The following is a 144,179-nucleotide window of genomic DNA, read 5'->3' on the forward strand; positions in this document are numbered from 1 at the left end:
AGGACCTTGTGAAGATGCTGGAGGAAACAGGTACAAAAGTGTCTATATCCACAGTAAAACGAGTCCTATATCGACAACCTGAAAGGCCGCTCAGCAAGGAAGAAGCCACTGCTCCAAAACCGCCATAAAAAAGACAGACTACGGTTTGCAACTACACATGGGGACAAAGATCATACATTTTGGAGAAATGTCCTCTGGTCTGATGAAACAAAAATAGAACTGTTTGGCCATAATGACCATCGTTATGATTGGAGGAAAAAGGGGGAGGCTTGCAAGCCGAAGAACACCATCCCAACCGTGAAGCACAGGGGTGGCAGCATCATGTTGTGGGGGTGCTTTGCTGCAGGAGGGACTGGTGCACTTCACAAAATAGATGGACTCATGAGGAAAGAAAATTATGTGGATATATTGAAGCAACATCTCAAGACATCAGTTAGGAACAAGGAGAGCAAGGAGGCCTACAAACCTGACTCAGTTACACCAGCTCTGTCAGGAGGAATGGGTCAAAATTCACCCAACTTATTATGGGAAGCTTGTGGAAGGCTTCCTGAAACGTTTGACCCAAGTTAAACAATTTAAAGGCAATGCTACCAAATACTAATTGAGTGTATGTAAATTAATGCCCCAATGGGAATGTGATGAAAGAAATAAAAGCTGAAATAAATAACTCTCTCTACTATTATTCTGACATTTCACATTCTTAAAATAAAGTGGTGATCCTAATTGACCTAAGATAGGGAATTTTTACTAGGATTAAATGTCAGGAATATTGAAATACTGAGTTTAAATGTATTTGGCTAAGGTGTATTTAATCTTCTGACTTCAACTGTAGGTGTTCCTTTTGTCCAGGTGTGAAAGGGCAGTATGGAGTGCAATAGAGATTGCATCATCTGTGGATCTGTTGGTGCGGTATGCAAATTGGAGTGGGTCCAGGGTTGCTGGGATAATGGTGTTGATGTGAGCCATGACCAGCCTTTAAAAGCATTTCATGGCTACAGATGTGAGTGCTACGGGTCGGTAGTCATTTAGGCAGGTTACCTTAGTGTTCTTGGACACAGGGACTATGGTGGTCTGCTTGAAACATGTATATATTACAGACTCAGACAGGGAGAGGTTGAAAATGTCAGTGAAGACACTTGCCAGTTGGTCAGTGCATGCTCAGAGTACACGTCCTGGTAATCCGTCTGGCCCTGCGGCCTTGTGAATGTTGATCTGTTTAAAGGTCTTACTCACATCGGCTGCAGAGAGCGTGATCACACAGTCGTCCGGGAACAGCTGATGCTCTCATGCATGGTTCAGTGTTACTTGCCTCGAAGCGAGAATAGAAGTTATTTAGCTCGTCTGGTAGGCTTCTGTCACTGGGCAGCTCTCGATGTGCTTCCCTTTGTAGTCTGTAATAGTTTGCAAGCCCTGCCACGTCCGACGAGTGTCGTATCTGGTGTAGTAGGACTTGATTTTGGTCCTGTATTGACGCTTTGCCTGTAAGATGGTTCATCGGAGGGCATAAGGGGATTTCTTATAAGCTTCCGGGTTTGAGTCCTGCTCCTTGAAAGCAGCAGCTCTACCCTTTAGCTCAGTGCGAATGTTGCCTGTAATCCATGGCTTCTGGTTTGGGTATGTACATGCAGTCACTGTGGGGACGACATCCTCAATGCACTTATTGATAAAGCCAGTGACTGATGTGGTGTACCCTTCAATGCCATCGGAAGAATCCCGGAACATATTCCAGTCTGTTTTAACAAAGCAATCCTGTAGTTTAGCATTTGCTTCATCTGACCACTTTTTTATAGACCATCACTGGTGCTTCCTGCTTTAATTTTTTGCTTGTAAGCAGGAATCAATCAAATTCTGTTGCCAGGTTTCATGGGTGAATCAAAAACATCTAAACGTTGTTATGCTGAGAGAATCATTCTTAAGAATGTGTGCAACTAAGTTTAACTCAGTACATGTATTCAAACACTTTCTCACCTCATGGGAAGAATGTAATTTATTGACTTTCTCTATAAATTCAGTTTACAGTTTTTATTGATTTGGACCCTGAGTCTCTATTGTGTCTTCAAGCTATAGGGAATCCCTACTTTTAAATACAGTTTATTTCTCTGATTTCACAGCCGTATACCTCCCCAGGGCCCCAAGGCTAACAGGGGTTAATTTATATGAAAAATACTGTTTCTCACTCTGGCCCTCACATTATAGAGATGCTTTAACTGAGAAATACATTACAGCCTCTCTTGGGCCTTGGAGCTACAGGGAAGCGTTGCTGTGAAATACGGTTTCTTTCTGATTTCACAGCTACAGGAGAGAGGGACACTTTCTCTAAAACATCACATCAATCTAGGGAACCACGGCTAAAGAGGGGTTAATTTCCCTGAGATAGGCTGTTTTCTCACTCTGGCCCTAAAACTACAGGCATGCTGAATTTCACTGCTATAAATTCCCTCAGGGACTCTGTAGTGAAAGGCCCCTGGTTGGTTTTTTTCTGGGTTTTCACAGTTACAGGGGCTGCTAAACTTCACAGTAAAATCTGGTGTCAATGTGAAGGCTTGATGCGACAATACTAGAGGACTACTTACTGTATGTATCTCTCGCTCTCTCTTTCAATTCAATTTAAAGGGCTTTATTGGCATGGGGAACAGGTTTACATTGCCAAAGCAAGTGAAATAGATAATAAACAAAAGTGAAATGAACAATAAAAAGTGAACAGTAAACATTACACTCACAAAAGTTCCAAAGGAATAGAGAAATGTAAAATGTCATATTATGGCAATATACAGTGCCTTGCAAAATTATTCATCCCCCTTGGCGTTTTTCCTATGTTGTTGCATTACAACCTGTAATTTAAATTTATTTTTATTTGGATTTCATGTAATGGTCTTCCCCAAAATAGTCCAAATTGGTGAAGTGAAATGTAAAAATAACTGGTGCGTGCATATGTTTTCACCCCTTTTGAAGCCCCTTAATAAGATCTGGTGCAACCAATTACCTTCAGAAGTCACATAATTAGTTAGATTTCACACAGGTGGACTTTATTTAAGTGTCACATGACCTTAGTATACAGTTGAAGTCGGAAGTTTACATACACCTTAGCCAAATACATTTAAACTCAGTTTTTCACAATTCCTGACATTTAACCCTGGTAACAATTCCCTGTCATAGGTCAGTTAGGTTCACCACTTTATTTTAAGAATGTAAAATGTCAGAATATTAGTAGAGAGAATGATTTATTTCAGCTTTTATGTCTTTCATCACATTCCCAGTTGGTCAGAAGTTTACGTACACTCAATTAGTATTTGGTAGCATTGCCTTTAAATTGTTTAACTTGAGTCAAATGTTTCGGGTAGCCTTCCACAAGCTTCCCACCATAAGTTGGGTGAATGTTGGCCCATTCCTCCTGACAGAGCTGGTGTAACTGAGTCAGGTTTTTAGGCCTCCTTGCTCGCACACACTTTTTCAGTTCTGCCCACAAATTTTCTATAGGATTGAGGTCAGGGCTTTGTGATGGCCACTCCAATAGCTTGACTTTGTTGTCCTTAAGCCATTTTGCCACAACTTTGGAAGTATGCTTGGGGTCATTGCCCATTTGGAAGACCCATTTGCGACCAAGCTTTAACTTCCTGACTGATGTCTTGAGATGTTGCTTCAATATATCCACATAATTTTCATTCCTTATGATGCCATCTATTTTGTGAAGTGCACCAGTCCCTCCTGCAGCAAAGCACCCCCACAACATGATGCTGCCACCCCCGTGCTTCACGGTTGGGATGGTGTTCTTCGGCTTGCAAGCCTCCCCTTTTTCCTCCAAACATAACGATGGTCATTATGGCCAAACAGTTCTATTTTTGTTTCATCAGACCAGAGGATATTTCTCCAAAAAGTACAATATTTGTCCCCATGTGCAGTTGCAAACCGTAGTCTGGCTTTTTTATGGCGGTTTTGGAGCAGTGGCTTCTTCCTTGCTGAGCGGCCTTTCAGGTTATGTTGATATAGGACTTGTTTTACTGTGGATATAGATACTTTTGTGCCTGTTTTCTCCAGCATCTTCACAAGGTCCTTTGCTGTTGTTCTGGGATTGATTTGCACTTTTTGCACCAAAGTACATTCATCTCTAGGAGACAGAATGCGTGACATCATAATCTTCTGGAATTTTCCAAGCTGTTTAAAGGCACAGTCAACTTAGTGTATGTAAACTTCTGACACACTGGAATTGTGATACAGTGAACTATAAGTGAAATAATCTGTCAGTAATCAATTGTTGGAACAATTACTTGTGTAATGCACAAAGTAGATTTCCTAACCGACTTGCCAAAACTATACTTTGTTAACCTGTTATGGCTAGGGGGCAGTATTTTCACGGCTGGATAAAAAACGTACCCGATTTAATCTGGTTACTACTCCTGCCCAGTAACTAGAATATGCATATAATTATTGGCTTTGGATAGAAAACACCCTAAAGTTTCTAAAACTGTTTGAATGGTGTCTGTGAGTATAACAGAACTCATATGGCAGGCAAAAACCTGAGAACATTTCATGCAGGAAGTGGCCTGTCTGACAAGGTGTCGTTCTTCTTGTCTCTGTTTATTGAAGAGTGAGGATCTTAGCTGTCCCGTGACACTTCCTACGGCTGCCATAGGTTCTCAGAAGGCGGCAAAAAGCGGAATCGTGGCTTTGCAGGCTCTGGCTGAAACAAAGTAGCGCGTTTGGGTAGTGGCTGGTTACAGTACTGTGAGACTCAGGCTCGTGCCCGCATCGACCGAAAGGTTTGTTTTCATTCCTCTGTTTAGCTAAATGGACATTCCCGGTCGGAATATTATCGCTTTTTTACGAGAAAAATTGCATAAAAATTGATTTTAAACAGTGGTTGACATGCTTCGAAGTACGGTAATGGAATATTTAGATTTTTTTTGTCACGAATTGCGCCATGCGCACGACCCTTCTTTACCATTCGGATAGTGTCTGGGACGCACGAACAAAACGCCGCTATTCGGATATAACGATGGATTATTTTGGACCAAACCAACATTTGTTATTGAAGTAGCAGTCCTGGGAGTGCATTCTGACGAAGACAACAAAAGGTAATCAAACTTTTATAATAGTAAATCTGATATTGGTGAGTGCTAAACTTGCCGGGTGTCTAAATAGCTAGCCCGTGATGCCTGGGCTATGTACTTAGAATATTGCAAAATGTCCTTTCACCAAAAAGCTATTTTAAAATCAGACATATCGAGTGAATAGAGGAGTTATGTATCTATAATTCTTAAAATAATTGTTATGCTTTTTGTGAACGTTTCTCGTGAGTAATTTAGTCAATTGTTAGCAAATACCCCGGAAGTTTGCGGGGGGTATGCTAGTTCTGAACGTCACATGCTAATGTAAAAAGCTGTTTTTTTATATAAATATGAACTTGATTGAACAAAACATGCATGTATTGTATAACATAATGTCCTAGGTGTGTCATCTGATGAAGATCATCAAAGGTTAGTGCTGCATTTAGCTGTCTTCTGGGTTTTTGTGACATTATATGCTAGCTTGAAAAATGGGTGTCTGATTATTTCTGGCTTGGTACTCTGCTGACATAATCTAATGTTTTGCTTTCGCTGTAAAGCCTTTTTGAAATCGGACAGTGTGGTTAGATAAAGGAGAGTCTTATCTTTAAAATGCTGTGAAATAGTCATATGTTTGAAAAATTGAAGTTTTTGTATTTTTGAGGAATTTGTAATTCGCGCCACGCCTATCATTGGATATTGGAGCAGGTGTTCCGCTAGCGGAACGTCTAGATGTAAGTTAACAAGACATTTGTGGAGTGGTTGAAAAACAAGTTGTAATGACTCCAACCTAAGTGTATGTAAACTTCCGACTTCAACTATATATACACCTGTTCTGAAAGGCCCCAGAGTCTGCAACACCACTAAGCAAGGGGCACCACCAAGCAAGCAGCACCATGAAGACCAAGGAGATCTCCAAACAGGTCAGGTACAAAGTTGTGTAAAGTACAGATCAGGGTTGGGTTATAAGAAAATATCAAAAAATTTGAACATCCCATGGAGCACCATTAAAGCCATTATTAAAAAAGGGAAAGAGTATGGTACCACAACAAACCTGCCAAGAGAGGGCCCCCACCAAAACTCACGGACAACGCAATGAGGGCATTAATCAGAGGCAACAAAGAGACCAAAGATAACCCTGAAGGAGCTGCAAAGCTCCACAGCGGAGATTGGAGTATCTGTCCATAGGACCACTTTAAGCCATACACTCCACAGAGCTGGGCTTTACGGAAGAGTGGCCAAAAAAAAAAACATTGCTTAAAGAAAACAATAGGCAAACACGTTTGGTGCTCACCAAAAGGCATATGGGAGACTCCCCAAACATATTTAAGAATGTACTCTGGTAGCTTTTTGGCCATCTAGGAAAACGGTATGTCTGGCGCAAACCCAACACCTCTCATCACCCAGAGAACACCATCCAAACAGTGAAGCATGGTGGTGGCAGCATCATGCTGTGGGGATGTTTTTCATCGGCAGGGACTGGGGAACTGGTCAGAATTGAAGGAATGATGGATGGCACTAAATACAGAGAAATTCTTGAGGGAAACCTGTTTGTCTTCTAGAGATATGAGACTGGGATGGAGGTTCACCTTCCAGCGTGACAATGACCCTAAGCATACTGCTAAAGCAAAACTCGAGTGGTTTAAGGGGAAACATTTAAATGTCTTGGAATGCCCTAGTCAAAGCCCAGACCTCAATCCAATTGAGAATCTGTGGTATGACTTAAAGATTACTGTACACAAGTGGAACCTATCCAACTTGAAGGAGTTGGAGCAGTTTTGCCTTGAAGAATGGGCAAAAATCCCAGTGGCTAGATGTGCCAAGCTTATAGAGACATTCCCCAAGAGAGTTCCAGCTGTAATTGCTGCAAAAGGTGGCTATACAAAGTATTGACTTTGGGGGGGTGAATAGTTATGCAGGCTCAAGTTTTCCGTTTTTTTGTCTTATTTCTTGTTTGTTTCACAAGAAAAAATATTTTGCATCTTCAAAGTGGTAGGCATGTTGTGTAAATCAAACGATACAAACCCCCCAAAAAATCTATTTTAATTCCAGGTTGTAAGGCAACAAAATAGGAAAAATGCCAAGTGGGGTGAATACTTTCGCAAGCCACTGTACAGTGTTGTAACAATGTGCAAATAGTTAAAGTACAACAGGGAAAATAAATAAACATAAATATGGATTGTATTTACGATGGTGTTTGTTCTTCACTGGTTGCCCTTTTCTTGTAGCAACAGGTCACAAATCTTGCTGCTGTGATGTCACACTGGTATTTCACCCAATACATATGGAAGTCTCTCTCTTTCTGTCTTTCTCTCTCTCTGTCTCTCTCTCTCTCTCTAGGACAGATGAGCAAACACCCATCAACGTGACCAGGATGAGTCACCACCTCAGGCCAGATTCTGATGACAGTGTTGTGTCGTGGAATATCTTAAACCATAGCTTCAATTAGACAGCAGTAGTAAATTGTGTTGTTGTCGGGGATTGTATCAAATCCCGAAGTGGGTTTGTACCCCTTGTGTATGATACTTTACCTAAACCTTCCCATAATGCTAGCTACATGAATGACACAGGAGAAGTCAAAGGGTGGTTTTCTATTGTGGTGTGAATACTGTATAGGAAAATATATACAGTGCATTCGGAAAGTATTCAGAACCCTTCACTTTTTCCACATTTTGTTACGTTACAGCCTTATTCATAATGACAAAGCGTTATTTACATAAGTATTCAGACCTGTTGCTATGAGACTCTAAATTGAGCTCAGGTGCATCCTGTTTCCATTGATCATCCTTGAGATGTTTCTACAACTTGATTGGAGTCCACCTGTGGTAAATTCAATTGATTGGACATGATTTGTGAAGGCACACACCTGTCTATATAAGGTCCCACAGTTCACAGTGCATGTCAGAGCAAAAACCAAGCCATGAGGTCGAAGAAATTGTCCGTAGAGCTCTGAGACAGGATTGTTTCGAGGCTCTGGGGAAGGGTACCAAAAAAATGTCTGCAGGATTGAAGGTCCCCAAGAACACAGTGGCCTCCATTATTCTTAAATGGAAGAAGTTTGGAACCACCAAGACACTTCCTAGAGCTGGCCGCCCGGCCAAACTGAGCAATCGGGGGAGAAGGGCCTTGGTCAGGGAGGTGACCAAGAACTCGATGGTCACTCTAACAGAGTTCCTCTGTGGAGATGTGAGAAACTTCAGAAGGACAACCATCTCTGTAGCACTCCACCAATCAGGCCTTTATGGTAGAGTGGTCAGACAGAAGCCACTCCTCAGTAAAAGGCACATGACAGCATGCGTGGAGTTTGCCAAAAGGCACTGAAAGGACTCAGACCATGAGAAACAAGATTCTCTGGTCTGATGAAACCAAGATTTATCTCATTGGCCTGAATGCCAAGCGTCACGTCTGGGGGAAACCTGGCACTATCCCTACAGTGAAGCATGGTGGTGGCAGCATCATGCTGTGGGAATGTTTTTCAGCAGCAAGGACTGGGAGACTAGTCAAGGAGGAAAATCGAGGGAAACATGAATGGCGCAAAGTACAGAGAGATCCTTGATGAAAACCTGCTCCAGAGCGCTCAGGACCTCAGACTGGGGCGAAGGTTCACCTTCCAACAGGACAACGACCCTAAGCACACAACCAAGACAACGCAGGAACGGCTTCGGGACAAGTCTCTGAATGTCCTTGAGTGGCCCAGCCAGAGCCCGGACTTGAACCCGTTCTAACAACAAGCAACACTCCCCATCCAACCTGAGTTTGGTTTTCCAAGCTTGAAGCGTTATACCCAAGAAGACTCAAGGTTGTAATCGCTGCCAAAGGTGCTTCAACAAAGTACTGAGTAAAGGGTCTGAATACTTATGTAAATGTGATATTTCAATTGTTTATTTTTTATAAATGTTCTACATTTTCTAAAAACCTTGTTTTTGCTTTGTCATTAAGGGTTTTGTTTGTAGATTGATGAGGGGGAAAAAACAATGTAATCCATTTTAGAATAAGGCTGTGACATAACAAAATGTGGAAAAAGTCAAGGGGTCTGAATACTTTCCGAATGCACTGTAATGGTGGCTGTTGTGCTGTTGCTCTCTCAGCAGGAGCCATATAGAGCAGCCAGGGCCAGATGGTTGGTTCTCTATGACTGATAGAGTGTGTGCATTATTGTTAATGTGTAAGTGTAGGGGGGAGTGTGTTTAACTGCACACAAGTGGTGTGTGTGTTTGCACATCAGTGGGTTTATGTATGTGTGTGGTGTGAGTTTAAATTAGTCTATGTGTGTGTATCACTGCTTTTGAGTGTTAGTCCTTGTGTGTGTGTGTGTGTGTGTGTGTGTGTGTGTGTGTGTGTGTGTGTGTGTGTGTGTGTGTGTGTGTGTGCAGTGACAGGAGCAGGGCTCTCTCTCTCTGTGACACTCATCATGCAGCCCGCGATTGATGCTCTGCCTCTCGCCCTCAATGTCACGCGCCACACATCCGTCTCCCGGGGAACCGGGTGGTGTGAGAGCATGTGACACTTTTAAATCCCCTCAGGTGGAGAGAAGGACATCTGCCCCCCCTCCATTCCCCTCCTCTTTTCTCTCCTTCCCCCTTTCCCTCTCCCCTACCAACCGGTGTCTCCAGCACAGGTTACCGCGATCAATCACGCCGCCGTGACGGTCAGGCTCTGGGTCGTCACGGCGACCGCAGATGGCTCTTTATCTGCAAAGAGCAGAGCCCCTGCCGCCATGGAGACCAAAGCAGGAAGTGACACGTCCAGTGGGCTAAATGAGGGTTCATCCGGCTGGTCTGCACTGTCAACAAACAGCCGTCTGGACTGACTGGGACTGCAGCCTGCAGCATTTTCTGGTGAGAGGTGGGCCTCTGGGCAGCTCTAGGCCTCGAATAGCTATTTAGCCTGTCAAAAGACTGGACTGAACAGATCAGTGTTGGGTAGTAGTGAACTACATGTATTTTAACTAGTACTTTAACTACATTTTGAAGTAGCTTGGTGGTAGTTGAACTCAATTCAAATCTTGGTAGCGTTTTCAGTAGTTAATTACTTGTTTGCCAAGTAGCGATGTAGCTAACTACTGGAATTATTGGAACGACACACTACCTTTTTTGCTAAAATTAAGTATGGGTGAAGTAGGCAATAATTTATTTTATTTTTCACCATCCGACCTGCCTAATTTTCACTGCCTTTTTCTCACCCATTCTGACTCCAGAGTGATCTGTACTTGCAATTTTCCACAAAGTAGTTTTGATGTAATGAACTACTTTTTCAAAGTAACTTTAGTTTAGTAAACTATATTTTTCTTAAGAGTAGCTTTAGAGTAGCTTAACATCTTCCAGTGTGAAGTAATCAGTAGCTTGGTAAACTATATATTCAGAGTAGCTTCCCCAACAGTGGCAGATCTAGTCCTGGGGTATCTATTTTATTTTGTCTAGATGGGCTGGCTGGATCTAGTCCTGGAATGTCTACAGGTCTATCAGGCAGAAAGGTATATACAGTGTCTTCATGAAGTACATTTTGTTGTGTTACAGGTTGAATTTCAAATGGATTAAAATGACATTGTGTGCCACTGATCTACACACAATTCCCCATGATGTAAAAATGGAATAATTGTTTTAGAAATGTTTACAAATGAATACCAACCAAAAAGCTGAAATTTCTCGAGTCGATAAGTATTCCAACATTTTGTTATGGCAAGCCTAAATACGTTCAAGAGTAAAAATATGCTTAGCAAGTCACATAATAAGTTGTATGGACTCACTCTGTGTGCAATAATAGTGTTTAAAAGGATTTTTAAATGACTACCTCATCTCTGTACCCCACACATACAATTAACTGTAAGGTCCCTCAGTCGAGCAGGGAATTTCAAGCACAGATTCAACCACAAAGACCAGGGAGGTTTTCTAATGGTTCGGAAAGGGAGGAAGCTGGGTAAAAAAAAAAGCAGACATTGAATATCCCTTTGAGCATGGTGCAGTTATTAATAACATTTTGGATGGTGTATCAATTCACCTAGTCACTAGAAAAAATACAGGTGCCCTTCCTAACTCAGTTGTGGGAGAGGAAGGAAACCACTCAGGGATTTCACCATGAGGTCAATGGTGATTTTAAAGCAGTTACAGAGTTTCATGGCTGTGATAGGAGATACACTGTGTACAAAACATTAAGCACACCTTCCTAATATTGAGTTGCACCCCCTTTTGCCCTTAGAACAGCCTCAATTCATCGGGGCATGGACTCTACAAGGTGTCAAAAGCGTTCCACAGGGATGCTGGCCCATGTTGACTCCAATGCTTCCCACAGTTGTGTCAAGCTGGCTGGAGGTCCTTTGGGTGGTGGACCATTCTTGATACACATGGGAAATTGTTGAGTATGAAGAAAAAACAGCAGTGTTGCAGTTCTTGACACAAACCGGTGTGCCTGGCACCTACTACCATACCCTGTTCAAAGGCATTTACATTTTTTCTCTTACCCATTCACCCTCTGACTGGCGCACACACACAATCCATGTCTCAATTGTTTCAATGCTTGAAAATCCTACTTTATTTTTACCTTGTTTTCTCCACATTTCGTGATATCCAATTGGTAGTTACAGTCTTGTCCCATCACTGCAATGATGGGACAACTCCAAAACACAACCCTGCCAAGCCGCACTTCTTCTTGACACACTGCTCGCTTAACCTGGAAGCCAGCCGCACAATTGTGTTGGAGGAAACACCATAGAGCTTGCAACCAAGGTCAGCTTGCAGGCACCCGGCCCGCCACAAGGAGTTGCTAGAGCGTGATGGGACAAGGAAATCCCGGCCGACCAAACCCTCCCCTAACCTGGACGACGCTGGGCCAATTGTGCGCCCCCTCATGGGTCTCCCGGTCCGGCTGTGACACAGCCTGGGATCGAACCCGGGGCTGTAGTGACACCTCAAACACTGCGATGCAGTGCCTTAGACCACTGCACCACTCGGGAGGATAAAAAGCTTACTTTAACCTGTCTCCTCCCCTTCATCTACACTGATTGAAGTGAATTTAAGAAGAGACATCAATAAGGGATCATAGCTTTCACCTGGAGTCACCTGGTCAGTCTGTCATGGAAAGAGCAAGTATTCTTTGTACACTCAGTATAGTTAGTCCACAATACTAACATAAAGGACAGAGTGAAAAGAAGGAAGCCTGTACAGAATAAAAAATATTCCAAAACATGCATCCTGTTTGCAAAAAGGCATTAAAGTAATACTGCATAAAATGTGTCAAAGAAATTAACTTTTTGTCCTGCATACAAAGCGTTATGTTTGGGGCAAATCCAACACAACACATCACTGAGTACCACTCTTCATATTTTCAAGCATGGTGGTGGCTGCATCATGTTATGGGTATGATTGTCATCGGAAACAATTAGGGAGTTTATTTCTAAGCAAAAATACTTGGGATTGAGATAAGCACAAATTCACCTCTTAGCAGGGCAATTACCTAAAACACAAGGCCAAATATACGCTGGAGTTGTTTACCAAGATGACATTGAATGTTCCTGAGTTGCTTAGTTACAGTTTAACTTAAATCGTCTTGAAAATCAATGGTATGTTTTAAAAATGGCTGTCTAGCAATAATCAACCAACTTGACAAAGCTGGACATTTTTTGTTGTTGAATAATGGGCACATCATTCAGATGTGCAAAGAGAAAGACACTACCAAATGTGATTCTAACGTGTTGATTCAGGAGGTTGAATACTTATCTAATCAAGATAGTGTTTTGTTTTCCATTAGTATTTTAACAAATTGTTCTTCCACTTTGACATTAGAGTATTTTGTGTAGATTGTTTACAAAAAAGTGACTATTAAAATCAATTTGAATCCCACCTTGCAGCACAACAAAATGTGGAAAAAGTCAAGGGGTGTAAATACTTTGAAGGCACTGTTATACTGGTATCTTACCTAGGCTAGGGACAAGGCTAATGCACTAGTACATTCTCCAGTCACGTGAAATAGTCTGAAACAGGTTTGCATGCAGACCAATGGAAAGGTGCAGATGTAGGCCCTCATGGTATCCAGATGTGTAGCAGTCAGACCTGTTGAGGCGACTGACGATATCTCCTCTTTAAGGATGCAAGCATACCCCAATTAACTCACTAGGACCTCACAATTAGGATTAGTCTCAGTCCAGCCTTCAAACCAAATCAAAATTGATTTGTCGCATACACAGATTAGCAATGTTAAACTGACCCTGTATTTAACTTACTTACTTGTTCTTATTTCTCGTGTTTTTGTTCTACCTTGGTATTTTTAGTACTACATTGATATTGATGACTGCATTGTGTTTAGAGTTTGCAAGAAAGTCACTGCACTTGTACACGTGACATTAAAACTTAAAATACCTGAAATAAAGCCTGTGCAGCGGATTGCTTGAATCTAGCTCCAGCAGTGCAGTAAACGTCTAACAGTATAGACATTTCAGAACGAGCAATATTGGAACGAACAATGTCAGAGTCCGGGATATAAATACGTGGTGTGTATAGATAGTATGAACAATATGTAAGTATGGAAAATGTACACTACCGTTCAGTTTGGGGTCACTTGGAAACGTCCTTGTTTTTGGAAAAAAAAGCACCTTTTTTGTCTATTAAAATACAGTGTAGACATTGTTGTAAATGACAATGTTGTAAATGACTATTGTAGCTGGAAACGGCTGATTTATGGAATATCTACATAGGCGTACAGAGGCCCATTATCAGCAACCACCACTCCTGTGTTCCAATGGCACGTTGTGTTAGCTAATCCAAGTTTATCATTTTAAAAGTCTAATTGATTATTAGAAAACACTTTTGCAACTGTGGTGCTAATTAAAGAAGCAATAAATCTGGCCATCAGCATTTGTGGGTTGATTTCAGGCGAAAATGGCCAGAAACAAAGAACTTTCTTCTAAAACTCGTCAGTCTATTCTTGTTCTGAGAAATGAAGGCTATTCCATGCGAGAAATTGAAGATCTCGTACAACGCTGTGTACTACACAGAACAGCGCAAACTGGCTCTAACCAGAATAGTGGGAGGCCCCAGTGCACAACTGAGCAAGAGGACAAGTACATTAGTGTCTAGTTTGAGAAACAGACGCCTCATAAGTCCTCAACTGGCAGCTTCATTAAATTGTACCTGCAAACACCAGCCTCAAAATCAACAGTGAAGAGATGACTCCGGGATGCTGGCCTTCTAGGCAGAGTTCTTTTGCCCATCTTAATCTTTTATTTTTATTGGCCAGTCTGAGATTTGGATTTTTCGTTGCAACTCTGCCTAGAAGGCCAGCATCCCAGTGTCGCCTCTTCCCTGTTGACGTTGAGACTGAGGTTTGTACCCTGAGCATTCACGAGCTGCATCTCAGTGTTAATTGGTTTCCTCTCCTAGTCTCCTTTCCCCTTATCTGCACTGATGTGAAAGAGCTGGACAGGACAAGAGATATTCTCTATAGTGGTGCACCTAGTGCTTTAACCTATGCTTTGTTTTCAGTGCAGATGAAAATGGAGATAATTAGGAAAGGACGCAATTGAGTTTTGGGATATACCTATATTATTGACAACCACAGAATAAAAGAATCAGGAAAGTTAGCTTGCTTCTGTCAACCTTGCCTTGCTTTTAGAAGGTTTCACCTTGTACTGAAGTGCTTCTTTACATTGGAGTTGAGACAGCCCTGTACGGGTTGGGCCGTCATTGGGTTAGGCCGTCATTGTAAATAAGAATTTGTTCTTAACTGACTTGCGTAGTTAAAAAAAAAAAATATTGAATGTGATAAGTACTGTATATACAGCTGTTATGATTGTTTTTATCTCAATATCAAATAATTTCTGGGTAACAATTAGGTACCCTACTGTAATAGTTAACCATAAAAAAAAGACAAAAGCAAATAGCAAAAAACAATCTCTCTCTGGGAGTGGTCTGAGTGGGTAGGGTAAGGGCACCAAAGCGATGGAGGGGCTAATGGGAAGGATATGCATTCTTAAAACTAACTGTTATTGACAGAGGTTTGGAACTCTTTGTTATTGGTCTATTAACATATCGCTTGGTGATGTCACCAGGCAAGCCAAAACTCCATACATCCAAAACCTGTTGAGAAGGTCCTGTGTAGTTTGTATTTTCAACCAGCAACTATTAGGAAATAACCCTGATCAGATTTTTTCACCCTTTTACAGTGTTAGTTTCATCAACTGTAGCACAATATATTAAACACAGAAAACTTACTTTTGACTGCACTAGGCCTTAAAATGAAATAACAGATTAGATTTTACAACATTACCTGCACTAATTAATCTGTCATTATTGCTCAATATCTTTATATAAAAACATCCAAGTACTGAACAATTACACATTTTTTCCTGGTCAAGTGTTGCTGTCTAACACTGAACGCTTCCCCGACACAATACATGCTGGGAAATCACGGGAGACCTATGGATTTCACGACCCACTTCATCGAGAGCGCACGATTATGAGAGACGTCTGTCAGGGGAAAACCAGTCACCCATCCATCCGCTAGAGTACACACACAGAGTCTCCAACTCCCCACCATACAGTCTCCTCTCCATCCGCTTGAGTACACACACACAGAGTCTCCAACTCCCCACCATACAGTCTGCTCTCCGCCACACACACACAGCTAGTCTTCCACAGCCACACACACACACAGGCTGCCTCGTCTGCCCCTCCTGTCAGTTTGGGTCACATCAGCAGGTCCATTGGGAGAGCTGCCATTTATGACTGCCCGAGTTAGCAGACCGACAGCCCCCAGTCTCTGGAAGCGCAGTAGTGTCTCCCACTAGCCCTACCCCTCCTCTCTCCTGTGCCTCCACCCCACTGGCCCTAGACCCCACCAGCCAACATATGCTTCCAATGGCCCAGTTGGTTGGGGCAGTGTTTTGTGCACAAATCGTAGGATTGATTCCTGCATGAGCCACACATATGGAATAAATAGGTTGAAAGCATCTTCGGAAGGACCATTTTATATAAGACATGAGTTTGAACACTCCAGTTAGAACCCAAGTTGGTTACCCTTAGGACTCAATGACTGGTCAAATTCTCAAATGGCCTAACCACATTCGTTGGCTTCTTCACGACCATAAAGATAAGCCTAATTAGGGTTGTATCAGATTGCTTTCACCTATAAATACCTTTCTGATCAAAGTCAGAGGTGAGCTGGCATGCAGCCAAAGTAGAGATCTCCTGTAAAGTAGAGACCTCCTGTAGGGTAGGTGGATGGTGTGGTTGCTCTAGTGTTCAGCCAAATTATTATGCTTATTGCGCAATGAAATATTTCTAAAATGTGATTAATTGTAGTGGATTTTATTGAATTGTTAGTAGATATCACATTTGGCAAAAATATGTCCATCTGCACTTAAAAAGCCTTTATTTTCCTATTCTGGGGGTAATAACTTCACCACCATGAATCAACCAAGGTCATTTAACACTCAAAATAGACATGTACATTTAACATCCAATTAAAAAAAAAAAATGGTCAACAAGCACTCCGGGTTTGGTTTCCTAGGCGAATATCATGATTCACTTTTATTAAAAGCATCATAACTACAGTTCATCATACATGATGTAAAAAATAAAAAAAGAACCCAAAAAAAAGACAAAAAGAAAACATTTACAACTTATGTCTGTAAACTTCAAGGCTAGTTAGAATTGAGGTAATGCATTTCAGCTTGGTGGCTAAAAGTAACAAAAAGCCCATTCAATAGTTCTAATAAAGGTACCTGATTATTTTACTCTTACACCAGTGCATCAACAGGGATAGTGTGAGACAAATTGATTGCAGTACTTTTTCATGTCATCGTTTATATGCGATCTAGTTTCTCTTTTTCACCGACACTTGTGGTTGTGTTTTAATGGGAGAGCGATGTTTGAGACATTCAAAAGCTGCCTTAGGTTATTGCTGTCTCCTTCCGCGTTGTGGAAGAGAGGTCTCTCCCCTGCTTGGCTTTGTCAGTGTGTCAGACTAAAAACAGTCAGGAGAGTCAGGGCCATCAGTGTGTGAGACTGGAAAACAGTTTCTATAACGAGTGTGACTTGGAAGAGTCAGACAATATGGGTGTTAGTAGTAGTAGTAGTAGACGGCAGAAAACTGGAAGTGGGAAGAGTTCGACTGCGAAGGGTCACGGGGTCGTTTCATAGACTGGGAGAGGAACAGTTGAAAGGTGAGGGTAAGACCGTCCGATTGAGACGGGGAAGAGTCAGAGATTGGATTGTTAGTGTGTAAGACTACAGGAAGAAACAGTCGGGTGTGTGTAGACTTGTGTGGGAGATCATCAGTGTGAGAGACTGGGAACAGTCAGATTATTAGGCCATCTGATATGTGAGGACTTCATCCTGCTCTTCAAGGCAGAACAGTACAACAGCAAAAAAAAAAAGATCCTTTTCATCAGCAGCATATAGACGCTTAATGCCGTTAAATTGTACGCCAATGGAGTTACGAGATGCTACTTAATTTCACAATATCAAGAGAGTAAAAAAAATTACAGAAACAGAAAAGCAGCATAGCACTATTGGAACGATTAATTCCTATAATAATATTTCGGAGGAAATGTTCCATCTCATCTAGTATGCACTGTTCAGAGAGCACAAAGACCAAAAATAACACCCTTTTGACATCTGCAAAACTCTAGTTCAGTTTGCTTTTTCCCTGACTACGCTATTAACGCTACAGTGAGAGCCTTTTAGTTACGTATACTCTCCCTGATTTTCATTTTTACCTGTAAAAGAAACGAAGACAAATAAAACAAAAACTAATTTGGATATCAAGTTGGTGTGTAAACGTGTCATGAGAGCACTGGGGGGGAGGGAGGGGGGTCAAAGGCCAGTTTAGTTTCAGTCACTCTTCTCAGGGGCATCCTCTCCTTCCTCCTCATCCTCGGCCGCTAGGTCTTGCGGCGAGTCGGCTTCCTCAGCCAATGCGGAGGCCTCGTCTTCTGGGGCTGACGACTCGGCCGTCTTCTCCAGGCTCTCTGCTGAGTCACTGTCGTCGGCTGTCTCTGGGTCTGCGGTAGCGGCGGCAGGGCGGTCCGGGGCAGGGCCAGCCTGGCTGGGCTCCTTCTCCTGGCCCTGAGCTCCAGAAGCAGCCCCCATGGCTCCAGCCATGGCGCTCTGCAGGTCAGCCAGGGTGGTGGGGGGGAAGCCAGGCATAGTGAGACCTCCCAGGCCAGGGGGGAGGAACATGTAGGGGGAAAAGAGCCCAGGGGCCATGGTGGACAGCAGGAAGGGGTTGAAGGCCAGGGAGCTGGCCGACATGCCGGAGGCGGCCATTGCCGCAGCGGCTGCGTTCAGAGCAGCGGCGTCCCTGTTCGCCTCGCTCGACTCCGCCTCCATCCCAGTGTCCTTCTCCTTGTCCTCATCCCCCTCTTCTCCACCCTCCCCGTCGTCTCTCTTCGACGTCTCGTCCGAATCGCCCTCGTCATTGGTGCCGTTGGAGGCTGCAGCGGGCGTGGCTGCAGCCGAGGCAGCTGCGGCGGCTAGGTTATTTCCGAACAGGCCTCCCAGGCCAAACATGTTTGGCATGCCGCCCATACCAGCCATACCAGGCAGCATGAGAGGCAGCATGGCCGAGGCGTGTTTAGAGTCAGCCCCCCCCATGCCGGGGAAGCCCATGAGCTGTAGCTGAAGACTCTGGAAGCTCTGTAGGCCCTGCAGGCTGGTGAGGTCCATGCCTCCAAACAGGCCATTCATCAGCAGAGGGTTCAGGCCCCCGGACGATGCAGCCTGGGCCTGAGCTGCCGCGGCAGCCGCTGTCGCCTTGGCAATCTCCGATTTGGGGCGTCTCCCCCGACGACGGACGCCCTCTTCGCGCACCACGGGCCCCGTCAGGAGACGGTGGAACATGGCCTCAGGGAGGAAGCCCTGTGGAATGGGGGAAGAGACCGTGGTTAGTTAGAAGTAATGAACATGGCCTCAGGGAGGAAGCCCTGTGGAATGGGGGAAGAGACCGTGGTTAGTTAGAAGTAATGAACATGGCCTCAGGGAGGAAGCCCTGTGGAATGGGGGAAGAGACCGTGGTTAGTTAGAAGTAATGAACATGGCCTCAGGGAGGAAGCCCTGTGGAATGGGGGAAGAGACCGTGGTTAGTTGGGAGGAAGCCCTGTGGAATGGGGGAAGAGACCGTGGTTAGTTAGAAGTAACTCTCATGGAAGTCAAACGACAATTTTGCGATTCGGCATCAATTTCTCCTCAAACATCAGTTTCCAACAGATAAGGTTCAAATCTAAAACAAGTGCTGATTGGAATCATTTGAGGGCTAAACGGGTGAATGACAAGAGACTCACCGATTGCTTGACAATGTCGGTCCAGTCAGGAGCGATGGCAAACTCTGGGTTCTCCAGGAGCCATCGGGGCAGTTCCTTCATGGGCGGCGCCATGGCTCCACCCATCTGAAAAAAAAAGAGGTACAAAATGTTTGACAAGATGGCAATATCTTCAGTTATGCTATGAAAGGCCAAATTGAAATTGTTGCCAAATCGTGACCAATGCATGTGTGACAAAGCTAATTTGTACTGTACTGAAAAGAACCCATACCTTTCTGCCGTTTCTCCGGTTGACCACGGGAACCCTCTCTTCTCCGGTGAGAGTGTTGATGTCGATCTTGTTGGGGTTTCGGCAGCGGTGCCGCTTCTGCTTGGGTTTGGGGAACTGGGAGGAGAGGAGCAACTCCTCACTCTTCTACAGAGACAGACGGGAGTGTGGACAGGGATAAGAAATCACGACAGGACCAGACATGAAATTCTTGAAGACTTCATGATATACACTGTAACCGTTATGAATTAGAATAGCTAAATGTCATATTTTGTAACCATATTTTAAATCACTGAAAGGGATGGTGTAAGATCTGATTTAGGAACGGGAACAGGGGGTTGAAGGTAAGGGATATGCTCATATTCCACACTGATGGGATAGGTCTAATGGATAGGGACATCTGGTAAACAACTAGACTGTATTCCATTTTGTTGAAGTACATACTGGTGTGTATGCAGTAGGTATGTCCATTGTGTACGTGGGGTGCTGTCTGAGCCAGTCCCTCAGGTCCTTGTCAGAGGGGGTACCAGCATCCCCGTCCTCCATAGCGCTGACAGAGGGGACGCGGGCGGAGGCGCTGGGAATGTTGTGGCGGTAGGAACGCGGGGGGATCTGCACCCCCTCCACCGACGCTTTGGTCCCCTCAGAATCCTCCTATGGGGGGGGATGAAGACCGGGTAAAGTTAACTCTTCCTTCATTACCATGTAAAGTCTAGCTACTCAAATTGTATCTAAAATGTTTGATTTTGTATGACATTTGATCAAAGTCCTGTCAAACTTGTATTTAAATGTACGTTAGTCTAATTGAGATATCCCAGGCATACCGTGTTCATTTGACATTTTCTAAAACTTAATTCAGACTTTTCCCCGTTGAACCTGTTTTCTATCAGGTTCTTTATAACTATTTATTAAAAGTTCCAGTGCTGTCCAAAACATGACTTCCTGTGTTTTATATATATTTTCACACTAAGGTTGGAATAATACTGAATTTGTTAAATTATGATAATGCCCTTTAAGTGTAAGACAGCGTTTCCCAAACTTGGTCCTAGGGACCACAAGGGGTGCACGTTTAGGTTTTTGCCCTAGCACTACACAGCAGATTCAAAGAATCAAAGCTTGATGATTAGTTGAGTCAGCTGTGTAGTGCTAGAAAAAAAGGGGATCCCGAGAACTGAGTTTGTGAAGCTCGGTAAGAGCTTTCTATCCAAAAAAACACATGGGGGATTGTAAATGATGCAGACAATTACATTGATGGAAGACAATATTAAAGCTGATCTACCCCCTTATGGACAAACTCATTCAAGGGTTTTTCTTTAGACTATTTTCTACATTGTACTAATAGTGACGACATCAAAACTATGAATTCATGCATTAACCAAAAACATGTTAAACAAATCACATGTTATATTTGAAATTCTTCAAAGCAGCCACCCTTTGACTTGATGACAGCTTTGCACACTCTTGGCATTCTCTCAACCAGCTTCATGAGGTAGTCACCTGGAATGCATTTCAATTAACAGGTGTGCCTTGTTAAAAGTTAATTTGTGGAATTTCTTTCCTTCTTAATGCCTTTGAGACAATCAGTTGTGTTGTGACAAGGTAGGGGTGGGCATACAGAAGATAGCCCTATTTGGTAAAAGATCAAGTCCATATTATGGCAAGAACAGCTCAAATAAGCAAAGAGAAACAACAGTCCATTACTTTAAGCCATGGTCAGCCAATCAGGAATATTTCAAGAACTTTGAAAGTTTCTTCAAGTGCAGTCGCAAAAACCATCAAGCGCTATGATGAAACTGGCTCGCATGAGTACCGCCACATGAAAGGAAGACCCAGAGTTAACTCTGCTGCAGAGGATAACTTCATTAGTTCCCAGCCTCAGAAATCAGCAATTAACTGCACCTCAGATAAATGCTTCAGAGTTCAAGAAACAGACATCTCAACATCAACTGGTCAGAGGAGACTGCATGAATCAGGTCTTCATAGTCAAATTGCTGCAAAGAAACCACTACTAAAGGACATCAATAAGAAGAAGAGACTTGCTTGGGCCAAGAAACATGAGCAATGTACATTAGACCAGTGGAAATTTGGTCTGATGAGTCCAAATGTGAGATTATTGGTTCCAAACGCTGTGTCTTTGAGACGCAGAGTAGCTGAATGGATGATCTCCGCATGTGTGGTTCGATGATGCTTTGCGGGTGACACTTACTTATTTAGAATTCAAGGCACACTTAACCAGCATGGCTACCACAGTACGATGCAGCGATACGCCATCTTATCTGGTTTGCGCTTAGTGGGACTATCATTTGTTTTTTAACAGGACAATGAACCAACACACCTCCACGCTGTGTAAGGGCTATTTGACCAAGAAGGAGAATGATGGAGTGCTGCATCAGATGACCTGGCCTCCACAATCACCCAACCTCAACCCAATTGAGATGGTTTGGGATGATTTGGACCACAGAGTGAAGGAAAAGCAGCCAACAAGTTCCCAGCATATGTGGGAACTCCTTTAAGAATGTTAGAAAAGCATTCCTCATGAAGCTGGTTGAGAGAATGCCAAGAGTGTGAAAAGCTATCATGAAGGCAAAGGGTGGCTACTTTGAAGAATCAAAAAAATATTTTGATTTGTTTAACACTTTTTTGGTTACTACATGATTCCATGTGTTGTTTCATAGTTTTGACGTCTTCACTATTATTCAACAATAAAGAAAAACCCTTGAATGAGTAGGTGTGTCCAAACATTTGACTGGTACTGCATATATACACACACTTTTTTTTTTTTTAACAGCTGTTTTGTTGGGATGGAGTTTTAGCCGGTAAATTAGTTAGACCACCAATAAGAGTTCAAAACCGCTCTGCCAATAACAGCTAGTTTTCAGTTCTCCCCTCCCAACTCAGAACTCTGACAGTACTAGCAAAAATCCTTAAGAAATTGCTGTTTGTTTCTTTTTGACCATTTTAATTTAACACAATCACAGTACGGTACTCAACTGTTACCCAGAACCCATTTGATATTACAATTTAAGAAAACGCTGCATTCACCCTTTAATAAATGAATAAAATATATCTCTGTAGTGACTGTTAGTGACCATGTTCTGTACCGTGGTTCCTCTCTTGTTGTTAACAAACAGCAGCTCCAGCCCTTCCACATTTTTCCTGCGGCCTCGTCTCCTCCGGGTGGGCAGGTCAGCGTCGGCCAATGAGCCATTGGCCCTATGTCTGGAAGGCGTGGCTGCCTGTAGCAGCTCCATTTGAGCCTTGAGGGTAGCAGAAGGCACCATGCTGCTGCTGGAGTAGCCCGCCAGGGACGACACTGCCTTGTGGTGGTGCATGCCCTGGAGAAAAATAAGTCCCAATGATAAGCAATATGGAAACTTAAGAGTTAAATGTATAGACTAAAATGAAATGCCTGTAACAAAGAGGTTAATTTATACGGCAACTAATATGACCATAGTGCTTTACATACTTGATTACTTTATATAAATAGATGTTATGATAAATATTAAAATGCTTTATTTCAGTGGGATCAATTTTACTCATGCTTATCAGGGAGACCAGTGGGGTATCCCACAAAGCAAACAAGATCTACTCAGGGTTTTCTAAAGCAAACCAGCTTCAGTTCACTTCAGATTCCAGCTCAGGCTTCATCTGTACTACGATGGTGGGTATTGCTTGTACACCTGCCGTTAATTCTAGCAGTCTTGTAACTGTGCCACATTTAGATTTTGTCGAAATCAAAATGAAGGAAAAGTTCTGTTGCAAATTCAGCAGGGTAAGGTATGATGAGAAATATGCGTTCAGAAGTGTCATCTTTATTTAATTACGTATCATTAACACCATCTTTGGTGTGCTTATCAATGAGCAATCCCCCCCCACCCACTCCTATCAATGAAATAATTTGACCAAAATAACACTTGTCATATAAAAGTTACTGTCCCTGTAAAATACCAAATGCATTTTGTCATGACTAAATAATGTGATAAATATTTTTACATTTAATATTAACAAAACATTTGATAATTTTTTAAAATCAGTCTTCCTCAAATGAAGAGGATGATGGCACAATCTTTGTGAGAGGGAGGGAATCCTTATTTAATTGGTCCTCAACTCGCTGCTCAGACACTTCATTCAGGATAAATGAGTTAGTCTGAGTTATCCAGCCCTGGAACAGGTTAGTTCTGTAGGATTCATTGCCATAGAAATTTACCTGACTGAAAGGTGAGCCACATTGGTACGACTGGTTATCCTGAGTTGAACTCAAGAGTTGACCAAGGTTACCTCGCTAACTCTTCAAACCTGATTCGTAGAACACCACTCTGACCCAAAAGCGTAATTTAAAAAAAGACAATGCAGTTGTAAAAAGTGATACATAATTCTAAATTTAGAATTAATTCATACAATTCTAAAGACCCTACCTTGGTGAGGTCCATGGCCTGGCTCTGGGACTCAGGTTGGTGAGACTCTCTGAGCTGAGCCACCATATCCATCAGGTTCCTTCGCTTGGCGGCGCGCTCCGCCTCAATCTCCACCTTCCTCCGCCTGCGACGACGCTGCTTTGGCAACGACATGCTCAGAGCATCCTCCTTTACAGAGAGCAAGAGGGAAATATAGGTTTGAGAATTCAAGGTTTTACTGCTAAGCTACAAAGCATTACATGGGTTTGCTCCTACCCATTTCTCCGATTTGGTCCTGCCGTACATACCTACACGTACGGTCACAAGACGCAGGCCTCCTTATTGTCCTTAGAATTTCTAAGCAAACAGGAGGCAGGGCTTTCTCCTATAGCGCTCCATTTTCATGGAATGGTCTGCCTATACATGTGAGAGACCCAGACTCGGTCTCAACCTTTAAGTCTTTATTGAAGACTCATCTCTTCAGTAGGTCCTATGATTGACTGTAGTCTGGCCCAGGGGTGACAAGGTGAATGACAAGGCACCGGAGCGACGAACCGCCCTTGATGTCTCTACCTGGCCGGCTTCCCCTCCACTGGGATTCTCTGCTTCTGACCCTATTACAGGGCTGAGTCACTGGCTTACTAGTGCTCTTCCATGCCGTCCACAGGAGGGGTGTGACACTTGAGTCAGACGGGATCTTCCTGTCCGGTTTTGCGCCCCCCTCGGGCTCGTGTGGTGGAGGAGATCTTCGTGGGCTATACTCAGCCTTGTCTCAGGGTAGTAAATAGGTGGTGTGTTGATATCCCTCTAACGGTGTGGGGGCTGTGCTTTGGCAAAGTGGGTGGGGTTATATCTTGTCTGGTTGGCCCTGTCTCAGTCACCAGTATATATGCTGCATTAGTCTATGTGCCAGGGGAGGAGGGGGGGGGGGGCTAGGGTCAGTGTTATATCTGATGTAATTCTCCTGTCTTATCTGGTGTCCTGTGTTCATTTATGTAGGGTCCCTCTAATTCTCTCAACCCCCTCCCGGAGAACCTGAGCCCGAGGATCATGCCTCCAGACTACCTTGTCTGATGACTCCTTGCTGTCCCCAGTCCACTTGGTCATGCTGCTGCTCCAGTTTCAATTGTTCTGCCTGCGGCTAGGAACCCTGACCTGTTCACCGGCTATGAAAAGCCAATTGATATTTACTCCTGCGGTACTGATCTGTTGCACCCTCTACAACCAGTGATTATCATTTGACCCTGCAGGTCATCTATGAACATCTTGAAGAACAATCTGGCCTTAATGGCCATGTACTCTTATAAATATCCACCCGGCACAGACAGAAGGGGACTGGCCACCCCTCGGAGCCTGGTTCCTCCCTAGGGAGTTTTTCCTAGCCACTGTGCTTCTACATCTGCATTGCTTGCTGTTTGTGGTTTTAGGCTGGGTTTCTGTTTAGCACTTTGTGACATCTTCTGATGTAAAAATGGCTTTATAAATACATTAGATTGAAAATCAATGTAGAAAATTGGGACACTGGTTTGGAAGTAAAATTATGTAGTAATAAGGGAATATTCATTTTCAGACCATACCCTATATATCATACACTTTATTTTACAAGACCAATCATCTGAGATGCATGTTATGTTAACCGGTAGGTACAAACAAAATCTGTTGAGTGGGCATTTTTTTAAAATATATTTTTTTACTACTTACGTTAACCTGTGGCGAGAGGGTGAGGTCCTCGCTGCCGCTAAAGCTCGTCTGAGCAGCCGCCACCATCGACAACTCGGCCAGGCCCCGCCTCTGCAGGGGGCATTCTGACGCCATGGGGCCAGGGTATCCAGGCAACAGGCCCGGGATGTCGAAGAACTGACGGCGGTTGGCGGGCCACTTGCCCTTGATGACCGCCTCGCAGATGTTGTCCATGCGATTGATCATCACTCGATCCTGGAAAGTCAAAATGGCGCACAGAGGAATGGGTTAATACAACTAGAGAAGTACTTTGATAGTGGGGACTGACATGAAAACAGGGCTTTTCACTCCATTTTCTTTCTTTACGTAAACTGACGTGTTATTTCTTTAATACTGAACTGTTCAAGTACCTTATGTTTATAGTGTGTGCCTATATAGTGCCTTGCAAAAGTATTCATCCCCCCCTCTGCGTTTTTCCTATTTAGTTGCATTACAACCTGTAATTTAAATAGATTTTTATTTGGATTTCATCTAATGGACACAAAATAGTCCATTTTGGTGAACTGGAAAAAAAAGAAAAAACCCTTTGCTATGAAGCCCCTAAATAAGATATGGTGCAACCAATTACCTTCAGAAGTCCCATAATTAGTTAGCTTGCACACAGTTTGAGTTAAGTTTCACATGATCTGTCACATGATCTCAGTATATAGTCAGACAGAGTCTGCAACACCACCAAGCAAGTGGAACCATGAAGACCAAGGAGCTCTCCAAACAGGTCAGTGACAAAGTTGTGGAGAAGTACAGATCAGGGTTGGGTCATAAAAAAAAATCTGAAACTTTGAACATCCCAGAGCACCATTAAAAAAATGGAAAGAATATGGCACCACAACAAACCTGCCAAAGGAGGGTCACCCACCAAAATTCACAGACCAGGCAAGGAGGGTACTCATCAGAGAGGCACCAAAGATAACCCTGAAAGAGCTGCAAAGCTCCACAGTGGAGATAGGAGTATCTGTCCATAGGACCACTAAGCCGTACACTCCAGTGCTAGGCTTTACGGAAGAGTGGTCAGAAAAAAGCCGTCTGGCGCAAATCCAACACCTCTCATCACCCCGAGAACACCATCCACACAGTGAAGCATGGTGGTGGCGGCATCATGCGGTTGGGATGATTTTTTATCAGCAGGGACTGGGAAACTGGTCAGAATTGCAGGAATGATGGATAGTGCTAAATACATATTTTAGTCTTCCAGAGATTTGAGACTTGGACAGAGGTTCACCTTCCAGCAGGACAATGACCCTAAGCATACTGCTAAAGCAACACTCGAGTGGTTTAACTTGACAGAGCTGGAGCAGTTTTGCCTTGAAGAATGGGCAAAAATCCCAGTGGCTAGATGTGCCAAGCTTATAGAGACATACCCCAAGAGACTTGCAGCTGTAATTGCTGCATAAGGTGGCTCTACAAAGTATTGACTTTAGGGGGGTGAATAGTTATGCACCCTCAAGTTCTGTGTTTTTGTCTGACTTGTTGATTTCACCAACAAATATATTTTGCACCTTCAAAGTGGTAGGCATGTTGTGTAAATCAAATGAACTGGCTTCCAGTTGAAGCTCGCATCCGCTACAAGACCATGGTGCTGCCTACGGAGCCGTGAGGGGAACGGCACCTCCGTACCTTCAGGCTCTGATCAGTCCCTTCACCCAAACGAGGGCACTGCGCTCATCCACCTCTGGCCTGCTGGCCCCCCTACCTCTGAGGAAGCACAGTTCCCGCTCAGCCCAGTCAAAACTGTTCGCTGCTCTGGCACCCCTATGGTGGAACAAGCTCCCTCACGACGCCAGGACAGCGGAGTCAATCACCACCTTCCGGAGACACCTGAAACCCCACCTCTTTAAGGAATACCTGGGATAGGATAAAGTAATCCTTCTAACCCCCCCCCCAAAAAAAGATTTAGATGCACTATTGTAAAGTGGTTGTTCCACTGGATATCATAAGGTGAATGCACCAATTTGTAAGTCGCTCTGGATAAGAGCGTCTGCTAAATGACTCAAATGTAAATGTAATACAAACCACCCCCAAAATCTATTTTAATTCCAGGTTGTAAGGCAACAAAATAGGAAAATGCCAAGGGGGAGAATACTTTCATAAGCCACTGTATAGTGTGTGCTTATTTCGGGGTATTGTGTGTAGATTGCTGAGAAAAAAATATTTATTTAATCCATTTTAGAATAAGGCTGTAACGTAACAAAATGTGGAAAAAGTAAAGGGGTCAGAATGAATACTTTCCAAATGCACAGAACCTTTCATAATATTTCCCTTAAAGTTATTTGCCTCCCTTTTAAAATATTGTTGCTTCATTCTTTCCTCATTTGAATGATATAAGCTTCATTGTCCTCATCTTCATAATTCTAATGACATCCTTGAATAATATAGGACTAGATTCAGATGTAGAAGGCTTTCACTTCTCTTCAAGAAGATTGAATGTTATGGGTCTGAATAAATGCAACAACAAAAAAAGTCAAGCAAGCTATTCTAGATGAACTTTTCCTGGGACTCCAAGAGCTAAGGAGCGTTTTTTAAGTAGAGGCCAGTAGAGGTGTTGCGCAAGAGACAGAAGCTTATTATGCATAACCTATCATGAATTAGCTAAATATAAGGCTAATACTAGAGGTCGACCGATTAATCGTAATGGCCGATTAATTAGGGCCGATTTCAAGTTTTCATAACAAATTCGGTAATCGGCATTTTTGGACACCGATCATGGCCGATTACATTGCACTCCACGAGGAGACTGCATGGCAGGCTGACTACCTGTTATGCGAGTGCAGCAAGGAGCCAAGGTAAAGCGCTAGCTAGCATTAAACGTATCTTATAAAAAACAATCAATCTTAACATAATCACTAGTTAACTACACATGCTTGAGGATATTACTAGTTGATCTAGCTTGTCCTGCGTTGCATTTAAATCGATGCGGTGCCTGTTAATTTATCATTGAATCACAGCCTACTTCGCCAAATGGGTGATTTAACAAGCACATTCGCAAAAAAAGCACTGTCGTTTCACCAATGTGTACATCACCATAAACATCAATGCCTTTCATAAAATCAATACACAAGTATACATTTTTAAACCTGCATTTTTAGTTAATATTGCCTGCTAACACGAATTTCTTTTAACTAGGGAAATTGTGTCACTTCTCTTGCGTTCATTGCACGCAGTGTCAGGGTATATATAGCCGTTTGGGCCCCCTGGCTCATTGCAAACTGTGTGAAGATTATTTCTTCCTAACAAAGACAGCCAACTTTGCCAAACGGGGGATGATTTAACAAAAGCACATTTGCGAGAAAAGCACAATTGTTGCACGACTGTACTTAACCATAAACATCAATGCCTTTCTTAAAATCAATACACAGAAGTATATATTTTTTAAACCTGCATATTTAGTTAAAAGAAATTCATGTTAGCAGGCAATATTAACTAGGGAAATTATGTCACCTCTCTTGCGTTCATTGCACGCAGTGTCAGGGTATATGCAACAGTTTGGGCCGCCTGGCTCGTTGCGAACTAATTTGCCAGAAATGTACATAATTATGACTTAATATTGAAGGTTGTGCAATGTGACAGCAATATTTAGACTTATGGATGCCACCCGTTACATAAAATACGGAACGGTTCCGTATTTCACTGAAATAATAAACATTTGGTTTTCGAATGACAGTTTCTGGATTTGACCATATTAATGACCTATGGCTCGTATTTCTGTGTGTTATTATATTATAATTAAGTCTATGATTTGATAGCGCAGTCTGACTGAGCGGTGGTAGGCAGCTTCAGGCTCGTAAGCATGAATTCAAACAGCACTTTCCTGTGTTTGCCAGCAGCTCTTCGCAATGCTTCAAGCATTGCGCTGTTTATGACTTCAAGCCTATCAACTCCCGAGATTAGGCTGGCAATACTAAAGTACCTATTAGAACATCCAATAGTCAAAGGTATATGAAATACAAATGGTATAGAGAGAAATAGTCCTATAATAACTACAACCTAAAACTTCTTACCTGGGAATATTGAAGACTCATGTTAAAAGGAACCAGCAGCTTTCATATGTTCTCATGTTCTGAGCAAGGAACTTAAAGGTTAGCTTTTTTACATGGCACATATTGTACTTTTACTTTCTTCTCCAACACTTTGTTTTTGCATTATTTAAACCAAATTGAACATGTTTCATTATTTATTTGAGGCTAAATTGAATTTATGTATTATATTAAGTTAAAATAAAAGAGTTCATTCAGTATTGTTGCTTGCTATATTGTATTTACTTTGCCACCATGGACTTTTTTTTTGCCTTTACCTCCCTTATCTCACCTCATTTGCTCACATTGTACATACTTATTTTTCTACTGTATTATTGACTGTATATTTGTTTTACTCCATGTGTAACTCTGTTGTTGTATGTTGTCGAACTGCTTTGCTTTATCTTGGCCAGGTCGCAATTGTAAATGAGAACTTGTTCTCAACTTGCCTACCTGGTTAAATAAAGGTGAAATAAAATAAATAAATTGTTGTAATTATATATACACATCTTTTTTATAAGAAAAAAACAAAGTTGGTCGATTAATCGGTATCGCCTTTTTTTGGTCCGCCGATAATCGGTATCGGCATTGAAACGTCATAATCGGTCAACCTCTTTCAGGTAATAAATTCAAAGCAGTATTAGCTAGAGGTAGGCTAGGACATCTATATTGATATATAGCCTTACATATAGAACATGCTTTCCTATTTTGGATGCAATTTGAATGGAGTTAAAGCAACAATAGTCGAGTGATAAGCTGTTTTAAAACTCTGAAGCTGCAATAAAAAAATTGTCATCTTTACAATTAAAAAACAAACCAGATGGAGATGGGTAAATTACACACATTCAGTCTTTATATTACTGTAGCATAGGTCACAAGAAAATAAGTTACCCTGAGATGATAGGTCTACATGCATTGTGAACTGCTGCTCCATACTGAGATGAGTCATCATGCAGACGCTGTAGAGATGCCAGATTTGGACCACATAATTTAACAGTTCCAATTAACGCCATGCGGTTCATATAAATCATTTATTACAATTTACCCGTTACAGTTACTTATCCCAGTGAAAGGGAGTGGTAACCGGGTTCTTGGTAACCCTAATCAGATGTGACCACCATTTGCCTCATGCAGAGGGACATCTCCTTCGCATAGAGTTGACCACTCCTCTTCAATGGCTGTGCGAAGTTGCTGAATATTGGCGGGAAACGGAACAAGCTGTTGTGCACGTCGATCCAGAGCATCCCAAACGTGCTCAATGGGAGACATGTCTGGTGAGTATGCAGGCAGGCTGTGACAAAATTGGGACATTTTCAGCTTCCAGGAATTGTGTACAGATCCTTGCGTCATGGGGTCATACATTACCATGCTGAAACATGAGGCGATATGGCGGATGAAAGGCACGACAACTGGCCTCAAGATCTCATTAAGGTATATCTGTGCATTCAAATTGCCATCGATAAAATATGTGTTCGTTGTCCGTAGCTTATGCCTGCCCATACCATAACCCCACCACCATCATCATTTGTTATTTAATCCCAGATTTTTTATTTATTTAACTAGGCAAGTCAGTTAAGAACAAATTCTTATTTACAATGACTGCCTAACCTGGTCAAACCCTAACGACGCTGGGCCGGTTGTGATACAGCCTGTAATTGAACCAGGGTCTGTAGAGACGCCTCTAGCATGGCGATGCAGTGCCTTAGACCGCTGCACCACCCGGGAGACCTGATGTAAGTTGACTGAGAACACATACTCATTTACAGCAACGACCTGGGGAATAGTTACAGGGGAGAGTACAGGGGATGAATGAGACAATTGGAAGCTGGGGATGATTAGGAGGACCAGATTGGGAATTTAGCCAGGACACCGGGGTTAACAAACCTACTCTTACGATAAGTGCCATGGCCACTAGTGACACCAGTTTAACATCCCATCTGAAAGACAGCCCCATACACAGGGCAATGTCCCCAATCACTGCCCTGGGGCATGCCAGATCTTATTGTTTCGACCAGAAGACAAAGTGCCTCCTACTGGCCCTCCAACACCACTTCCAGCAGCATCTGGTCTCCCATCCAGGGACCAACCAGGACCAAACCTGCTTAACTGCAGTGGTAACCCAGCAGTGGGATGCAGGGTGGTATGCTGCTGGCTTCATGGGAGACACTTCACAAAGTTGACATTAGCAAACCGCTTGCCCACCCAACACCATACTCAATGTCTGCCATCTGCCTGGCACAGTTAAAACGAGGATTAATACGTGAAGGACACACTTCTCCAGTGTACTAGTGTCCATCGAAGGTGAGAATTTTCCCACTGAAGTTACGATGCCGAACTCGAGTCAAGACCCTGGTAAGGATGACGAGCACACAGATAAGCTTCCCTGGACAGTTTGACAGTTTGTGCAGAAATTCCTCGGTTGTGCAAACTCAGTTTCATCAGCTGTCCGGGTGGCTTGTCTCAGACGCTCCCGCAGATGAAGAAGCCGGATGTGGAAGTCCTGGGCTGGCATGGTTACACGTGGTCTGGGGTTGTGAGGCCAGTTGTACGTACTGCCAAATTCTCTAAAACGACGTTGGAGGCAGCTTATGGTAGAGAAATGAACATTATATTATCTGGCAACAGCTCTGGTGGACATTCCTGCAGTCAGCAGGCCAACTACACACTCACTTGCGACATCTGTGACAGCGTGTTTTGTTTAAAAACGGCACATTTTATAGTGGCCTTTAATTGTCCCCAGCACAAGGTGCACCTGTGTATTGATCGTGCTGTTTAATCAGCTTTTTGATGCTACAACTGTCAGGTGGATGGATTTTCATAGCAAAGGAGAACATGCTCACCAACAGGGATGTAAACAAATTTGTGTACAAAATTTGAGAGAAATAAGCTTTTTGTGCGTATGGAACATTTCTGGGATATTTATTTCAGCTCATGAAACATGGGACCAACACTTTACATGTTGCGTTCATATATTATTTGTTCAGTATATATTTGACCACTAAATGAATTTGAGCATGTATCTGTGAATTAATGTACATCTTTGTTCTACAAACCTTTGGCCAGAAAGAGAAGAAGGTTCTCTGGATGGCTGAGGGTTCTCCATCCTCGGGGCAGAAACCATCGCGGGTCTCATCTCTGGCCGTGGTGCTCAGTGAGGCATTGCTCTCCTCGTCAAAGTTCTTCTGCTCAGAGGTGGCACCAACTGAAAAATGACGACAACAACGCTTGGTCAATAGCAGCCACAAGAAAATGTACAAAACGACTTCATGTAGTGCCTTCTCAAAATTACCAACAGCAGAATACTAGAAGGGTCATACAGTGAGTCTTCAATTCAACACTAAGCAGCAAGCTTAAATAGACTACACACAGACATAGTAGTTTCTAAATGACAGTTAAAGCAGACCAACTACACACAGCCACTTACTGTGTCAGGGCTGGCTTCAACATAGAGTAGTTATGAGTCATGCACTTGTATGGCCCAATGGTCTATTGTATAGACCTCTACACAGAGACTCACTGTTGATAGTTTGTATGAATTCACACCCTAAAGCTTTATTTTAGCAATGGAGTTGGGAGTAAGACATACCTTCAGCTTGAGACGACTTCTCAGACTTGTCGTCTTCCTCCATCTTCTCCTCATCCTCCTCTTCGGGGCCTTTCTCAGCCACTGGATTGGGAGATTTGGCTGGACTCCCTTCTTTCTCCTTCCTGGTTTCTTGGTCTTCTGATGCTTTGGAAGACTCCGGTTTCTCCTGGAATTCCGGATTCTTGTCCTGGTCCCCGACGTCCTCATTGGGAGTGTCGTCTTTCTCAGGTTCGGCCTCCTTGGAAGTCTCTCTGTCAGCATCACCGTTGACCTCCATTTTCTCCTTCAGTTCTTGGTCTTCCTTGTCTTTTAGGTCCTCTCCCTCCTCCTTCGCTTTCTCGTCCTTTAACTCCTTCTTGGGAGAAGCAGCCTTCTCTTCCTCCATCTCTTTGTCCTTGCCTTCCTCCTCGTCTGGTTTCTCAGCTTTAGTACATGGAAGGTCGTTGTCACCTTCCTCTTTCACCTCCTTGCCACCTTCCTCTTGCACCTCCTTGCCACCTTCCTCTTGCACCTCCTTGCCACCTTCCTCCTCCTCCTGCTCCTCTTTGACATGGGAGGGTTTCTCAGCAGCGGCCTGCTCAGAGGCAGTAGAGGGAGCTCCATCGCGGGGCGGCTGAGGCGCCCCAGCCGATCCCCCCTTGGTGAACTTCCTGTGGGCCTCAAGGAAGCCCAAGGCTGGGTCGTTGAGGATGTGGTAGTCAGTGCGGCTCACGCCGTGCTTGGAGGCGCCCAGGAGGAGGTCGCGGTCGTGCCTGCCACAGTCCCACCACTCCGGCAGGTCAGAGCTGGGTTGGCAGAGGCGCAGGCGCTCGCCCAGCAGGGGGTGGGGCAACACCTGCTCGCGGATGCGGCGCAGCAGCTCGATGCGGTAAAGGGTGCGTGATGCGCGCTCCTCCGTGATGGGGTCAATGATCAGGGTGGGGTCTGGGAGCTCTGCCCGACAGAGAGAGAGGGGGGGTGAGGAGAGAGGAAAATAGTTGTTAATCTAGTCAGTCTTTCAGGGAATGATCCTTTGCTTTAGCTTAAGTAAATGTAGGTATGGCTGAAGATGTGTTCAAATACTTTGTTATTAAATGTGAGGGCATTTACCTGTGTCGGTCTTGACCTGCATGCGACACACCCGTTTGCACATGGCCACGAAGGAGAAGTAGTACTTCTCCAGGCTCTCGTCAGTCTTCTTGTCCAGACGGGCGAAGGCCCTGAACTGTGTCCAGTCAAAGCGCTGACGGGCCGTGTCATAGATCACGCCAAACGTGGACACCACGCGGTAAAAGTCGGCTTCCTCACGCCTGGTCCACCTGACGAGACACGGAAGGGTTAATCCAACAACTAATGGGACGGAAAGCAATGTATGAGTAGTGTATTGATTAGGAGACTGGAGCATTATGGGTACTGCAGTACATGCATGATGTTACAAGTAGTGCTTCTCAAACAAGCACCAAACAATAATACAGGAAGTTGATAGAACTTCAAGAAACTCTTGACTGTACTTCCTTCTATTCAGCCGGCTAACCAATTGAAATGTTTATTATATACATACTGTTTATGTTGTATAACATATCCTAAGTAATCTGTGACGGAAGTGTGCCTCGAAAACATCTAATTAACTCAACCAATCAAATCAAACTATTCAATGTTCGCATACCTTTGACGCCTCTCTTTGAAGAAGGCCCCTCCTTCAGCCAGGAGAGCCGTCGCCTCGGGAATGAACGCTCCGCCCTTGGCCATATAAGGACTGCCCTCTGCCATGAAGGCTCCGCCCTCATGCACGTAGGCCCCTCCACCATCTGTGACCATGGAGATTAGCTGTTCTCGGGGCCGCCGGCGCCGGCGTCCGTCGGGCCGGGCCATGGCCTCCTGGCGGAGCTGCTCTCGTTTGTGCGTGCGCTGGTAGGCAGTGATGAGGCGGCGGAGTCTAGCGGTGAGGGCCGAGGCTGCAGGCCAGTACAGACGACCCGCCCCTCTGCTGCCTGCTCCATTCTCACCTGGTTTAGCTGTGAGGGGGAGGAGAAAAGGGTGGAATATTAGGACTAGGACAAATAAATGTGACTGCATACTGTTGAGATGGTTCTGAAAAGCAACTGTTTTCTTTGGGTGTGTACATTGGTGGTTTGATATAAAAATAAATATATACATATTTTGAACAAAGGATTGATGGGTGGTGAATCCTCTTCAGACAGAATGCTAGTAAATAATACATTGTCAAGCGTTTATTGAATTTATCCCAAAATGGTGGTCAACATAGTGCTACACCATCTGAAAGCAGAGACGGCCGTTCCACTTACATTCACCACTCTCAACGTCCATAGCTTCCTCTTTGTCATCAAGGGGAGAGTTAGTGAAGTCATCCATTTCATCTTTAAAGGGCATGCGGAGAGGCTTGTACTCGGGGTCCTCATCCTCTCTGTACACACAAAGAACCAGGGATGGAGGGATGGAGAGAGAGAAATGAGTTTTAAACTTAAACAGAATCAAACAAAGGAGCAAGGGAAAAAGTGGTAGACAGCCAGGAAGAGAATGAGGGAAATTGGAGATGGGAGGTCAGGGAGGGAAAGGAAGATCGAGTGGAGAGAGGGAGACCGAGAGAGGTCGAAAAACAAACAAATAGGAGGGAGAGACAGGAAGGGAAGATGAGAGTTGGAGGGTGACGGGGACAGGAGGTTGATAAGAAAAAGAGGAGGAGGAAGAGGGAAAAAGAGGTGGTGAATTTTGGCTGAGTGTCTTACCCCTCCGGACCATCTGCCATCATGTCCGCCCCCCTCTGCTCTGCAGCGATGGCCTTGGCGTCAGGCATGCCCACCCGCTCCAAGAAACACAGCGCAGGGTCGGCGCGCACCGAGTTATACTTCTCATAGCCTGGGATAGATAGAGAGAGAGAGAGAGAGAGAGAGAGAGAGAGAGAGAGAGAGAGAGAGAGAGAGAGAGAGAGAAGGAGAAAGCGGGTGAGAGCGGTTGAATTACAGAGTTCTACTTTCCACATCCGGTGAAGAGGAGAGAGGGAGTGGGTGAGAGATGATTGCATTATGAAACGACACGCACTAGGCCTAGAACAAAGCAGACGTTGACTGACAATTTACAGTGGAAATACATAGGCTACATATACACCTAGGCATTAATCATGATACACAGGAGCATCCATCCTGAAAGACGCAACAAAAAGCAAGAGAAGCCAAATTGAGTTTAAAACCAAATTCATCATGAAGTTCAGAATCAGAACCACATCCTAAAAACCAACTGCCATCCGTATAAAGAGATGAGAAAAACCAAGGATAGACCCCAGGGTCCAGATGCAGGGTCCAGATGCAGACAGAGGGCAGTGCCTGTTGTAGCGTGTGTGAGCGCGCGTCTGGCTGGGTGTGTGCGTGTGTCAATGTGTGTAAGAAAGTCTGTGTGTCTAAGTGTGTGTGTGCTATGTCTGTGTGTGTATTTGCCCAAGTGTGTGTAGCAGAGAGAGAAAAGTGCCCGTTGGAGCTTTCCAAGCAGAACAGATTAGAGCCTGCAGATCCCACTGAGCACGGCGGGTGGGAGGAGGGGGAGACAGAGGGGGGAAGAGGCACAGGCTGGAGCCCCCTCAACCGTGCCAGTTTGCAGACCAGACTATCCCCCCCTCCCCCACCTCCACTCCTCACGGCCTGTCCCCCCCCCCCCCCCTCCACTCCCGAAAACCCCCACCAGAACATCACATTTCAATTAGGATTTATGCGGTGACACATTGTTCCTAACCGCTGCTGCGCCCCGAGCCAAGCGCTAATCATGAGGGGGTTTATAGGCCATCACTCTTCCCTCTCACAGCCCTGGAGAGTGTGTGTGCCTGTACAGTGTGTGTACAGTGTGTGTACGGTGTGTGTACCAGACATGTGTGAGGGTTCGGTGTGTGTGTGCACACGCATGCGGGTGTGTGCGAGAGTGGCAGAGAGTGTACCAGACATGTGTGAGGGTTCGGTGTGTGTGTGCGCATGTGGTGTATGTGCGTGTGACAGAGGCAGAGAGTAGCTTCCTACCCCGGCCCCCCAAGTGAATGAGGATTATGATTAACTATAGGCTAGCTCTATTGTTTCCATGTGTGTTTGAGCGTGTGTGTGTGTGTGTGTGTGTGTGTGTGTGTGTGTGTGTGTGTGTTCGCGCGCGTCAGGGCTGAGGCACAGCTCGGATCCATAATTGAATCAGAGAGGGTGGCAATTACGGAGAATAATGACAATTATCCCAAATTAATATGAATATTTATCACCATCAATACAATTGACACTTAAAATCATTACAATTCTGGCTTATCTTGTTTTGCACTGTAAGAATAAAAAAAAGTGGTTAAATCTAAACCAGCTAGCCCATAGCTAAAAGAAAACAAACCTCATGATAAAGTGCATCAACCAACTGTGGTTGATAAAACACTGGATAACCAGGGACTAGATGGAAGCTGCAACAAGTCTGTGAGGACACACACACACACACCTTCACGGCCCATCTTCTCGGGCTGCTGGACATAGCCATCAATCAATCTCCTGACGTCTCACTGAGCCAGCTGTGCTCCGTGGTCGCTATGGGAACACCAATCAAGCCGAAGCAGCCAGAACTCGGGCGGCGTGCGAGTACCGGAAGGGTGGGGCTTACCGTGTTTGAAGACGCCGATGAGGAGCGATTTGTCTGACTCGCTGTCCCACCAATCAGCAGGGACCTCGGCGTGGAAAGGCTGAGGGATCCAGATATCCATTTCACTGTCGGCCCAGAACAAGGAGAGAGGAAGAGAGAAAGAGGGGAAAACGAATTAACAGGGTCGAAAAATCGGCGCGTGTCCGTATTAGGCCCCATCTCCAGGCATCTGGGAGGAAATATGGTCATTAGCCACGCTGCTGGAACATCTCCACTGTGGCCCAAATGGAACCCCATTTCCTACATCGTGCCCTGACCAGAGCCAAAAGTAGTGCATTATATAGGAAATAGGGTGCCATTTAGAAAGCAGCCCGCATCACTAAGGAGACCTAGGCAGAACAGGCCTAACCTTATCACCACTAGCAGCCTGCCCTGATGCCTGCAACGCTATCACCACTAGCAGCCTGCCTGGCCTAATCCAATACAGACACACACACAGGCAAGCTGGCACTTATACACAGGCACACACACATACGAGTGAACACACACACACACTAACTGGCACATATATGCGCGCACACACACAATAACAGCATTGTAGCTATTCAGCGAAGAGCCTCAGACGCCATCGACATGGCGTGCACGTTTTCTGCATTATATATGCATGCACATCTGGGTGATGGGGTGAAACGAAGGGAGAGGGAGGGAAGAGAGGGAGTGTGAAGATAAAGCAGGCAGGGGCTTGGGAGTGTTGGAGTGAGAGATAAAGGGACGGAGGGAGGAGACGGAAGGGAGTGGATGCCAACCTTGAGTCTGTTCCCTCTAGGATCCGGTCGGCTTGGTCACCGATGACTTCCTGTCGCAGATAGTAGAGCATACGGACCCTCAGGAGAACTCTGTGTGGGGGGGAGGAGAGCGAGAGAGACAGAAATAGGAAAGAAAGAAAAGGGAAGAGAGGGGGAGGGTAAAGAAAAAGTGAAACTCGGCTCCCGTGCGCCAGCAGCAGTAGCTGGCGAGAGCGGCTAGCTGCGGTGGCGGATCTTTGGCACTGGCCGTTGCCCATCCATCACGCTGCCAGGGCTGATTAGCCACGCCGCGCGCCAGCCCCTGCGCCTGACAGATGGCACCACATAATCGCCCCTGTGTGTGCCGCCTTTCACCCGCTTCCAACAGGTCTGCCTGGCACCTGGCCTGGCGCGGCGCCAGCCTCAGCCCAAAAAACCTGGCCGCCACAAAATCTCCCCGACAACAACAGAGTAGAAAGAAGAGTTGTGGCCAAGGAAGGAGGAGGGAAAGTAAATAGGACACTGGCTAGAAGTAAACAAAAGGAGTGTGAAAAGTGTGTGTGTGTGTGTGTGTGTGTGGTGGGGCTAGCTGGAGTGGAGCTATGGAACTCATGTGAAATAGGATTACCGGGGACTAATGTGTGTTCGATTTTTGGGAATTATAAAGAAACCACCAACTATCAACGGTGTGTTGGCCTGCTTATCTATGACAACATGGTGGTGTGTGAGGAGGGGTTGTGTTTCCGCTAGGGGTTAAAGGTCAGAGGTTAGGGTTGACCAGTGTGTTCGAGACCGATTCAAGACCGGAGCGAATCGAGTCCAAGTCAAGACCAAGACCGGAGGGGGGCAAGACCGAGTCAAAACCAGCAAAATATGAGTCCAATTCAAGACCATGACTAAAAAAAATATATATCTACATTTCAAGTATTTCTGTGCTCATATTTCAGAAGAACTAGGCAAGTCAGTTAAGAACAAATTCTTATTTACAATGACGGTCTACCCCGGCCAAACCGGACGACGCTGGGCCAATTGTGCGCTGCCCTATGGAACTCCCAACCACAGCCAGATGTGATACAGCCTGGAATCGAACCAGGGACTGTAGTGAGGCCTCTTGCACTGAAATACAGTGTCTTAGACTGCTGCGCCACTCAGGAGCCTTCAGAAATTGAGAATGATGAAAAATGCATGCTGAAGGAAAATAGAGCCACTCTACAAGTTGTTACTAACCCAAACACAGCAGGGAACAATGAGGGCCTTCAGAGAATGTCAAATAATAATGTTCTGATTTAATCTCTCCAGTTTTTGTTGGAAAGGAAAGCATTAACACCGAAGAGGAAAAAAAGATCCAATAAGGATTTTTCTTTGGTGGTTTTTGGGGAGATAAATCTAGCTAGCTAAACTGTATTAGGGAAGCATTTTGGAGTGACAGTGGACATTCAACCAATCACATGTGGATTTTTAATGGGTTGGACCGTTTAACCAAAATTTACGGAAACTACTTCCTTCGAAGGCCAACAGGTCACTGCGCAATAGCGAGCAGTAGTTTTCCCACGATCTAGCTAGCTTTTGTTGTAGGCTAGTTTGCAGCAGCTGCAGGTGCTATCGAAGAGGATGTTATGGCTCATTTGTTGGTGAGTGGAACAGTTTTTTTTTTATTGCAGCTCGCAGCCATTCCGTTGAAATAACTTCAGTGTGAAACGTTGTTGCATTTAAACTTTAGTTCACTGGTTACTTTGTGTGCTGATTGTAAAAAAGACATTTGCAATGGGACGTAATAGTTGTACATTTTGATTGGGAAACGCTTAATGGTTGTGTTTTTGTATTCTTATGATTGGGACCTACTGGCTTATTATGTCTGAGTGAATGTGCTGCTTGTCCTTTAACATCATGCTGTGTGTGACTGCTGTCTATCGGCCCTGTGTGTTTTACATAAACTGCACTCTCCTACATAGTGCGTCCTGGTATTAGGGTCGCCGTCCTTCCGGCATCACGAGCTTGTCTCGCACATCCTTTGAAGTGTCACTGTTCTTGTTTTTAGTGATAAGTGTGATCGTGGCGGCGTAAGGCTACCCTAGGTTGTTTAAGCCGTGTGGTTGTGGGTAGCATTATCCGTGTGGATGCTATCTGTGTGAGTGGTAGGCCAGAAGCTCGGCTCAGTCCTGTTTTATTCAGTTGGGCGCATTAAGTGATGGTATGATTTTTGAGTTCGGTACATGTTGGAAGTTGCCACGTTTCACCACTGAGCAAACACGTCTATAATAGGTATTAAGACTTACAATTCCCCCCCTCCCCATCACTAATAGTGAGCGCACAACGAGCAAATAATTCCCCTAACTCTTCCCCTACTAGTGAAGGAAATTCTGACGAGCGCAACTAAGTTTGAGGATATTTTTCAATGAAAGTAAAGAACAGTAATGTTACGAGTCAAGGAGGCGGCCCAGGTTTCAATAGGTGATAAGATACTGTTTAATGAAAGGTGGGTATATACTGCGAAGCAGTTTGACGCGCTGACTGAATGGAAACTGACAATTACGGTTTGAGTTTCTTACGCCACTGGTCTCGGGAAGAAATGGCGAGTCCTCACTGTCCGACAGAGTTAAAATGTATCCGACAAACATGGGGTCTCGAGACCGGACTCGAGCACAACGACACTGAGCTTGATCAATGGCTAATTTGTTCCTGTGGTGTTTAAAAAAACGACAGTGTTGAGGTTAGGATTTGGGGGTGACTTACTTATTACAGTGGTGTTTGAGGTGTCTCTTGTAGCTGTCCTCCTGCAGGAGCAGGTCAGGGTTACAGCTGGCCAGCCACTCTGCCCTGGGGAGCTGGGGAGGGGCAGGCAGGGCTGGTTTCCCCTTCTTCCCCTTACGACCCCGTGGTACTGGAGTAGACAGACCTGCAGGAGGGGGGGAGAGAATCACAACAACAACAGTCAGAGACATTACAATTTAGAGTAATAGATTCATTATGTCTCATTGAGATCCCTTTATAAGAGACACCTGGTTTGGACAAGTCTAGTACCAGCAAGGATTTGATCAATTATTACAATTATTTATTTGAAATGGCCATCTGCAAACTATAATTGATAATTGAAATAGCAAGGAATTGGGCTAACTCCATGGTTCTTGTAACCAAATCAGATCCCAGTTTGCTTAGGCAGGAAACCAATGAGGATCAAGGTCAAATAAGTCATGTAAAGTCAGACTGAACCAGTTTGAGCCGGTTCTAGTCCAGCGCTAAACCTGACAGAGCATAAGGTTAAAGCAAGGTCATGTCAGGAGTTGTTGTGGCGGGGAGGGGTTGAGTGAGCGAGCGAGCGACGTTAGTGGTGGTACTGTGAAAAGTCCTATTGGAATTCAACGTATGTTTATTCACTCTAGTCCTAAAGGGGGATATTGGGCAGGTCTTAAAGAGCAGTTGGTGAGGTTGCTACTGTGAGAAAGGTGGTGGTGTGTTTGTTACGTTTTTGGTTAAGCTACGGTAATGCTGCAGTAAGGGTGCGTAGGGATACGTACCGGAGTGGTTGGTGAGCGTGCGGCTCTGTCCGTCCTCGGTGGGCGTGATGAGGTCCCAGATGAAGCTCTTGATGTTCTCGTCGCCACGGTAGTGCAGCAGGCAGTAGGCCAGCAGGGCGCGGCAGATGGTCTCCACGTCTTGCTCCCGCAGGGGCCGCTTGAAACGCCCGTGGGACAGGATGTCTCCCCAGCGACCCCACCTAGCACGGAGGGAACGGGGGGGGGGATCGTCACAGAGAGGGGAAGATAAAGGGATGGGAGAGACGGAGGGATAGAAAATGATAACGGAGAGGGGGGGAGAAAACAAGACAAAGGAAATAAGAAAAGAGGAAAAGAAGAACGAAGGAATGAAGCGAGGGGGAGGAGAAAGAGAGATGAGAATTATTTAGTCAGTGTCTCAAGTATTATCATTTATCCCGATGACTCACATTTACAGTCTGAAGCTGGAAGGTTTTATATTTCCATATTCCTCCCCCCACCCACCCAAACTACTACAGTAAGGTTGAGGGGCGGGTATGACTGGGGCGGTGTTGTCTGGCTCTCTGCCTTTCAACCAGGGTCCAATGTCACACCGCGATCTGATTCTGTGACCCCGTTCGCTCATGACCGCACACGCAACCGACAGCACATCTCACTACCGCGGGTGACCCAGAGTAGATTTCTACTTGTGACAACCGAGCGAAGACTCTCGTCTCGCCCTAAAACGTTTCTACGCGGCGGTGAGATAACCCCACTGACACCCAGACGATAGGAGTGCGTTTGTGGGTCGAGGGAGGCTGGGGCTGGTCTATGGAGGGAGATACGGCGATGGAGGGAGTCAATGGCAGTAGCGTCAGTTGAAATGAGTCCTCTCAGACGTGATGGCTCTAATTTGCCCTACAGCCCCGGGGTCTAGACAGTACAGTTGACTCGGTCGCATGTGAAAAACAAACCCCACTGCTGGTCAGACGTGGTGAGTGCATGCAGCCAGCCGTGATCTCTCCCTGCGGAGGGCAGCCGGGCACGGAGACTAATGAGTGTGTGTGTGTTTATACGTAAGTGCTGGGACATTGTGTGTGATGTAGGTGCTGGTTGGTTGGTTCACTGTGTGGTTGTGTGTTGGGTCATTATAGGAGTGCACGCAAGATCGATCTGGGCTCGTGTGTGTGTGTAAGTATACAGGCATGTTTAATGGCCCCTTGAGTGTGGGAGCCTCAGATGGCTAAGTGTTAAATTACTCTACATGGGAGTGTGCAAGCATTAGCGCTCCGTGGGCGTCATTTCCCCCCAGACCACCGCAGCATGACCAGACCAGTCGCTTGCGATTGGTGTTTAGGCAAGCACATATCCTCAACCTCCTGAGCCTACAAAGGAGGGAAAGGAAAGATGAGATATCTTCTCTGGCTTCCAGTGCACCTATGACATCTCTCAGGAATCAGGTGGACTTCCTGACCGAGAAGACGTAAATGTGAAAGGATTGGATGAGTGATAATCAAGGGCTGTGGTAATATCCCTCTGGTGTGTTTGATTAATTTCTTACATCCACCTAACGGTCTGTAGTGTCTAGCTGTAGATATTGACCACTACGGTGAAAATCTTTTACCGAATCGCAAAATAAATTAAAATATTACATTCTTTCAGATCTATCAAGGGTATGTAGGGTTAGCCTTCCAAAGGGACTTGGGGCCTGAGAACAGTCAACCCTTCCCTAACAAGTTTCTAAGTCTTTCAGATGTCCACTCACCCATAAACCAGGAGGTTCTTCTCCACCCTGAAGCACTCGCTGCGGGGGTACCCTTGGGCTCGGTCCTGTGGCCGCCTGGGTTTGTTCAAGGGCTTCTCGTTCTCACCGTCGCTCTCCAGCTCAGAGAACTCCGCCAACTCGTCCTCCTTCATTGAGCTGTAGTGGCGTGTCTGCTTCCGTACCCTCGGAGTGTCAATCACCAGGGTGTTCTAAGAAAATTGTTAATTTAATGGTATTAAACTATGTCAACACCCCCCAACCACATTTCCCTCCCTGTTAAAATGCTCGAAACAGGTAGCATGTTGTTATTATTGACCTTATTACCAGTTTCCCTGCTGATAGAGATCGATATATTAGGTACAGTACAAGCCAAAAGTTTGGACACCTACTCATTCAAGGGTTTTTCTTTATTTTTACTATAACAATAGAAGACATTAAAACTATGAAACACACATGGAATCATGTATTAACCCCCCAAAAATGTTAAATCAAAATATATTTGAGATTCTTCAAAGTAGCCACTCTTTGCTTTGACAGCTTTGCACACTCTTGGCATTCTCTCAACCAGCTTCCCCTGGAATGCTTTTCCAACAGTCTTGAAGGAGTTTCCACATATGCTGAGAACTTGTTAGCTAAACTCCAAGCGGGCTGTCGTGCCTTTTACTGAGGAGTGGCTTCCGTCTGGCCACACTACCATAAAGGCCTGATTGGTGGAGTGCTGCAGAGATGGCTGTCCTTCTGGAAGGTTCTCCCATCTCCACAGCGGAACTCTGTCAGAGTGACCAACGGGTTCTTGGTCACCTCCCTGACCAAGGCCCATCTCCCCCGATTCCCCAGTTTGGTCGGTGGGCCAGCTCCAGAAAGAGTCTTGGTGGTTCCAAACTTCTTCAGAATAATGGAGGCCACTGTGTCTTGGGGATCTTTTTTGTTTCCCTTCCGCAGATCTGTGCCTCGGAGCTCTACAGACAATTCCTTCAACCTCATGGCTTGGTTTTTGCTCTGACATGCCCTGTCAACTGTGGGACCTTATAGACAGGTGTGTGCCTTCACAAATCATGTAAAATTAATTGAATTTACCACAGGTGGACTCCAATCAATCATCTCACGGATGATAAATGGAAATGGGATGCACCTGAGCTCAATTTAGAGTCTCATAGCAACGCATCTGAATACTTATGTAAATAAGGTATGTTTGACATTTTTAAATTTGCAACAATTTCTAAAAACCTGTTTTCGCTTTGTCATTATGGGGTATTGTGTGTAGATTGATGAGGATTTTTATTTACTTAATCCATTCAAGAACCAGGCTGTAATGTAACAACATTAGGAAAAAGTCAAGGGGTCTGAATAGTTTCCGAAAGCATTGTATACACACACACACACACATATATATAAAAACTCATCCAGGGTGACTTGCGGAGATGACACGTCTGTTTATGCGGCTGGATTAAGTGCTATACTCTAGGGCCCTTGAGGAGAGGGAGGAGAAGAGAGCAAGAGCGGTGTGGGGTAGAGGCGGCGAGGAGAGAAAAGGACTTGCTCTCTAGACTGACTAAGTGATGTCTCTGTTCCCCTCCGGCAGCAGCATAAGCTGCTTACTGCCTCTGGGTCCACCGAAGAGGGGAATGCGGGGTAATTAAGGAATAGAAAGAGATTCCCACAGCCACCGTTTTAAATGAGCTTGACTTAGCCCAGTTATGACTGTGGCGCCACGCATGGCTAGCCTGGGGGTAATAAGCCATATTAATTAACGCTTTAGATTAGTGTATGTATGAGGGAGATAATACTATTGAGCTCCGATACTTTAGCATGTGCTGTCTAAAGGGAGGGGAAACACTGGTGTGACCACCCCGGGCTGGGTTTCTCCCATTCCCATAGTAAATACTGCAACTGAGAAGTCAGCCACAGAAGCCAAACTGTCATCGCAAATCGGTAGCCTCACTGTCCTCAAGTAGCCGGTTACTGTACAGTCCTTGAGACTGAGATACTGACCAAGCCAAGTCTCTGCTCCCTAGGTCACCCCTGTCACACTACATTTCCCACAATTCAAAATCCTGAGGCTCACCCGTCCATTGATGGCATCCATGTCGAGCTCCGCCTTCTTGGCCCACTTCTGCCAGAAGTCCGGGTCCTCCAGGGAAATGTCCGTCCTGTTTCCAGCGGCCACGAAGCTCGCCTGGGGAGAAAGGGAAAAGGAGAAACGGTCCCAGCGGCGAATCTCCTGAATGCATTTTCTCCACCTTCTAATCAAATGACACTTTTGATCTCAAAGAAGTGCTGCTGGGTTAGCTCCCACTGACACTGCACAGCTTGGTTCTGAACGAGCCTGGCTCTAGTGTTAATGACCATAGAAATAGAATTACTAGAATGGGGCGTCGGTCCACCCAGGCCCATAGACTTGAAAGGGCAAATGTGTTCTAGTAATTGAATTCCTATGGTAATGACTAGCGAATTGAACGAGGGAGCTAAGAATACATAGGAAACAGAGTATTTAAGCTACCTTGGCGAAGGTAGACCCCTTGCCCTCGGACTCAATGGTGATGGTCTGGGTTCGTCTCTGGAGGATCTGGTCAATGTCTTCCTCACAAAACTTCGAGCCCTCGTCCTCCTCGTCCATCAGAGCTCCGTAAGCTCCTTTGCGGAGGAGGTCCTCCACTTCCTTCTTAGACAGCTGCTGCACCTGAGGTAGTCGAGTACATTTGAGGGTTTGGATCACGGAACTCGGCACATCAACAGAAGTTTACCTTTATTAAGACAATGAAGTACGGTTGAGAAGACCCCCTTTCCAAAAAGACAGGTGATCAACCTTCACTGTTCTACTTAGCGAGACTAACAAGATGTCCTCAAGCCTGGTCTTGCTATTTGACTGTGTGAGAACTATATGTGTGTCGTACCCCATTGGCTGCGTTCTCTCGGCCACTCATGGATTGCAGCACAGCTTTGTCAAGGCCCAGCTTGAGGCTGGCCTTGTCAAACATCTCCCTCTCATAGGAGTTCCTGGTGATCAGTCTGTAGATCTTCACTGCCTTGCTCTGGCCAATCCTGTGGCATCTGGCTTGGGCCTGAGAGAGAGGAAAAGAGAAAGAGGTATGGAGAGAAAAAAAACATGCTTCTTAGATTCCAAAAAGCATAGATCAACTGATAAAATGAAGTCATGGAGCGGTGTACCAGTGTGATAACATCTTGTCTGCCCTGTTTTGGAATGTTCACTCGTCTGTGCCCTGTTTGTTTAATTTACAAACCTGTGTACTGCATTTTGACTAGTGTCTGTCTACTGTATTTTAACAGCACTGTATTGACCTGTGCAGTTATTTGAGTTGTGACCACAGTATTTTCAAAGATTCCAAAAAATTGCATCTTCAACTATCAAACTAAGTAGAGAGACTATTTCCAAGTCCAGCCCAGTCTTCATACCTGTAAGTCATTCTGGGGGTTCCAGTCCGAGTCAAAGATGATGCAGGTGTCTGCAGCAGTCAGGTTGATGCCCAGGCCTCCGGCCCGGGTACACAGCAGGAAGACAAAGCGGTCAGAGTCCGGTCGAGAGAAGCGGTCGATCGCAGCCTGCCGGAGGTTACCCCTCACGCGGCCATCAATACGCTCGTACGGGTACCTAGTCGGATGGAGACGGTCATGGTCAGATTCAACAGTCTTACTAAAACAACCCACGTGTGTATGTACGTATATGTATAGCATGAAATATGATGTTCAAATGCATCAACTATTCAAAGACAAACACAGCCAACATTGAGAAGAATATATATATATAAAAATAAGCTAGCAGGCTGCATCTGGCACACGGGCCACCAGTTTCAGACCCCTGGGTTAAGTGATTGAAGAGAACATCTAAAACGGTCAGTCTCACCGTTTCTGGATGAGGTAGTCCTCCAGGATGTCCAGGCAGCGCACCATCTGGGAGAAGACGAGGACCCTGTGTCCCCCGGCCTTCAGCTTGGGCAGCAGCTTGTCGATCAGCACCAGCTTGCCTGCCGCCTGGATCATGGCCTGCAGGTGGAACTGGGCCATCTCGGCGTGGTGGTTCTCACGGAAGTCCTCCAGGATCTTCTCCTCTGCACCTAGAACATAAGAGGCCACGCATCAGAATCATTCAAAGCAGCATGACTAAATCCAGTCAGTTCACAAACCAACCCAAGCCAAGCAGGTGGGGCTCAGGGACACCAAATCAACATCCAGAGGGTCCAAAATAAACACATTCTAAGCCGAACGATTTTAGAATGAGTGTGATCTGCGTTAGTGTGTGTTCAGTACCGTTGATGAGGTAGGGGTGGTTGCAGCACTTCCTCAGCTCCATCATGGTGTTGAGCAGGTTGGGGACCTGAGCCCCTCCGCCTCCCCATGCACCACCACCTCCTCCCGGTCCTCCTTTAGACAGAAAGGAGAAGTTCTTCTCCAGGATGGCCCGGTAGTACTTCTTCTGGATGTTGGTCAGCTCCACCTGAGAACAGGGGATAGGAACAAAATCAGTCAGCAAGACTCCTCATAATACGGCAGTAGTAATCTAACAGAGAAGGTGAGATGGCTTGCACGTTGCAAGAATTGACGTTAACATAATTCCATTCCAGCACAGGGAAATCTCACTATTTGACCATGAGAAACACAGTCAAACAAACCTCGATGATGGTCTCCTCCTTGGGGGCCAGGTTCTTCTCCACATCCTCCTTGAGACGACGCAGCATCATGGGCTTCAGGATGGCCTGCAGCTTCTGGACCTGCTCCTCAGTCTTGAGGTCTCCAAACTCCTGCATGAAGGTGTTCTCTGAGGGGAAGCGTTCAGGCTCAAGGAAGTTGAGCAGACTGAAGAGCTCCTCCACAGTGTTCTGCAAGGGCGTTCCGGTCAGCAGCACCTTGTGCTCCTTCACAGGGGGAAAGGGGGGGGGGGGAGTATTTAGTCATTACTGTACTTATTTAAAGACCTACTGGAAGGAACTATGTTTTTTATTACTCCTGTGATAGGAGAGGAGGAAGGCAGAAACATATTGTCCCATTAATGTCCATGAAATATTAGCATTTCATCAATAAGTTGCTTATTTTCCAACAGGTCCAAAGGCAAGTAGTCCTTCAAAAAAATGACCACACATTGTATTCACATTTGGTTGTATTGTGCATTTTTTTTGAATTGTCAAATAAATCATACATCTCAACTAGACATTTCTCTCCGTTTCAACTCACCATGTCCATCATCTTGAGTCCCTCGAGCAGTTTGCAGTTCCTGTTTTTGAGGCGGTGAGCCTCGTCAATGACCACACAGCGCCACGGGACGCTGCGCAGCTCCGGGCAGTCCGTCAGGATCATCTCAAACGTGGTGATGACGGCATGAAATTTGTACGCTCCCTTTATCACACGACCCTGAGGACGAGGGAGAAGAGAGCGAGGGAGAGAAAGGAGTGTTATGGTGAAGAGTAGATTTTCCTGACCACGCGACTCAATCAGGGAAAACTCAGGACCCTGGTTATAGGATGACATGGTCTGCCGAGGCATCGGTGGCCTACAGGAACTGGTGGTCCGTGGCGGTACTGCAGATGTTCCGCAAATTTGATTATGAATTGGTCTTTTTTTTTGTTGCCAAAAATAACAGTTGGGAGTATTAATGGTATTATAATTAATTTTACATTTACTTTTCACAATGCTAATTGTTATAATAACAATAATAGGCCTTTAATGTGTTACATCTACCGATAAAATTGACTCAATTTGGCCGGCAAGATACTTTTGTACAAATTCCAGAACACTGCGAATAGTGGTCCTCAAGAACTTTCGACAGTGATTTGGTGTTCACCGGATCAAAAAAGATTGGGAACCGCTGGGTTAACACATTTAAAATGGTTATTGGAGTAGGCTACGGTCACATTTCAGTCACTGTAGTCTTTATTTGGTCTGGTAAGGTCAGTGTGGCTCTCTGCATAATGAGGCTAAGTACCTGACCGTCTATCTAAAAGTGCTTACTGTGGGATTATTCTTATATTAGGGTGAAGAGCCTACTGTACCGTACTATAGTCTCACTTAGGCCTAAGCGTCTTTTGAGGTCATGTTTGTTATGCAATGCTAAAGTTATGATAGAATAAGGTCATGGTGTGCTTGGGATTATCGTTACATTAAGGTCATGTTACCTGTGCGTCTGGCCTTGATGGTCATGTTACGGTCAGGTTAAATTACGGTATGGTCACACTTATGCGCCGCAGGAGTTCATCTCGTAGGCCTGGATGGTCTTATAGTTGTGCTGTGGTTAGGTCATGGTTACAGTACGGCCACGTTACGGTCAAGACGTACCTGCGCGTCACGGTAGTTCATTTCGTAGGCCTGGATGGTCTTGCGGCTGGCCTGGCTGCCATGGTAGACGATCACGTTGAGTTCGGTCCAGGTGCGGAACTCCCTCTCCCAGTTTGGAATGGTGGAGAGGGGGGCGATGACCAGGAAGGGCCCGTGGATCCCCTTCAGGTAGATCTCATAGAGGAATGTGATTGACTGGATGGTCTTTCCCAGGCCCATTTCATCTGCTAGGATGCAGTTCCGTCTGGGAGGGGGAGAAACATAATTTTAACATGATGAAAGCGAGTTCTCAGTCACTATTAGCGGTAGCCAGTTCTCAGTCACTATTAGCGGTAGCCAGTTCTCAGTCACTATTAGCGGTAGCCAGTTCTCAGTCACTATTAGCGGTAGCCAGTTCTCAGTCACTATTAGCGGTAGCCAGTTCTCAGTCACTATTAGCGGTAGCCAGTTCTCAGTCACTATTAGCGGTAGCCAGTTCTCAGTCACTATTAGCGGTAGCCAGTTCTCAGTCACTATTAGCGGTAGCCAGTTCTCAGTCACTATTAGCGGTAGCCAGTTCTCAGTCACTATTAGCGGTAGCCAGTTCTCAGTCACTATTAGCGGTAGCCAGTTCTCAGTCACTATTAGCGGTAGCCAGTTCTCAGTCACTATTAGCGGTAGCCAGTTCTCAGTCACTATTAGCGGTAGCCAGTTCTCAGTCACTATTAGCGGTAGCCAGTTCTCAGTCACTATTAGCGGTAGCCAGTCTCAGTCACTATTAGCGGTAGCCAGTTCTCAGTCACTATTAGCGGTAGCCAGTTCTCAGTCACTATTAGCGGTAGCCAGTTCTCAGTCACTATTAGCGGTAGCCAGTTCAGTCACTATTAGCGGTAGCCAGTTCAGTCACTATTAGCGGTAGCCAGTTCAGTCACTATTAGCGGTAGCCAGTTCAGTCACTATTAGCGGTAGCCAGTTCAGTCACTATTAGCGGTAGCCAGTACAGTCACTATTAGCGGTAGCCAGTACAGTCACTATTAGCGGTAGCGAGTACAGTCACTATTAGCGGTAGCGAGTACAGTCACTATTAGCGGTAGCGAGTTCAGTCACTATTAGCGGTAGCGAGTTCAGTCACTATTAGCGGTAGCGAGTTCAGTCACTATTAGCGGTAGCGAGTTCAGTCACTATTAGCGGTAGCGAGTTCAGTCACTATTAGCGGTAGCGAGTTCAGTCACTATTAGCGGTAGCGAGTTCAGTCACTATTAGCGGTAGCGAGTTCAGTCACTATTAGCGGTAGCGAGTTCAGTCACTATTAGCGGTAGCGAGTTCAGTCACTATTAGCGGTAGCGAGTTCAGTCACTATTAGCGGTAGCGAGTTCAGTCACTATTAGCGGTAGCGAGTTCAGTCACTATTAGCGGTAGCGAGTTCAGTCACTATTAGCGGTAGCGAGTTATCTAAATGTGCAGTTAGGAGGAAAGAAAGGAGAGAAAACAATGCAATGAATGAGATGTAACCGGGATAGCATCTCAAATGACACGCTATTGACTATACAGTGCCCTATCTTTGGCCAAGTAGTCCACTATATGGGCAATAGTGTGTCTAACTCAGTTCACTCCATTAGTGAGTGAGTAATCTAATGAACAGTTAAGCTAACCCGGTTAGGGCAGATCAATGACATTCAAATTAAGAAGTGTGTGGAAGCTTTTCTATAGAGTGTTATACTGATATATGGGGGTAGGCAGGCTACACTGGTGACGTGTACGTGTGTGTGTACGTGTACGTGTGCGTGTGCGTGTGCGTGGCCTTCCCTGTAGCTCAGTTGGTAGAGCATGGTGTTTGCAACGCCAGGGTTGTGGGTTCGATTCCCACGGGGGGCCAGCACAGAAAGAAAAAAAAATGTATGAAATGTATGCATTCACTACTGTAAGTCGCTCTGGATAAGAGCGTCTGCTAAATGACTAAAATGTCTAAAATGTGTGTGTGTGTGTGTGTGTGTGTGTGGTGAAGGGGTGTCAGTGTGTGCGTGCAGTAGTGTGTCGTGTGCAGCAGCGGTAGATCACACATTAATGATTAGTGTGAGAAAAGCACAGCTTGGGTACACACATGTCCCTATAACACATGGGTTGGAGGACACCCTATGGGGAATGGATGTGTTGATTGTATTCACGCATGTTCGGTGACATGTTTAAGTATTATCCATGCGAATGTGTTGGATAAACATAGCATCTACACTACATGACCAAAAGTATGTGGACACCTGTTTGACGAAAATCTCATTCCAAAAATGTTGCCCATTGATATGGAGTTGGTCCCCCCTTTGCTGCTATAACAGCCTTCACTCTACTGGGGAGGCTTTCCACTAGATGTTGGAACATTGCTACGGAGACTTGCTTCCATTCAGCCACAAGAGCATTAGTGAGGTCAGGCACTGATGTTGGGCGATAAGGCCCGGCACGCAGTCAGCATTTGAATTCATCCCAAAGGTGTTTGATGGGGTTGAGGTCAGGGCTCTGTGCAGGCCAGTCAAGTTCTTCCACACAGATCTTGACAAATTATTTCTGTATGGACCTTGCTTTTTGCACGGGGGCATTGTCATGCTGAAACAGGAAAGGGCCTTCCCCAAACTGTTGCCACAAAGTTGGAAGCACAGAATTGTCTAGAATGTCATTAAATTCTGTAGTGTAAAAAATGTCCCTTCACCAGAACTTAGGGGCCTAGCCTGAACCATGAAACACAGCCCCAGACCATTATTCCTCCTCCACAAAACTTTACAGCTGGCACTATGCATTGCGGCAGGTAGTGTTCACCTGGCATCCGCCAAACCCAGATTCATCCGTTGGACTGCCAGATGGGGAAGCGTGATTCATCATTCCAGAGAATGCCTATCTGCTGCTCCAGAATCCAATGGCGGCGAGCTTTACACCACTCCAGCTGACATTTGGCATGGTGCATGGTGATCTTAGGCTTGTGCGCGGCTGCTGAGCCATGGAAACTCTGTAGCGAGTGTTGCAACCAAGGACAGACAATTTTCACGCTCTACGTCCTTCAGCACTCGGCAGTTCCGCTCTGTGAGCTTGTGTGGCCTACCACTTCGCGGCTGAGCCGATGTTGCTCCAAGATGTTCCCACTTCACAATAACAGCACTTATAGTTGAGTGGGGCAGCTCAAGCAGGGCCGAAATTTGACGAACTGCCTTGTTGAAAAAGTGGCATCCTATGACGATGCCACATTGAAAGTCACTGAGCTCTTCAGTAAGGATATTCTATTGCCATTGTATGTCTATGGAGATTGCATGGCTGTGCCCTCAATTTTATACACCGTGAGCAACTGGTGTGGGTGAAATCGCCAAATCCACTAATTTGAAGGCATGTCCACATACTCAATTACAGACACTATATATATATACACAAAGTACTTTATTGAGTACCTGTGGGTTTTTTAATTTAAATCACATTTTAGCCTCGATATCATGTATATTATACTACTGTTAAATAATAAACATGTTGTGTAATAGTGGTTCCCACAGATACATCATACACCTTAGCACACACAGAGAGCGTTATAGTACTTCTCCTTACGTATTGTACCAGTTGAAGAGCAGCCAGTTCACTCCCTCCAGCTGGTATTCCCTGAGTGCGTTGTCGTTTTTATAATCCCTGGAACTCTCGGATTTCTGCCAGCCGTCAGTGGGAGGTCGCTCCTGTTTCAAATAAAAGCCTGCCGTTAGTGGTTTCCGTGCGACTGCAGGAGCGTGGCCTTGCTGGCTCCGAGTTAAAGGGCCGGGGCCATAAAAAAATGTAAGAAAAAGGTAGCAGGAGAGTCTGTAGAGTGGAAGTGTGTGTGTGGAGGTTTTTATACTCACCACGCGCTTGGTCTCGGGCTGGCGGGCCGCCACGGCCTCGTACTCCTCGATCTTGGCCAGGTCGATGTCGGCCTTCAGCTCCCACGTGCTGTCCTCATAGGGCAGGGAGCACCACTTCACCAGGTACAGGTTGACAGGCTGGGAAAAGAGGGGAGGCAGAGAGAGGGTTAGTGAGTCTTTCTGTGACTCCAAGATGAAAGGAAAGGGCAACCGACGTTTGGTCTGAACTTAAAAGGAACATTCATCCAATGAACTTCAAAACAAGGATAAGTCAAGGACATAACCAAACCTATCCAACTTTGGAGGCCATTTAAAGGCCATAGAGAACAGGTAGAAAAGAAAGAGAAGGAACAAACCTCGCCGTTCTCATCTGTGCTCTCCGACTCATCCAGGACCCGGTCCACCTCAACATAGTCAGGGTTGAAAGGCTCGTCATCCATCTGCAGGAGGGAGGGAAGGAGAGAAGGAGGTTAGCTTCTGACCATTATAATGGCAGATGAAGATAGCAGGAAGAGTGAAGAGCAGAGAAAGTCTAACATTCACCCAACCAAATAACCCTATGTTATTGAATCCTCTGAAGTTGAAACCGATGGTACGACGCGTGTCAAAACTGACACAAAATGGCAGCCAAACAGCGGGGAAGATAAAGGTGCGGGACTGACCTCTGTCACGAAGGTGGCGATAGCCTGCTTGGCCCTGAACCGCTTGACCTTCTGGTGGATCCTTTTGTCCTTCTCCAGCTCCTCCAGATCTGCCCAGCGACAGTGCAGGTAGGAGCTACACAGAGAGAGAAATACACAGTCACACACACACACAATAACAAACACCATAGGAGACATGCCATGATATACACACACCATGTACCAGAAACACAACCTACCAAAAATGCGCTAATCTAGAGAATTATAGCATTATATTATAATCTTAATCGAAACGGTAGTCCTGTGGTTTACAGAGCGTGTATTAGATTACGATGCCATTTATCCACCATTTCCCCCCCCAAAAAGCTTGAGGTAATCAAATGACACGGTGAACGAAGGCCCCTGCATCGTAGTGTGTCGGTACTTTGGTCACTCACAAACTCTTGAACTTCACATAGAATTCTTCCACTTCCATTTCCTCTCCCGATTCCATCTGTGAAAAAACAACCAAGATGTAAATATCTGTGTCAGCTGTTGTGGATTACAGTTGGGAGATAGGAGTGTGAGTTTTGGGTTAAGATGCAAAGTTTGTCCTTGAGCGTGTTTCGCTGATTAAAAAGAAATCTAAATCCAGGCCACCGTTTTCTCTAACAAAGTAGTCAAGTCTAACAATTGTATCTCGGTACAGAGTTCTCTCTGTACTGTAGTGGAGAAGAGAACTGACAATAGCCCAGCCCCCCCCACCCATTAAAGACCAACCATCTCTACTGTGCGGTGCTGAGGATGACTCATGAATCACTTCTATGCACACACAGCCACACTACACGCACACGCGCACACAGTTCCATTCACAGAGAGCTGACCCGGGGCCTGGCTTCCTGCCAAAACCACAGTGCTACGACAGACGCCAAACTAGCATTTCCTCAGGCAGAGTGTGTGCGTGCAAGGTGGGGGGGGGGTAACCCATTCGCAGCTGCCTTACTTCGAGTCCCAGCCGCCAGCCAGCCTGCACGAGTGTTCGTATTGTTTTTGGCAGAGGTGAACTAAGCTTTGTTTTGGAGCAGCTTTTGAAATGGAATGAAGAAACACACACCCTGAAGACAGACAGACACACACAACTCCCTCACACACACACCCTGTCTGGAGTGTAATGTACCATATAAAACCAGCCGGTCTTGGGGGAACACAAAGCGCTAGACAGCGCTTCTCGTTTTCTCATCCCTTATACTTCAACTCCCTACACTGCTGCTACTGGAGGAGTACAGCGTTGCCCCTTCACTGCCAACAAGGGATACAGTCACAATGAAGTATCTAGACTTTAATGTAAAAAAGAAACTCAAGGCTCATGTCAACTCCCCGGCTGCGAATGTCTGGTCTAATCAAATTACTAGTCCAACCCAAAAGTCAAGAGACCCAAGTCCACACAACTCTAACCGGCTTCATTCCAGACCACTGCTAGACTGGTCTACGAAGCAGCTGTCTAGGAGGGAGGATGAGTGTGTGCATAATCTGTTTGGAGCTGGTCGAGCAGCGGTTGTTAAGATGACGCCAGGGCAGGGGTGCTGGTACCCTTTCTCTCCAGAGACGCAGCTGTCAGTAATGTGTGCGTGCGCGCCTCACCTCTTTCTTCCCCATGCGCATGGCCATGATCTTCTCCACCACAGGCCCCTCCGTCTCCACCACCTCCTACAGTCACACAGATGGAACAACGTTAGCAGTCCTAAGTAGTGAGGGCAGCACAAATCTATCCGCAGACAATACAAAAAGACGATCTGACACACTTTGGCCCTCAGTCTGACAAGCTCTTTCTGACACGCACACGCCAGAGCACCTCGCTCTGCCTTTCTGTTGGTGCTGACCTGCTGTTCAGAGTTGTTGGAGGGGGACTTGGGAGCCGGGGAGTCTCCATCATGGTCCTCATCCGAGATCCTGAATTCCAGTTCCTCGGTGTAGCGCTTTCTCTTAACCTGACGACTGGAGCGACGCTTCTATGGAGCGAGAGAGAGACGGGTGAGGACAGAGAGAAGGACGAGAGAAAGAGAGGAAGGTGATAAGTGAACAGTTGTACTTTACAGCACCGCGCTAGTCCGACAATACAGAATAACCATAACAGAAACGTTAATCCCAGCAGGATTTAGAATAGAAATGAGATTGACAAATGAAACCGGGGTGGAAAAAAAGAGGTTAATTCTATGATACAAATATATATTAAAAAAATTATAATATTGCGGATATGATCAATCAAGTAAAAAAATATATAAAAATCTCCAACTTCCACAATCCGCAGCCCAGTCGAACAGCGCAGGCAGCCCTCTCTGCCACTCTCCTAACGGGCTAAATAGTGCCAGCTGCAATCATGGTATTACACCTGTCAGGCCGTGCCTACTGTTTAAGAGTGGTGGAAATTGGACAATGCCCCAGTGTCAGACGGCTGGGTGACCTGGATGTTTGGGTTGGTGAAGTCATTTGCAGCTAACAGCTACCATATGCCTGGCTCAGAGCAGGGTAGTGTGTTTGAGTGAGCATCTCGCATTAAGATATTTTTTTATTGAATTCACTCCTGAAAAACACCGGGACCAGATTAAGTTAATAATTGAACACCAGGGCCTGTTGCTAAATGCCCGGTAGACCAGGGGCATCTAGGAAATAGGGTCCCATTTGGGATGCATACTTGGAATTAATCTGGCCCCTTTAGTTCAGCCATCATCCATATGACTATTATTAAATCCATATTAAGACCAAAATAAAGTCAATAAATTAGAAGTCACCAAATAACCCCCATGCTAACAGGGTTGACATTGTTGGAAAGTGTCTGTTTGTTCTGTACCACTGATGTTACTCTGTATGAACAACTGACGTTACTGTGTGTGTGTGTGTGTGTGTGTGTGTGTACCTGGACACCGTCGTCGTCCTCCTCATCAGAGGGAGGAGGGGGTGACTTTTCCACATCGGAGTTGACCGACACTGACGGTTCTCTCTTCCTCTTGGTCTCCTTCACACTGCTGCCACTGCCCTCTGCTGCCTCCACCTTCTTAGTGCTGCTGGAGGAGGACGAAAGGAAGAAGGGATGAAGAAAGAGGGGTGAGGAGAAGGATGAAAGAGAGCGACAGGAGAGGAAGGAGGGATAAGGAGAAGAATGAAATAAAGAGATGAGTGAGAGATGGATAATAAAGAGAATGATGAGTGAGTCTGAACCCTATCTCCGATCACCACCACTGTGTACTGCACATAAAAAGATATTGCCGTCAGCTTTCGGTTGTCTGTCTCTCTGATAGTCTAAAGTCAACAATGCCAAAAGTATAATTACCTTCACACCATGAGGGACAACCTCTTATCATAATCTGCTCCCAATATCAAGGCTTTTACCATAGCATAAGAACCTTACGAGACCATTTTCATGACCGTTGGAACAATCAACAAATCACCCTGTACACAACAAGGAGAACTCAGCAGATGAACCTGTGGTTTCAAAGTTGATGTTTGATACACAAGATGGATGTCATCTGGGATTTCTAGTAAGTAACCATTTTGCAGAGGCCATGTTTTGAATTAACAGTCTGAGGTCCTTTCCTTGAGGCTGGAGGACAGAGGGTTAAAACATGAAAGAGAAGAGGGGGAGAGAAGGGAGGGAGGGAGGGGGTGTTGTCTCCTCTCTTTCCACTGTGTGTACTAACACACACACACACACACACACACACACACACACACACACACACACAGCTCCGCGGCTGCCACAGATTACACAAAGCCCAGGGGGTGGGCAGTCAACCCCCCCTGCCTTTCTCTCTCTCCCTCCCTCTCTCGCCCCTCTAGGGCCCCCCTCTCCTTTCATTTGCACGCCAAGAGCAATCACATCGCCCTGGTAACCGGCGGTCACATGACCCGCACCTGTTCCTTTGGCTGGACGCCACCGGCTGGAGCCATCTGCTCTACTCAGTCAGTCTCCCTCTCTTCTCCTTTTCTTCTTTCCTTCGATCACGCCTCTCCTCTATGGCTCCTCTCTTTCTCCTCTAAAGCTTCTCCTTGCTTTCTCTTCCCTCTTTTTCCCTCCCCTCCCTCCTCCATGGCCTCCCCTCCTCCATGGCCTCCCCTCCTCCATGGCCTCCCCTCCTCCATGGCCTCCCCTCCTCCATGGCCTCCCCTCCTCCATGGCCTCATCTTGGTTAGATAAGGGCAATTATACCGAGACTCCAATGTTTCTATTTAAAACGTTTGCCAAACAAAAGTATTTGATTTCAAAGTTGAACAAACCATCCAACTCTATGCCGAAAGACAACTTAAGAACTTTCCTAGAAAATGTAGCAAAAAGACATTTACTTGACCGGCACAGATGCAATATTTGGTAACAGAATGTCGTCATTATGTTACCAAACTTTATCCTGTTACCAAATTTTGCATCTGCACTGTTCAAGTAAATGTGTTCCTGTGTAAATTGTTTAAGTAGTCCTTGTGCATAGAGTTGTATGGTTCGTTAAACTACATTTTATCGTGAAAAATCTGAGTGTCATACTTCCGTAACTGTTGAATTGCCCATAAGCTTCCCCACCTCTTTCCCCCTACCAAGCAACCACAGATTTACTCTATTTTTCCCTCTGTCCATTCTCCTCTACTCATTATTCTTGGCCAGCTCCTCCAATGTCCATCATTTACCCTCAGACTCCATCTTCCTCTCTCAATCTACCGGTCCATCTTATTGACCAGTTTCATCATCCCTTCTTTTAATCTCTCTTTTCCCCTTCCCTCTCTCTTTCCTTCTCTTTTCCCTTTGGTTGGCCTTTCAATCTCTTCTCCTGCCTACGTCTTTCTACCCCTCTATCAAGTCTCCATTCCTTCCCTCACCACTCGTCTCCTTCACTCAAATTTCCTCTACTACACCCCCCCGGTCTCCTTCTCATCCTCCAGGCACAAGGTATTGTGGGCAGGGTTCAAGGAAAGACTCTGGGGCTGTGTGTGTATGCACCCAGGGGAGGAGGGAGGTAGTGGAGGCAGCAACAGAGGGTTAACGCCGCTAACCAACGCTGTTATAGGTACAGCACAAGGGCAACAAAACATGACGTTTCATAAGATGGCGTATGTAGTACCAAAATACCAGTCGGCCACCATGGTGTTGTAACTGCATTAACAAGCAGGATTTGTTCAACTGCACCACTGAAATGAATCTGGTCTCTGGGGTGTACTGAATGGCATTTAGGCATGTGGTCCTCCAGCAGTGGTGTGTGTGTGTGTGTGTGTGTGACTTTTCTCAGTGTGTGCGCGTGTGATGGTCCATGCTGACAGCGAGGAGACGGGAGGAGGAGAGGGAATAGAGTGAGGAGAAGGTCGGAGGAGGGAGGGAGGGAGAGTTATAGGACACCTGCCGTCCGCTGGTGAGATGAGTCATACACAGCTGGACCCCCTGACACTTCCTCCCGGGCCCCCCCGGCCCCCACACACACAGCTTTAGCATACTTGCAAAGGCCAATGAATGCACACAGGAGTACCCACACACACCGCTTCAGCAGAGCGCCTGCAATAACTCTATGGAGACATTAATAAGGGAAGGTTCTCAGTCATGTGACTGGCTTGGAAGGGGAGGTGCCTCGATGCAGAGCGAGTAGGCAGCAGATTAAGATAAATGGTCCGGTGTGTGTAGAGTGAGGAAGGCCCTTCTGCCCTTTCAGTATGAAGGAGACGTTGTGGTATCACACGTTTCGAGGGTTAACACAGTCTGTATTAAGGGTGAGCCACAAACACGCTCAATGTGAGGTGCTGCATGTGTGCTTCCCTCTTCCTGACGGCTGTGTGTACAGCAAACAAATCTGCCAGCAGACGCAAACACACACCCCATGTTGCACACACACACACACACACGGGTGTGGCAGCGAGAGGAGCAACGACGCAGGAGAGGGTGTAGCTATTAATAGCTCCGCTTTCTCCCAGGATGACCGAGCACAGAAACACAAGGTCAAAAGACAGCCTTCTGCCTGCCAGCCACTGGCTCGCTCTCTCCTGAAGCCCCTCACTCCATCCATGTCAGTGATGCTGGCTAGGGAAACAGGGGACAGAAAATGAGCACATGGACTCGAGCCAAACTGAGTGTCTCTCTACACAGTGCAAAAGGAGAGGTCTGCTCCATTTCAGCTATACTCATGACTTATTCAGATATGTCTTCCACCTATGCTATTATGAAAGGTAATTATACCTGTCCAGTGTATCAAAACACATAGGGTTTTTAGGGTGTTTATCTAAAATCCAAAAGTGTAACGAAAGGAGACCGGGCGGAGAAAGCCACTTTAGACCAGAGAAATTCAGACACGGAGGTTCCCTCTGTGTGCTCAGGGAGCAATCCTCTGTGGACAGATGAAATGGCTATTGGCCAAGACCAAGTTAGACAGGGTAGGTGTGGGCAGGCAGATCTAGGATCAGTTCCATTGCGCCCACCTCATGGTTGAGGCCAGGGTTGGGGTGGAGGACGTCTGATCTCCGATCTGGACAGAGTAGAAAACTTCTGCCTGAAGACTGGGAGAATGTTTAGTCCACCATTACAGGGTGGAGGTCGAGTGAATGAGCTGCCACCATTATCATGCTAAATTAACCCATTGGCCTAGCCATCACAAAATGGAGGACGGTTATGGAGAATGGTGCTCTCACAATACCAGACAGACTGATTCAAGGTTTAGCATCAAGACAGTCAATAATAAAATGATACTCAACACCAAAACCATTCCACAGCAAAAACAACTAACGCGTCTTAGCTAAAGTCACTGACTAAACCACTGGGCTTTATTTCTTTTTTAAAAACATTGAACAAAGTTGCTAACTAGTATAACAAAAACAACAAATAGAAATGTTCTATTTTCAATTTACTAAAACAATTAAACACCATATTAAATAAGAAGTATCTTACATTTACCTGATGCAAAACCATACCATGAGAATAACTGTACAATTACATCTAAAGCGTTTTAAAATGTAATTTGATACATCTCAGGATTAATTTGCTCATCTTTGACCATAATATTAGGTCAAATGACAAATTACACAAAGATACATTATTCGTTACAGCTAAATCATTTAATGTATTAAATGAACAGTAATTCCAAAACGACAAACACTTAAGTTAATTTCTGAAGCTTCTATATTGCAGTAGTGTAGTGTAGACGTCATACAAATACAATGGACTTTACACGGCACACTACGATTCCCAGAGTGCATTTCAACCCCCAGGGTGCAATGCTCCGCCCAGTGCAGTTGGCTGGCTAATGGTAGAAAGCCCAGACAAACAAAGTAGGCCTAACGTTAACTATGACAGCAATATATTTAGACTAAGTTATGAGTGCATTTCACATGACTTTAGGAATGTAATAATATTGTAATTTTTGTTGTTTTGCAACTCAACCTCCCTTACACTGCGCTGCTTTTAACACCTTTCGCAGTTGTTTCGGTGGGCTTGCCCTCATCGGCTGTGTAAGCAAAGTATACCCATAGTTCACTTCTGGAGGCAGTTTTGTGAACAAGCTGCGGGTGTGGAGGTATGTTCATTAGAAGAAGCCAATGCTGTCGGCATTCGTTCTCTCGCTTGCTTCTCAAAAGTGGCTTGCACTGTGTCGGCTGTATGCGCAAGTAGCCTGGCTAGCTTGCTACTAGCCCCGTGAGAAGATTGACAAATTATTAGACATACAGCTTGACAGGATTGAGTCTATGACGTGAGACATTTGAAAAAGTACTGATAGTAACAAATTGTAGTACCAACCTGTTTTTCATGTTCTAGTATCGAAAACATCTGCACATTTAGGTATACCGTGCAACACTAGTGGAGAAGGGAGTCGGCCCCAATTGATTGGAGCTCCCAGAGACAAGAGCCTTTTCGCAGGGCTTCCTTCCGGTGCTGGAGTCAGGCTTGGTGGCTAAATGAGGCAGCATGGCCTTGATTACCATTAGCGGCCATTTTACACCACAAGATTACCTCCTCCCCCTCTAGGCACACACACACAAACACACTCACTTCCCTCTACCACACAGCCACACGTGAATCTTTTTTTTCCTTCCCCCATCGCTCGCTTCCTCACACACACCTCCCCCTCTGCTGACCCCTGCTCCGGTGCTGGGCCGCAGATGCGGGGCTGACTGGCGGCTCTGGCCCCTCCCTCTTCCTCTGGATGAAAGGGGCCAAGCGGCAGGAGGAGTGACAGCACTGCGGAGTAGGGGAAGAGAGGGGGATGAGGGCAGCGGGATAGAGAAAGGCGGGGGCGGGGGGCTCTGCTGACACATTCCTCAGGCAGCTCATGTTACTACCTCCACAATGAAAAGGCCAGATCGCTCACTGGCTCTGCCCACCTGCTTTGCATTTCCACCCAAGGAGGCAGAGAGCGAGGGGGAGAGGAGAGAGAGAGAGAGAGGAGGTAGACCGAGACGCAGGGTCTTTAGCATGCTGAGGGCTCCTGAAGCCGTGTGATAGACAGAGACAGAAGAGAGAGGGAGAGAGAAGCCAACAGCGTCTGTGAAACATGGTGTTGAGATGGACAGACCAGGTAGCATGAAGGAGCTTCTCCATCCATCTCCAGCCCTATATGAATCACTCAGGTTCACGCAACCTCTACCTCCCAGGTTAAGTTGACTGGAGATTTTGTTAGGTCATGACTGAATGCTAAAGGCCAACCAACATGTTCCCACTAAAGCATGAGGATGGAAGGTTCCCATCGCTGTGTAAGCCAACGCTCCAAAGCTCTCAGCTTGGTTTGGCAGCAACTTGGTGTGCCTCTACTGCTGCTAACCTCTGATGGCTGCTTCACAATGTACTCACAAACCCATGGACACTCCACCACACCAGCGGCATAGCTAGTTCACCGAGTCCAATGATCACATAACCAACATGTGCCCCTGCCTACATGTGCCAAGACCCCGGACGTCACTCCTCGTCCACCTGGGTGTTCGCGAACTTGGGGCCATGACCGGTGTTTCCCACTGACTGGTCACGTGATTGAAGAGCAAGGTTTATCCAACTAAGTACTAAAAGCATAAATACTGACCTGAACACAGACTGAAATCAGCAAGGCGTTCAATAACAGTAGTTAGAGAGCAGCTTATGTAGAGGTATGTGCCTTGTCTAGATGTAGCCCATCATCTAAATGTAGTGCTGCTATTAATAGTTAAGCCTCTACTAGAGTGATGTAGCCTACATTTAGTTTCTGTAATGCAGATGTAACCTACCTGTGCTTCTTGGGCATCTTGGCCTTAGGGGTGGTGCTCCTGGCCTTCTTCTCCTTGGGCTCTTTGGGGGTCTTGGGCATTTTCGGAGCCTTGGGTGGCTTGGGTTCTTTAGGCTCCTTCTCCTTTGGTTTCTTCTTGGTCTTCTTATCCGCCGCCGGCGATTCCTCCAGGGCGCCTGTCAGAGGGTCAGCCTCAGGCCCGCAGCTGTCCCCGACGTCCGGCTTCCTCTCCTCGTCACCTTCCTCCATCACTCCTTTCTTCTTCTTCTTCTTCTTCTTCTGCTTCTTCTCCTCCTCTCCTCCCTTCTCCTCCTCTCCTCCCTTCTCCTCAATCACGTTGGCTTTCTTCTTCTTCTTCTTTTTTGGCTTCGGCTCTGTGTCCGTGGGCTGCTGGTCACGGTAGGCTGGCTGGAGGTTCGCCCCCGAGGCGGATGTCCTGTCGGAAGCTGTCGTCACGGATGATGGATCTGAAGGGGAATGCTGCCAGGAGAAGAGGAATAAGATATTAGTAAATATTTTCAGCAGCAGGGGAAACAAAAATGCCGATCACATAACGACTCTTTAGGGTTAAACAGTTTTTGTAGAAGATGAACAAAAAGATGTCTTCCACAAGTTGCTCCAACCTTAACACCTGCCGTTCCCCACCGTAGTCGTAACCTCTATCCCAGTACAGCTACCGCTAGCTTTATACTTTTCTTAAAGCTTCTACCCCAAGCCATAAGACTGCTGAATAGTTACCAACAGCTAGCTACCTCTTTTTATGTTAACTCTAACATATGCTGCTGCTACTATTTATTATCTATCCTCTTGTTTAGTCACTTCATCCTCACTAGTGCTGAGCGATAAGAGCTTTGTGAGGTCGATTCAGTTTCGGTTCGATTATTTGGGTTGAACGGAGTAACAGAATAAAACAATTAATAAAAGTCCCATGATGCTAGTGACTGCTTACCAATTATTAATTCACATTACTTTAATAAAATATTCCAGTTGTGTATATTACATTTGTTTTATTTGATTACTATTATTTCATTCCAAGTCATCTCATCGAGCTGCTGCCTATGCGGCCTGACAAAATTACTACTTTGTAGTTCTTCAAATTAAGGCAAGCATACTTTGACAGCTTAATGCAATCAATCGCGATACCCTCATAATCATGCGTTCTTCTCTCTTCTGTAGCAGGAGGAAAATAAAAGAGACCGGACAAGTAGATGCGCAATGGATTATGGTCATTGTAGTTAATTACCACATTCTATGCACTAAACTAGGTAGAATATTGGCTTGTTGGAAACTACAACATGGCACAGTTCAGGCTGGATGTGATGCATCTCTAAAGAAACTGCAATGTGCGCATTGAGATAACAGAAAAAAAAAAAAAAAGAAAATATACTGAACAATATAAATGCAACAACTTCAAGGATTTGACTGAGTTAGTTCATTTAAGGAATCAGTCATTTGAAATAAATTCATTAGACCCTAATCAATGGATTTCACATGACTGGGAATACAGATATACATCTGTTGGTCACCGATACTTAAAAAGGTAGCGCGACATCGACAGTTGATAAGGCTGTTGATTGTGGCCTGTTGAACGTTGTCCCACCCCTCTTCAATGGCAGTGCGAAGTTTCTGGATATTGGCAAGAACTGGAACACGCTGTCGTACACGTTGATCCAGAGCATCCCAAACATGCACAATGGGTGACATTTATGGTGAGTATGCAGGCTATGGAAAAAATTGGGACATTTTCAGCTTCCTGGAACTGTACAGATCCATGAAACATGGGCCTGTGCATTATGCTGAAAGATGAGGTGATGGCGACGGATAAACGGCATGACAATGGGCCTCAGGATCTCGTCACGGTATCTCTGTGCATTCAAATTGCCATTGATAAAAACGCAATTGCGTTTGTTGTCCGTAACTTATGCCTGCCCATACCATAACCGCACCGCCACCATGGGGCACTCTGTTCCCAACGTTGACATGAGCAAATCGCTCGTCCACACGACACCATACAAGTGGTCCGCGGTTGAGGCCGGTTGGACATACGGCCAAATTCTCTAAAACGACGTTAGAGGCGGCTTATGGTAGAGAATTTAACATTATTCTCTGGCAACAGGTCTGGTGGACATTCCTGCAGTCAGCATGCCAATTGCACACTCCCTGAAAACGTAGCATTGTGGCATTGTGTTGTATGACAAAACTGCACATGTTAGAGTGGCCTTTTATTGTCCACAGCACAAGGTGCACCTGTATAATGATCATGCTGTTTAATCAGCTTCTTGATATGACACCTGTCTGGTGGATGGATTATCTTGGCAAAGGAGAAATGCTCATTAACAGGGATGTGAACAAATTTGTCCACAACATTTGAGAGAAACAAGCTTTTTGTGCTTATGGAACATATCTGGGAACTTTTACTTCAGCAACACTACACGTTTATATTTTTGCTCAGTGTAATTGAACTGACAATCAATTAGTTTAATTTCGGGTTAATCGCTCAGCACTAACCCCTACCTATATGTACACATTACTTCAGTTACCTCGTACCCCAGCACATCGACTCTGTGCTAATACCCTGTGTATATAGCCTAGTTATCATTACTCATTGTGTAATTATTCCTTGTCTTACTATTTTTCAATTTATTCCCCTCTGCATTTTGGGAAGGGCCCGTAATAAAGCGTAGCACTGTTTACATCCGTTGTTTACAAACCATGTGACAAATACAATTGTATTTATTCTTTAGTTCAGCATGGAGACAATTGACTAAATCTAAACCTACAGGTCTATAGAGAAAGAGCTCTACAGCCTTAGAGAGAATATATACAATTTATCCAGACTGTGCTGGCTCTAATCTGAATTCTATTGCTAAAGAGTCTGGGACTAGGTCTAATCTAGCCTCTATTCCTAAAGAGAGAGGGACTTGGTAATTCTAGTCTAGCCTCTATTCCTGTAGAGACAGAAAGTAGCTCTCCTCTCCCCTGCTCTCTATCCCCAGTAGAGCTGGGCTGACAGGAAACACGTTGGCAGCTGTTTGGGGCTTCCAGCTGCCCGCAGTCCCAGTAGCAGATGGGGCGAAGGCATTATGACACGAATAAATTATATCCATACTTCAAAAAAAAAAAAAAAAAAAAATATTGGGGGGGAAGTGCATTTATGGACATAAGCAAATTTACTGCAATATGCCACAGCTCTTGCCGAAGGAGTCTTCGAAAACATCCCCCTTGTCTGAGCTGGTTGGAGTGTGCGCAAGTATTTTCACTAAAGAGAGTAGAGAAAGAAAGGAAGGAAATTCAGACGAATGAAAGATGGTCCCGTTTGTAGCGTGCTCGTTTTATCTGTGAGGCCTGCAGATCGCTCAGAGACAAAAAAAATTAAAAAAAAAACTATAAGAAACCACAACTGCGGCAGTCAAATGCAAATTTCCTGTAAACAAGCAGAGACAGATTGGGTGCATGGTGCATGCCAAACATCACCAAGGTCACAGAGAATGCGTTTATGCCCATCCCCAAACAGAGGTGTGCAGAAGACAGGCTGGCCATAGAAAGAGAGAGAGAGGCGAGAGAGGAGGGCTTGGAATGCTGCTTTAATGGATAAACGTCTCCTCTTGCCCAGCTTCCCCGATAATCAATCACATGAATGACAATGGGCCCGGTGCACGCACACACTCACTGCATCGCTAATGTGACAGCAGCAGTGCAGAATACGATACGGACGGTATTGGGTTTCATCTCTCGGAGGGGAAGAGTGATGTGCCGGTTATTCTGGCAGCCAAAGTGCTCGCTCTCTGAGCTAAATACTCCCTGAAGGAGCAGAGCAGAGGGCGGCCACTGCTGCTGAGTGGCTGTGGTCCTTCACCACAACACCTCCAGGGCGAACGACGCCATTGCGACGCACCAAATATGGTCCTCCATTTTTCATATTCAGTATTTCTTGAAGGAAGCATAAAATATGGACAACGATGGCATTGAAAACAGTCAACTGTATAGTCTCTGGTGATGGAGAACCATTGGCTTGACCGTCTGGGGTTTGTCAATTCTTTGCAACTGGCAGACCCCTGCTCACAGGCTATGGTTAGAAACCCCTGGGACCCCCTGTCCTTCAGCCCTGTGCAAATCAGGGTTAGGGTCAGTTTCATTTCAAACCAGAATATTTCTTTACAATGTCAGTTCAATTCATTTTGCTGAATTGAAATTGTTCCCAACTCTGATGCCAATTCAACACTCTTAAATCAAAATGGCAGGCCTGTGGCCTAAGGATGTAAAAGACCCTAGATGCCAATCAACCAATGTTTTGTGGTTTTGAGGGAGGGTGGTGGGGGTGCACCTTGAGTCTTTTGGAGTTCGAGCACTTGAGGGAGAGGGCTGAATATCCTAAAATGGGCCTTACCATCACTGGAGGATAAGTTGGTGATCCACCAGCCCCAAAGAATAAGGCCATTGACTAAAACATTAACGTATCATTTTTTTTACCATTTGTTGATGCCAACCAAAAAGAATAAACATCCACTGTGTTAGCCAAGAGGTAACCAGGTGGAGAATTCCTACAACAGCTGAATTTGAAAAGGCAGAATGACACCAAGGACACCTTTTCTTATTCAAAAGTACTCTTGAATTGGTCTTTCAGTCTATCCCCTTGAAAACAAAACGGACTAGAGGGAGTTGAAGTGATAAACGTGCCAGTTTCAGCAGTCATGGGAGAAGCCCACATTTGTAAACATTAACTCCGTCAAACGGGTCCAGTTAGCTAGCATCTGCTGATTAAATCTAGGTGCTTGTTAAACTCCTCCATTCTCCGAATGGGATCATAATGGACGAAATGCTACTCAGAAGAATGGAATCCATACTTGCAGCCTTCAAAACGTGCAGGTGCAGATATGGCCCTCGCAAAGCACTTTTAACAAAATAAATATAGCCGGCCCTGCCAAAATGCAAAGCAATATTTTCCAACTCTGTAGGCACAAGGCAGGCAGATACATTCATAATATTCCAGGTAGCTTGGTAATCCAATGTTTCCCACATCATTGCTTTTGCAGATGGGAAAATGATGAATCAGAGTAGTCTCCACAGACTTGCTCTGCTGCCTCCTTGACTGATGAAAAAAAAAAAAAAAAAAAAAAGGCATTGTCGTTCGGTTGGAAAAGTTGATGCCGCCTGCTCTGGATGTCGCTAGGAGCGGGTGACAGAACACCGATCTCGTCAGACCAATCAGCAATAGTTTTTGCTCAGGCCTATAGTGATATTTACATGCGTGACACACACTCTTTCTTTAGAGCATGATTGGTGCTGCTTGCTATATAGAAGAAAGTTCATGGAGCCAGTATCCATCAGCTCAGCATCCGTGACTGACTTTTAAAGAATAGGTCACCCTGTGCAGCGTGCACTAGACAAGGATTGGGCCGATATATGATTAAATCAGATAGTGATATTTGACATTGACAATATATTGTGCATGACTTTATCAATTTGAACTTTACAAATCCAAACTGCAGTTTTATCAGTTAAACTGAATCAATATGTTGAAAATTACTACTAAATTAATTAACTTAGCCTTATTTTTTCACCATACTAAGATTATTTAATGAGAATGCAACTATTTTAAATAAGGACAGCAATTTTACAGTCTGGAATTACCTAGTCATTAACAGCACAAAATAATTATATCAGATAGAGGTCTTCCCAAATATCTCCCACCCCTACTAGTCACCCACAACAGGGTTCTACACTAACTTCATCCCACTGGTGCTACTAACTGAGTTGGTGGCACCAGCACATGGTCACATTTAACACCATGTACTTTATAGGTTTTCAGATGTGAGAACAGGAAGAAAACAGCACAACAATCCCAACCCACCAAGGCATCATACAAACATATCACAGAAAAGTAAATAAGACAACAAAAAATAGACAATGGAGAAGAAAAAAAATTACCACAATACGGCCACTAGATCAGACATGACTTTTGTCGGGACCCAAGCACAGTGCACCTAACCTTTTCTAGAGGCAGAGATGACATTACCTCCCTAACCCACTGCATAAAGGAAGTTGGCTTTGCAGACTTCCAGAAAAAGAGGACAAGGCGGAGAGCTAGCAGTGAGGCAAATGCCGTTGCATTCGCCTGATGTGTGGTAACATTCTGATCTAGGAGAAGTACTCCAAAATTAGCTGAACAGGTTGGGGTTAATACTTATTACACATACAGTAGCAGTCAAAAGTTTGGACACACCTACACAAGGGTTTCTTCATTTTTACGATATTGTAGAATAGTTAAGATATCAAAACCATGAAATAACCCATGGAATCATGTAGTAACCAAAAGAAAGTGTTCAACAAATCAAAATATATTTTATATGCGAGATCCTCGAAGTAGCCACCCTTTGCCTTGATGGAAGCTTTGCACACTCTTGGCATTCTCTCAACCAGCTTCAACTGGAATGCTTTTACAACAGTATTGAAGAAGTTCCCACATATGCTGAACACTGGTTGGCTGCTTTTCACCACATATGCTGAGCACTGGTTGGCTGCTTTTCCTTCACTCTGCGGTCCAAATCATCCCAAACCATCTCAATTGGTGTGGAGAACAGGTCATCTGATGCAGCACTCACTCTCCTTGGTCAAATAGCCCTTAAACGAAATGACTGTCCCACTAAGCCCAAACCAGATGGGACGGCGTATCACTGCAGAATGCTGTGGTAGCTATGCTGGTTAAGTGTGGCTTGAATTCTAAATCAAATCAGACAGCGTCACCAGCAACGCACCCCCACACCATCTCACCACCTCCTCCGCCATGCTTCACGGTGAGAACCACACATGCGGAGATCATCCGTTCACATACTCTGCATCTCACAAAGACACGACGGTTGGAACCAAAAATCTCAAATTTGGACTCAGACCAAAAGGACAGATTTCTACTGGTCTAATGTCCATTGCTCGTATTTCTTGGACCAAGCAAGTCTTCTTATTGGTGTCCTTTAGTAGTGGTTTCTTTGCAGCAATTTGACCATGAAGGCCTGATTCATGCAGTCTCCTCTGAACAGTTGATGTTGAGATGTGTCTGTTATTTGAACTCTGTGAAGCATTTATTTGGGCTGCAATTTCTGAGGCAGGTAACGCTAATGAACTTATCCTCTGCAGCAGAGGTAACTCTGGGTCTTCCATTCCTGTGGCAGTCCTCATGAGAGCCAGTTTCATCATAGGCTTGATGGTTTTTGCGACTGCACTTGAACTTTCAAAGTTCTTGACATTTTCCGTATTGACTGAACTTCATGTCTTAAAGTAATGGACTGTCATTACTCTTTGCTTATTTGAGCTGTTCTTGCCATAATATGGACTTGGTTGATTTGCAAATAGGGCTATCTTCGGTATACCACCCCTACCTTGTCACAACAGATTGCCTCAAACACTTTAAGGGAAGAAATTCCACAAATGAACAAGGCACACCTGTTCATTGAAATGCATTCCAGGTGACTACCTCATGAAGCTGGTTGAGAGAATGCCAAGAGTGTGCAAACCTGTCATCAAGGCAAAGGGCAGCCATTTAAAGAATCTAATATAAAATATATATTTTTAATTGTTTAACACTTTTTTGGTTACTACATGATTCCATGTGTTATTTCATAGTTTTGATGTCTTCACTACTATTCTACAATGTACAAAAAAGTAAAAATAAAGATAAACCCTGGAATGAGTAAGTGTCAAATTTTGACTGGTACTGTAAGTGAGAATGCATATAAAAAAAAATGGGGTCCGAGACACCAATCAAAGATTGGTATGACCGAAACATGTGTCCCACAGTCATTAGGCTCTGGTGGCATCTCAAACACTTGGATGTATTTTTGCCAATCTGTCATTCGAGTAATGGAGACGGTGCAAAGGCTTGAACTTGCATGCCTTATGCAAAATGATGTGTGGATACGCCACATACTATGTTGCCATATGTCATCGTGTAGCTCGCCACCCATGTCTTGCTCCCATGGAGATTGTATTTGCCCAGGAAGGCAGATTAATGTTCTGTATTATGTCCTATAATCTGGAAATTGTGCCCTTCAGATACATGTTAAGATCTAAGCACCTCACGACTGCATAGTCACTATAACCATACCCATGCATAGTCACTATAACCATACCCACATGTACATACTACCTCAATAAGCCTGACTAACCGGTGTCTGTATATAGCCTTGCTACTCTTATTTTCAAATGTCTTTTTACTGTTTTATTTCTTTACTTACCTACACACACCTTTTTTTCACACTATTGGTTAGAGCCTGTAAGCAAGCATTTTACTGTAAGGTCTACTACACCTGTTGTATTCGGCGCACGTGACAAATACACTTTGATTTGGACAATTAGAGGGCTCGAGTGGAAATGAAGGGAAATGCTTTTTAGCAAAGCAGAGTTTAGAGGTACCTAAAAAATAAAAAGGTTGTGGGAATGTTATGGTCAACCCTCAGAATATCAAATGAGAAATGTTTTATCAACAAATAGGTCACTAATAAACACCAGACCATTCCTATGCCAGAACTGAAATGCTGTGTAAATCTGCGATGCTGAAAAGACAATTAGAACATTAAAATGGGGAGAAGCAGATTGCATGTTTTAGGCAAAAGTGATTTCGGAATTGGGACCATATTTTAAGGGAGTTCTTGACTAAAGGATTTAAAATATGGGATGCCGACGTTCATTGGCAGTGGGGAACACAGCAACAAGACAGGAGAAGTTGAAGGCTTCACTATCTCCATGATGGCCCAAGTTGGACCATCCTTGTTTTCAAATGTAGAAACCCAATAAACACATTTAGACAGTGCATTCAGAAAATATTCAGACCCCTTTACCTTTTCCATATTTTGTAAAGTTACAGCCTCATTCTAAAAATGATTATCTACATACAATTCCACGTAATGACAAAGCAAAAATATGTTTAGAAATATTTGCTATTGTATTAAAAATATAAAACTGAAATCTCACCTTTACATAAGTATTTCAGACCCTTTACTCAATACCTTGTTGAAGCAACTTTGGCAGCAATTACAGCCTTGAGTCTTCTTGGGTATGACGCTACAAGCTTGGCACACCTGTATTTGAAGGGTTTCTCCCATTCTTCTCTGCAAATCCTCTCAAGCTTTGTCAAGATGGATGGAGAGCGTCGCTGCACAGCTATTTTCAGGTCTCTCCAGAGACGTTCGATCGGGTTCAAGTCCGGGCTTTGGCTTGGCCACTCAAGGACATTCAGAGACTTGTCCCGAAGCCACTCCTACGTTGTCTTGGCTATGTGCTCAGTTTGGCCAGGCAGCCAGGTCTAGGAAGAGTCTTGGTGGTTCCAAACTTCTCCCATTTAAGAATGATAGAGGCCACTTTGTTCTTGGGGACCTTCAATGCTGCAGAATTTTTTGTACCCCTTTCCCAGATCTGTGCCTCGACACAATCCTGTCTCGGAGCTCTACGAACTATTCCATTGACCTCACGGCTTGGTTTTTGCTCTGACATGCACTGTCAACTGTGGGACCTTATAGACAGGCGTGTTCCTTTCCAAATCACATCCAATCAATTTAATTTACCACAGGTGGACTTCAATCAAGTCGTAGAAACATCTCAAGGATGATCAATGGAAACAGGATGCACCTGAGCTCAATTTCAAGTCTCACAGGAAAGGGTCTGAATACTTAACCTGTTGGGGCTAGGAGTATTTGCACGGCCGGTTAAAAAAAACGTACCCAATTTAAACTGGTTACTACTCTTGGCCAGAAACGAAAATATGCATATAATTAGTAGATTTGGACAGAAAATGCTCTGAAGTTTCTAAAACTGTTTGAATGGTGTCTGTGAGTATAACAGAACTCATATGGCAGGCCAAAACCTGAGAAGATTCCATACAGAAGTGCCCTGTCTGACAATTTGTTCTCTTTCTGTGGCATCTCTATCGAAAATACAGCATCTCTGCTGTAACGTGACATTTTCTAAGGCTTCCATTGGCTCTCAGAAGGCGCCAGAAAGTGGAATGGGGTGTCTGCAGTCTCTGGGCGAAGTACAGCAGCTCTGTGAGTGGTCAGGCTGGGAACAGTGACACTGGAGATGCGCGTTCATGAGAATTCTATTTTTTTTCTCTTTCAGCCTTTGAATGAATACAACGTCGCCCGGTTAGAATATTATCGCTATTTTACGAGAAAAATAGCATAAAAATTGATTTTAAACAGCGTTTGACATGCTTCGAAGTACGGTAATGGAATATTTTGATATTTTTTGTCACGAAATGCACTCGCGCGTCACCCTTCGGATACTGACCTGAACGCACGAACAAAACGGAGGTATTTGAATATAACTACGGATTATTTGGAACCAAAACATTTGTTGTTGAAGTAGAAGTCCTGAGAGTGCATTCTGACGAAGAACAGCAAAGGTAATCCAATTTTTCTTATAGTAAATCTGAGTTTGGTGAGGGCCAAACTTGGTGGGTGTCAAATTAGCTAGCCGTGATGGCCGGGCTATGTACTCAGAATATTGCTAAATGTGCTTTCGCCGAAAAGCTATTTTAAAATCTGACACCGCGATTGAATAAAGGAGTTCTGTATCTATAATTCTTAAAATAATGATGTATTTTGTGAACGTTATTCATGAGTAATTTAGTAAATTCACCGGATGTTTGCGGTGGGTATGCTAGTTCTGAACATCACATGCTAATGTAAAAAGCTGGTTTTTGATATAAATATGAACTTGATTGAACAAAACATGCATGTATTGTATAACAATGTCCTAGGAGTGTCATCTGATGAAGATCAAAGGTTAGTGCTGCATTTAGCTGTGGTTTTGGTTTTTGTGACATATATGCTTGCTTTGAAAATGGCTGTGTGATTATTTTTGGCAGGGTACTCTCCTGAAATAATCTAATGTTTTGCTTTCGCTGTAAAGCCTTTTTCAAATCGGACAATGTGGTTAGATTAACGAGAGTCTTGTCTTTAAAATGGTGTAAAATAGTCATATGTTTGAGAAATTGAAGTTCTAGCATTTGAGGTATTTGTATTTCGCGCCACGCGATTCCACTGGCTGTTGACTAGGTGGGACCTTGCCCAGGGAGGTTAAGGTCTTTTTTATTTTAATAAATTTGCCAAAATGACCAAAAAACAGCTAGCATTTTGTCATGATGGGATAGTGTGTAAATTGAGGTTATTTTATTTATACATTTTATAATAAGACTACCGTAAGAAAAATTAGGAAAGGGTCTGAATACTTTGCGAATGAACTGTATACGAATAGGCTAATTAGGCTATATCATTTTGACAATTTAATTACATTTACTTTATGGGAACCTTAGCTTATGACGCGGCGCACTTGTGATTGAGTTTTCAAAACAAAATGGTCACTGGATTGCTTCTTTAGTTTTAAATCGCATTGCAGCCCAAATTGCATTTACATCTACACAAAGACTGTCAGCAATGCTAACGAAAGCCTAACGGCTACACAAAGTAGTAGACCTACAGGACCACATACGCACTGCAGAAAGCTGGTTTGTGTTTGGTCAATTGCACATTACAGTTTGAATAAATAATAATGAAAAAACTATCTAGGTACAAAAATATATTTAAAAACCCTTTATGACAAATTAAAAATGTGCGTCGCACGGCCAAGTCAAACGGCCGCAAACGCGACTGTTTGTTGCGATATCGAACCCCGCATAACCATATTACAGCAGCCAGGGCAGACACGGCTGGGAGCTAAAGGAGCTGCTGACTGTCAGGAACCCTATTACCATATTAGAGAGTAGTGATGCAGAGTTGAGAGCTGAAGAGCCAGACACTGCTACCGCGACCGGGGGGGGGGAAATCAGATCCACCACAGGAACAATAACGCCATCATGGTCTTGACGTCCTTGGGCGCATTTCCCTCAGCCAGCCTAACATATAACGGGGTTACGTTCTTGTAGCCAGGGACCGAAGCGATGCTATGAGGCTTAACTGTGTGCCTAACATCTAGGTCATTCGCGTTGGGCAAATTAACTCTGACATCTTAAATGTCAACCACAAAAGTCCCTAATAGGAGTCCCCGTACTGGGGGGATGGGGCGAGGGGGCCACTGCTGGTAAAAGGGAAGAGGAGGAGTGGAGAGTGGTGATGGTGTGAATGAGGAAGAGGACTAATAGAGATGCTAAGTGTTAGATGTGTGTGCTGCCACAGGGCGGCCATTGTATGTGAATGGGTTAGCAGGGAAAGAGGCTTTGAGCACAAAACAAGCTAATGGAAGCCAGGACACACACACAGCAAACTATTGAGAGCTGGTAACCTCCACTCCCCACTGGCTCCCCACTGGCTCCCCCCTATCCTCCCCTGCCCCCCTTTCCCCTCTCTCCCTCCCGACAGGGCACATCCTGCTGTACACCATTAACTCACGCATGAGTCCTTCGAGACAGACAAGGCAAACACACACAGAGAGCAGAACGAGAGAGAGAGAGCAGAAAGAGAGAGAAAAGAGCGAGACATGGAAAACAACAGGATAGGGTGCACGGATAGAGGGGGAAAGAGTAAAAGATAGAGGGGCAGACAACGAGAGAGAGAGAATTAAACAAACAGAGGGAAGTGAGGATGGAATAGAGAGAGCAGAGCGGGCGGAAAGAGAGCAGACGGGGGAGGAGAGAGATGCTTAGAGAGCAGGAAGGGAGTATTCCCCCTCAGAGAGAGGGGGTGGGGATGGGAGGGGGGTTAGGAGATTAGTACTGTGGCGCCTGGGTCTTGGGGAGGGCCAGGATATGCAGTGGAGAGGAAACAAACTGCTGTAAAAATCCATTTCCCACACACACACCTCAAAACTCGCATTCAACCTCCACCCAGAGCACCACTGAGTTAAATGTCACAGACCCCCCCACACACACAAATACCCCATGCACATGAAAACAAACCCACAAAAACCCCCACACACAAACTTCAACATCAAAGCAAACTCACCTGAATGTGAGGCACTTTCTGGGGGGTTGGAGGCGACTGGTGTGGCGGCGGCGCCCAGGGTGGCTGGTTGGGTGGAGAGTTCTGGTGGTGGGGGCCGGCCAGGTGCGTCTGGGCCTGTGACGGGGGCAAAGCAGCCTGGGCGGGGTGCACCTGCTGCAGCTGCTGGAAAGCCATGGGAGGAGGCTGCAGCTGCTGCCCAGGTCTGGGAGCCTGTTGCTGGAGAGGGAGCAGCCGCTGGTCCTGGGGTCCTGGAGGCTCACCGTGGGCCATGGGACCTGGAGGTCTCACCTGGCCGAGTGGGACTCGTTGGTTAGGGGGCATGCCGGGGTAGAGCTGCTGGCCCGGGGGCATGTGGGGGTGCTGCTGCGGGTGGGAAGGGTGCTGAGTGTGGTGTTGCAGGTGGGGGTGTGGCTGCTGAGTACCCATGGGAGTGGGGTTTCTCTGAGGTGGGGCCATGGGGTTAGGGGTCTGGAGTGGGACTCCTGGGTAGCCCCCTACCTCTGGAGCCAGGCCGGCACTAGGGGGGCGACCCTGTTGAGGCGGAGGTGTGCCCCCAGGGGTTCCCATGCCCCTCATTGGGGACATGGAGGGGGGAGAGCCGTAGGATCCCTGAGGCGGTGTGGGGAGGTGGGGCTGCTGTTGGGGGGTGGCCTGGGCCTGGGAGGGGTGCATGGGCTGGGAAGGGTGCATAGGCTGTCCGGTGATTTGGTTGGGGTGGACAGGCTGCTGGTGTACCTGGGGGCCCGTGTAGCGCTGTGGGGGTCCACCTACGTTGGGGTAGCGCTGGACCTGGGCAGGCCCCATGGCGTTACTGTTGTTGCTGGTGCTGCTGAGGCTCATGACGGGACTCATCCCTGCACTGCCGGCTAATCCCTGATTAAGGTTGCCGTACTGGGGGGTAGGGGGGGTATTGCCCTGAGCTGGTTACAGCACCAGGGGGGGGCTGCCTGGCCGTGCATGTTGAACCCCATGTTCTGGTGGGGCCTCCCGGCCAGGACCTGCTGCTGGCGAGAGGGGCTGTGGGGGAAGCGAGGGGTGTGGGAGGCCATAGGTTCCTGGCTGGGCCGGTGGAGGAACTGCTGGGCAGGCGGTTGCGGGTGCTGCTGTGGAGGCTGCTGTTGCTGGGCTGGGTGGCGCATGGGGGGACCTGTCATGCTGGGGTTCTGCTGGAGCCCCACGTGGCCCATGTAGTGGCTGGGCTCCTGGCCCATACCTTGGGGGAAGTGGTTGATCCTAGGGGGCGTCTGGGTCTGGCCAGAGTGGCCCTGCATGGTCGCATAGTCGGCCCGGCCCATGTAGGGGCCCATCTGGTGGCCGTGGCCCTGGGGCCCTGAGGGGCCATGTTGTTGGTGGGAGGGGGCCTGGGTTGCGGCCTGTTGCTGCTGGAATGGAGGCCTTCCTTGCCCGGGGCCAGCCTGGGGGCCCCACACGGCTCCTCCGTCAGGGAATGGCTGGCCGCGCCCGTCACCCTGCGCTCCGGGATAGACGTGGTGTCCCCCTCCAGGTTGTTGGGGATTGTTGTGGTAGCGCGAATGTGGGGACGCCATGCCGTTGACGGCGGGCCCGTTGCCCAACATCCGGCCCTGCTGCTGCTCGTAGCCCGCGAAGGGGTCGTAGGGGTGGCCCATCTTGGGCTGTCCGGGAACGGCCTGCGAGGGGTGGTGGAGGGAGTTGGAGGAGAGCGAACCGTAGCCCTGGTGCTCGTGGGGCATCTGCTGCCCCATGGGGTTGGGCTGGCCCTGGGGGAAGCCACAGTCCCCCAGGCCCTCCAGCCCGTCCGAGAACAGGTTGGCGTCGTCCCCGAACAGGCTCAACATCCCTGGGTCGGCCATGGCTGCTGGGGACCTGGCGGCTGGGGGGAGCGGAGCTCCAGGGAATCTGCGCTCACACAGAGGTGGATGTCCTCAAAGCCGCTAATCCGCTAACTAATCTGCAGCATGTCACTCCATATTTCCCTAATTCTCTCAGAGAATGAGAACGCAGTGTCAGGCAAAGCCAGGTTATGGGACCTGGAGGGAGGGAGAGGAGAGCGGTAGGAAGAGGACAGAGAAGGGGAAGAGAGAGATAGGAACATTAGAATCGGCTATATCAGGTCAATTGTGCAACGCTACCCCTGTTCTTTAACCTAACTGAAATAGATTTCTTAAAAAGTGGCACATGTTTAGCAGTTTAATCAGTTGTAAACGCCCCCCCCCCAATAGCCCTTTCATCCCCATCCCCCACCACCCCATCCCACCTCTGTTTCCATTTACTTTCAAACAAAAGATTTTCTTCCAAACACACACACACACCAAGCCTAAACTCATTCATTCTTTAGAATGGGTTGTTGGTTGGAAAAGAACAAAGGCCTGGGCAGAAGCAGGGGTGTTTAAACAGCAGCAGCTGCCAGATCAGCCCAGCAGATGTGAGAATACAAGGAGGGGAGCCACCTGCTCAAGCGTGTGTGTTTTGTTGGGCAGAGGAGTGAGAGAGGCAGAGCTCAAGTGTGAGTGTGTAAGAGTGAGTGCATACATGTATATTTTGTTTGTGTGTGTTTCTGGGTGCATCACGAGTGAGTGGGGCTGCACGAATAAATAAAATGTTTAATAGAAATCGCAATATTGACTGTGCAACATCCATACCGCCAGATGCAGCGACATTTTGAAACGCCACAGCCGTCTAACGCCTTTTTTTTTTTACTTTAGATTTATTGCTCAAGTTGACGGAGTTCTCGCTCAGTCTCTTTTGAGCGCTGCCCAATCCCACACACACAAAACCCGCCCCCTGTCACTCAAGCAGGCAGTTCCTGGTGCTCGAGCTGCACTCTGCATGCACTGACTAAACAGTGAGCAGTCAACTGATTTTGAAACAATAACGCAGTTTTCCACTTTGCTTCTTTATATAAATCCAAGTGTTCTATTTTATACTACTTGTTTGTGTACCTTTCTCTCTGCAAAACTCTAGTTAGTCTTAGCAAGCTGCAAATGTACCTAGAAAACATGTGTTAGCCCCTTACGCTAATCGCTAGCTAGCAAAATCCACTTATCTTGCTTCCAAACCGTCGCTCTTATACAGGCTGGTACCAGCGGTGAAATACATCAGCACTGCTTGTGCAGCTCGTTCTTAAATGAGCGGGGGAAAGGCAAAAAAATATATAAAAAAAAAAAATCTGGCTGAATGTACCCATCTATTTAAACCCAATTAAGGTCCCCTGGGAAACACTGACCAACAATTTGGTTCCTACTCCGTCACAACCATCTCCCTTACTTCCATTGTCATACCAAACAAAACTGCCTTCTCACTGTATTCTAACCATAAAACTGGAATGATCATTCTAATTTTAATGGTTCCAAAAGTTTAGCCAAGTGCAAAATAGCAATATTTTGTAAAAAAAACTAAACGCAATTAGATTTTACACCCATATCGTGCATCCCCTAATCATGCATGTCCTCAACCTGCGCGTCCCCTGAGCTCTGTAATCAGATGAGCTGGCGGTATTATGGAGGTGTGAGATAAACCAGGCGGAAAGGAGAGCTAGCACAGGGATTGGGTGTCCAACTCAACACATGACGTGTGTTTATGTGTGGGCATGTGCGTGTTAGGCTTGAGGCGGAGTAGGGCCCTATGAAAGCAGCGTTAGAGTCCAGACATTAAAACGGAATTCAACAATATTACATTTATTGATCTTAGTAGGAAATAAACTGAATCTATTGGACTTATTAGAAAAAGCATTCATTTACCCAAGTGAATCACAAGACAAAATGCGTCAGTGATTCGTATTTTCATGCAACTTCCTGAAACATTAGCGATGATGCTAATGATAACCTTCTTCTGGTAAAGATGGAAAAGGCTTTCCCGAAAACCTTCTCACTTAAATGTTAACGCCAAAGTAGTCTATGCCTACCTGGCAGAATGCCATCATGATTATTTACGTCAATCCAGTGGCCATTTGTTTTGCAAACTCTGCAATCACATGAGCATTACAGCAACACCGCTTAACGAAACAATGGCTCTTCCTGGTGTGCACTTGCACTACATTTCCCAGACCTCCAAAATAGTCTCCTGATGTGGTTTAAACATTGTTGAACTTAGAACAACATTAACCTTGAATGTTCAATTTTTTTTTGTGAGTTTGAGAGCCCTAAGAAAAAAGTGGAAAATAGACACCTGGAAAAATAAAACCGAACTAAATCAGCCAAAAATTGGATCCTAGTGTAAGCTTGAGTATGTGAAGGGGATCGTGTAGGCTTGTGTGTGTGTCACAGTACTTACTATGTAGCTTGGGTGCACGAGTGGGGAGGAGGAATGTGTCCAAAACTTCAACACTTCACTTCCCCCACTAGAGAATCCCCACCTCCTCTCTTCATTCCCCTCCCTCTGCCCCACCCCAAACGTTCCTTTCTTTCAAGCCTCTCCACATGGTTGCTAGCATCAGCCCCACGCACTACTACCACTGACCTTTCTAGTCAATGAGGTGAGGGGAAGCTATTTCCTGCTAAACAGCAACTCTTCAAAAAGGGTACATTAGCATACCGGTAAGCCTTCGCAAAACACAATTCAGACACCGAATTTCACCTTCTCAAACTCAAAAAGGAAAGACATCGCAAAGTAAAGGAAGAGAATGATGCTCGCAAGTTGCAACACAACAAACTTGCTTTAGCAACAACCTCAGACAAACGGAATTCAAATAAAAACTTGCTGGGCGACTCACTAGATGAAGAAAGAACAAACTGTAACAGATCTCTAAAGACAAACCACAACACAGCGGGGAGTGTTGACACACACAGAGAGAGAGAAAGAGCGAGAGAATGACGAAACATGATTGAGTAGGAAGCGTGCGTAATGTCACATCCGTAGTTAGCCACCAATGTGGCGGAGAGTGGAGTGACATGCCTGGAGCTGTCAGACTTCCTGTTTATTGTGGTGAATAGACTCACTCCACGGCCGCCATGTAGGCCTATGCAGTAACAAAGATATAGTAACAGATATTAGGGCTGTGACCGTCATGGAATTTTGGATAACGATAATTGAGCAGACAAAATTACAGCGGTCACCAAAATAACTGTCAGAATAGCGAAACATTTTTTTTTTTATTACGCATTGTTTGTCTCCTGACTGCACGTGCTGCCATAGAAGTAGAATGAATCAAACAGGAGTGTACCATAGGAGCAGTAAGTAACATTTTCTAAAACGTGCTGTGATATACTGATTCAACTCAACTGACGTTACAAAAAACACATTACAGTGAATGAGCTATATCAGTTAGCCTGAATGACAAGTCTACATTACCATAGACATTGCTTCACAATACCAGGCAGCCATTGCGAGTGTCCTAAGGATGTGACAAATGGACCATTTCTCTTTATGTTTATACCGCCATTTTGTTATTGGTGCTCTGTTAAAATGATAAAATTCCATGTGAATTCACAATTCAGCTGGCAGCAACTGTTAGGTTGTCACAGTGCGTCCCTTTCAGATGGTCAAGCACTGCACCTGTACTACCATTAGTGTACCTGAACTCCACCTCGCAAAGTTTGCATTTCCTTCTCATCGTAATGCCATAAAGGACTTCGCTGCTGTCGCTTGTCTTTTCTCTGCCATTTTTCCAACTGGTGGAGACGACTCCAAAATAATTGATTACCCGACTCACATTTGAGTCTCTAGAAATCAACTCCTAAGATTCAGTATTTTTGGAACGGAGGAGACTGATCAGTTGCCGTAATTCCGAGAACACAAACACTTGCATCTTTCATAGACAAGGGACGGAGAAAGAGGGGAGAGGCACAGTATAGGCAGGTCGGCCACCAGGCAGACAGAGTCGGAACCATGAACAAGGCCCATCTAACAGCAATCAAGAGATGTATATCACAATGGAATGCTGCATCTCGCAATGGTTCGCAACATCAGTAAAGCAGGGCCTATCATCAATGAATTGGCTACGATATTCTACACACAAACTGAACACACACCCGCATCATTAGCCATTAGCCAAAAGAAAGAGCAGGCAAGCCAGTGTGAGGGACAGAAAGGAGGGGGCAAGCAGGAAGAAATGTGCACATAGGTCTGGGTAATCCGTATCTCGCAAGGTCTTGTATGCCTCGCAGATTCACCAAAGTAGCCTAAAGTTAGGACATTTAAATAATACTAGAGAGGAATAGGCTATCTAGTTAGGCTACAAACAGAAAATAATCTGTTTTGTGATAACTGCACTTGTGATCTAAGGTGATGTATATTTACGGTTATTTTACGATCTTCATCCATAACCGTCGGTTATAAGGTACTTGAGCCAGCCCTATGAGCTAAAATACAACATAGGCTATAGTAGTTTTTCTTAAATCTACGCAAGTGATTGAACATTGCTTCTAAACCATCATATAGGCCTACAGCAGACTACAACATATTACACTACTTACTCTTCATCTACAGAGTCAACTACAATTATACACCCACCATCATGCTCTTTAACTTGCCCTGTGTTGTTTATTTCAGCCACACAGCAGAAGCACAGCGAAAATGAAGCAGTAGGTAAATGGCCATAGCAATCAACAACTACAATTATAAATTCATTTAAAAAGTCACTTGGGCCAGTGAGGGAAACACTCAAGAAGAACGAGAGAGAAAGAGGACGTTCTTCAAAATAAAATGATTGGGAAACTATTCCGTGCTTTGGCCTACATTTCACCAGATTGAGCCTTGTTATGATTTAAACGTCCCAGAATGAGAGCTGAGGGCTCCAGTGTGGCGGGCCTGTGGGCCCTGTGTCGCCGTGACAGCACTAGCCGCTTTTATCACCTCACAGCTACTGCTAAGAGCAGGAAGAGGAGTTGGCCTGCTTCCTCTCCTCCTGGCCCATAAATCACCTCTCCTCCCATTAAGCAGCTCAGCTCCTCCAGCACAGAGAGCTCCCACAGCCTCCCTATGACATTGCACTGTGGGGGAGGAGATGAGACGGTGTGTGTGCGCGTGGGGAGGAGTGTGTGTATCCATGTGCAGGGTGGTGTGTGTGTGTAGGGAAGTAGGATAGTAGGGGGGGGAGCGAGCGAGGTGCGCAGCGGGGCCATGCCAAAAGCTGCAAATTTGAATCCCTGTGATCAGATTTGGCGTCTAAGCCGGAGGGCTGACCGTTCACCTAATTCCCTCTAGAGTGACAGATGTGGCTCAGTGCCAGGGCCTTCTCTACGTCTCTCCCTTCCTCTCGCTCTCTCTGGTAGGAGGGCTACGCCCGGGTGTGTGCGTGTCTGAGAGGGAGGGGCTTAGGTGTATCAGTGAGAGGGAGTGGAGTGGGAGAGAGAACAAGCTATAGGAAGAGTAAAAGACGGAGCAAGTGAGAGGTGGAGTGGGAGAGAGTTCAATCCGCAGGCTGGGTGCCGACCAATGTGTGTTTGGTGACGTGCGAGTGTGCGGTCAGGCATGCCCTGATGCAGGAGAGACAACAGAGTTACCTGCCCGTACAAACACAGAGCCAGACCACCACAGCCATTCTTCAATATCAGACATGCACATTCCCACCACCACTTGCTCACTCTTGGGGTTAGACTATGTGTTGTCGACTCATCACAAGGGATGTGAAGAAAACAACATTTTTCCTACCGTTTAAACACTTTTTTTGCGGTTTTCTGTTAAAACGATAACAAAAATGCATAGAATTCCACGTGAATTCACAATGCACCTGCGCTAATGCCAGCGACAGTTTGGGCCTGTCCCTTTCAGATGGTTAACATGCGGACTAGAGCGGGCACGCGTCTGCATGTTGATTTTGTCCATCCATACCAGACGCGATCAGCACACATTGGTTGAAGTATCAAAAAACAAACTATATTAAATTTGGGGACAGGTAAAGAAAAGAAATACGACATTTTCATAGACATTAAGCTAGCTAGCTTTTGCTAGCTAATTTGTCCTGGGATATAAACATTGGGTTGTTTTACCTGAAATGCAAAAGGTTATTTTTTCTGAATCTCTGTAGAATTTTGACCCATTTTGAGTCACAAAATCAGGTGTACTCTAATCCAACAATTAATACACAGATAAAAGGGGAAACCTAGTTAGTTTCTAGTAATCTCTCCTCCATAGAAAAATAGTAAAAATAAAGAAATGCCCTGGAATGAGTAGGTGTCCAAACTTTTGATTGGTACGCTGTCATTTTTGGTTTGGACATTTACAAGCAAATCTGAACGAGAGATTGTGCAAATGAACAAAGTTAAGACGCATGCTTGTCTGAAGGAAGAACGGTACAGGCTTTGGAGCAGCATGTGTACACGCTGTGTCTGTGTGGAGTCGAGTTGGTAGGGCAACGGTCTGCCTGCACTGCGCGGAGAAGATGGGGAAGGAGCAGAAGGGTCAAGAACTGAGAGGAGAAAAAAATGCAAGGAAATCAAAAGATCGCAGTGGCAGCTGTACAGAAAACTCATCCAAAAGGGCTATGACTTTCAAACAAAGCTAACATAATGATGCCCCGTCACCTCATTAATTCAGCCACTTAGATAACAAGCAAGTTAAACTTAGGGGTCGCTATAACGCAGAATTTTTCCACGCAGGAAAAATAAGAAACGCAATGAAGACCTAAAAAGCTTCTTATTGTAATTTCTGCTCGGCTTCAGTTGCGCTTCACTTGGAGGACAATTGACAAATGGGCATTCTATCAGCAGTCAACACTCGGACTGGTGTGTACCTACTTTTTTCAGGTACTTTCCTCAGTGTAGCCAGTCCACTTTTCTCCAGTATAATGCAAGATTAACTTCAAGCAAAACATAAGGAAATGTAGCCGGTTACATTCTTTCTATGATAAACATTAGAAATGATGCCCATGCATCGTTTTGCAAAAATACCTTGCTTTTTCATTGTAAGCTCTTACTTGTGTGGCTGCCAGACAAATAGTGTTGCACTTCTGTTGTCATCTGATGAAAATGAATCAATTTTCTGCACTAATGTATTTTCTATGAAGGAAAACTATAGTTGCATGTCCCCGATCACTACTGAAAATGTTTTTTAAAAACACTTGACTTTCAATACAAAATGCACACCCCTTAATACACAGCTGGAATCGCCTGCTCCCTCTTTCTCCTATTGTTCTAATTACAAACAAGACTGGCTCAACTTTTCTGGGGAACAACAGTAAGCTTCAAAATGTAAAATAATGTGACAGGTGAAATGAAGAACGCCATCTGCTTTATCTCCTAACGTATTTCACAAGTTGACTGCTTTACTTGACTTAAGTAGCTACAAATAAATTTTTTAAAACTAGTTAACAGTATTGAAAAACCATCCCGTGGCCATTTCCAAATACCCCCGTATACGGTATACAACCCAAGCCTTCAACAAAACACAGAACTGTGTACTAGGCTTATCTATCAGCAATCAAAAGCATTCTCTCGCAATGGAATGCTGTATCTTGCAATTTTTTTGGCTTGCAAGGTCTCGCAAATTCAGTAAAGCAGGGCCTATCATCAACGAATAGGCTAAGATAGAGATGAGCAAGATGCAACCCTTTGCTCTCACACAGTACCTGCGCAAGTGCACAGGTTCACAGCGTGGTAGCAAGGGCACCAAAACAGTGGCGATTTTTTTGCCTCAAGCTTAACTCTTAGGGCATTTACAGTTAAACTTTTTGCAAAAATAGCCTCAGCTACACATATACTTCAATGTAAACTTGTCACGTTTCGACCGCGCACACTTGCCCGACAGTCGCAAGCCTCTAGGCAGCGCAGTGTAAACAGAATGGTCTCGTTTAACCACACACATAGAAAAAGCTAGAATTGAGTACCTTGAAATAGTAACATCCTGTTACATTCTGAAAATGTGGCCATACTTTTAAATCTCAAGTCATGTTTTTTTTGCTTGACTGCACTGAGCCACCAATTTTCTTTTACCTCATAATGACTTCGTTGATATAGATCAAACTAAGCCTGTTTTTTTCTAAGGTAACTTTAATGCGGTAGCTAGTGTAAGCCTTAAAGCGCTTATCTAGCTATGGTTCAGCTAAAGATTAGCATTCAGCTACAGCTAGCTAGCTTGCTAACGTTACATAGCTGTGTAGCCTATATAATAATAATAAGAATGACACTGATAACATTACTGTACTTTTACATTTGTATTTCATTATTGATATGCTAACGCTACTTGATCATGAAGCATGTTAGTTAGCTAGCTAGCTGGAGTAAGCTGTGCATTGTCAGCTAATTGAATGTGTACAGACGAGAAAATAAACTAATTGACTGCACATGGTTGTGGATTGTTGCATTATTGAAGAGTGTAATATAGTACTCCTATTGTAATATGTTTAGGAAGAAAGGTTGCTCGGATTGTTAAATCATACGTGCTTACTTGCTAGTGTCTACTGTGATATTTATGGTCAATTTGAGCTTTGGACAAAGAATTGTGCGTTACCCGCCGCAATGAAAGGTAATGCAATGATGTAATGTGAATTGAAAAGTAGAAATCTCTGGCCACGCTGCTCCTCAGACGCCATCTCTCGTAGTCGGAATAGGGAGGAAATTGACCCACTATGTCGTTTACTTTGCACCTACTTCATATGGCTGAGTCAATATTTAAATTACACTATTTTCCCTATCCTATCGTCTAGTTAGGCTATAACACAGAAAATGTTTTGTTATAACACCACTGATTAATTTTGTGGAAAAATAATAATAAAATAGAATTTCGATTAAGGATTTTCCCTTGTGGTTAAGATCCTAATTTCATTTAAACGCTCACACCCATACTCAGGACTACTTTTATTTATTTTTTACACTAGAACATCCAAACCATAACTGCTAGTCGACAGCTCTGTGTCAGTAACTACCATTGTACTCGAAACTCGAGTTACAAAATGGACTGTATAGCAAGCTGAAAAAGCAACAGAATAGAGGGACTAGTTATTTCCTCCTCTACTCTCTTGATGGTTGAAAATGACACTTTTGTCCAGGAAATCCCCAAAATGTAAACAGGAGGCATTTCCTGTGGGCCACATACTGGGCCTGGTTGGGAGGCCATGTCACATACTACAACAATACCATTTTTACTTTATCACCAACAGTCAATGCATCATAATAATAGCCTTTCATTAGAAATACCATCAGAACATGGCCTGGTACATGGCTGGTAGGCAGACCGTGTGGGAGAGGGAAGTTGTAAAGTTGATTGTGTCAGATTGCGTGACCATAGGTCTTTTCATAAGAGGTACTCTGCTGTTCTGGTTTGAAGGCTGGCTCTCCCAACTGCTGTGCTGCTATTGACAAGAGCACCAGAGCGACAAACACACAGACAAGTTTATAGGGGGAGGACTGTTAAATTCAAATGAGAAAAAACAGACACCACAAGTATCAATCTGCACCGTATCATGGTTGGAAACTTCCTGACTTATTGTTTGTTTCATATGCAAAAGGTCTGATTCAAGTCAGAACAGATTAGTGAAGACAGACGTTTCCAAATTGATCTTGTCCACGCCTTTCAACCAAGCCAAAATAAACTATCGGAGCACTCCCAAGAAATTCTCTTCCGACATGGGTGCAAATTTCTGCCCCTTAATTTTACAAGACTACAGAAGCAGCAAGCCTACTTCACAAACATCCTAAGTTAATAACGGCTTATGTTCTTTATCTTTAATGATAACACAAATTAGGTAAAATGTGAGAGTAGTAAGCAAGCTTAACTAAGAGAAGAGTTTCACTTCAGGGTGTCTGAACTAGTTGTTAGAGGGGCTGTGTCCTCAAGGAATCATCATGCTACAAGAAGAACGCCTGGTCCAAGTTTGTTGGCTACTGGCTGGACCTCTGATTGGCTAGACTTATGCTTATCGAATATGACACCAAGTCATTTTCACTTGACACTTGGCATGTTGAAAAGATAACCTGCAAAAACTATTTGAAGACAAGTGTAACCTTACGGATCAGTTAGAAGACAAATTACTTCTGAAGTGTCCTAACCAAACTGTAAACATTTCAAGATGAATTGTTGTAATAAACCGTCTGCGCTTTTCTTTGTAGATTCAAAGCGGAGTGAAGTTCAATTGAATAAACACTGCCAGTCTAACTTCCAAAAGCTAACCACACTTACTCCAAAACCAAAAGTTATGGTCACAGAGGTCTTATTTTTGAACATATGAAATGACTCATAATATGAATAAAAGGCCCTACAGAGGTTTTAATTTCTGGGTCCCACTAATCCAGGGCTATGTGATTCAGCAGTGGCCTTAAGAGCCCCGTGGACTGCCATGGTATGGTAGAACCACCTGTGGTGTCTCCCTCCCTGAGCCCTAGCCCCAGAGTACAGGCAGTGCATCAGGTCCCAGCAAGGGGCTAGCTCTCCAGAGGCACACCACCAGCATTCCTTTTATCTACCCTACCCCCTCCCAGGGCCCCCTCCTTACCTAACCCACTAAAAACTCCCTCCCTCCACCTACCCCACAAGAGGCATGAGCCTGAGCATATTTTATACCTCTGCTCCACAGGGGGGGGGGCATGCTGATGTGCGTGTGCAGACGGGGAAGAGGGTATGGATGTGTCTGTTGTGGGTAGCTAACTGCACAAAGACAGTGTTTGAATGTGACTGGATGTGAGCAGTGGGGCGATTGAGTAGGGAGGCGGGGGGGGCTGAGGTGCGAGCAATATGCTTGGGCTGGGATTTGAGTGAGGGGGCAGAAGGGGCTACGGGAATCTGGTTGTTTTACGCACGGCTGCCTTGTTAATGGGACTTTATTTTTTCTTTACAGCAGGGAGGGGGGAAACAGGAAGGAGTTCTGTTTATGCAATCTGCTCTCCACTTTCAACATGTGGGCTTAATATCTCCCGAAAAAAATATCACTGTCCAAATCAGAGGCCTTTTGTGGTCAAACGTGGGGCAAAGGAGGAGTAAGAGGTTGTATGTGTGTACATGTGAAGGGTAGAAACCGTCGGCATGGGGAATAGAAGAGGTTGTCAGTGATATATTCAGCAGAACGTTGACCTTGACTCCAAGGAAACAGCACCACAACGCCTTCCGCTTTGGCACTCCTCGTCTGACTGGCTGCCCAACAGCTGAGGTACCTGCTGCAGGGTCAGCCGGGGTAAAAGCCCCTTTGTGTCAGCCCGTTGTTGGCCTGGGGCAGAAAGAGGAGTTAACTTCCTGTCAAGGATGTCTGGCCCAGGAGAAGAAAAACATAGAAAGATGTGGAAGAAGAGAAAAGTAGGGTTGGGCAGAATGCAGGTCCATATACAGTCACACCATTTCTGTCCCTTACGAAAATGAATTTGTTGCAGCAATCTCCCTGCAAATTTGCTTCCAACTAAATAGTGTGCCACAAAATGTTGCCAGAAGTTTGCAAATGTTTGCCACTAGTGGTGAATCTGTGGCAACAATATTTATTGCCACTAGAGGCAAACCGTTTACCAGAAGTCGTTTCTGGTGAACACATGACTTCCAAGACCAATCAGGGGAATTTGAAAAATCTGTTGGAAAATGGAAACCAAGCTATCAAGTTAGCTACCTACCAAAGCTGTCCGGTGAGTGTCTAACTTATTAAATCTTCCTAATAAACTGTATAATTGTGTTAGTTAATTGATGCCTAGTTAGCAATCTCATGTTATATAGTGAAAAATGTTGATGGCAGTTTCAATCTGTCAGCGCCACTGACTGGCTAGCGCCTAGCTAGCTATCTGACGTTAGCTATCATATTTTTGCACAACTGTGATGGCAAATCATTAGCTAGCTTAAACACATTTTTAGCTGAATATGTTTGTCTTTTAATACCAATATGCTAGTGTCACTGTTCACTAGCATGTTAGCTAGCACAACAGTTAAGGTAGCAACAACATGAGCTAACTTGACATCAAAACTTCACTTTTGCAAATGATATCATTCTCCTACCCGTGGTGTTGGAAGAGGCTGTACTGGGAGGAGGATGCATCAACACCCTGGATAGATGGTGGTGCACTCCCTCATAACACAGTGATAAATAGCTGCACTTTAGCAGAGTTTCGTTTGCAAACCTAGGATCATGTGCAATTACAGGTTATTCGTATCTAACAAAACTAGGCTAGATCATACTAAGTTTGTTCCTATAAAATGTTATAGTTATGTTGAGATGACATTTGAGCAATTAACTGGTGCCCGAAAATAACATGTGCAATGCTAGTCTTAATATGGTACATTTGACAGTTTACCAGACGAACAGTTCAAAAACCCAAAACCTCCATTTATCCCTCCGTTTTCCAAGAATCAATTGCAGGATTCCCAGGGCCTCCCAGAGGAGCTAAATCATTTCCCAGAGAGACGGCTGACCCGACCATGCTGAGAAGTATTCAGTCAGTCAGCGGCTGGGTGGGAGGTGGTGGGCTAGACCAACCCATGCGCAGGAGAAGGCTGGAGCCTCCAGCCAGGGTTACTGGTTTTAAGACACTCCCTCAGGGCAGATGATTTCTGTCAGTGTCTGTCCTGATGCACTTCTGACGGAACGAAACAGACCGTGAGCTAGGCCTACACGTTGTTCCCAACACCCTGATCAACAGTCAGGTATTTCCATCATGTAAAATGGTTACGGTTGGGATGAGGGTTCGAGGTAAACTAACCCCAGATCTGTGGTTAAGGGCGTGAGGGACAGGAAGAGGATTACCCTGGGTCAGGATGGGGAGGAGAGAGTGTGCCTCACTTCCTCTTCCACTGCTACTCTGTGTACACTGTAGAGGCTACATTCACTTTCCACTCCAGTGGTGGTACTCAATTGTCATGAACTGTGCATCCTTTTCTGCTGCTGCACTGATAGCACTGGACAGGTGAAAGCGATCCCTTGTTGGTCTTCTGCCGTATTGCTTTCACCCATCATTTCAAATTGATGAAGGAAGGACCTACTTAGGCTAAGTCTATAAAAGGTCTGTAAATCTCCTCTAGGCTATATTGAGATTCATTATCGCTCAGATCTTAACACTTAACCACTATACTGAATCTCGGCTGTGACTGTGCCGTTGTTTGAATGAGGGGATAGTATTGTTGCCTGGCTACCCAAACGCCTTGCTCTGGCCAAACGCTATGCTACGTCACCCACGTTAGTTTTTTCTTCACAATGGGTCTGGATCCGAGTCCCTCCGACGATTTCTAGAACGCAAGCGCATTCTAACCATTCTGATTGGTCCAAGAGCCAGAACACAAGTGGGTAAAGCTGCGTTTGGAAAATGGGTCATTGGATCATCTCTAACCAGAGCATCGAAGCCAATCACTTATGACTTTGTTTTGTACAACACCCCTAATTTTGACATCGCCACACAGATGACAACGATGGCAGTCTGTGACTGAAGTATGTTGTGAACAGAGCAGCAGAAGAATTCCGGTTGATTAGTCAGGCAAATAGTACTGAGGGAAATGGCAATTCAATGAATGAATGGATAGACAGAGGGGAAAAAGCCTCTACTTCAGCCATAATAACTAGATGGAGCGACTGCTGTATGAAAATGAGCCATCTAGAAATACATAGTCGACAAAGCTTCCTCGCATGAGCCATACAACGATGATTAGAGTGAATAACATTTCATCTTATCAGCTGTGGCCAATCTATAATATGTTCTGTTTAGAAGAAAGGAACTGACAAACAAGGCTTAGGGGTTGGCTAGTCTACACTTCAGATAGAAGCAGCATCTCAAATATTCTCTTCAAGAAGAGTGGTCCATAAGGCCAGGACTATGGGAGGTAGAAAGGTGGTGCAAGAGAGGGATGGAGAAGGGACAGCGGGTGCTGCTTTTACAGGCACAACAGGCCACACACACTTCTGCAAACCCCGGACCTGGAGAGGAGTGGCGAGAGGAGCAGAGAGGCGGGGCGCGAGGGACATGACAGAACTATGCTCAACTTCTTCCACTGAGAGGAGCAACAACTGCCACATAACTTAACAAAATGGCAGCCATAACAATAAGTGGTCAGATCAGATCCACACAGACAGTGCCCATTGTATTCATACAAGGGCTCAATTGGGATTGAGAGTACCTCTGACACTGGGGATCAGATGAGAATGCCGAGACAGGATTAGGACTGCAGTTCCAGGTCAAGGTGTTAGCCAATAGGAGCAAGGCAGGGAAGAAAGATGGGCCTACACAGCAGGTGTGTTTCTGACACACATTACTGTAACACAATAAATCCTGGTTTGAATCTGAATGTAAATACATTAGGTCTACATTTAGAGATTTGTATGCCACTTAAACTGCTGTGGCAACAATCAGACTGATTTAGTGGATATGGAGGAGAATGTAGTACCTTTCCTTTTACACATGGGCTTATATATGAAATGATAACCCTTTATTCCCCCACAAATCTGCCAAAATACCATTATTGACTCCTTTCAAGTGAGAACTTTTCTAAGGATAGCGTGCCAGCTAACTGCCTCTTCAAACGGTGCCTCTGAGCAACTTAAATTGTCATAACAATACTTTACCAATTAAGTCCCAGTAGTAGTAGTTTGAATAATATATAATAACATATGCCAGGGATCATCAACTAGATTTAGTAGTGGGCCCATTTTTTCTTGAGCGGATGGTCAGAACATAATTACAAATAATTTGTTGACTGCAAATTAACCGCAATAAGCCCAAACAGATATATTTGACTAAAACAATTTCTAACCTTGCTTATTACATTTGTATAAAATCACATGTGAATATATTACACACTGGAATACTTGGGAACAGATTTCCAAAATTAAAATCACTTGGAACTGATTTCATGGTGTTGTTACAGTCCAACTTCCAACAATGAAGTTTAAAATCAAATGTGTTTTTGGGGCTCAGAAAACTTTGGCTCGCATGCCACCAGTTGGGGAACCCTGATATATGCCATTTAACAAACTTTTAGACAAAGTGAATTACACTGCATACATTTTTACATATGGTGGTCCCGGGAATCGAACCTACTACGCTGGCATTACCAGCATCATGCTCTACCAACTGAGCAACAAAGGACCACTGTGCAACTGAAACCAGGAGTTAATGTAACAGTATTGCTTCCGTCCCTCTCCTTGTCCCCACCTGGGCTCGAACCAGTTACCCTCTGAACACAATTGCCTCCCATTAAGCATAGTTACCCATTCCTCCACAACTGCCATGGCCCTCGATTGAAAACGCAACTAGTGCGCACTGCTAATTAGCTAGCCATTTCACACCGGTTATATAAAGACGCTTTGGACGGGCTACAGCTTCCCAGTATGCATTGCTCTACTCATCAAAGCGGGGTGACGGAAACAATGCTAACTTTTACAGCAGAAAAAAATATGTCGCTGTACACAAGGCCCCCCAGTGTTCAATGGGGCAACTGTCTTAAAATGGTCAAAATGGCTACATCGAATTTGTCTTTCTCTCAACTATCTTGCATTTTAAGTTTAGTTTCTCGAGGCTGGGCTTTAGGGATCCACGGTGTATGCTGGTTAGGGTCCTGTAGTTACATATGCGGCTAAGATCTGTGACTGGGTTTTGTATCTTAAAATAACAAAAACATGATTGGGATTTAAGAGCATTGTTTATACGCATACATGACACTTCTAGACTTTAAATCTTGTCAAACCACAGGTTCCAGACAACCTGCATAATATCATTCAAAATGTTGTCATAGGGAGAAGAGATACTTTTCAAAGTACACTTGTGGCAGGATGGAGCAGAAATTCCAAGTTCATCATCCTGCATATGAGCTTGAACTAATACATGACCCTGAAAAAATATGTGCCATCATGTTTTCAGTTATACATTTAAAAGAAATGTTTAGAGCTAATAAACTGCTTTATGATAACTGTTTTTGCAAAACCGTTGACTAGTAGTGGGGTACAAAGAAAACTTAATTCTATAGCACTGGTGCCATTGCCACAAACTTTTGTTCAACAGAACCCCACCGCACTATACCCGGCCCCTTCATAAAGTCAACGCAGCTATATAAGCCAGCCGGAAAGCAGTACCTCAACAACCACAAGAAAATGCAGGCTATGGGAGAAGCCACAATACTGAATAACATCTGTCCCGCCCGCCATACCCGGGGCCTCTTATCTGTTGGCGGAGTGGGCCGACATACATTAGAAGCTGCCATCTTAGGTTAGAGACTTCGCAAAAGGTGGGGGTAGTACTTCGGTGATATTTCATGGGATTCTCGATTATCAATTAACGTAGCTTGTTCGTTCAACAAAAACATCGTTATTTGCTATGCGAATAGTTTTCTTTAAGTATCTATTCGTTCTTGTTCTATTATGAAAGGTTGAAAGTAGACACTGGCAACACGCATTATGCGAACTATAGTTGACTGATTACAACATAATGGAGAGGGAGAGCAACACGGTCGGGAAAATTTTGGAAAAGAATGTCAGCTTGTATTTACAAATTCAGCCACCCACAATACAGCAGCAGGTGTTTTAAAATCGAAAAACGCTGGATGAACAGAGGGTAACAAGTTAAGAAAGTTCTCCATAATACTGTAGCTACACATCTCTTGATAAACAAGCCCTCTTATCAAACTTTAAAACGCGGAAACGCATGAAACAAACTGCAACCGGTTTGCTTGCTTGAACAAAGTGGCATTCGCCATCAAAGTAGCCCATTAGCACATTATTAGCCTTTGGGCTAGCAGCAAGACAATGAGGGCTATGATACAGTGGTCAAATGTTGGCTACAAGCGCAACTTCACTATAAGCAATGGGCCACCTCCAACTAGCTAGGCAGCAGGCTAATTAGGCTACATTATTAAGCACGTTTAGGACGGAAACGCACCGCTAACCTCGGGTTATTCTCTTCAAAATACGAAATTCTCTCGAACCATCTAAGCTTAAACTCCGTGTTTTGATTAAAGCCCATGTACTTTAACAATTATATGGATATATCTGGGCGAAAAGATAGAAGGCTAACTAAACAGGGATGACCGTCTGGCCTCAAGCAACCCCCTGTCCATCGTCCTATAAAACACTACGGACAGGCTACTTTTCACCCCGTCGTTATCAAGTTAAATCCCATGTGAATACAATCAATTTATGAAATACAAGTTGAACTTTAGTCACAAAATCCGATTGTGTGGTTTGCAATAACAAATTGCCTATTTGTCACAGTGCATCCAGGGAATCTCTCTCGCGCTAGCAATCTATACTAAGGTTACTCACTCATTCATCTCGGCCACTGACTCACCTCTACGTTCGAGCCACCTCGTGTCTCACTAGCTAGCTCAACACACAATTAGCTAACCCAAGCTAACGAACACTCACTCTTGCCTATTGTATTACAAAGAAAAAAGTCACAATTCAACATTTCCAAACTCAAGTTGTTCACATTTGTCTGTGCTTACTGAGAGAGCTCACCGTGTTGGCTAATATTCTTCACTTGGTGAAAAAACTCAGGACTCACTCTACTCAGTGCAGCGGGTTACGAGCTAAACTTGCTAACTGTAGTTAGCATTTTAACATGGTAATTTACGGACGTTCAATGACTTGTTCTAAATGAGAAAAGGGGAACACAATTCCCTTTTCAGAATAAGTTTTCCACAAAGTTGCTTGCTAAATAGACGTCCCAGCTACCAAACCAACTTCCATGGTAGATTAAAAGTCGATTGTAAGTGGGATCTAGTTTTCAAACATTACTATAAATTGGTTATTTACAGGTAAGAGTAACACACAACTAGCTCATTTACCATGTGAACAAACTGAACTGAGAGAGTACGGAATCCAACCATTTAAAAAGAGCATTGCTCGCTTACCCAACAAGCTTGGTCAGTTCAGGGTTTCGCAAATTAACTCCCGTAGTAGCTATCTCCAATAAATTCCTTTCTGGTCCGTTTATAAATAAATTCAAGTTATTTTATAATGTTCGGCGTGTCGTTATCCCTTCCTCACCGACTCTGCCTCTCTCCTTTGTGTTAATTTCACTCAAATCGAGTTTAATCCGATCGATTCCGGCGGTCGCGTTCTCGAGTCCTCTCCTCCAGACATTCGCTCACCTTCTACGGGTAGGGGGCGCGTTCATGGCTCCAATGGATAAACATGCGTGCGCGTGATGACCCTACTGGGCTGTGACGAATGTGCGCTTTATTATTCATTTATTGTAGACGCTATTAAATATATATCTTTTCATTTCTTATTTATTTAGGGTTGTAGGAGTTATTCATACATTTAGTGGTCATTTTGTACATCAGTTTCCCTGTCTACAGATGCTAATAAAGCGTGGCAGAGCAGAGTTGTGTAACAGAGTAAGAAAACATGTGTCGTGGATTCAAGTTGCTTCTCATGATAAACCCTATCACTTTTCAGGGGATAATACAATCTCTCTCTCTCTCTATATATATATATATATATATATAGAGAGAGAGAGAGAGAGAGAGAGAGATTGTATTATCACCTGAAAAGTGATGGGGTTTATAGATAGATAGATAGATAGATAGATAGATAGATAGATAGATAGATAGATAGATAGATAGATAGATAGATAGATAGATAGATAAAAAACGGTTTCAACCTGAAATGATGGACCTGTAAAAGCTCAACACGAGTTTAAGACAAGCTTTCTCAAATGAAATGGATCTGTACCACCTGCAATGAGTGGATGTTTTTTATTTGTGTATGGTGCATCAGTTCGACCCCGAGAATTGAGTTTCCTAATTCCATGTCAACTGCAGATTAATAATTATGATAGAGATGGACATCATGCACATTTACGATTCGTATTTACATATTTGCTCTTCTACCGAGGGAGCCTATTATTCTACTTGGTCCCTTGGGCACGCGCAAGGCCAACCCGAGACCCTGTGGATTTCAGAGTAGTTTCGGACCTTTTTTTACCACAGTAAAATGCTTAACACGTGCAACAAATTGCGATAGAAATATATCAAGATGAAGAAATACGCCTTTCACACAATCACACTTTTGTGAAGGTCTCTTCCTTGATGCATTGCACACTACCGTACATACGAATCATCAGGCAAGTAACCCGGATGTCCCTTGCGCGGCCATTCATTTGCTTATCATAACAATCTGCCCCACAAGACTTGTGTATTTGAAGGCGCACGCACTCCCTTTCTGTATGCCCAATGTCCTCTCAAATCCACTGTTTATTTTACTTATGCTTGTAAATGTTCCAATGGATTACTTAAAACATTTTGACGTTTTTTGCACATTTACTAGAGTTTGTCTTTAAAAATACATGTAGTTTGTGCTTGTGGGTATAATTTGCCTGTGAGAAGGCCATCTTGATTTCACATCTACTCTAATTGCATTTCACTAAAATCAAACTTTCATTTTCGAAATGGTTAATAAAATGAATGCAGGCATACTACCTCTACCGTTTCAGATGGCTCACTAATCTGTTCAACACAAGCTTTTCACATTTCGTTCCTTTACAGCTTTGAAAAGTAGGTCATGAGAATGTAAGGATTTGATCATGCGAGTTCACCTTTAACATCAGAAACTGTTGCTGTGCATGACCACCAACAAAAGCCCATTTCAAGTTACATCCAAATGTTGGGGGATAGAATGGGGATGAATAAAACAAATATCTCATGAAGGGTCTCTATTGCTGACTGCAATCCATTCCCACCTGAAACTAATTTGCTATACTGTACGCCTATTTGAGAAACACCCAGCGCAGTGTTACTTTCAGATTGGTGGTGAAATTTGTATTTTCAGTAAGTAATGTTTAAATATTCAGTAATAAGCACAAAGGAGGCCAAGAAATGAAATCACATTTGATGTGAAAATATTTGAATTGCACCCCATTGGTTGCCTATACCTGAAAAGCATGCAATGTAGAGCAGATAAGTGTATTGTAAAACCAGTTGAATTGGTACTGGCTGCATGTGGCCCCCCTTTAGTTCATGTTGATATTAGGGCGAGGGCGCGGTGATCATTTGGGAACGAAGCCTGAAATTCCAAAACTCCACACAGCTCTGAGGACATGCATTCTTTGTGTTTCACTTTATATATTGAGAAATCAAAGCTACAATACAGTATGGATCCATATATAATTGTTTCATTCATATACCAACACAGACACACAGAAAATAACTATAGGGGACCAGAGGTAAAATATCAATTCTAAAAAGTAAATTACAAAATGTACATTTTAAACATAGCAATTTTTTCCCCCACATGACAATCAAATGATATTTCAGTTTAGAATGTTTTATTATAGTTTATTGTGATAGCATTTTTCATTTTTAAGAAGAACCAACACAGCAAATAAATGTCGAGGGGGTCACATAGATACTCCAGGTTTGGCTTTTCCCGCGCCCCTCTGACGACAGACGAGATGTTCACCATAATATCTACTAACAGAACGCACAGCCAAAGAAAGCAAGGCTGTACAGAGCCACTCACAGACACCTACAGGAAAACGCTGCTCTGCACCGACGCTCCACAGCGGACTGCATGAAAAACAAATTCCTGAAGAGAAAAATATAGATATATGCAGGCTTGTATGTATAAATAGATATACGCAGGTTGTTTGTGTGTAAGGACACATGTATGCATTTAAGCATGCATGTACTGTCTAAATCTGTGTATGTATACATTTAGAGTATGCAATGTGTCTTTTAATGTAAGAATGTGTCTATGAGCATGTATAAGAATACGCAAAATGAAGTTACTGGAATGATTCCGCCGCAACCTGGTTATGTTTTTCTCCTATTTTCTTCTGCTTTCCCAATCTTTCCGTTAAGGCAAACAGCTGAGATCTCTTATCCGAGCAGAGGTGATCAAATTCTGGTATTTGTGGTTATTGAACACAGGTAAACACAAAATGTTGGCATTAAAATAGATAGATGCAGAATATTGAGCCAAAGTTTCTATACACAGTCATAGCAGATCTAGGGCACAGAGATAGAGAGGGGAGGGGGAAGGCAGGTGGCAGGACAAAAAGTAAATTAAGTAAAATATTATCTTAAAATGGTGTCAAAGCAGGTTTTTTTTTTTTTTTTTTAGCAATACTGTTGCAGTTTCAAGCTCTATTCGTACAGTATAGATGTTCCCAGCAAATTCATCAAAGAATTCTTGCTTGGTCAACACACACTAAAGCAAGAAAGGATAACTGTAACTATATATACACACAGAATGTGACTGATAAATACAGATTTAAAAGAGTCCTGCTTTTTTTTTTCCTTTTCTTCTTTTAACTTCACTTTAAACATGGCCGCTACTTCCGACACAGCTGTTTCTTTTATTTCAAACTTCGAGTTCACCCCACTTCCCCAAAGCTTTCTTTCTCCCACATGAAACCGATTAAAATACTATCGATGACCAACATTGTAGTGTTAAATACAATTAAGCTTTTAAGTCAAAAGGGAAGAAAAAAAAACGAAATCCTTACTTGGGAGTGAAAAAAAAAAGACGTGATCCACAACTGTCTGACAAATGTACAGATCGATATGATGAGCCCCAATCCTAAAGCACTCTGCCCGTTTTAACACAACAGTAACAACCTATCAATCTACAACCAAGACAGGCTCCAATGCGCTTATACAGGGGCATGTTTTGCACCAGGACCAGGGTACTTTAATGTGTTTTGCTTGGTATTTTTGACTGACAGACACCTAGTACACGATTAGACTCTCCATTGGCAAGGCTGTGGGGAGGGGTTAAGAAAATGTTAGTGAGCCCGACCAGTCCAGTAGAAACACAAGGGGCGGGGCAAGGTGGGGTGGTATGGGACAGAGGGGCGAGGGGTGTTCAGCAGCATCCCCCTCCGGCCTGTTGACCCCCCTGGCTACCGGAGAGAGTGGAGTTGGTGGTAGCGTGCTGGGGCCCGATCTTAATGCCGTTAGCCTGCCGAGACAAAACCACAACACAATGCAACCAGTTAGTGGATTCAGGCAGTCAGGAAAATGGATCGTGATGGTCAGGTGTGATTTGATGATTCAAGTTTGAGTGTTGTTTGTGTTTTTATGGGGTGGATGAATTGGACATCATAACAAGCAATATCAATGGTGACAAATTCTCTTTGGCTCACAGTCACAGTCCTTTGTGTGGGAGAGATGTGTACACACACACGCGCACACACACACTCAGCAGCAGCCAGCGGCACTTTCATCCATCGCACTGCTTTCATCTCCCCAGCCCTTCAGTGGCTGAAGAGAGCGCAGAGCGGCAGCACTCCACTGTGAGCCTGGGCTGCTGTGGTTTTCAGCAGTAGTAGTAGTAGCTCTTAAGGAAACTCTGCATCGCTCTAAATCAGATTTATAGTGTTAAGGGAAGAGGAGGTGGTGGAGGGGGTTTCTCACTACGTTTGCCAGTGAGCGTCAGGGATTCTAGCCAGGGCTTCCCCCTTCGTCAGTCAGCTGATGCGGTTTGGACCGTGTGCCTGGCCTCGTTTTTTTCTCTCTCCCCCCTTTTCTTTTTTTTACTCTTTCCTACTACTCTAATAAAAAGCATACCCAATGGCTGCTCAGGGGCTCGCCTCCTTCAGGCTGGCTGTAACCTTGTGGGATGTGAGGAATTTATGCGCTGGCCAGTAGCCAGGGCTAGCGGAGTGAGGGAAGGAGGGAGAGAGGGAGGGAGGGGAGAAAGGAGAAACGGAAGAACACACGGTGGAAGTTTTGCTTGGCAGACTGGAACCTGCTCTGCTTCTTCTCTCCCTCCTTTAGAGAAAGATGGAGTGTGGGCTGCTGCAAATAAGCCTCTGCCTCGAAATATGAAGCGCAGAGGACGCATCGTCTCGCAGAACTATGTGGCGACGTAATAGGTTTAGCTAGCGAACCCAATGGCTTTCTGGCCTTCAAAATGACCTTTGTTAGATGGGACTATATCCAACGGCTGTTCTGTAAAGGTGTTATCCTTATTTACGGCCTCTTCACTCGGTTTATGACGTGGGCTTAGGGCACTACAAAAGGAGCAAGGGCGTTTGACCACTTGCCCATACCTCAGTTGATGACTTATAACGAAAAAGCTAAGCTATGTCAAGAAGATGGTATTTGTCAAAGTTGCAGTGTACAAAATGGACACCAAAAGAGTTTCTCTATCATGTCAAATTACCTCATTGTTGATGTCGAAGACACCCTCCTGAATCTTCTCGTATATCTCCTTCGCTGTGTTGATGAATGCCTGAAAAGGAGACATAGCCAAATTAGTAAGGATCAGAGATAAAACCCATACAACACAAACTAGACATGACACTTAGATTAAAGAAACCAAGCCTCGGACCAATCAAACCATATAAACTCAGCAAAAAATTAAACATCCCTTTTTCAGGACACCGTCTTTGAAAGATAATTAGTAAAAATCCAAATGACTTCACAGATCTTCATTGTAAAGGGTTTAAACACTGTTTCCCATGCTTATTCAATGACCCATAAACAATTAATGAACATGCACCTGTGGAACGGTCGTTAAGACACAGCTTACAGACGGTAGGCAATTAAGGTCACAGTTATGAAAACTTAGGACACTAAAGAGGCCTTTCTACTGACTCTGAAAAACACCAAAAGAAAGATGCCCAGGGTCCCTGCTCATCTGCGTGAACGTGCCTTAGGCATGCGGACTACATGTGTGGCCAGGGCAATAAATTGCAATGTCCGTAGTGTGAGACACCTAAGACAGCGCTACAGGGCAACAGGACGGACAGCAGATTGTCCTCTCAGTGGCAGACCACGTGTAACAACACCTGCACAGGATCGGTACATCCGAACATCACCCCTTGCGGGACAGATACAGGATGGCAACAACTGCCCGAATTACACAAGGAATGCACAATCCCTCCATCAGTGCTCAGACTATCCGCAATAGGCTGAGAGAGGCTGGACTGCTGTAAGGCAGGTCCTCACCAGACATCACCGGCAACAACGTCGCCTACGGGCACAAACCCACCGTTGCTGGACCAGATAGGAACGGCAAAGTGTTCTTCCCTGACGAGTTGCGGTTGTCTCACCAGGGGTGATGGTCGGATTCACGTTTATCGTTGGAGGAATGAGCGTTACACCGAGGCCTGTACTCTGGAGCGGGATCGATTTGGAGGTGGAGGGTCCGTCATGGTCTGGGGCGGTGTGTCACAGCATCATCGGACTGAGCTTGTTGTCATTGCAGGCATTCGCAATGCTGTGCGTTACAGGGAAGACATCCTCCTCCCTCATGTGGTACCCTTCCTGTAGGCTCATCCTGACATGACCCTCCAGCATGACAATGCCACCAGCCATACTGCTCGTTCTGTGCGTGATTTCCTGCAAGACAGGAATGTCAGTCTTCTGCCATGGCCAACGAAGAGCCCGGATCTCAATCCCATTGAGCACGTCTGGGACCTGTTGTATCGGAGGGTGAGGGCTAGGGCCATTCCCCACAGAACTGCCCAGGAACTTGCAAGTGCCTTGGTGGAAGAGTAGGGTAACATCTCTGGAAAATCTGGTGCAGTCCATGAGGAGGAGATGCACTGCAGTACTTAATGCAGCTGGTGGCTACACCAGATTCTGACTGTTACTTTTGATTTTGACCCCCCCCCCTTTGTTCAGGGACACATTACTCAATTTATGTTAGTCACATGTCTGTGGAACTTGTTCAGTTTACATCTCAGTTGTTGAATCTTGTTATGTTCATATAAAACGCAGTTGACAGTGAGAGGACCTTTCTTTTTTTGCTGATAGATATAGATATATATAGATATATATAGATGTAGATATATGGTCTCGTTGACTGAATAAGCTCTAAAGAGTGGGATATACAGGAGTTTAGGATGAGAGGCATTAGCACGAGGCTCTGGCTTGTTGCCACAGAAAATCAATCTACAGCACTCCGCTGTAAGAACGACGCGAGCAGACGTATAAACAGAGAAAAATCATCAACTGTAATGATGAATTGGGCCTGTAGGATCGGTTTCTTTTTTGGTTGTACAGTACAAACATTCAAAGACCATTGAATTGGGAGTTTTAGCCTGAATTTACACCCTAGTTTAGGCCGTATAATCATAACCTTATGTACACCTCAAAAATGAGCCTAGGGCAGGGCCCCTCTCTACAGTAAATACTGAATGAAATTCATATTTTTAGCACGGAGTGAGTGAGGCCTACTGCGGAATCTGAAAACAAATGTCCACCTCAGCTCAGGAGGCCCGGCCTGGTCCTGTCTCTACCCTCCCTGCCTCTTCATGCATTAACATATTAAACAGCAACAGATGTTTCCCTCCGCCTGAGGCAGAGCGCCCCCACCTGGCCATAGAGACACAGGGCATAACCCAGGGACCCAGCATTAGCCTCAGCACAGGCAGAGAGCATCTCTCTCTTCATATAGTGCTTACCGTAGGGTCAATGGAATATAAAGAATGTCCACCCACCCACGTCTTCTAAAAGATGAGGCATGATTGGCTTTCAGCTGTCGCGGCGGACAGTGGAGCAGAGGGGGGAGGGGAGGTTATGAATATGGATGAGCTATAAGTGGGCGATGTACACGTCACGTCGCGGAGAGGGAGATGGAGGAGGAGAGGTATCGGGAGGATTCAGGGGACACTAATGAGACAAATTAATCATACCAGGGGTTTCTGCAGCAGGGAAGGGGGAAAGGCGGGGGGTTCTATAAACCAGTCTCTCCATGCCTTAAATCCTCAGAAAGAGTCTGGCTACCCAGCACGCTGGAGAACAGACGTGCATGTGTGCGTTGGTGTGTGTATTTGTCTGAGCAAGAAAGGGGGGGGTATATTAATGGGCAAACGTGTGAGTGTGAGAAAATGATGTTGACAACACACACACAATAAATAGCACAGTGTGAGCAGGAGGTACCTCTTCTACGTTGGATGCAGTCTTGGCGGAGGTCTCCATGAAGATGAGGCCGTGCTCTCTGGCAAAGGCCTCCCCCTCCTCCTTCTTCACCTCTCTCCTGGACTCCAGGTCACTATGGGGACAAAAAAAAAACACTTGATATATACAGTACCATAGACCTGCGTTACGCTAGTACGGTCTTGTGTTTTGCACCAAATGATCTGCTAATTCATTCTGTCACTTTTGCCAGTTAGGAGATATGTCATCTAACTAGAGGAGACAAGAGCACACAGAGGGAGCAGGGGCTGTGAAACTGGGTGGGCGCATTTCAATTGTCTAAAATGACTACTTTTTCCCTTTCCTTCATCAGCAATTATATCATAAAATTGACCCGGTGAAAGCAAATTACACAGTCAAGCATCCACCATTTTGATTTGACATCATCAATAGATCTGAAAGTGTAGGTTAAGAAGAGGAAATTAGGAAAGGGTGCCATTTCAGACTTTTGAGGCGCACCCCGTTTAGCCATGGCAACCATGACAGGGTTGTTCGGTAAATATGAGTGACAGGGAGATGAATCTGACCTCTTGTTCCCAATGAGCATGATGACCATGTTGGAGTTGGAATGTTGTCGAGCGTCCTCTAACCAGGTTGTCAAGTGGTTGAAGGTGTCCCTTCTGTAATAAAAGGAACATTGGAGCAACACTGAGCATAAGAACACAATACATTGTCCTTTCCTAGTAAACTAATGCATACAAACGTAATTCATTAGGTGAATGTAGGTCCCTTTTGGAACAACAAAAGTGGATCTACATGAGCATAATAAAGAACATTGGGCGGGAGACATTGCATTCAATTAAATCCCCAATGTATTATACAAACATCAATCTCAGTCGCTCTAACTACGGTTAAACTGAATTAGCTGGATAAGAGATTACTTTTCCTTTCCTCCTAAACAAATGCATTAAAAATACATCATTCTACCTTATTATTATTTTTATCTGTCAAGAGCAACAGTCATGACCTGAATCCTAAGGGAGGACCTTGAGTGAGGAAAGTTGACTTAGTTACCATAGGGGTCCTAGTGTTTATATAGAATGATGAGGCCTGGGAAGAAAATGGCCGCAAGACTGACCTTGTGATGTCGTACACTAGCAGGGCGCCGGCTGCCCCTCTGTAGTAGGACCGGGTGATTGAGCGGAAGGATTCTTGGCCGGCCTGAGAGAAAAAAAAACACAGAGACGCTCAGTTAAAGTAAAGACAGAGCTCAGCACTGAAGCACAGTAACTTATAGTTAAAGGGTACAAAGAAGAGCCAGCAGTAGCACAAAACAGTAGAAGCAGTAGTAGCAGGGTTAGGCTATTTTATGTTTGCGTCGTCTAGTGACGATCGTTTGACAGCCATTGTCGATGGTGACAACATCGTGATGTCACAAACGATGGTTTAGCATATTTGAATTTGACTACACCTCCGGAGTCCGCCAGCGCACAACAGCGCAGCGAACACACAGCAGGGCAAAACAGCAGTAGTAACTATCAATATAGTATCAACTCTTAAAAGGAGTCTTACTCCAAGTGCTCAAGGGTGTGTTGGGACAGACAAAATGCTACGGTGTCTGGTACACAGTATTACTAGGGTCAGGGGTTCTTCTGAGCCAAGGTTCTGAAAAACTCCTGGCTCTAGCAATGTTTTACTCATTCATGACATGCCTAGCCCCTACCCCACTCCTCCGGTCCAGGACCTCCCAGCCCCTACCCCACTCCTCCGGTCCAGGACCTCCCAGCCCCTACCCCACTCCTCCGGTCCAGGACCTCCCAGCCCCTACCCCACTCCTCCGGTCCAGGACCTCCCAGCCCCTACCCCACTCCTCCGGTCCAGGACCTCCCAGTCCCTACCCCACTCCTCCGGTCCAGGACCTCCCAGCCCCTACCCCACTCCTCCGGTCCAGGACCTCCCAGCCCCTACCCCACTCCTCCGGTCCAGGACTTCCTAGCCCCTACCCCACTCCTCCAGACCAGGCTTCCTAGCCCCTACCCCACTCCTCCAGACCAGGCTTCCTAGCCCCTACCCCACTCCTCCAGACCAGGCTTCCTAGCCCCTACCCCACTCCTCCGGTCCAGGCTTCCCAGTGCCTTTCCCTAATCCATACACATTCCTAACACAATAGAAATTCTCAACTAGAGCGCCATTATTCCAAAACCAAGCTTCCTGGTTTTCCCTCTGCAGCTAGGCAGAGCACAGGCAAGCCCCTGTCACAGAGTACAAAAGGCTCCTGTCTTTCTCTACGTCCCATCCCTGACTGACTGACTCCTCACAAACAAGGGGCCCACTATGTTCCACACAGCCCATAATATAACATGCTACCACTTTGGCCTATCACAACTCCCCGTTCTCTCGCTCGCCAGTCAGTGGTTGGTTTGTACAGCAGGCAGGCAGACAAGACCTGTCTATAGACACCATTGTCAGTGTTTGATAAGATGGCTTCCCTCTTCCCTGGATGGCTGCTGAGGACTATTGAGCCTGGATTTTCTCTACCTCATCTGTTCTGTTCTCTTCTGGCCTGGCAGCAGGTGAGTGCGAGCCAGGCAGCCAATGCTCCAACACATTTGAATTCAATAAGGCCCAGTCAGTCCCTCCGTTAGTCCGTGGCAACAGTCCCCCGAGGCAGCTGCTAACATTGGAGCTAATGGAGGCCATTGTGAATAAATGATGAATGACACTTTTATGCCTGCCATCTGCCAGAGCTCAAAGGTTACAGGAAGGCCAGAAATGCAGATTTTGTCTATTACATCACCCCCAGGGCAGGCAGTGCCTCCCGGCTCCTCCTCCTGTGCACACACACAGAGACACCCACACACTGATAAGGCTACACGGCCAGTACACACACCCTGTGTTTGATTGTGACTCTGTCTTGGTAGGGTGGACATGTGGTGGTCTGGGATGTAGGCTAAACCACAGCGAATTCTAACGGAAGGGATATTCATAATGGTGTGTTGAAAATACCTATAAGATTTTGTTAGGTTGATAACCAAAGTTCGAACCCGGGTCTCCAGATATTACATTTACGTCATTTAGCAGACACTCTTCTCCAGTGTGACTTACAGGAGCAATTAGGGTTATGTGCCCTGCTCAAGGGCACATCGGCAGATTTTTCACCTGGTCGGCTCGGGGATTCGAACCAGCGGCCTTTTGGTTAGTGACCGGTCCAACGCTCTTTAAACCACTAGGCTACCTTCTCTCTCAGCATTAACTTCTGCTGAATTACAGCCTTACCCTTTTCATCAACAAAAATGCACCCAAGTTACCACGTGGCCTAGAAAGTACACAGCAGCAGCAGGCACTACATCTGTGGCCCAGAAGGCCTCTCTAGGGCCTAGGACTCTACTACCACCACCCCCACCATCCATCAGCATTATTGCTGTGGGATTCTATTCTTATTAGTAGGGCTGTGTCTCCCCCCTACAGGCCAACATACATACTACACCAGGTCATCTCCTGCAGCGTTCATATTTTCTCAGCACTGCACAGGGAATAATCACCAACAGGGCACAATGAGAAACCTTAATTATCACTTCACACCTCAACCTTCACGTGTAAAACACCATTCAAAAACTCAAAATAGAAAACGTCACAAGGACATAGCTGAGAGACTATTTGAAAAGAGGGTGAAACGTGTCAACAGCCAACTGACATAATGCTGTTGTGTAGTCGCAGTCATCCTTTCCTTTGCAACATGTCCATGCTGACACATGCATGTCAGGGGGGGGGGAGAGAGAGCTAGTCCTGCTGTGCAAGAGTCCATTAGGGAGATACCCCATATTGGATCTAATATGTAAGACTATTTTAATGCTGTATGTGTTGAAGAGTTCAGAGAAGAAAAAAAAACATAATAGACTTGTCTTGTTAGACTTGGTGGGTTATATTGGGTGAATTACACACTGAGTGGGTGCCACTCATACGACATGGATGTGATCGTCACTACGTGGAAAACCTTTATCACTTTGATGATAAGATACATTAATGTACGAGTACTGTTTTTGTACTAATGATTACAGTTTACTCCTCATAAGTGCAATTCAGATAAGTTACAATTCCATTTAACTGTATCTGGACAGTATAATACTAGCTACATTTAGGGTGTCCAATAAATAAATTAATAATAAAAAAACACTGACCAATTTGTAAAATAATAATAATCCTTTCAACATTTTTATCCTTGTAGGATGACCAAGATCAGGGTGACAATTTTTTTTTAAGTGGTAAAAACAGGAAAATAGCATTGCGTCGTCTAGGCTGGACGCTGTGCGAGAATTAAGGCCAATTGACAGGCTCCCCGTTGAACTCGTCATCGTTCTTCTCGAACACGGAGGACGTAAAACAATAGGAGGTAAGACTGATATCGATTGAGACATTACATATTTTACTATACGCTTTTCATTAATGTGAAATTCCTGTTCATTTTCGATAACGTCTCACAAAAACAAGTGTATGTCTGAAATGTCAATGGAACACTGAGCGTACCGCAAGTTTTCTATTTTCAAAGCCTTTTACTATTAATTCCACTCACGTCATGTTATTGTTGCGACCCGCAGAAACAACTTCGCAGACGACCGCTACATGTAAAAATCCTCAAAAGTTGCTGCGAGAACGCGGCACCGCTCTGCCAATAGAACTTGTACTTATTATCGGACTTATTAGGTTACAAAATCCGACTTTTTGGATATAACGTTAATGAATCATATTTGTCTTGGTAAATGTGTTTATAACATAAGTGAAATGACCAAAGCGTTTGTTGAGCCACTCTGGGCAGAGTGGGTGGACATTAACACATTTTTCTTAATCGTTCCTGACAACTGGACGCTATCACAAACAGTCCCAAGGCGTTGCATAACGCCAATTTCAGTTGCACAACGTTTTGAAATAGAGTGCTACACGGTGCCCTAATGAATACCACAAAGGAGTCGACTGTATTCAGGTAAAATCTCATCTGTTAATGTGGTACGGGGAAAGTATCTTACCGTGTCCCATATCTGCAGCTTGATCTGTTTGCCGTCTATAGTGATCATCCGCGCCCCAAACTCCACACCTGGGAAAGACACCCACCACCACCAGGTTACACAATCAGTCTACAACTCTACATGAAAACACGGAGTTGGTCCAGGAGTTTTTCCATGACCACGTGATCTGAGCAGATTTTTTTTTATAAATGGGCCCTAGTTCTAGGCTAGTATTTCATGGTCAGGAAAAAGTCCTGGTCTTAACCATAAGCTAGATACCAGCTTCCACCACAAATACGCCCTGGCTAAAAGCCTATGGTGCATCACGGTTACACCAGAGATAGTGTAGTAGATCAGACACTGGCCAAACCGGTAGACATTAAATCATATTAAAATGCTAATACATCTAGCTCTCTCCTAATGCCAACACATCTCCCTCATCTTCACAGGTTAGACCAGAGGCGAGGGATGAAAATCCTTAAGAAATGAATTAATACGGTGATGGGATCTGAGCGGAATGCTGAGATGATTTAATTGAGGTCCCTCCAGTGCATCTAGGCAGTGCATCTAGGCAGGATACATTTTAAATCCCAGTCGGTCATTAAACGTTATAATGAATAATGACATGTGTGATATAAAGGAGTCTTACCGATAGTGAGGTCATGCACCGGCTGAAACCGCTTGTCTGTGAACTGTAATAATAGGCATGATTTCCCAACACCTGCAAAACAAACAACATGCACGGTTAAACAGAGGCACACACACGAACAAATAGGTAACATTCTACAGTAAGGAAATTACACAGACTCACATTTTTCACTTTAAAATGTCAAAGTTTAACAAACCATACAACTATGCACAATTTTTTGTTTTTGTACTTCACCCCTTTTTCTCCTTAATATCCAACTAGCAGTTACAGTCTAGTCCCATCGCTGCAAATCCCCTACCGACTCAGGAGAGGCGAAGGTCGAGAGCCTTGCGTCCTCAGAAACACGACCCAGCCAAGCCCCACTGCTTCCTGACACACTGCTTGCTCAATCCGGAAGCCAGCCGCACCAATGTGTTGGAGGAAACGCCGTACAACTGGAGACCGGAATTAGCGTGCAGGCTCCCGGCCCGCCACAAGGAGTCGCTAGAGCGCAATGGGACAAGGACATCCTGGCCGGCCAAACCCCCCTAACCCGGGCGACGCTTAGCCAATTGTGCCTTATGGGTCTCCCGATTGCGGCCGGCTGCAACAGCCCGGGATCGAACCTGGGTCTGTAGTGATGCAGTGCCTTAGACCGCTGCACCACTCGGGAGGCTGCACAAGGACTACTTTTAACAATTCTGACAGAACATTAGACAAAAACACATTCAGTGTAAGAACAGTGAAGATGCAAAGTTTGGTAACAAAATGAGTTTATTCTATCACCAAACTTAATGTGTACCGGTTTGGCCAGTGTCTGCACTGTTTGGCAGACATTTTAAAGTGAAAAATCTGAGTCTCAGGGTAATTCCTTTACTGTGGAATTGCCCACGACTAACATTACCTAGTCACATACACACACTCTCTGTAAAACCAACCACTAGTCAGCTGTACCTGTGCCAAAAAAGCGTGTCCTTTATAAATAGTGAACCAACAGGTTTTCAGCGCTTTTATTTCCACGACTGATCAAAACTCAGACATAGTGAGCAATATTTTTGGAAGATCAAATCGCAAAACATATAGCATTGTGAGAATTGTTTTATTTCACCTTTATTTATCCAGGTAGGCCAGTGAAAGAGGTGTTGGCTTTGGGGATGACCAGTGAAATACACCTGCTGGAGCACATGCTACTGGTGGGTGTTGCTATGGCGACCAGTGAACTGAGATAAGGCGGAGCTTTACCTAGCAAAGACTTATAGATGACCTGGAGCCAGTGGGTTTGGTGACAAATATGTAGCGAGGACCAGCCAACGAGAGCATACAGGTCGCAGTGGTGGGTAGTATATGGGGCTTTGGTGACAAAACGGATGGCACTGTGATAGACTGCATCCAATTTACTGAGTACAGTGTTGAAGGCTAATTTGTAAATGACATCGCCGAAGTCAAGGATCGGTAGGATAGTCAATTTTACGAGGGTATGTTTGGCAGTATGAGTGAAGAATGCTTTGTTGCGAAATAGGAAGCCAATTCTAGATTTAACTTTGGATTGGAGATGTTTGATGTGAGTCTGGAAGGAGAGTTTACAGTCTAACCAGACACCCAGGTATTTGTAGTTGTCCACGTATTCTAAGTCAGAACCGTCCAGAGTAGTGATGCTGGACGGGCGGGCGGGTGCGAGCAGGGATCGGTTGAAGAGCATGCATTTAGTTTTACTAGTATTTAAGAGCAGTTGGAGGCCACAGAAGGAGTGTTGTATGGCATTGAAGCTCGTTTGGAGGTTTGTTAGCACAGTATCCAAAGAAGGGCCAGATGTATACAGGATGGTGTCGTCTACGTAGAGGTGGATCAAAGAATCACCTGCAGCAAGAGCGACATCATTGATATATACAGAGAAAAGAGTCAGCCCAAGAATTGAATCCTGTGGCACCCCCATGGAGACTGCCAGAGGTCCGGACAACAGGCCCTCCGATTTGACACACTGAACTCTATCAGAGAAGTAGTTAGTGAACCAGGCAAGGCAGTCATTAGAGAAACCAAGGCTGTTGAGTCTGCCGATAAGGATACGGTGATTGACAGAGTCGAAAGCCTTGGCCAGGTCGATGAAGACGGCTGCACAGTACTGTCTTTTATCGATGGCGGTTACGATATCGTTTAGTACCTTGATCGTGGCTGAGAAAGTCAGGGTAGGATGGATATAGGTCTAACAGTTTGGGTCTAGAGTGTCTCCACCTTTGAAGAGGGGGGATGACCGCGGCCGCTTTCCAATCAATCACAATACATATCGTATCGGCACCTAAGTATCGTGATAATATCGTATTGTGAAGTCCCTGAATCTCTTTAATTTGACGTTAGACAGAGTAATAGAAAGAGATTAAAATGTCAGACTGTATCGGGCCCTACAGCCCTCTGACTACACCCCCACAATGGTAGAGAAGCTCAGTCAGTCCGGCTGGAGCCTCGCTCTAGTTAGCATATCAAGAGGCTTCTGGCACATGGCTGGTCAAACAGGTAGAATTCTGATTATCAACGCCAGTAACGCATGACAGAGGATGCTTAAAACCACTGATTCAGGGTCAGATATTATTTCATGCCCTCAATGGTTCAGTTTGGGAGTGGGATAGTGTTATCTGATCTTAGATCTGGGATTAAGAAGAACGATCTATTCCAAGATTATTTCTTCAGAAGGATCTATATCAGAGGCCATGTCAACATGATGAGGACGCTCCTGATATGGATAAAATGGCCGGCCCTAATGTCAACCCACAAAATGTCAAATGCCACAACTCATGAGGTTGTTTGGTGTGATGAAATCAAGATACTCATAGGTAGCACTGACCATAATGAATGCAAAAATGTGGCTAAATCAACTTCTCACAAAGTAGACTCAAGGCCTAAATATAATGTGTGACGTGCTCCTGTGAGAGAAAATAATAAAACGTGACCGTGAAACACACCGCCAAACAGTGGAGGGGGGGGACCTGTGAAAACCTGTGTGCTGCACCGCATGGTTACAACGCAAACAGGTAGGGCCGGGACGATACCAGTATAGCAATACTCGTTAGTATTGTGGATTTAACTTCTTTAGGAAAACAGACCTAATGTTGGAAACAAACGTCATTATGTTGTCATCCAGAGTCACATTAATTTATTTTCCAAGATATAGAACACAATATTTTACATACAGCAGGTTTTTGAGACCAAAGAGTTTGGTCTGCTTCGTATTTTCATTTTTTGCAATGGAAAACATATTGCGACGATACTGGTATCGTCAAAGCCCTTCAAACAGGTGAAACCTTCAGGACACCAGAGAAGGCTTTCATTAGTGTTTCTATGGGTTACCACTGCCGTTGCTAAGCAGGGGAGCCAGGGTGATGGAAGACACCATGAGAAGGATGTACAGAAACAACAAAGCAAAGTCACCATTACACAACGTTACCATGCACCTGCTAGCCAATCAGCCTCTAGCTCTGAATAGACGTGTGCATGTGGTTCTTTAGGGGTCAGGTCATTATCGTTAAAAACAAACAGTGGTACTGCTCATTCAATTAGACCGGCCTGCCAAATCAAAGATTAGCCTAAGCAAGCTTTAGGCTAATTGCTATGTTGGAAATAATGAGATGAGCACATCATACTTTGAGGTGTGATTCTATCTAGGGTTCTGTGGTGCATATGGTTCTTTCAAAACAGCTGTTGCTTTTTCATGATAGGCCTATATTTTATTTAACCTTCAACTAGTCATTGTAAGCTAATTATTATTTACAAAGACAGCCTACGGCGGCCAAACCCTAAACCGGACGAGGCTGGGCCAATTGTGCACCGCCCTATGGGGCTCCCAATCACGGCTGGTGGTGATACAGCCTGGAATCGAACCAGGGTGTGTAGTGACACCTCTAGCACTGAGATGCAGTGCCTTATACCGCTGCGCCACTTGGGAACCCCCTATATGCTAGGAAGCATTTAATTGTACTATGTGTATTATGTGCATATGACAAATAAAATGTCACTCATTGAAATACTGCATTTGATTTGGCACTGATGTGAAAATAAACCGTTTCCTTTTCATCCAGGTGAAAATACTAGGTTATGCAGGCTGAGAAAAACAATCATATTTTTGGACAGAAGGGAATTCTCCACCATCACCTTATCTAGCCTAGTAAACAACAACAGGATATATCTAACAGCTCCAACAGCTAGGACAGCCATACCTAAACTGCAGCCATGTAGAATGGGAATGAGCAATATGATAGCTTGGGTTGCAGGTGCTCACATGATGGCCCACAGTGAAGCTAGGGGATGACAGGTCTGTGGTGTTGCAACTGGACTGTTTACTGCTAGGCCTAGTATCAGAGGCAGAGAGGACAGCAGGAGCGATATCTGCTCCCAGCATGCTCTGTCTTTCAGAGAGGGGAAAACTCCTATTTATAGATGTTTAATGATTGAGCAGTGTAATTTGGAGTTTCTGACTGGGAAAGAAATATTTCCCAGATGCTGAGGTCTAGCCGTTAAATTATTTTTGCACAGAAAGTGACATGGGCCTAGGCTACTTAAAAAGTGGACAGAATATAGAGCTGGGACGATAAACCTAAAATGATTGGCACCAACCATACCCATCACTTATCGCAGACATTTTGCTGCTATCGTTTATGACGATAATTACCCTATACTAGAGAAATGTGAAGTTTGCTAATATGGGTGATTGTTAATGGGACAATTGACGGCTACAACCATCAAACCAATAGTAATAGTTTAAAGGATGTGGTGCACATTGTTATAAACGTATCGTTCTATTTATCGTTATCGTATTAATCCAGGCAATTTACACAACATGACCAAAAGTATGTGGACACCTGCTCATCAAACATCTCATTCCAAAATCATGGGCATTAATATGGAGTTGGTCCCCCCTTTGCTGGTATAACAGCCTCCACTCTTCTGGGAAGGCTTTCCACTAGATGTTGGAACATTGCTGTGCGCGACTTGCTTCCATTCAACCACAAGAGCATTAGTGAGGTCGGGCACTGATGTTGGGCGATTAGGCCTGGCTTGCAGTCGATGTTCCAATTCATCTCAAAGGTGTTTATGGTCAGGGCACTGTGCAGGCAAGTTCTTCTACACCGATCTCTACAAGCCCTTTCTGTACAGACCTCACTTTCTTCACAAGGGCATTGTTGGAAGCACAGAATCGTCTAGAATGTCATTGTAGGCTGCGGCGTTAAGATTTCCCTTTACTGGAACTAAGCGGCCTAGCCCAAACCATGAAAAACAGCCTCAGACCATTATTCCTCCTCCACCAAACTTTACAGCTGCACTATGCAGTCGGGTAGGTAGCGTTCTCCTGGCATCCACCAAACCCAGATTCAGCCGTTGTACTGCCAGATGGTGAAGCATGATTCATCACTCCAGAGAACACGTTACCACTGCTCCAGAGAGCAATGGTGCTGAGCTTTACACCACTCCAGCTGATGGCATTGCGCATGGCAATCTTAAGCTTGTGTGCGACTGCTCAGCCATGGAAACCCATTTCACGAAGCTCCCGACGAACAGTTCTTGTCCTGACGTTGCTTCCAGAGGCAGTTTGTAATCCTGTAGTGAGTGTTGCAACTGAGGACATACGATTTTTACATGCTACGGGCTTCAGCACTTGGCGGGCCCATTCTGTGAGCTTGTGAGGCCTACCACCTTGCGGCTGAAGTGTTGTTGCTCCTATATATTTCCACTTCACAATAATAACACTTACAGTTGACCGGGCAGCTCTAGCAGGGTAGACATTTGACAAAGCGACTTGTTGGAAAGGTGGCATCCTATGACGTTGCCACGTTGAAAGTCACTGAGCTCTTCAGTAAGGCCATTCTACTGCCAATGTTTGTCTACGGAGATTGCATGGCTGCGTGCTAAATTTTATACACCCATCAGCCGAATTTGAAGGCGTGTCCACATTCGTTTGTATATATAGTGTATCGCAATATAGATTTTTGTCCATATCGCCCAGCTCTTACAGAACATTCTTAAATAGTCTTCCCCAATAGTAACACACGTGCCTAAATTATAACTATACCACCCAACTAATCTCACGTTACATGACAGGCATTACTGATTCTGGTCAAATTCATCATTAGACAAATGGAGTATGTGAATTCTTAGTCCATGACAGCAATAGTATTTAGAAGTAGGGCTTTGAGTTTTTTTTCTGTTAACTAAAAACTCATGGCCCTAGTTTCTGGTCAGGAAACTCTAGTAATGAGTAATTACACTAATAAATGTAAGGAGTAGGCCTAACTCTCCTGGATGTAGGCTAGTCTGGAAAATAATGCACTGACAGATTTGTACTACTCCTAAATGCTAACCTCTGAGATTTGGGTTGGTAATGACATTTCATGTTTTGAAACAAGCATCATATGATATGCTGTCAGCAAATACTTCAAAGTCAAATTCTTCCCTTTCATCTTAGAGAAATGCAGGGGCTCAAGCTGGTAAATCTGTTATTGGCTTTCCTGGGTGCAGGATACACTTCCCTTCCCTGATACTTTTAAACGGAGTAAATCAGTAGATTGTTACTTTTAAAAGACCTCATACACCATTGAATGTACAGGCCTTAGTGATCAATCAGTAAAGAGATGGAAGTCATAGCATCACTCCCTGTGGACTTGAGATACCAAAATGGTTACAGGTACACATAACATCAGGTGGACCAGCTGCATGTGTTTATTTCTCAGCATCATAGACTGACATTCTCTCTAGCCAGAGACATGTTACCTTGAACTATCTCAGTATATATTTTGCCCTGGGCAAAATGCTGAGCTATTAGGCTATTTCAACAAGGATCAGTGTTGAGCTGTTAAGCAACAGATTAATAATAACACTGATCTAACCAAATAAAACGAAGTAGCACATAGCTAACGTGAGTTGCACTGTTATTGATAAACAAGTACCTGCGTTGCCTGCTAAGTCAACCTACGGGAAGATGATATATGCTTGCTTTGGCAGCATCCACGATATTTCTTCGGTTACCGTTCTAGACCTCGTCTAACAACAACACATGACAGCAAACTGCGTAACATTATTGACACAGTACCCGTGTATGAGTACATTATGTCAGTTAAAAGACCATGAAAGCCTAGACCGCTACTGTAAAACCCTGGCCATGGAGGAGGCCGTAGGAAACCGTACCAAAACTCTGTAAAACGCCATTTCGAGGGAGAGGGGACTTGTGGCCTTGTTTTGTGGCTCAGAGATATACGTTACAAGCTCGCAAAAAAAACAGAAAGCCCAAAACATGGATGTGAATGAGTCCAAAGGGGCTGACATGGTCTGTGCAAGCACCCATGTCGTTTAAGTGCTGTCAAATTAGATAACTGTTGTTAATGTCGCTGTAAACAGCTAACGTTAGATACAGCTAGCTAACCAACGACATTAGCCTAGGCTAGTTAGCATTGTTAGCTTAGCATCCCACTCTCACAATACAAAGCGGAAAGACAATAGGCCGTCAGCTTGGTGTTTTCAACAGTTGCTAAATTAGCACACCAGCACAAACTGTGCGATGTGGTGGAAAATAATGTTTTCTTTTTCACGTTAAAGACAAGATAATGACATACTATTAACGCTGTTAGCAAGCGAGAAATATATATGTCATCCCACCCCTTGCGTCTCCGCTTTTACCACGTCACTGGACTCTCCACCACTGCGGAAATAAAAGATAGCGGTTAACGTTAGCTGTCGTTAGCAATCTTTGCTACCAGTGAATACTTACCCGTGTCTCCGATAATGATGTATTTGAAGAGGTACGCATATGCCATGGCCACTGGGTCCTGTGTCAACCTGCCTCGGCCGTTTACTGTGGCTTCGCTACTTAAAACTGTATGACAATTGTCTATGTAACCGTCTCGGTAATCGTTATTGCGTTTCCTTGCTAGCCTTCTTTCTCTCTTCAAAGGGAAGGAACAATAAACACTTCCAAGCCTCTGCTGACGACGTCATATGTTCCGCCCTCGCCACGCACGCAAGAAAAAAGAAGATTATTTTGCCCCCGGAAGTCCGTCAACTTGCCCTCACCACCCAGTTCTTCTTTTTCTTCTTCTTTGGTATAATGGCGTTACCATAACCATTTGCCACTAACAGTTTTTTATTAAATATTATGTCACTTAGAATACTTTTTTTTTTTTATCTCAATCTCAAATCAAATCAAATGTTATTGGTCATACACATGGTTATCAAATCACATTTTATTGGTCACATACACATGGTTAGCAGATGTTATTGTCAGTGTAGCGAAATGCTTGTAAAAATTATTAAAGTGACTAGTGTTCCATTTATTAAAGTGGCCAATGATTTCAAGTCTGTATGTAGGCAGCAGCCTCTCTGTGTTAATGATGGCTGTTTAACAGTCTGATGGCCTTGAGATAGAAGCTGTCCCAGCTTTGATGCACCTGTACTGACCTCGCCTTCTGGATGGTAGCGGGGTTAACAGGCAGTGGCTCGGGGGGATGTTGTCCTTGATGATCTTTTTGGCCTTCCTGTGACATCGGGTGCTGTAGGTGTCCTGGAGGGCAGGTAGTTTACCCCCGTGATGCATTGTGCAGACCCCACTACCCTCTGGAGAGCCCTGTGGTTGTGGGCGGTGCAGTTGCCGTACCAGGCGGTGATACAGCCCGACAGGATGCTCAATCTACTGAATTTAACAATTTGTAAGACATCATTATTTGCATACGTTATAGGCTAGTTATTTAGACCTACACACAATGATGTAAGATAACCCGGCTAACAATTATAATAAAATCAAAATCAAAAGGGAGAGAGTATGTTTTTGTAATGTCCCCCTAATGTTTGGGTCCAGTTTTCTGTTAGTTATGGGAACATTCTATCTATGTTAGCAAAATCCTTCTGAGAACCATTTTAGCATATTTTGGAATATTCCATCAACGTCACATCATACACACCCTGCCAGAACATGGTTGCCATGTTCTCAGAATATAAGATATTAGTGTTCTAGACACATTTCATGAGAACGTTGAAAAAACATTCCTGTGTCCAGTTTTCTGAGGGTTAGGAGAACATTCCATTAACGTCTCACCAAACATACACAGAACATGGTTGCCATCTCAGAATGTAAGATATTAATATTATAGCCACGTTTCTTGGGAACATTCCAAAAACATTTCTGTGTATCAGTTGTCAGGATGTCACCTGATGGTCCCAAAGTAACGGTCTCCCCCAAAAAATGCATTACACATCATACCTTGTTACTATTGCCAAGCTCATCAAGACCCTGTTTGGTGAACCACTGATCCATTTACAGCTCTTTTTGTCTGTTGGCAAGGTTAGGTATACACATAGTGCTTTTAACATACAGCATTTTCAACTTACATATTTGACACACATTATTACAGTGTGCTTGTTCGTTTATACAGTAATTCAAACCTTAATTGGGGAGGACGGGATTGTGGTAATGGCTGGAGCGGAATCAGTGGAATGGCATCAAATACATCAATACATGGTTTCCATGTGTTTGATCCTATTCCATTTAGGCAATTCCAGACATTATTATGCACTGTCCTCCCCTCAGCAGCCTCCACTGCAGTAATTATTATTCAACATGTCCTCACCTGGGACTTGAACTCACAACCTCTAGGTTCACAGCATTCAGAGCTTTCTATTAGACCACCATGTCTGTGTCAGTTATCACCTAATTAGAATTTTCTCTCATCATTGATTTGATTGACTTATTTCAACAATTTAAGGGCTTTCTGTAAAATTCTCTAATGTTGGTGGGGCATATTAACCTGTTTTAATGATGCTCCTGAATCACGATGATCAATAAAATATTTTCTTGAGTCTAATTTTAACAGAGCTGAGATTTACTTCAAAGTACATTCACCCTATTGCATAATCGGGAGGAGTTCAAAGACCTTGCAGGTTGGTGCCAGGATAACAACCTTTCCTTCAACGTGATCAAGACAAAGGAGATGATCGTGGACTACATGAAAAGGAGGGCGAAGCAGTGGTGTAAAGTACTTAAGTAATAATACTTTAAAGTACTACTTAAGTAGTTTTTTGGGGTGTCTGTACTTTACTATTTATATTTTTGATAACTGTTACATTAACTTCACTACATTCCTAAAAAAAATAATGTACTTTTTACTCCATACAGTTTCCCTGACACCCAAAAGTACTCGTTACATTTTGTATGCTTAGCAGGACAGGAAAATGGTCCAATTCATACAAGAAAACATCCCTGGTCATCCCTACTACCTGATCTGGCAGATTCACTAAACACAAATGCTTCATTTGTAAATTATGTCTGAGTGTTGGAGTGTGTCCCTAGCTATCAGCAAATGAAAAAAAAAAACAAGAAGATGGTGCCGTCTGACTTGCTTAATATAAGGAATTTGAAATTATTTATACTTTTACTTATGATACTTAAGTACATTTTAGCAATTACATTTACTTTTGATACTTAAGTATATTTAAAACCAAATACTTTTAGACTTTTACTCAAGTAGTATTTTACTGAGTGACTTTCACTTTTACTTTTTGCTATTTATGGTATCTTTACTTTTACTCAAGTATGACAATTGGATACTTTTTCCACACTGGGGCCGAGCACGCCCCCATTCTCATCGACTGGGCTGTAGTGGAGCAGGTTGAGAGCTTCAAGTTTCTTGGTGTCCACAGCACCAACGAACTGTCACGGTCCAAACACACCAAGACAGTCGTGAAGAGGGCATGACAATGCCTATTCCCCTTCAGGAGACTGAAAAGATTTGGCATGGGTCCTCAGATCCTCAAAAAGTTCTACAGCTTCACCATCGAGAGCATCCTGACTGGTTGCATCACCGCCTGGTATGGCAACTGCTCGACCTCTGTCCACAAGGCACTACAGAGGGTAGTACGTACGGCCCAGTACATCACTGGGGCCAAGCTTCCTGCCATCCAGGACCTCTATACCAGGCGGTGTCAGAGGAAGGCCTTAAAGATTGCCAAAGACTCCAGCCACCCTAGCCATAGACTGTTCTCTCTGCTACCGCATAGCAAGTGGTACCGGAGCGCCAAGTCTACGTCCAAGAGGCTTCTTAACAGCTTCTACCACCAAACCATAAGACTCCTGAACAGCTAACCAAAGGGCTACCTGAACTATTTGCATTAACCCCCCCTCCCCATTTTTACGCTACTGCTACTCTCTGTTTATTATCTATGCATAGTCACTTTACCTCTACCTACATGAACACTACTGTTCAAAAGTTTGGGGTCACATGTTTTTCGGGTACTATTTAATGAAGCTGCCAGTTGAGGACTTGTGAGGTGTCTGTTTCTCAAACTAGACACTCTAATGTACTTGTCCTCTTGCTCAGTTGTGCACTGGGGCCTCCACTCCTCTTTCTATTCTGACATTTCTAAGTGACCACAAACTTTTGAATGGTAATGTACATAGAGTGCCTTGCAAAAGTATTCATCCCCCTCTGCGTTTTTCCTATTTTGTTGCATTACAACCTGTAATTTAAATAGATTTTAATTTGGATTTCATGTAATGGACATACGCAAAATAATCCAAATTGGTGAAGTGAAATGAAAAAATGTACTTGTTTCAAAAAATTCCCAAAAATGTTAAAATGAAAGTGGTGCATGCATATGAATTCACCCCCTTTGCTATGAAGCCCCTAAATAAGATCTGGTGCAACCAATTACTTTCAGAAATCACATAATTAGTCTAAGTGTCACATGATCTGTCACATGATCAGGGTCAGGGACAAAGTTGTGGAGAAGTACAGATCAAGGTTGGGTTATAAAAAATATCAGAAACTTTGAACATCCCACGGAGCACCTTTAAATCCATTATTTAAAAAATTGAAGGAATATGGCACCACAACAAACCTGCCAAGAGATGGCCGCCTACCAAAACTCACGGACCAGGCAAAGACGGCATTAATCAGAGAGGCAACAAAGAGACCAAAGATAACCCTGAAGGAGCTGCAAAGCTCCACAGCGGCGATTGGAGTATCTGTCCATAGGACCACTTTAAGCCGTACACTCCACAGAGCTGGGCTTTACACAAGAGTGGCCAGAAAAAAGCCATTGCTTAAAGAAAAAAATAAGCAAACACGTTTGGTGTTTGCCAAAAGGCATATGGGAGACTCCCCAAACATATGCAAGAAGGTACTCTGGTCAGATGAGACTAAAGTTCAGCTTTTTGGCCATCAAGGAAAACGGTATGTCTGGCGCAAACCCAAAACCTCTCATCACCCGAAGAACACCATCTTCACAGTGAAGCATGGTGGTGGCAGCATCATGCTGTTGTCACGTCCTGACCATAGTAAGATGATATTTTCTATGGTAGAGTAGGTCAGGCCGTGACAGGGGGGGTTTTGTGTTTTTCTATGTTTTGTATTTCTATGTTTAGGTACTAGTTTTCCCTTTTCTATGGTTTTTTGGGGGGGATGATCTCCAATTAGAGGCAGCTGGTCCTTGTTATCTCTAATTGGAGATCATACTTAAGTAGGTTTTTTTTTCTCCTGTGTTTGTGGGTAGTTGTCTTCTGTTTAGTTTTCTGTACCTGACAGAACTGTGCGCTTTCGTTTTCCCTTTGTTATTTTTTCTTTAGTGTTCTGAGTTAAAATAAATATTCATTATGAGCACTCAACACGCTGCGCTTTGGTCCCCTCTCTACGACAGCCGTTACAGCTGTGGGTATGTTTTTCATCGGGAGGGACTGGGAAACTGGTCAGAATTGAAGGAATGATGGATGGCACTAAATACAGGGAAATTCTTGAGGGAAACTTGTTTTGGTCTTCCAGAGATTTGAGACTGGGATGGAGGTTCACCTTCCAGCAGGACAATGACCCTAAGCATACTGCTAAAGTAACACTCGAGTGGTTTAAGGGGAAACATTTAAATGTCTTGGAATGGCCTAGTCAAAGCCCAGATCTTAATCCAGTTGAAAATCTGTCGTATGACTTAAAGATTGCTGTACACCAGCAGAACCCATCCAACTTGAAGGAGCTGGAGCAGTTTTGCCTTGAATAATGGGCAAAAATCCCAGTGGCTAGATGTGCCAAGCTTATAGAGACATACTCCAAGAGACTTGAAGCTGTAATTGCTGCATAACGTGGCTCTACAAAGTATTGACTTTGGGGGGTGAATAGTTATGCATGCTCAAGTTTTCTGTTTTTTTGTCTTATTTCTTGTTTGTTTCACAAGAAAAAATATTTTGTATCTTCAAAGTGGTAGGCATGTTGTGTAAATCAAACGATACAAACCCCCCAAAAATCTATTTTAATTCCAGGTTGTAAGGCAATAAAATAGGAAAAATGCCAAGTGAGGTGAATACTTTTGCAAGCCACTGTATTACCTCGATTAACTTGTGCCCCCGCACATTGACTCTGTACCGGTACCCCCTGTATAAAGCCTCGTAAATGTACATTTTATTCTTCCTCTTTAGTTATTTGCTATTTTCTTATTTTTTTCTCATGTTTATTTATTTCTTGTTTACTTCAGTTTATTTAGTAAATACTTTCTGAACTTATTTTTTTCTCAAAACTGCATTGTTGTAAATAAGCATTTCACTGTAAGGTCTACACCTGCTGTATCCGGCACATGTGACAAATACAATTTGATTTGATTTGACCTACCAAATTGTTTCAGATCTACACAAGAGCCTAGGGGTTAGGGGCTCTTCCAGACAGGATCTAACTACAATGGCCCAATAAGCACATGCCCTAGAGATATCCCTTATTGAGACAGTGGTGTTCGACATTGGTCCTGGTGGCCTAGGTTTAAAACCAGCTACGGGTCATCCTACTCTCTCATTCTTAACAATATTTGTTAATGTCATTATTTGACAACAGTTACAACACACCTATCTGATGTAATTAAAATTAGATTCTCAATAAAAGATGGGAATCGGTAGAAATTGGCTGTTTGAAAGTCACTGATAAGGAATCACATCAGTTCTAGTCATTGCATTTCTATGTGTAACATTCCTAATTTGTTGCTGAAACATGGCCCAGGTGGTAGTGTTGCTTCTGATAGAACCATACCCAGAACATGGTTGCCATATTCTCAGAATATCAGAAATATGTATATCTATAGTAGCATGTCTGTACTTTCTCACATTTACCATTTAAGCAATGAAGATGCCAGTTATACCAAAACAATACACAACACAGAGTTCCATCTAAAGTTTTAATGCAGAAAAAAATACAAATTGCAACAGAATCACTTAGGACCAGTTTTGGGGGTAATAATTACTTACAGTAATATATTACAGTATACATTTTATGAGTAACAGAGTAATATAACGAGTTACTGTCTTCAAATATTGTAATATTATTAGATACTTTTTCAATGAACCCGTATATTACTTTCAGAAGCATGTCTCTACCAGCGTGTTATATATACACTGAACATTAGGAACACCTTCCTAATATTGAGTTGCACCCTCTTCTGCCTTCAGAACAGCCTGAATTCATTGGGACATGGACTCTACAAGTTGTCAAAAGCGTTCCACAGGGATGCTGCCCCATGTTGACACCAATGCTTCCCACAGTTGTGTCAAGTTGGCTGAATGTCCTTTGGGTGGTGGACCATTCCTGATACACACAGAAAACTGTTGAGTGTGAAAAACCCAGCCGCATTGCAGTTCTTGACACACTTAAACCGGTGCGCCTGGCACCTACTACTATACCCAGTTCAAAGGCACTTCAAGATTTTGTATTGCCCATTCACCATCTGAATGGCACACATACACAATCTGTAACCTGTCTCCTCCCCTTCATCTACACTGATTGAAGTGGATTTAAGGATCGGCCGCTTTTTCAAGTTTTCGCCTAAAATGACATACCCAAATCTAACTGCCTGTAGCTCAGGCCCTGAAGCAAGGATATACATTTTCTTGGTACCATTTGAAATGAAACACTTTGAAGTTTGTGGAAATGTGAAAGGAATGTAGGAGAAAATAATACATTAGATCTGGTAAAAGACAATACACATTTTTTTTTTTGCACCATCATCTTTGAAATGCAAGAGAAAGGCCATAATGTGTTATTCCAGCCCAGGTGCAATTTAGATATTGGCCACTAGATGGCAGAAGTCTATGTGCAAAGTTTTAGTCTGATCCAATGAACCATTGTATTTCTGTTCAAAATGTTCTATCAAGACTGCCCAAATGTGCTTAATTTGTTTATTAATAACTTTTCATGTTCAAAACTGTGCACTCACTTCAAACAATAGCATGGTATTCTTTCACTGTAATAGCTACTGTAAATTGGACAGTGCAGTTCGATTAACAAGAATTTAAGCTTTCTGCCAATATAAGATATGTCTATGTCCTGGGAAATGTTCTTGTTACTTACAACCTCATGCTAATCGCATTAGCCTACGTTAGCTCAACCATCCCGTAGGGGACCCACCAATCTTAACAAGTGACATCAATAAGGGGTCCTAGCTTTCACCTGGATTCACCTGGTCAGTTTATGTCATGGAAAGAGCATGTTTTGTACACTCAGTGTATATAATAAGCCTTGTCTCATGCTAACAAAATTCATGCTGTAGGTTAACCCGTTTCCAATAGGCTACCGTAAAGCCAAAAGTCAAAGTAAGATGGCAGCTGTGTTGTCACCCCATTAACCTTTTTGCTTGTGGAAATACTCCCATTATTTTGAGTTAATCGAGGAGAAAGAGACCATTTTAGTCAAATCCAAATTCTGCAAAGGCACCATTGAGCTCTTCATCCAGAACCTGAAAAAGCCTCTGGAGGTCATGCACAAAGGCAAAAAGCCTATATACATTATGATTATAAACAAAGATGCGTAAATACTATTTCCAAATGTTGTAATGAAATGTCAGTATTAACAATAAAAATGTCTGGTAAATGCAATTCAAAATGGCAATAATTACATTTACATTTACGTACAGTTTTTTACTATTTTCTACATTGTAGAATAATAGTGAAGACATCAAAACTATGAAATAACACATATGGAATCATGTAGTAACCAAAAAGATGTTAAACAAATCAAAATATATTTTATATTTTAGCTTTGCACACTCTTCGCATTCTCTCAACCAGCTCCATGAGGTAGTTACCTGGAATGCATTTCAATTAACAGGTGTGTCTTGTTAAAGCGAACGGGTAATCCCGTTAGTTCTCTTATATATTGCTTGGACAGACAAGTTATATTTGCATGATTTAGCTTATTCATTACTCATAACTAATTCATCATTAATGTTTGGTTCATGCATGTGCCCGAGCAATACCTCACGAGGGTTCATCTCTCCAAGCTGAAACCTTGAAACTGAGACACTCCTTTCGGTTCTCAAAACAATGTTCTGGGCGTACTGCCAACTTGCTTATACTGATGGTGAGGATTCCTCCCAAGCTCGATCAATCAGTCACTTGCATGAACCCAGTCGAATTAGTTATTAGAAAAGCACAAACATAACATTTTCCTTCACAGTAATCAAGGTGATGATGAAGTCCAGGTGTGCATAATGATGGGCAGCAGGTGTGCGTAATGAAGATTGCAAGAGCCGGTGGTTAATAGACTGGTGACGTCGAGCGCCGGAGCGGGAGTAGGCGTGACAATGGGAAGTTTATGGAATATTCTCCTAACCCACAGAAAACTGGACAAATGAATGTTCTTGCAACGTTCTCATTTAACGTGACTAGTGTATTTTTGGTGGCTGTTGATGGAATCTTCTTCTAACCCACAGAAAACTGGACATAGTCAGAATGTCACCTGATGATCCTAAAGAAACGTTCTCCCCCAAAAAACGATTGTTTCATCATTACACATCACCCCTTGTTATAGTGGCCGAGCCAATCAAGGCTCTAATTGGTGAACCACGGATCCATTCACAGTTCTTTGTTTGTTGGCAAGGTTGTGGACACTCGTACACACACAAACAATGCTTTAACATACAACGTTTTCAACTTACATATTTGACACACATGATTACCTTGTGCATGTTCATTTATACAGTAATTATTATTCAACATGTCCTCTTCTGGGATTTTAACTCACAACCTCTTAGTTCATGGCATTCCGATCTTCCTGCTACGCCACATAGTACATCAAGGACTGTTTAAATCACAGTTTAAAATATTTTGGGGGGCTAAATTGACTCTACTGAGAGTTGTCTTATCTCTAAAGAGAGTGATACACTCCCTGGAGTTATAACTGGAGTTCATTGGGACTGTAAAAAAGGCACTTCTTCTCCCCTCTTCTCTACACTTTCAAAATCCTAAAATTGCTGAGCCTTTCACATTAAACAACCATCATTCCTGTAGTTTTTTTTGTCTTGCCAAACGTAGTGTTGCTCACACTGAACGATGTGGCACAGACAGGGGTCACACTGCAAGATTCTTCACTTGGTCGTGAGGATTGTCAATACCACACTGTCTCGCAAAAAAAAAAAAATGATGTGATGATGGGATTACATTTAATGTAGCTAGAACAAGCTGTGGCTCAAAGCAGCCTCATAAACATTTTCATTCAGACATTCGCATTTGCAATACATAGTTGAAATATCTAGCCAACATTTTGAATTGAATAACATTGCTTGTGAATGTCAGAGCTGTAATGATTTCACGCTTTGGCTTTGGCAGGTAGAAACACATAATAGTAGTCGTCATCCCTCCTGTTCGAGTCTACACATTCTGGGTGATGCAAAATGACTTAATCATCTCACTGGCTTCTGCTCTGGTGAGCTCTCATTGGCTATTGCTGATCACAGTTCTCAAAACTTGTCGTTGCACATCTCACACCTCAAGAGCATTGCAGATTTTGTGCCGATAAAATAAAAAATGGGAAATTATCGGGACGTCTGGGACTGCTCAAAGAAGGGTAGGCAACGACATTGGGATTTTGTCTCCGATCTCAAAAACATGTCAGGGACAGCTAAATCGGGGCCAAGATTGTGTAGTGTACAACTGGCTTTGCTGAGATAATTTTTCTCATACAGGAGAATTAAAGGCACAGTGCACAAATTTGGTGTAATATTTGTTTTAAATAATATTAAAGAACTGATATATCAGGGGGTGCTGCAACACCCTCAGCCCCCCAACTTCCCGTGTCTATACTAAGTGCCATTACTGTATTGGTTGCACAAGTGCTTATGCAGAAGTTGTTATTTGCTCGTATTTATAAACAGTTTGTTGTATGAGCACGCTAGAGTGTCTTTTTGCGCTGCCATAGATGCAGTAAAGAAGTCAATCGAACTCTACCAAAACAATGGATTTGCCATGGAAACGCATGGGGAAAGGGCCGTGGGGGAAAGATCCAGAGTCTCTAGTATAATGTATAGTATAGTATAATGCTTGTATGGATGTCAACCCCAATACGTTTACAGTGCATTCGGAAAGTATTCAGACCCCTTGACTTTTTCCACATTTTGTTACTTTACAGCCTTAGTCTACAATGGAATAAATAAAAAAATTCCCTCATCAATCTACACACAATACCACATAATGACAAAGGGAAAAAGGGTTTTTAGAAATGTGGGCAAATGTATAAAAAATTAAAAACAGAAATACCTTATTTACATAAATATTCAGAACCTTTGTTTTCAGACTCGAAATTGAGCTCAGGTGCATCCTGTTTCCATTGATCATCCTTGAGATTTTTCTACAACTTGAATGGAGTTCACCTGTGGTAAATTCAATTGATTGGACATGATTTGGAAAGGCACACACCTGTCCATATAAGGTCCCACATTTGACAGTGTATGTCAGAGCAAAAACCAAGACAAGAGGTCGAAGGAATTGTCTGTAGAGCTCCGAGACAGAATTGTGTCAAGGCACAGATCTGGGGAAGGGTACCAAAACATTTCTGCAGCAATGAAGGTCCCCAAGAACACAATGGCCTCCAACATTCTTAAATGGAAGAAGTTTGGAACCACCAAGACGCTCCCTAGAGCTGGCCGCCCGGCCAAACTGAGCAATAGGGGAAGAAGGGCCTTGGTCAGGGAGGTGACCAAGAACCCGATGGTCACTCTGACAGAGCTCCAGAGTTTCTCTGTGGAGATGGGAGAACCTTCCAGAAGGACAGCCATCTCTGGAGCACTTCACCTATCAGGCCTTTATCGTAAAGTGGCCAGACAGAAGCCACTCCTCAGTAAAAGGCACATGACAGGTTCAGCTTTCAAAAGGACAACGACCCTAAGCCAATACAACGCAGGAGTATTCTTCGCAGGATTGGCTTCAGGACAAGTGGCCCAGCCAGAGCCCGGACTTGAACCCGATCGAAGATCTATTGATGCGCCGCTCTCCATCCAACTTGACAGATCTTGAGAGGATCTGCAGAGAAGAATAGGAGAAACTCCCCAAATACAGGTATGCCAAGTTGTAGTGTCATACCCAAGAAGACTCAAGGCTGTAATTGCTGCCTAAGGTGCTTCAACAAAGTACTGACTAAAGGGTCTGAATACTTATGTAAATATGATATTTAAGTTTAGTTTTAATACATTTGCAAAATAATTAAAAAACCGGTGTTTGCTTTGTCATTATGTGGTATTGTGTGTAGATTGATGAGAATAAAAAAAAAAAGCATTTTAGAACAAGGCTGTTATGTAACAAAATGTGGAAAAAGTCAAGGGGTCTGAATACTTTCCCGAATGCACTGTAAGTCATCATTACCAATCAACTGAATTACAGTAAAAAAAAAAAAATCACTTTGGCTACCACCACCGATTTCTGTGTGCTAGCTATGCTTGCCAGCTTATAATAAAATAGTTTTTCATGTGTACTTTTAACAGACCTTAGATTTATTTCAAAGTGCATTCACCCTATCGCTTAGACCTATCCAGTTTCAAATCTACAGAAGTGCCTAGCTAGAAGGGGTTAGGGGTTGCTTCTCGACAGAGCCTATATAGTATGATAACATTTGGTGACGTTTTGGTGTTCGGCTGTTCGACATTGCACCTTGTGTAACCGATGTGAAATGGCTAGTTAGTTAGCGTTTCAATCAGTGACGTCACTCGCTCTGAGACTTGAAGTAGGGTTTCCCCTTGTGTTGCAAGGGCCGCGGCTTTTGTGGCGCGATGGGTAACGATGCGTCGGTGGCTGTCAGTTGTTGATGTTTGCAAGGGTCCCTGGTTCGAGCCCGGGTTGGGGCGAAGAGAGGTACGGACGGAACCTACACTGTTACACTTGCATCATAAATAAATTCTCATGATTATTTGTAAGTCAGTCACCCAGTCACCCATAATACATTTGATGCTCTGGAACACAGCCTTTTTCTTGAGGCAAGCCAAAATTCGGTAGCCGAAGTCCACGTCACTTCGTTGGTGATTGGTCAACAGTAGGGATTCTACAACGAAGTGTTTGTCATTCAACGACAGACGAGTAATTTTCACTGAAATACTGCTCCAAACATCTTAGCGAGATGCAAAATTGCGCATCTAAGACCTCGGCAAAAACATTCAAATTAATAACAGATTTCTTCAATTATCTTAGATTAATTCGGACTATTCTGAGGAAGTGTACTGGCTACGGCATCTCAAGAGGGACAAACAGTAATCCAAGCCAACTGACATTTACTCCTGAGGTGCTGACACGTTGCACCCTCGACACCTACTGTGATTATTATTATTATTTGACCATGCTGGTCATTTATGAACATGTTCTGTTATAATCTCCACCCGGCACAGCCAGAAGAGGACTGGCCACCCCTCATAGCCTGGTTCCTCTCTAGGTTTTTTTCCTAGGTTTTGGCCTTTCTATTGAGTTTTTCCTAGCCACCTTGCTTCTACAATTGCATTGCTTGCTGTTTGGGGTTTTAGGCTGGGTTTCTGTACAGCACTTTGAGATATCAGCTGATGTAAGAAGGGCTATATAAATACATTTGATTTGAAATTTGATAATATTGTCAATGTTTTTCAAACGAAGGTATTTGTATATTTTAAGGGAGTACGCAAACACAGGCGTTCACTTTGCCTAGCCGAGTTCTGGTAGGAGCAAACCAAACCTATGAATGTGTACGGCTTTAATGGGCAGGGTGGATTGGCCATCTGGCATTTGCCTGAATTGCCAGATTGGCTGTACCATTTTATTTTTTGGGTGGGGTGGTCGAAATTGACACCATTTTTTGTTTATAAACTAAAAAAATAAAACAATGAAAAATATATGTTAATATAGTGGCCAGGTTTTCTGATTGGCTGAGCTAAGGTCATGCGAACTCACATTCATACTCTGTCATCAGTTAGACAGCCAAGATCATGGATTGTAAAAGAAAGTGCCTATAAACTTAGAAAGAGCACATTCTACGTTGTCATCTCACTCAAAACTTCCAATGATTTGGTCAAACAGTAAAGTGCATTATCCTCATAATTCCTGTAATTAAAGTGTCTTCCCTGCCGTTGTTAATGTGCCCTCGCTGAGGCCTGTTACTGTGATGAGTGAGCCACTCTCCTGATCATATAACATTTCAAAATCTGATCATATAACATTTCAAAATGCAACTGCAGGAAAAACACAGCTTTGGAAGCTTCTTCCCCTTGTCCTTGTCGAAGAGAGGTGAGTCTCAGCTTTCTGTAGGCGAATCATGCGAAAGAGCAAAGGCCTATTAGGTGTCATGGGAAGTAGCATAAAACTGCAACGTTTTTTTAGGACATTACATTTACTGTTGGATGAATACATGGCTACTAGCAGTGGGTATTATATGTATTGTTAGCGATCTAGATAATGCTTTTTGAGTTTCCACTTCCTCAGGTGTGGAACCCCAAATTAATTAGCCTACGATATTAGTTAGTGCACATAAAGATGTATGCAGTTTATCGCTATTGAACCCTCCCCCAAAAAATCTGGAGCCCTATTTTGACAGTAAAATATAGCAACTGTAGTCTAATTGTCAACCCAATATTCAAGACAATCCCTGGATTAGGTTACCCGTTAACACATGCTTGGACGTGTTAGATGAAACAATGCATTTATTGAATACCTCGGTAGTATATTTATTACACTTTTTAATAAAGCGCTATGAAATACTTTCCAAGATCATTACTCATGATTTGGATCTGACCAAATCACAGGCTGCTGCCACCACGGGAAACTGTTAGCCTGCAGCCCTGTAAAAGTAATTAACACTTAGGCTAAGTGTTGATTCAGGGGAACACATATGACAGGCATTCATTTGCAATATAGCCTAAGTAGTTATCTTGGTGTTTATAACGCAGACAGAACAAGAAGAAGCACAGAGTGACTGCAGAGAAGATGCTGAGACAGATAGACAGCACAACAGGTCGGCAAACAAAATGACTAGAGTAGAAGCACCATTATAGTGGTGAGTTGTATCTCCAGTGGTGTTTTTACGTATTGTATTTGTTTAAAACAGCTGGTTAAAAGGAGGACCATGTTTCGCCAGTCACTAGTATAGAACTGGTTGAGAAATGCTGTACTGACAATGTTGTGTCAGCACTATTGCATGTTATAAGTAGGGTGGGTAGGGTCAGGATGTGTGTGTGTATGGCTGGGGGTGAGTTGGTGGTGCGTGCAGTGATGTGGGATGGTGTGGATAAAATGCTAGGGCCGAATTATTGTTCCAGTCCACCCCTGTTAATGGGACAGTGGTTAGGGCATTTGTAATCGGTGCTGGTGGCCTACGTTCGAGACCCACTATGGGAGTGTGATGAAGCGGATTTGCGCCTACTTCGCACTGTGACTAGTTCCCTGTTTTGTTAAAGTTTATAGCCAAAGTATTTCAGTATAACGAACACCTGTGCTTACACTTCTGGGTAGCCTCCACTGCGAATAGTTGCTGTGTTCAAAACAACTGGGAACTCAGAAAAATACGAGCTCCGACTTGGAAAATCAATTTGAACTGTCATCCAACTCAGAATTCCAACTCGGGACCTCTTTCTATAGCTCCGACCTGAAGATCACTGATGTCATGATTTGACCTTGTATTTTTCAGAGTTCTCAGTTGTTTTGAACGCGGCAAGTGAACAGACGGTTGCCGGTCAAGTGCAGTGGTGTCAGCACTTTCTGTGTAAACGTCATCACATTTACACAGGAATAGTCTACCTGTTTTCATCATTAATGCCAACGAATGGGTTTTTCATAATTATTACAGACGGGAAATGTTGGCTATACTTACCTGAATGTTGGTTAGTCATGCGGTATATTATTTATGTGCAACTAATTGTGTTGAACTTACCTTTTTTCTAGGTAAAGTGAAATCCTCCCCTATTTGTGTGAGACTTGGTATAGTCCTGAGGAGGGAAAGGCAGTCATACACTGATATTTAAGAAGTCTGTTGCAGACCTTGAGGAGGAAGGGGCTGTCCCAACAATGGCTGTTTTGAGCTAGAGTTGTATATACTGAGTGACCTTTGAAATAATTATCTTTTTTTGGGTGGAGATTTTCACTGTAAATAGTTGTTATTGGAGATGGACTCCTTCACTTGGTGGCAAAAAATATACATGTAAAACTAATGTGATGGAAAATGTTATGTTGTAGCTTTTCTTTTTACCAATTTCTGTGTTCTATGTTTGTGCTTTTCTGATAACCATTTTCATGCAAGTGACTGATTGAACGAACCCTCACTATCAGTATAGGCAATTTGGCAGTACGCCCAGACCCTTGTTTTGAGATTGAAAGATATCTCAGTTTCAAGGTCTCAGCTTAGAGAGAAGACGCCTCGTGAGGTGTTGGTCTGTCACATGCGTGACCCAGTATTGGGTGAAGCAAATGTTAATGATGAATTACTTATGAATGAATAAGCTTAATCATGCAAATATAAGTTGTCTGTATGTATGGGATCTAACGGGACTGCCCCGGGAGGAGCTCATGACAGACGTTCACAATGGTGCGTCAGGTTTGTTGGAACCTCTCCAGTTTACTGTTAATAAACTATGATTCATTTCAGATTGACTTTGAGTGTCCCATGTGTGGAATTTCCATGACACTAAGAACTCTGTTGTCCTGCGCTTCCCTGACATCTCCCCAGGCCCTCAACATTCTACTTTTCTACAATTGGTGGCAGCAGTGGTCCCAGGCCAGCAGGGGGGTCACCTAAGAATGAGAAGAAGGTTAGCACCAGGAGCACGCTGACGGGGTCGGCGGAATCAGGAGAACAGCCGGAGCAGAAGTTCCGTGAGGATGAAGAAGAGTATGGGAATCCAGAGGGAGAAAAGGAGAATGATGGTGGCACCAGGAACGGGGCAGGGCCAGGCACGGAGCCTAGGCCACCAGAAATCGCTGATCTGGGTCAGTCCCTACGGGCCTTCATGTGGAACCAGCATGAGAGGAAGCACCAAGTGAAGGAGTCCATTTCCAAAAACAACTATTTCCAGGACAGAACTTATTGTCCCATGAAACGTCATAACCATATTTTAGCCACTCTTTGCGTCACAAGTTATAATCAGCGAACAGAGGCATAGAAAACATTGGCCTAATGAAACACTGAGTGTGTGTATATTATAATATTTACTGTAACAAACTAAAATGACCAAATGATTGAACTAATTTCATACAACATTACAAATAAAGAGATACAAAAGAGTTACACATTTTTTCTAAAGAATATAACTCAGGTTTTCCCAAACTCGGGCCTCGGGACCCCAAGGGGTACACGTTTTGGTTTTTGCCCTAACACAACACAGCTGAATCAAAGCATCAAGCTTTGATAATTTGAATCAGCTGTGTAGTGTTAGGTCAAAAATCTAACCACTGGTGGCACTCATCATTTATAGTCAATCATACTCAGCAAGATAAGTGTTCTGCAAGATCCTTTAGTGCCCACTAGAGGGCAGTGTCGTTATTGATTTGTGATCCAAATTGAAATAGGAGCCTTGGACAGGAGTTGAGAGTCGGACCTGGCATATTCTGCCGGCTGGAGAAAAATAAGAAATACCTGCAGCAATAATGGAAATCTAACAGAATACTTAGCTATAATAATACTATACTATAATACTAATAGACATAGTGAGTATATATGAATTACCAATAATGACTAAAGAAAATGTAGACTTAAGCCTGAGTGGAAAAATGGTTCTAATAAATCAACAAAGAATATGAGAAAAATATGCAATAATATAAAACTTTATGAAAAAGTCCAAATTAGAAAAGAAAGAAAAGTAGACCAGTGTCAACTATGTTCATGATTTATTTGCTGCTGAACAGGGTTATTATGCTAAAAGTCATGCTATTTAAAACCCAATTGTTTTAGCATCATATCTGGTCCTCTGGGATCAAAATGACCTCATTATGAATATTCTGACAGAGTGGGTTATGCAATGTATTCAATTTAGGAAATGAGAAATGAGGGTCAAGGTGGTTTCCTTTTACAGAATATAAAGCAATTAATCAGTCTTAAACCCTTTGGACAAATTGTACACTTTGGGACAGGAATAAGACACAGCGGGATATATTATATCATGCCAGAACAGTACTGGTCAGTTCTACTCTGTAAGCTCTATTGAGAATGACAATGTACTTTGTATCTATTGAGAAATACATTATTGGTTTACTATTTGCTGATAGAAAAAACCCAAATACCTAGCCAGTAAAGAACTTTCAAATTCCAAAGGAAGGTTCACATTAAATATTTGACACCAATATTACATAAACCTTATATTTTCCAATGATATTGTTAATCTGTTCTCTTTTTTTCAATTATGCAAAAAATGAACCCGTAATTTCTCAGAGGTAAGACAAATCTGGAAAACTAGATCACAGTCTAATAATGAAATGCTGACTGGCACTTTCTTCACCTCAAAAACATCAGGATCATAATATCTGTTCCTAACAGTAACCCCCCCTGAAAAGCTCTCCGCCTCTCCTGCCTCTCCTGGGGAGTAGTGTTATCACTACCACTCCCTGTTTCCTTCACCCTTCACCCCTCACCACAAACCCCCCAAATGTACACCATTGTGAAATGCTGTACTGTTTAAAAGGTGCTCCAAATGAGATTTGCACAGGCACTTGACTCATCCAATCCAAACTTACTCTGTATGTGTGGGGGTGGGGACCCTGTGGGCTGCTGGTGCTTAGAGAGAGTTGTGAAACTCTTAGCTGCTTGCACTGACCTACAGTGGAAGAGTCTACACTGCAGCCTGGATTCACACACACACACACACACACACACACGCAGAGAGAGAGTTCTTTTGGTACACTCACTCTCTCCTATTTGATGGACTGAGCACCCTCTTCATCAGTATTTGGAGCTTAACCGCTGTACCAGCCCGTACTGCTGCACCTCACTGAACACAGGCTCTCAAAGTCACTGGCATCTGACAGAAAACCCTCCCTACCACACAAAGAAAGGAAGGAAGGAAGGAAGGAAGAAAACAAAAAGAAGACAGATAAGAACAAAAGCCAGAGTGTGACTTTGACTTCAAATCAAAGCAAGTGTGTTAAGTGAGAAGACTTGTTCCATACTGCCACAGCCATGGCAGACAGTGTGATTGAGGAGTCAGACTACTACCCTGGGAAGGATGAATTGGACTGGGGATATCAAGAAGGTAAGAGATTTGGAGGTTTTAGTATACACTTTGTTTCCTTTCACTCTTTTTCTCACATAAAACAGAGCTCAGAAAAATAACATGTTCTTCCCCATTTTTGGCACCAAACACATGCATTGATATGGGAATACAGTACTCTCTTCACAGATATAAAGAGAAATGTCTCTCTCTTTTTCTCTTCTCTCTATTTCTCTCTCTCTCATACAGTAGGTAAAGAACTTAAAGAAGGTAGGGTCATTTGATCAATGCACTCCTTATTGGGGTAACTTGATCATGCAAATTAGCTGTCTCGAACTGAACTTGAGATTCTGGAGTCACACCAATGATTTGGTATTCTAAGAGAGTATTGGTCTAGCTACCAGGCTTTCATGGTTTTGAGCTTTACCAGCTCCTGTCCAGGGCTCCATTGTGCGCTTTGTGTGTCTCAAATTTGCCTCTGGGCTCTAAGGGTAATAGTCAAGGTTTCCAGTAACTGGGAAAAGAACATGAGAGATTGTAACATCTAAGTCAAGAGCTGACCTTTTAGTGACTGTAATAGTCATATTGTTATTGGTGTTGACTTGAGAAAACATTTCTTTATCTTGTTGGTAGGGGATAAAGTCATCCATACGCTGAAGGAGGAGAGGGGACTTGTCTGTAGCGGTAACACATTAGCCGCTTCATTTACTAACTCCTGGCTTTGCTTCAGAAAGCATGTTTTTGTGCTATGTGCTCCCTCTGCGATTCAAAGCCATGGTTTCATCATCTTAATTACAAGGCTAAGTACGTGTGTAGGAAGTCAGACACTTCAGAGTGGGTCTCTATTTAGATTGGGTCAGTGATGTATGAAGGGAGAGCTTTGATCCCGTTTATGTCCCCCATCATGGGACTAGAGGGAGAGACACTGTAGAATCAAATCAAATCAAAGTTTATTTGTCACGCCGAATACAACAGGTGTAGACCTTAAAGTGAAACGCTTACTTACAGGCTCTAACCAATAGTGCAAAAAAGGAATTATTGGGTGAAAAATAGTTAGGTAAAGAAATACAAACAACAGTAAAAAAAGACAGTCTATATACAGTAGCGAGGCTATAAAATGGCTTGGGGGTAAAAACTGTTGAGAAGCCTTTTTGTCCTAGACTTGGCACTCCGGTACCGCTTGCCATGTGGTAGTAGAGAGAACAGTCTATGACTGGGGTGGATGGAGTCTTTGACAGTTTTTAGGGCCTTCTTCTGACACTGCCTGGTGTAGAGGTCCTGGATGGCAGGCAGCTTAGCACCAGTGATGTACTGGGCCGTAAGCACTATCCTTTGTAGTGCCTTGCGGTCAGAGGACGAGCAATTGCCGTACCAGGCAGTGATGCAACCAGTCAGGATGCTCTCGATGTTGCAGCTGTAGAACCTTTTGAGGATCTCAGGACCCATGCCAAATCTTTTTAGTTTCCTGAGGGGGAATAGGCTTTGTCGTGCCCTCTTCATGACTGTCTTGGCGTGTTTGGACCATGCTAGTTTGTTGATGTGGACACCAAGGAACTTGAAGCTCTCAACCTGCTCCACTACAGCCCTGTCGATGAGAATGGGGGTGTGCTCGGTCCTCCTTTTCCTGTAGTCCACAATCATCTCCTTATTCTTGGTTACGTTGAGGGTTGGGCTGTTATTCTGGCACCACCCAGCCAGGTCTCTGACCTCCTCCCTATAGGCTGTCTCGTCGTTGTTGGTGATCAGGCCTACCACTGTTGTGTCGTCTGCAAACTTAATGATGGTGTTGGAGTCGTGCCTGGCCATGCAGTCGTGGGTGAACAGGGAGTACAGGAGGGGACTGAGCACGCACCCCTGGGAAGCTCCAGTGTTGAGGATCAGCGTGGCAGATGTGTTGCTACCTACCCTCACCACCTGGGGGTGGCCCGTCAGGAAGTCCAGGATCCAGTTGCAGAGGGAGGTGTTTAGTCCCAGGATCCTTAGCTTAGTGATGAGCTTTGAGGGTACTATGGTGTTGAACGCTGAGCTGTAGTCAATGAATAGCATTCTCACATAAGTGTTCCTTTTGTCCAGGTGGGAAAGGGCAGTGTGGAGTGCAATAGAGATTGCATCATCTGTGGATCTGTTTGGGCGGTATGCAAATTGGAGTGGGTCTAGGGTTTCTGGGATAATGGTGTTGATGTGATCCATTACCAACCTTTCAAAGCACTTCATGGCCACGGACGTGAGTGCTACGAGTCTGCAGTCATTTAGGCAGGTTGCCTTTGTGTTCTTGGGCACATGGACTATGGTGGTCTGCTTGAAACATGTTGGTATTACAGACTCAATCAGGGACATGTTGAAAATGTCAGTGAAGACACTTTCCAGTTGGTCAGCACATGCCCGGAGCACACGTCCTGGTAATCTGTCTGGCCCCGCAGCCTCTTATATGTTGACCTGTTTAAAGGTCTTACTCACGTCGGTTACGGAGAGCGTGAACACACAGTCGTCCGGAACAGCTGATGCTCTCATGCATGCCTTAGTGTTGCTTGCCTCGAAGAGGGCATAGACGTGATTTAGCTCGTCTGGTAGGCTCGTGTCACTGGGCAGCTTGCAGCTGTGCTTCCCTTTGTAGTCTGTAATAGTTTGCAAGAAGGGTGTGTCCCTGACAGATTTGATCTCAAATCTGATTACATTAATTGCGTTTTGCACTCTCTCTGCACGTACAGTACAGTGATATGAAATAACGATGAAATAATTCAGGGCATGGTATGGAAAGACCAGAGACCTAAGACAGCTAGCTAAAAGAGTGCTCTTACAGAGTGTGAAAAGATGTGAGAATATGATAACGAGGATTTTTTTTCACAAACCATTTACACACAGAATGGAGAGATGTGGGAATAACAGTGTGTAAAAAATAGAGGGGGGAAAAGGGAGATATGAGAGGTATGAGAGTGTGAGAGGTGGGAAGAAACACGAACTAGAGCGTCCTTGTATCCCTCTGGTGACAGTTATTCTTGGTACCGACTCCCCAACTGCTCAGCGCAGTGACACTGAGGGATTGGTGAACTCTTTAACTCCAATGTGTGTGGTGTGCGTGTGCATGCGTGTGTCTCTGTGTGTGTGTGCATGTGCACACATTAGTGCGTCCTCACTTATACACTTTGTTTATGCTGCTTGTGTATTCGAAGGCTGGATTTACACTCCACTAGACGTACTCCGTCACCACTTTGTGACTTCACCACGCACTGCATGGAGGCCTCTGCATGGAGATCTCAGTGCATGGAGATCTCAGTGCATGGAGATCTCAGTGCATGCCAGAGCCCAGAGGTTGTGACTTTACGCAAGCGTCAGTGACGTTGAGTGTAAGTCTAAGTTGTGTGTATTTTCAGGTGTCGAGTGGGGTTTGCTGTTCCCTGATGCCAATGGGGAGTACCAGTCACCCATCAACCTGAACTCCCGGGAGGCGCATTATGACCCCTTGCTTCTGGACGTGGGGCTAACACCCAATTACGTTGTGTGTCGGGACTGTGAGGTCATCAACGATGGACACACCGTACGCATCATGCTGAGGTCCAAATCAGGTGCAGAACACACATCCAAAACGTTAATTTAACATTACCATGGTACACATAAAAACAATTCATGGGTAGAATTTGTCAACCCTCCACTATAGTAATGATCTTGAATGCACTTTGTCAATGATCTTACATTAGCCGTGACCCCTGAAAGTTGAGTCAATGACTGTGTGCTGCAAGGGAGATACACATACACTTCAGAGTTGAATCAGAATTCAAGCCTACGTTCAAAACGCAAGATCATCTGATGTGGTCTGGATTTCCTGTGTCTGCTCTCCCATGATGCTCTGGGTTTCCTGTCTGCAGTGGTAACTGGTGGACCGTTGCAAATTGATCATGAGTACGAGCTGCATGAGGTGCGCTTCCACTGGGGCAAAGAGAACCAGAGGGGCTCAGAACACACCGTCAACTTTAAGGCCTTCCCCATGGAGGTATGGGTCTCGGCCAAACACACACACACTGTCCGCGTCAAGGCCCTGACCATGTTTATCTAAGTTGGAGGCCACAGTTACAAATCAAATTGTATTGGTCATATACACGTGTTTAGCAGATATTATTGCGGGTGTAGCGAAATGCTTGTGTTTCTAGTTCTGACAGTGCAGTAATATCTAACAAGTAATATCTAACAATTTCACAACATATACACACAAATCTAAGGAATGGAATTAAGAATACAGAAATATATGGACGAGCAATGTCAGAGCGACATAGAATAAGATACAGTAGAAAAGTATGGAATGCAGTATATACAGTTGAAGTCGGAAGTTTACATGCACTTAGGTTGGAGTCATTAAAACTCGTTTTTCAACCACTCCACAAATGTCTTGTTACCAAACTATAGTTTTGGCAAGTCGGTTAGGACATCTACTTTGTGCATGACGTAAGTAATTTTTCCAACAATTGTTTACAGACAGATTATTTCACTTATAATTGTCACGGTTGTCGTCGGTAATGGAGGACCAAAACGCAGCAGGTATGTGTAAGTTCATCTTGAGGTTTATTAACTTCCCAAAATGAACACCAAAATAACAAAACAAGTGAACGAACGATATACAGACAGTCTGGCAAGGCACAAGGCTAAACACAGAACAATCTCCCACAAACACACAGACAAACACACCCAACAAATATAGGACTTCCAATCAAAGGCAACACCACACAGCTGCCTTCAATTGGAAGTCCACCCCAATTAACTCTACATAGAAACACACTTACTAGACTACACATAGAAATACATAAACATAGACCATAAACCAAAACCCGGAAATACTAAATCAAACACCCTTTTACCAAAACACCACCCCGAACCACATAAAACAAATACCCTCTGCCACGTCCTGACCAAACTACAATAACAATTAACCCTTATACTGGCCAGGACAATAATTCACTGTATTGCAATTCCAATGGGTCAGAAGTTTACATACACTGAGTTGACTGTGCCTTTTAAACAGTTTGGAAAATTCCAGAAAATGATGTCATGGCATTAGAAGCTTCTGATAGGCTAATTGACATCATTTGAGTCAATTGGCAGTTGTACCTGTGGATGTATTTCAAGGCCTACCTTCAAACTCAGTGCCTCTTTGCTTGACATAATGGGAAAATCAAAAGAAATCAGCCAAGACCTCAGAAAAAGTCTGATTCATCCTTGGGAACAATTTCCAAATGCCTGAATGTACCACGTTCATCTGTACAAACAATAGTACGCAAGTATATACACCATGGGACCACACAGCCGTCATACCACTCAGGAAGGAGACGTGTTCTGTCTCCTTGAGATGAATGTACTTTGGTGCGAAAAGTGCAAATCAATCCCAGAACAACAGCAAAGGACATTGTGAAGATGCTGGAGGAAACAGGTACAAAAGTATCTATATCCACAGTAAAACAAGTCCTATATCGACATAACCTGAAAGACCGCTCAGCAAGGAAGAAGCCACTGCTCCAAAAACGCCATAAAAAAGCCAGACGACGGTTTGCAAGTGCACATGGGGACAAAGATTGTACTTTTTGGAGAAATGTCCACTGGTCTGATGAAACAAAAATAGAACTGTTTGGCCATAATGACCATCGTTATGTTTGGAGGGAAAAGGAGGAGGCTTGCAAGCCATTGAACACCATCCCAACCGTGAAGCATGAGGGTGGCAGCATCATGTTGTGGGGGTGCTTTGCTGCAGGTGGGACTGGTGCGCTTCAAAAATACATGGCATCACGAGGAATGAAAATGATGTGGATATATTGAAGCAACATCTCAAGACATCAGTCAGGAAGTAAAAGCTTGGTCGCAAATAGGTCTTCCAAATGGACAATGACCCCAAACATACTTTCAAAGTTGTGGCAAAATGGCTTAAGGACAACAAAGTCAAGGTATTGGAGTGGCCATCACAAAGCCCTGACCTCAATCCCATAGAAAATTTGTGGGCAGAACTGAAAAAGCGTATGTGAGCAAGGAGGCCTACAAACCTAACTCTGTTACACCAGCTCTGTCAGGAGCAATGGGCCAAAATTCACCCAACTTATTGTGGGAAGCTTGTGGAAGGCTACCTGAAACATTTGACCCAAGTTAAACAATTTAAAGGAAATGCTAACAAATACTAATTGAGTGTATGTAAACTTCTGACCCAATGGGAATGTGATGTGAGAAATAAAATCTGAAATAAATAATAATAATTCTCTCTACTATTATTCTGATATTTCACGTTCTTAAAATCAAGTGGTGATCCTAACTGACCTAAGACAGGGAATTTTTACGTGGATTAAATGTCAGGAATTGTGAAAAACTGATTTTAAATGTATTTGGCTAAGGTGTATGTAAACTTCCGACTTCAACTGTACATATGAGATGAGTAACGCAAGATATGGAAACATTATTAAAGTGACATTATTAAGGTGACTCGTGTTCCATTTATTAAAGTGGCCAATGATTCCAGTCTGTGTGTAGGCAGCAGCCTCTCTGTGCTAGTGATGGCTATTTAACAGTCTGATGGCCTTGAGAAAGAGGGACTTGTTATGTTCACATAAAAACAGGTTACTTCGGGTCAGGACTTTTAAAGCTCATTACTTTGTTTCATATATTTACACATCACTCAGGCCATTGACGCGTTTGAAAGGGCCTGAAGAAGCTATGCGACTGGTGGTTTGGCTTTATAAGCTTCCTTCTCTATCAAAGGTGTTTTGTGCTCTATTTCAAACTGTAGAGTGCCCGTATGTCCCTTACACCTGCTCTGTCTCGGCCCTGTCTTCTGCATCATCCCTCTGCCCATCATTCTTTCATTTACTTTCTTTCTTTCATTTTCTTTCTCTTTCTTTCTTTACCTGAATATCATACTGTATGTGGTCAATCTTTTTTGTGATCAGCTTCACTATAATATGGTACAATACAATACATGTGCTTCCCCCCCAGCTCCATCTGATCCACTGGAACACAACCCTGTTCAACAGTGTGGAGGAAGCCCTGGGTAAGAACAACGGAGTTCTCATCATCGCTCTGTTTGTGCAGGTATTGATTGCTTTGGTCTCAGTCTATAGTCATATGAGAATCCCCTCTTCTCATGCTCTGTATGGTTTTGTTAGGCACTTGGTTTATTATTACTGTAATTTGTATCACATTCATATCAGCTTTGACACTAAAGCTTTGACACTAAATATACTTTTCTTATTGTACTGAGAAAAACCACCACATTGAAATAACCATGATAACATTTGACTGATATGAACTGGCTTGAGGCAATGACTGAATGTATGAATGGACCAACACTTAGTGGTGTAAAGTAACTAAGTCAAAATATTTTTGAAGTACAACTTAAGTATTTTGGGGGGGTATCTGTACTTTACTTTACTATTATTTTTGACCACTTATACTTTTACTCCACTTCATTCCTTAAAAGGATCTGACCCTTTTTTCCCCATTTTCGCCTAAAATGACATACCCAAATCTAACTGTCTGTAGGTCCTGAGGCAAGGATATGCATATTCTTGATACCATTTGAAAGGAAACACTTTGAAGTTTGTGGAAATGTGAAATTAGTGTAGGAGAATATAACACATTAGATCTGGTAAAAGATAATACACCGATCCCGTAGAGGTTAAGAAAATATGTACTTTTTACTCCCATACGTTTCTCTGACACCCAAAAGTCCTTGTTACACTTTGAATGCTTAGCAGGACAGGAAAATTGTTTAATTCATACA

At 44.2% G+C, this 144,179-nt stretch overlaps 3 protein-coding genes across 5 annotated transcripts in view; 1 reads left to right on the top strand and 2 right to left on the bottom strand.

Annotated features, from left to right (window-relative positions):
* Nucleotides 1–16,323: 16,323 nt before the first annotated feature.
* Nucleotides 16,324–96,709, bottom strand: chd7 (chromodomain helicase DNA binding protein 7). Its single transcript, XM_045693998.1, is given in 40 exon segments — nt 16,324–18,892; nt 19,315–19,419; nt 19,565–19,708; nt 20,006–20,215; nt 22,663–22,896; nt 23,977–24,144; nt 25,657–25,890; nt 32,759–32,907; nt 33,292–34,224; nt 34,381–34,589; nt 34,937–35,285; nt 35,577–35,695; nt 36,018–36,147; nt 37,900–38,003; nt 38,685–38,774; nt 41,397–41,559; nt 42,179–42,378; nt 43,902–44,110; nt 45,967–46,077; nt 46,402–46,581; nt 46,796–46,963; nt 47,316–47,511; nt 47,764–47,974; nt 48,168–48,354; nt 48,530–48,772; nt 49,089–49,265; nt 50,187–50,430; nt 53,742–53,863; nt 54,026–54,163; nt 54,382–54,465; nt 54,688–54,802; nt 55,104–55,159; nt 56,287–56,352; nt 56,526–56,654; nt 57,560–57,707; nt 63,856–64,334; nt 76,784–77,680; nt 77,682–77,729; nt 77,731–78,792; nt 96,437–96,709. Coding segments are annotated over 39 exon segments (9,660 nt in total). The 5' UTR covers nt 78,616–78,792; nt 96,437–96,709; the 3' UTR covers nt 16,324–17,866.
* A 2,127-nt stretch (nt 96,710–98,836) lies between these two features.
* Nucleotides 98,837–117,951, bottom strand: rab2a (RAB2A, member RAS oncogene family). Its single transcript, NM_001140033.1, is given in 8 exon segments — nt 98,837–100,490; nt 101,697–101,765; nt 104,423–104,534; nt 104,986–105,078; nt 105,537–105,619; nt 109,420–109,487; nt 110,048–110,119; nt 117,774–117,951. Coding segments are annotated over 8 exon segments (639 nt in total). The 5' UTR covers nt 117,820–117,951; the 3' UTR covers nt 98,837–100,394.
* An 18,060-nt stretch (nt 117,952–136,011) lies between these two features.
* Nucleotides 136,012–144,179, top strand: part of LOC106568872 (carbonic anhydrase-related protein) — a 19,538-nt gene continuing 11,370 nt past the window's right edge. For 2 of the 3 annotated variants that reach the window (XM_045693999.1, XM_045694000.1), the window contains exons 1-5: nt 136,012–136,474; nt 136,682–136,702; nt 139,804–139,995; nt 140,296–140,420; nt 143,393–143,488. In XM_045693999.1, the coding sequence (XP_045549955.1) occupies nt 136,402–136,474; nt 136,682–136,702; nt 139,804–139,995; nt 140,296–140,420; nt 143,393–143,488 (507 nt within the window). In that variant the 5' untranslated portion in view covers nt 136,012–136,401. The remainder of the gene's footprint in view (nt 136,475–136,681; nt 136,703–139,803; nt 139,996–140,295; nt 140,421–143,392; nt 143,489–144,179) is intronic. The other variant, XM_045694001.1, reaches the window with a different exon arrangement.

Source organism: Salmo salar, chromosome ssa14 (assembly GCF_905237065.1).
Source record: "Salmo salar chromosome ssa14, Ssal_v3.1, whole genome shotgun sequence".
In the NCBI taxonomy this organism is placed as follows: domain Eukaryota; kingdom Metazoa; phylum Chordata; class Actinopteri; order Salmoniformes; family Salmonidae; genus Salmo; species Salmo salar.